Here is a 144,179-nt window from a genome sequence, read left to right as displayed (position 1 = left end):
GAAGAAGCACTTTTGGACTGCTTAAGAACCTCACAATAGAAGCTCTTAAAGAACGGTCCCTTGAAAGGCTCTTTAGGGAACCAAAGGTGGTTTTTCTACAATATCTTCTTTATTTGTTTTTAAGAGTGTAGATCACTGAGGGATGCTGAAAGTGCTGGAAGGATTCCATTTCTTTCTTTCACATTCTGCAAAGGACGAAAAAGAGGCACTTTCCTCACACTGGAAGTGGTGCTGGAGTAGTGTCGTGTGTGAGACAGCGAGACAGGGAGAGTGAGAACGGCTAGAAGCAGGGCACTCTGAGGTCAGTGGTTGGAGTGAGAATGCTGATGATAGCCAGTGAGCTGGGTTACTCAGTAACTCTCATTCTCTCAGCAGGGTACTGGGCCAGTGCAGGATTAGACCCAGACTGCGAAAGTAACGATCCTATTACTGACAGCTATTCTCTACTGCAGTGTTGTCTTAATTCATGACTTGTTTAGCTACCAGTCTTACACTTCCAACCCATTTGGTTTTCTCTCTAAAGCTGGATGGTCTACATGGTGTACATCTAATTAACATGAATACCACGAACAAGGTCACACACAATGATTGTTCAAGGTGTATATCAGTCCTCAGTATATGCCCTTATTTCATTGTTAACCCCTGAATATTCTAAGCTTATTACATACTATATATAGGATAATTATTTCTTAACTACAGGGACTTCAATGCAAAGTAATGGAGCTTTTCTTCGGATGCACTGGCAGGCCCATGGCTTGGTAGGGGGTTAAGATTTAGTTGGAAATAAACTCTTGAACTGCCAAATGGAAAATTATAGAATCAGAATTTCAATCTGCACACTTGCTGCAGTGCATTTAACAATAAAGGAAGCACCTTTTACACAGTAATAGGAAACATGGTATCACACTGAAAGCCCTAACTCTACAAGCTGGCTAGGTAGGGGGTTAAGATTTAGTTGGAAATAAAAGGGCTAAGCTCTTAAACTGCCAAATGGAAAATTATTCAATCAGAATTTTTTTTCTGAGTGTATCGAAGTAAATACAACGAACTGAGCTCTACCATTGGTTAGGACTTCAGAAGGCCTAAAGCATACACTCCAACATAATTAAGAAGCAGTGGTGGACAGTAACGAAGTAAATGTAATTCATTGCTGTACTTAAGTAGTTTTTTCGTGTATCTGTACTTTACTGAAGTATTTTCATTTTTGGTGAGCAGCACTGCTGTGTCTGATCCACTCATACCAGCACAACACACACTAACACACCACCTCCACGTCAGTGTTACCGCAGTGCTGAGAATGATCCACCACTGACCACTGAAGAACAGGGCAAAAGGGGGCTAACAAAGTATGCAGAGAAACAGATGGACTACAGTCTGTAACTGTAGAACTACAAAGTGCACCTATATAGTAAGTGGAGCTGATAAAATGGACAATGAGCGTAGAAACAAGGAGGTGGTCATAATGATATGCCTGATCGGTGTATATACACACCTATGACCACCTCACAACATCTTAATTCTGTATAAGTGTAATGTGTAAGTTGAATGCATTAAACATTTCAGAGACGTGATACTAATAAATTAGTATCATATTGTATCACAGGTCAGAGTTTAAAACATATGCACACATAAATTTTATAGAACCTGTGACTTCCTGTGCATTGCTTGTGTAAACTCTCTGAGGCCAGTTTGGGATGTGCAAACACTTCTGTATCTCTCTGCTGGAGAACAACATCATGTCTCTATCTTATCTGCTGGGATGTTGTCCTTATCGATTGTCCACTTTAGGTGAAAATGAACTGGAGTGCATGGCTGAAGGTGAACGTTAACCCACGTTAACCCAGGGTCGGCGTCAGTGCCGGGTTTGGTCAGGGTCAGGGGTAGGACTGTTTGAGCGCACTCCATCCTAACCATCTGTGGAGACCACCAGGAAAGTGGATATGGTTTGGTCTTTTTGTATCAGGTAACTTTTGTGCAACTTGGGTCTCCTTGGCTGTGTCTGTGTAAGCTGAGGCTATATAAAATCTGACATGTGCACCTGCATAGTGGTAAGTGCAGAATGTATCCTGCCAAAGTACACATCGTAATATTAAAAGGTAGTAATGTCCTTCTGCTTCTAGTCCCATAGAAATATCCTCAGGTTAGTGCTAAAACACAGAAACATGGGCTAAAAATCAATCACAGACCAACATTTCACACACTGTATTGCTTAATTATGTAATTACCTAATAATTAGAGTTAATTCTCTTATATTCTACCTCCACTCTCCATCATTGTTTACAAATTTTGTGTACCCCCCGAACCCTCACCCCAGTCTTTACCTACAGTCTGGTCAATATTTGTGGTTCTGAGAGAGAATCAGCCTTTATATTTGAGGGGAGGGGCAAGAGAGAAAGCAAACGCAACCCGGTGTGATCTGAGATAAGAGACATGCAAACACTTTCACTGAGGATCACTGTGACAGTGAGGATTTCCCTTTGACAAAGGACAGGGACGTGTGTCCACACACAGTTGGTTTTTGTTACCTCGTCAGGGTGTGGGGTCATACAACGAGCAAAGGTTGGAATCCCCATTCAAATGTTTGGAATCAATGTTTGAGTCAAATGCATCCCATTTGGTAGCAGATCATCCAGAATGATGAAGATGATTCGAGAAAGGTGTGTAACATGTTGATACACAGCATGTCTTGTGTTTCAAAAGAGGTGATCAAATGTGGAGGCTGATGTTACTTAATTGATAATTACACAAGATCATTAAGTTATAATTACATACATTATCTAAAAAATATTAACATGATAAGTGATTCCAAACTTTTAAACTGTAGTATACACATGTATATATATCGCTGTTGTCTGAACAAAACCTCGTATCTCCAAATGAGAACTTTACAGGAGGAGGAAAAAACATACTTTACTTTTAATGTAAGTCAATGGAACCAGACATTTTTCCAATTAATTTTAGGCCATTTCTTATGTTCCATTCTTCATGAAATTTACAAACAAGGTAGAGGGCAACAGGCATTTTCAAATTATGTCAAAAACTGAAAAACGATAAAAATTGACATACAAGGTTTTCTTCTGACAACAGCAATATGTAGAATACATATGGGGTGTGTACACACAAATGTATATATATATATATATATATATATATATATACACACACACACATATACAAGTACATAGTGTCACAAAATGAAAACAAAAATGGAGATACAAGTTTTGTTCCGACAGCAGCGATATATATATATATATATATGCCCTTTGCATTGGCAGTGCACACATAGCAGGCCACTAACCCTCATTAGAGATAGAAGAGTTAGAAACTCTTACCATTTATTTCCACCCTCTGGCCACGTTGTGAGCTCCACCTACCTTATAGTTCACTATATAGGTTTACAATTACAAATTGTAGCCCAATCACCATCTACCACATTCATCAATAGTCTGTGGGGTCGCGGACCATTCTGAAACTGACAATGGCATGGTAGTGACGTAGTAGCCTGAGGAGATTAGATATAAGATCATTCACTTTCATAAGGAAGGGGAACGTCAAAGGAAAATAAGTACAGGAGTTTCCAAAACTGGTGTTAAAAAAATGAATAAAACATACAGAAAAAAATTGGACTGCTAAGAGATGTGCAAGACCTGGTAGATCCACCAAAACTGTCCCCAACAGATAAACAGCACTTAGAGCTTTCATCTTTAAAAGAGAGAGAGGAGAAAATCAAGCTGCTTCAGATCTGAAAACATCCACAGGTGTTTCTGTCCATCCTTCCACTGTGAGAAGACGACTCAGCGCTGTGGGTCTGAAAGGATGTGTAGCTGATCAAGAAGAACCTCACTGAGAAAAGGAGACGGACACATCAAACAAAGAAGCTGAACAATGGACTGACCACCCCAGAGTCCAGACCTCAACATCACTGAATGTGTTTGGGATTGTGAGAAGAACAAAATGCAACCAACTACTAAGACTGAACTTTGGAGGTGTGTCTGCAGATTTCTTTGAAAAACTGAAATCGAGTCTCCTGAAAAGTATGAAAGCGGTTATAAAGATAAAGAGTGGACACAGTAAATACTGAAATATTGATATTATATTTAGTTGTTGAGTTGTTTCAGTGTAACTTTCTGTTAAATACATGCTTTTTGTTTGTTTCCTGATGCTAAAAAATGAATAACTTGTATTTCAGAGGCATTTTGACTAGAAATTAAATGAATGACAGATGGTCTCTGACTTTTGCACAGCACTGTACACTCTGTAAGTTAATTTCAGACAAAGGTTTGTAGCAACAGCAACAGTTTTCTCCTATATGTAATACGACTGGTCTACGTTTAAACCTGAACATGATCCTAACTTCAACCTCAGGAATGAAAAAGAAATGCTTTTGACGTTTCTTGAAGTTTTAAAAAATGAAGCTTGTGTAAAAAGCAGTTTACAAAGAAAAGACACACTCACATCTGCACAATCCACACACATACATGGTCCAGCATGTATGTCTTACTGCTTATTTTGACAAGGAGATTTAAATGAAACACTTTCCACGATTCAGGAAATGACAAAAAAACAGTGAAATGAACTGACAGTACTTTGCATTGCTGAAATCAATCTGTCTTGTTTTTCTAAGTCAGAGCTTTGCCCACACACAGCCGGCGGACCTCCAGCCTTTGCTGCTCTCACAGTTACGGCAGGTGTTTGCACCGGAGGCTGAGCTGGACGACGGGCCACAATACGGCCGTAACTCACGGCCAGGGGCAGGGGGAAGGGGGGGGGTGTGTTTATAGTGGCTGATGCTCAGTGTAAATGTTAGAGGCGTCCTGCGCCGCCACCATTAGCGTGCCTCTGGGATGCCGTTGCCATGGCTATGCCTGTGCAAGCTGAGGCTATATAAAATCTGTCCAGCTTTGGAATGTCATTGTGGCCAGATATATGTCCCAATCCCAGTTGCCATGGACGGTGGGGTTGTTAAGGAAAGCCTTTCCATGACTAAGCCTTTTTTTCCCTCTCCCAGGCTCCATTCAGCGTGGATTTAATTCATCGTGGACAGGGACGCTCCTGGGCGCTTCTTAGGCCGGTTCTCAATGGCATTAGCAGTGAGGATGCACTTCTGTGGAAACGTGAAAAGGTCAAGTAGGGCTTGATGGATCAGTTACGGTATAACTTTCAGATTTGGGCTCTATTTAGTGTGAAAATCAGAGAATGTGCTTTATTTTATTTCATTTCCTGCCACATTTTTAATTGCCAAAGGAAAATAAGTGATAAAAAATTGTCAACAAAATATATGGGAGAAAATGAGACCTGGTAGACCACCAGAACTCCCACCATCAGATAAATAGTACACATTTAAAAAGGTGTTTTTTAAGGGTTGTTTACTCAAGAAAATGGATCTATATAGAACCATGAACACTTAAAGAACCTTTTGCATGATTAACGGGTTGTTTGCATCATGAAAAGTTTCTCCAGATTAATGGAGAATGTGCTTTAGATGGTTCTATTATGACCTTTTCGAAAAGGGTTCCATATAGCACCGAAAAAGGTTCTTCTATTGTTACAAGCTTGACATCATAACAATAGAAGAACTCTTTTTGGTGCTATATAGAACCATATACAATCTGAAGAACGCTTTCACAATGCTAAGAACCCTTTAATCATGCAAAAGGTTCTTTGGGTGTTCATGGTTCCATATAGAACGTTTCATCTTTGAGAGAGAGGAGAAACTCAAGCTCCACATTTGCTTCAGATCTGAAAAATCCACAGAGGTTTCTGCTCATCTTTCCACTGTGAGAAGACGACTCGGCACTGAAATGACGTGTCGCTGTAAAGAAGCTGTTACTGAGAAAAAAAGGAGGAAGAAGAAAATTTGCAAATCAAACAAAGAAACTGCTGGAGCTCTCAGAACAATAGACTGACCACCTCAGAGTCTAGAACGCAATCACTGATCGTGTTTGGGATCACTTGGATTGTGAGAAGCAGAAAATGCAAACAACTTCTAAGACTGAACTTTGGAGTTGTGGAAAAATATCCCTGCAGATTTCAACTGGAAGCTGTAATAAAGGCAAAGACTGGACAATAAATACTGAAATATCTGATATTATATTTAGTTGTTAAACAGAAAATGTTATGTTTTATACTGAATATTAAAAATTTTAAATGTGTCCACTAAAAGATGTAGTGTGATGAAGTATATGCTTTTCACTAACTTATTCAAACTCTTCCCTGTTAACCTTATCATTGTCATTAAATATGTATGTTATTTTAAAGTGAGGAAAATTAGTTGCCCTGAGGCCACATCATGCAATAGAGGGCTAAGCACAACTTATCATACCATACACACTTAAAAAAGATGGTTCTTCAAGGGTTCTTTAGTAAAGGCAATGGATCTATTTAGCCACTCTATATTTCAGCAAAAGGGGTTCTTCTATCATTACAAGCTGAATAATGTAACCATTTACAATGTAACCATTTCACCATGTAAGGAATCATTTAAGAATGAAATGATTCTATATAGGACCCAAAAGGGTTCTTCCAGTGTTACAAGATTTACATTATTACAATAGCAGAACCCAATCTGGCACTATGCAGAACCATTTTTTTTTTCAAAAAAGGTTCTCTATATACAACATATTCTCCATCAATCTGAAGAACAATTTCACCATGCAAAGAACCACTAAAGCCTGAAATGGTTCTAAATAGAACTCATGGTTCTAAACGGAACTACTGTCTTTACAAAAGCACCCTTGAAGAACCATCTTTTTTAAGTGTGCACCATTTAAAACACAACGTTCTTGATTTGCTTTGCTTGATTTGATTACATCACTGTGCACCAGTGGGCAGGGAAAAATAATATTAACCAACGATACCATATTTCACCTCTCCCTCCCACACCCCCTATCATCAAGAGAAACACTTAACTAGTTTAGAAACCCTTCCTGATACCATGATGCCACACTGACCCACTGACTACTAAACCCCAAAAGTTTTCAATCAGCAACAACAAAAACATGGCGTAATTTGTCAGTTATTATTTGCCATGTACAGCTCATCAAAAGAAATGGAAAAAAAATTGTAGAAAGTTTAGATTCTAAACTTTTTGCCAAGTTTTTGCCATGTTTTTGGCATGTTTCAGTCATTGGCTGGAGGTTAGGGAACCAGCCGGTTCGATTCCCCGGGCTGATAGGACATGACTGAAGTGCCCTTGAGCAAGACACCTAACCCCCAACTGCTCCCTGGGTGCCGTGGATAGGGCTGCCCACTGCTCCAGGCAAGTGTGCTCACTGCCCCCTACTGTGTGTGCGTTCACTAGTGTGTATCTGGTGTTTCACTGCATGGATGGGATAAAATGCAGAGGTGAAATTTCCATGTTGTGGTACTAATAAGGGTCACTTAACTAACTTAACTGAAACCTTGATACAGAATATAGATTGCATGTAAATTATTTTACACTTATGTGTGTAATTATGTAATTATATGAACACATTTAAATACTGCAACAAAAGGACAGCAATAACCCTGGAATTCTAAGGGTGAAACTTTGCAAGAGAAAGTGCAAAACTGACCTCGGGTCAGTATGAGAGAGCAACTTCTGCCAGGAACCACAGTGGTGGCAGATACACCACACGTGCTGACGTCATTTGCTTCTCAGTCTTTCTAGAAACTGTCCAGCTATCCTGTCTAGCTGATCCTTCTACTAGGTATCTTCATCCTGTCATTGAAAATTAAAAGCTTCATCAATCAGAAATATGCATTCATTTTAAAATGAAATTGGATAAGTCAACAGAACCTGAAAGCTGGGAAGAAATGAGCGGAGGGTAAGTGGAGTCGAGAAAATGTGAGGGACATTGTTATTTCAGGGTGGCAGCTGGATACAGAACGGAAACCCAGGCATCAATTAGCACACAGCAAGGCTGACCCTGGCATGGTCCAACTGAAGCTCAGGGTTTTCAGGCTGTGGTCTCGGGGCACTGTGGTTAAAACAGCCACTGTGTGTGAGCCGCACTGGAGTTGCTAGGCAGTGCACACACAGCAGGCCACTGGCATGCTGGGAGAAGCCAACTAACCTTGTGCTACAGTAAAGGTTGCTGTAAGTCGGTTCCACTTAAAGCATATTTACACCTTCATGTAGACTCCCTGTCCACTTTATTAGAAACCCTTACCTTGTACCTCGAGTCTCTGGCCACTTTGTGAGCTCCACCTACCTTACAGGTCACTAAATAGGTGTAGAATTACAGCCTGTAGCCCAGCCAATATCTAGCCCAGTTTTCTCCAACTCTAATTCTGATGGTCTACCTTCCTGCAGTGTCTAATTCCAAATCCAATCTGCCACACCTGCTCCAGGTAATTAGCTTCTTCAGAAGTTCCTGATTGGCTGGATCAGATGCATTAGTGTTAGGTGAGGGGAGGGGCAGCATCTTAAACGCAGGTTGGAACTAAACTCTGCAGGATAGTAGCTCTCCAGGGCCAGCGTTGGAGACCACTGATCTAGCCCATTCATTATAATGGTCAGCTTTTGACCACAAGACTGGTGATGGACCATTCTGAAATTGACAATGACATTGCAATTGCATAGAATCAGAGGATTAGATATAAAAAAAGGTCTAGAAAAAATGGGACAGTACAAGACCTGGTAGACCAACAAAACTGTCCCCATCAGATCCACAGTACTTAAAGCTTTCATCGTGCACAGGTGTTTCTGTCCATCCTTCCACTGTGACAAGACAACTCAGTGCTAAGGATCTAAAAGGAGCTATCAAGAAGCTGTTACTGAAAAAAGGAAATAGACAAAAAAATAATAAAATGTGCAAATCAAACAAAGAAGCCAGTGGTGTTCCAAGAAGAACGGACTGACCACCCCAGAATCCAGACCTTAAAAACATTGAATGTGGCATTACTCGGATTGTAAGAAGCAGAAATGCAACCAAGACTAAACTTTGGAGGTGTGGAAAAATATCCCTGCAGACTTCTTTGAAAAGCTCAAAGTGAGTTTCCTGAAAAGAATGGAAGCTGATATGTTTTCTGCTTTTGAAGGGTGGTCTGGATTTTGTGTACTGTATGTAGGGGAAAAGATTCTATATAAGAGTGTATAATAACTGTCATGTCTGATTTAGCAACGTTATGGCTGTATACAATTAAACACTCAACTTTAAAATTCGTAGTCCTATATAGTGCTGCTCGTTTTCCAATACAGAGAACAGTGATTAGGCGACCGTTTGGAACACAGCGAGGAAGATGGCTGAGAGTAATCCCAAATTTGGTGGCCAGATAGTAATTTCCCCTGGGTCGATTCAGTATTGCTGCATAGCATCACGTGTGCCACCACCGCCGCCTTGTTCAGGCCAATTTTCCACGGCTGTCACAGAAGAAATGTGAGTGGGTTTGTCCGCAAGAAGCGAAGGAGGAAGGTATGAGCGACACCCAAATATTATAAGACTGTCGAGACCAGTGGAAGAAGCCAACAGCCACAGCCACCAAGAGAGAGTCACACCCAACCGCATGCTAAACGAGCACTGCGATTCCAACCAGCCTGTACAGGCGAAGCTGCCTCTATTGTTTGTGGTTCCAAGACTGATGCTCTATTTTAATGGAAAAGGAGAGAGGGGGAGTGTAAGCAGAGTGATACAGAAAGACAGCCCACTGTCATGCAGGTCGTTCACAGGCCAAAACCCCATCTCCTTGGCTCCGGAGAGTCTTGTTGCCGGCATCATCGTCGGCCCAGGCGTCTGCGGGGATAACGGATCGCACCTCTTTTGTAAGTGTGGGATTGCGCAGCAGCCAAAGCCCAGTAAATCAACACCAGCGGGCGCTGAGGGCGAGAGAAGCCGCTGCTAGAAACCCTGTGCCATGGAAGGTCTAACCAGGCCAGTGAAATTAGCTGTCTGATTTGAAAATTTGACAAGGAAAAAATTAATTGCAGAGCGGTTTGTGTCCTGCTGTTTGTTTCCTTTTCGGAGCAGTGGGGAATCATAAGAATTATGCATAGAGCATCCAACTGCAATATAAGTTATGCAGTGGCGAACTATGACTGTTAGAGCTAGGCCCTCAGTTCTGCTCATAAATGTCAAAACTTGATGAAAAACGAGACAAAAACGCCTCTAATGCTAATTTCTACTAGTGCCCTTATGAGAGTTCTAATATTATGTTAGCACTAAGCTAACACTGGTGCATATTACCATTTTTTGGTCGTTCTAGATTAAGCAGGGACCTTTTACCTTACAGTAAGATCTACAGTAAAGAGCTCTGGCCCTGAGCTGCTGCCTCTATTTTCCATCGAACAACCAATTGAAACCTGGTTAAACTATGGCTTGTGTTCAGTCAATGATGTATCTAGGACTTTCAGAGCAGGGGTGCCCAAATATGGTCCTGGAGAAAAACACCTGATCCAGGTAACAAAGGCCTTCAGGGGCAGCTAAACATAATAGTGTTCTGGATCTAATCTCTCCAGGGTGGTAGATCTCCAGGAACAGGATTGGGCACCCCTCTCCTAGAGTAACACTTTTTTCTTAGGGATTTTTGTCCCATCCACTAAATATTAAAATATGACTGGTCAATTCCACTGTGACTTTGTAATTATGTTGGTAGTTAATCTGAACTGTAAGGCCTTCAGTCCAGCTCCTAAAAGCCTACCCAATAGAAGAACCTGCATAGAGAAAAAAAAAAGCCTGATTGGACAGTTTTTGTCTGATGTTTTGAAACCTTAACTACTTTCTTTCCCAAAAATTGGTTTTACTACAACACTTGTGGAGCCCATCGGCTTCTATTATATGTAAGTTTTGAATCAATATGTTTTCTGCTCTTTTACTAAATACAGGGAAGCAAGTGTGGTAATGAGCTACATATAATAGCTACAGCACATCAAGGTTTGGTTGAAAATGCTGGAGTTTTCCTTTAAAGGGTTTAATGATGGTAATGATGGTGCAGGAATGAGTGATATTGATGGTCAGAGGAATTATATGCCCGTACAAGAACAAGGATCTTTCAGCAGGCTGGGTCCAGAACTCACCTTCCCAACTGTATGAAATGAGATGACACATGTCTTGCTTGACCACAGCATCATTCAGTCTTACTCACTCTCTCCCTCTGTTGGTCACTGCAATAGCTGAGTGGTGCTGATAATGACTGCCATGGTAAGTTCTGTTTTACTTCAATATATATCATATCCTACGTCAGTTCATGGAAATGCGGGATAAGTTTGCACTGCTATATTGCAAACTGGACACGAGTACAATTTAATACATGAATAAAACTGATTTGATACTCACATTTTTACAAACATAGAGAAATACTGTGATCAGAAGTGCCTAAAAGCATCACAGTAGAGGACATATTTCTAATGTCTCTATGACTGCAGCTAATGTATTTACGAATCAATGAAGTGTGCATGGTTTAAACATTACAATGCTTTCGGGAAGTGGAGTATATAAAGAGAAGAGAAATAGTAATTTGTCTTTCTTGAAGCAAACACAGTCCAACAGTGGGTTCACAGTGCTGGTGCTGAAAAATGCATTGCTCCATAAAACAGACATTTTTATCACAGGAAACCCAATAAGTTCAATTATATTCGCTCTTTTATGGTAAGTTTCTTAACAATGATGAGCGGCACTGTATAAAGTGTACACTGTCAATAACTCAATTAAGTCTTCTTTTAGATCTCTAAGTTTTAAAAAACTTTTTTAAGTTTAATCAGTCAGGTTTTACCATTGTAAGACTCCAGAAGTGCCACGTTGATCCCCTTATTATTATTATTATTATTATTATTATTATTATTATTATTAGTAGTAGTAGTAGTAGTAGTATAAATAAGTTTTTTAATTTTCAATTTGGGTTGAAACGTGTGATAGTAGACGCCTCTACATAGCATTTTACCACAAAGCACTTGCGTTTGAGGGCACTGAGGCCAAAAGGAAACACGCTGCCAAAAAGTTGTACCTCGAACAGGGTGAATAGCTGCTGCTCTGAATCCCTCTGGAGCGCTCAAAAACCGCCTGGCAGTTATAGAGAGAAAAAAAAACGTGTAACACGCTTTTGCATGCTCTAAACCCGCCTTTACCCCGCCCCCCACACCACACATGCACACACTTGTTTTTATACACTATGCATTTGTGTATATATATATATATATATATATATATATATATATATACATACACATATGTGTGTGTGTTTCTGTGTACACACCCCATATGTATTCTACACATCGCTGCTGTCGGAAGAAAACCTTTTCAGCTTTTGACATAATTTGAAAATGCCTGTTGTCCTTTACATTGTATGTAAATCAAAAGAATCAGAACAAAAAGAAACGGCCCAAAATGACTTGGAAAAAAGTCTGGTTCCATTGACTTACATTAAAAGTAAAGTAGGTTTTTTCCTTCTCTTGTAAAGTTACCATTTTGGAGATACGAGGTTTTCTTATGACAGCAGCGATATGGCAGTTTTGGTACATAACAATATGTCCCCTATATATACTCTGTACAGTCATATACAAAGGTTTGAACACCCCTGCTCAAATTATTATGTTTTGTTGAATTTCTGAGTGAATATAAGTTAACACACACGTCCTCTATGACATTTTCTCTGAAAATGTTGTACACAATTTCTATTTATTTGCTGAGTTTAACACATTGGAAATCTCTGCAGGCCACATATTATTATTTTTTTCCCAATATGTTCAATTCAGAAAATAGATTTTCTTTGTGCATTAAAATGTGCAGTGTGTTCTCTGTAAAGGGTGTGTTTACTTTCACTCAGAAAATCAAGAAAATGTGTAATATGACCGGGGCTCTCCAACTTCTGCATACAGCTGTACATAAGTATCTGTAAGTAATAATCTTCCATATGTATTATATATCAGCACTGACAGAACAAAACCTTGCATTTCTATGTTTTTCATTTCTGGGCATAATTTGAAGGTAAAAGCTGCCCTTAACATTGTGTGAAAATTTACTGACAAATGGACCAATAGAAATGTTCCAGATTGACTTGGAATAAAATCTCTTTAGACTGACTTACATTGTAATTAAGACCATTTTGGAGATACAAAGTTTTGTCCTGATAGTGATGATATGTGAGTAACTTTGTAATAAGCATATCTAAACATATTATATCAAGGAGGGATGCAAGGGGATGCCGTCCCCCCAGTCCAAAAAAAGAAAAAAGACAAAAATCATCCCCTTGTCCATCCCCGCTGGATTAACGTTACTATATCACACATAAGATTTCTACTAGCAATAGAGTCATTCTGTTCATGTTTGACACTTGCACACCAAGTTGCCTTTGATGATACACCCCTCCCAATAAATAAATAAATAAATACATACAAGTCAGTATATGATTGTCACAAGCAGTTTATATTCATATTCAGCTGCCACTGATGTTGCAAAAAGGGTTTAAAATGGTATTAAAACAGATGATTATTGTCTAGGCAATCTAATCCCAGTATAATTTGAGGGATATTTGATTATAACTACAGTTCTACACCACCCTGAGGAAAACTTCAGCTAAGACCAGCTTTTAGCTGCTGTCAGAACAAAACCTCATCTCCAAAATGGTGATTTTACAGGAGAAGGAAAAAACCTACTTTACTTTTAATGTAAGTCTATGGAACCAGAACTTTTTCCAAGTGATTTTGGGCCATTTCTTTTGGTCCATCCTTCATGAAATTTACACACAATATAAAGGGCAGCAGGCATTTTCAGATTGTGTCAAAACTGAAAAATGCAGATACGAGGTTTTCTTCTGACAGCAGCATTTTGCTGGTTCAGCTGGTTCCAGATGGTCTAATGGTCTAGGTGCTTGACAAGCTGGACATCCAGCTGGGCTGGACAAAAACATACCCTGTACCCTGGTAGCTGGTTGACTAGTATAGGGTATGTTTTCACTTGAGCTATTAACTTGGTCATGCTGGTCAATCAGCTTGGTCATGCTGATCATACTGGTCTATCAGCTCAGAAATGCTGGTATACCAGTATGACCAGCAGACTGGTGTACCAGCTCGGTCAAGCTGGTCATGCTGCTCCACCAGCTAAGCCATCAAATTAAAACGAAAACATTACCTATACCGGTCTACCATCTAAGCTAAGGTCAGTACCCCAAAACTAATTATTATTTTAAATCAATTAATTAATTAATTAATTACTTAATCAATTACTTTTTTTACAGCTCGACCGCTGTATACATATATATATATATATATATATATATATATATACACACACACACATAACTCTTAAGCACACAACACCCGAACACACAAGCACATACATGCACGCACACACACACACACACACACACTCAGACCAAAACCTCCCCCAGATCTCGCGCCGCCCCTCCACAGCCCTTCAGGAGGAACTAAAGTGAGGTGGGCGCTCCACGCTGAGCTCAGTACCATCACACACTGCAGCAGCACCACACACACTCTCTCACGCGCTCACTCACTCTCTCACACTCTCTCTCTCACACACACACACACCGCAGGAGGACTGAAACCCAGCGCGGCTCCCTCATCATCCTCAGCCCGCTGCCGAGAGAGGAGACGATTATGACGGACAGAGCAGGAGAGCAGCTGAGGAACCAGGCTGAACTCCTCCGCTCAAACTCTTCCCTCAGATCACTCCATCTCTCTGTGTGAGGACCCTGGCGAGAAGCTACTGAGGAAGAAGAAGCTCTCAGGACCTGATGATGGATTAGCTGCTCTTCAGAAGTGATAAACTCTAATTAAACTCACCTCCAGCTCCTCACACCCATCTCCTGTGGATTGTACACCGACTTTTTTTTTGCGCTTTCTTTTAATTCTGCTCGTTATTTCCACTCAAGATGTCCTCGGAGCATTTGTTAAAGTCGCTGCTGATGCTGTTTCTGGCGCTTTTCTCGGCCAACGCGAGCAACTGGCTGTGAGTGAACAAAAAGCTTTTTTTTCCTCATTCATTTCCATTCACTTGTTAGCAAAATATGCTAATTTGACGTAAAAATACAAATACAATTAGCTATTGTGCTACACTTTCACTGACATTGTATTCAGTGACCTGCTCGGAATTGGGTCCTACCCGTTTATGTCCACCCAGTTACGTGTTCTGAGGTAAAATTGTATGATTTGTATAAGTATTTTCTAAAAATGACATTCCAGCGATTTTTCTAAATGTCTGCATTATTCATTAGTTGAGATGTAAACCAAGTCATTTAGGTTTTGATGTGAAATTCATTTGTAGAGAAACTTACAGACTCAGGGATATTTACAATGGTGGTGATAGGAACCAAGAGTCCCAATGTCCACAACACAAACCATTTTATTTACTATCCAAAACCACCTGATTTTATATGTAATGTAGTAGTAAACCTAAAAAAAGAGTTTTCTTTGGGGACTATTTTGGCTTAGGACACCCTTCATGCATCCCTCCACCATGAATAGATAAAATAAACTGATTACAAAACGGTTTAGGCCAAAGCTTTATCACAAAACAGTGTCTCAGACATCAGGCTGAGAATTCATAACCTTTTCAGGTAACGATTTTCCATGAGGGAGCTTTTAGAGGTGGACGTCTGGTTCCTATCACCACCACTGTGAACAGTGCTGACTGTGAGTTCCTCTAAAATGACTTTGTTTACACCTTAACCATTTAATGCTGCAGAAATGTTGAAAAATTGGTGGAGCTCCCCTTTAAGGCTTGCGCAGATACGTGAGGATAAGCTAATGGGCTGTTATCATTTTTGGTGACAGCTCTTGTCCCGCTGAGCTGGTTCTTACATCTCTCACTTTTGAGCTGTAGCATTTTATTGTAGACAAAAAATATCCCAAAAAGAGTAAAAATACAAACCAAAAAACAAACTAAAGTTTCTATGCTGCTAGATGCTGGATGTCCTATATAGGGGTGGGTGATATGGCAAAAAATATCACAATACTTTTTAAAATTTCTTGATACACAGTATAAAAAATGATATTTACTATGGTTTGATAAGTTGGAAAAGCAGTAAAAAATACTGTCAACAACTAAGATTACATTGATTTTTATTTAACGTTCCACATATTGAGCTGCTCTAAATCAGTCAAACAGGACTAATTTTGCTCTCTTTATATTGAGCCATGCACTGACGGTGACAATGATATGCTCATAAGATCATAATGTGGTGTAATTTATCGTGATAATAAGAAATATCATTATATATCTCAGCACCATTCCACTGCAGTTCTACAGGGGATACTTGAGGAGACCCTTGGGGATACTTTACTGACCCTGTAATATGGTTTTGGGCAGCTTTACCCACCTCTGAGCCTGAAACACAGCAGGTCAGTTATTGAGCTACTTGTCCAGTCAACCAGTCACCTCACCTGAGGCAGTTTGTCTCGTCGGGTTGAGGCTTTAGTGTTCATTCCTGTGGCGAAGTTTGTGAGTTTTTGACGAATAAAGGTGAATTAAAGCGACCACAGACATTTTGTAGGCTAAACGACTTTATGTGCTGTCCTTTAGGCTATAGCCAGCCTTTCTATAGCTACATTCCTGCAAGGAGAAGTGGGTGGAAAACATGCTATGAGGGAAATAAAAATCACTGCCTTATGGATGAATCTGCATATCGTCGCTGTCCAAAGAAAAACAAGCATCTCCAAAAACAGTGACTTTACAGGAGAGGTCAAAAACCTTCTTTACTTTCAATGTAAGTTAATGGAAAAAGATTTTATTCTAAGCAGTTTTGGAGTATTTCTATTGGTCCAATCATCATGAAATTTTCACACAATGTAAAGAACAGCTGCTGAGCCCAAACGATGCAGAAAAGTAAAAATCGCAAAAAATGGAGATACATGTTTTCATTGGACAGTGACAATATATTAAACTGAATGACTGTTGCAGCCCAAAAAGCGGCTCGAGCAAAATGCTGAGTAACCTTACAGCTCTGTTTGACGGACAAGTTGGTTGTGACAGCTGATTTTGGACAAGATCTCAGAGATTTAATCCTCAAAACGTGCAAATAAAGCAATCTAGGTGTCTTGAAATGTTGAGGCCAATAGCAAGTTAATGTACAATGTAATACTCAGATTGTTATGGTATCTGAACTACACTGGGGAATTTAAACTGACTTGACAAAAGTTGTAAAAGTCTAAATCTCCTTTGATACAGTGCAGGCATTCAGAAACAACCCATTAAAGCTGCATATTTAGCCTGTGGATGAAACGTGCCCCGTGGCAAAATCCACAGTGTTGAATGAATGCTTACAGTGAGTGGACCCAAATGAACTCTTAAGTGTGAATTCAGTGCTTTAGGGTGTTCATTCACCACTGTAAGAGTCAGTTCTTCTACTGTAGGTGTTCGTTCACCACGGGAAAAGTGCATTTTTTGGATTGAAAGAGTTACTTCAACACTGTAAGAGTTAATTCAGCTGGAGATTTGGCAATGCAAACACTATTAGTGCTTGTTGGTGGCTTGCGGAGCGGCTGTAGGTGTGGTGGAAGCAGCAGGTCCAGGACAGGCACGGGCACGCAGCGCACCTGAGGAAAAAAAAAGCCCTCTCACCTGTCTGCAAAATATGATTTTTCTGACAGAGTAAATCCGAACAGGAGCTTGTCCACCCCCGTCGCGAGACACGTATTAGCAGGCAGGCTAAGCCAATGCCAGAAAACAGATCATTTTTTTATGCAATCATTAAAATCCCAAGTTTGGAATTTGAGTCCGAGATTAAGACGTGAAGACATATTTTGCAATACGGGAACAGTCGTTTGTGATGTTTTGTAAAGTGTCGGTTTCAAGTTGCAAAGAATAACTGAAGCAAGCTGTCAGGCTGTGATTCTCAGCTCCATAAAGCTTGTGATATCCAGTTATATGAGTTTGCTTGCTTGAAATTTGCTTGTAGGGAATGGGCTGAAAATGAGTGGTCAGCTATGTCAAGGTAGCCTGAAACTGGCAGCGTTAAAACAGTGTTAAACTGATGAATGATGACCAGCCCTTTCAGGTTTATAGATGTTTTCCCAAAACTGACTCCGGCAAAAGAACTGAAGACGTCGTAGGAAAAATGATCATGAAAGTCAGTTAAAATATATTTGAAAAAGGGGTTTCATATTGTACAGTGTCATTGCTGAAGGTCAGGTACGTAGTTGCATGAACTACGTCAATAATCTCTGATCTATTTCTCAGAATGTGACCCGTTTTTTTGCATTACACACATACTGTGTGAAATTTTAGCCTAAGTTGCATGAGTGACGCTCAAAACTTGTACAGCAGTGAGTCGAATGCTTTCTGCTTGACTGTGCGCATGCTGTACTGCGGATTATGCTATGTGACCATGACCTCTGTGACCCAGCAGGAATGGACTGAATTCACAGGTGGAACGGCAATAAACATACAGCTTAGCTAAACTTTATAAGATACTACTCATTTAGACCAGTTCATTGGTTTGTCGTCATTGTTAGTGAGGGTTAATAGCAAATTCACGGAAGTGTTCAAATGGTTCGACCTCTTATCATCAACCTTTTACTGTTATTATGATTATTATTATTAGTATTAATGGTAGTGGTACTTATTATTCATTAATATAACCTCTAATTATTTATCTCATATTATCTTAAAACTTCATCTCTTATTCTTATTATTTATTATTGGCCTTTTCTCATCTTTACATCTCACCAGTAATTATTATTATTTAGTACCTCTTTTATATTTAGCTTTAGCCATTTTTTCAAACATAATACAGCCTAGCTGAAAGCTCGATGATATTGAGATTGGCAATGGCAGATATATGTTTAAAAAATTATCTGCATCAGACAGATGATTAGATTTGGCTGATAATTCAAAACTAATGTCCTTACTGTACTCCAGAACAGCACAATATTTAGGCGACACTGGGATGCTGTGCTAAAATGTCAGTATTCTATTCATTTTACTGCATTTGTGAGCCTCAACAAGTAAGTATGATATTTTCTCTGTGCTAATCCAGATAGATGTAGTACCGATTTGTATATTGGCAGATATGCACGTGAAAAATCTTGGCCCACAATTCCCATATCGGTGCATCCCTGCTGAAAGCCTTCTGCCAGAAATGACAACTTCATCTTTTAGCTTGCCGCACTGTGTTGGGATATGCTTTGATGTGCGTATAGCTGAAGAAATACACTTAACGAAACTTACCGATGGCTGGACTGTTGAAGCAAAATGGTGAAGTTGACATTTTACAGTTTTTCACGTCTCTTTTAACTCAACAGCCGTGGGCTAAAGTCTTTTCACTCTGGGATTTATGCACTACTGTTCGTGCGTTTGTCCATCAGCACCTTCAGTTTATATGGTGCTCTATGAGCGAGCACTTTGTGCTGCACCTGCACCTGCCTGCTAGTACAAATAAGCAATGCTGGGTTAATGGGCTCAATATGCTGTGGGGTGGAGGAGGACTTGTTACTCTAATACATAGGCTACATTGCAGGTATGCTTTACATTGTTGCAAAATGATGCTGGATGTCAGATTGAGGCGGTTGTTTCTTAGTTTGATGTTTGTGCCACAGCCAGTCACAAACTAATCAAAAAAGTGTGTGAAAATTAGTTTTAGGTGACAAATATAGTCTAGTGGTATTTTGAATATTAGAAAGCTTTCAAAGTGTTGGATTTAAAAGTCTAAATGCCAGATTTCCCCAATTTTGAGTGTAGAGCATGAACGTCTTGTGCTGAAGAACGTTTAATATTAATATTTTGCATTCTATGAGGTTTTTAAAATGTAAAATATTTTTCACTCATGATTTTGAGATTAGATTCACTGACCAATGCATCATGGTACCCTTTTAGCAAAGGATTCAATATGGTAGTTCTTCAAAGAATCATATACACCTGGTGTTCCATCAAAGAGAAGAACCATTTAACCATGATCCAAAGATTATTGTGCATTCCAGTGGTTCTTTGAGTGTTCACACTTCTCTATATGATCATTGTTTTTACTAAAGAAGCTTTGAAGAAGTTATTATTTAAAGTAGTGTAAACTATAATATAATTTAATCATAAAACAATTTAATTATACTAAGGTTTTCATCTCATATACCTCCACCCACTAACAAGAACATTACAAACTATAAGTAATACAGGTTTTGCTAATGACTGTAAAATGGCATAAATATGGTGCTCCTTGCATCTGGTCTTTAGTCATCTCTTGGTTATGATCACTACTGGACGATTGTGTCATGTTTGAGTGGACGGCTCCATGTCACGCTGCCTGGGATGGAAAGAACAGCGGTTTAACCATCTGCAAAGGACAGTCAATAAATAGTCCGCAGCTGATGAGCAACTCGAGAAGAGAGAAACCCCTAATGTGAAATATATCCTGGCGCCTAACGCCGCTAACACAAATAACACCAGTGACAACAGGTCAATGAAGTTGTGAAAGCTGTGTTGTCACATACCCTCAGTCTTTCAGCGGCCTATTCTAAGGACCCCCAGAACGGCTACTAAAATGCTTCCTTCTAATTTGGTCCGTCAATTGCTTTCTTCATTCAGTTGGAAAAAGCGAAAGTTTAGAAGACCACCAGAAGATACTGACCTACCATTCAAAAGTCCTGTAAGCAGAACTCATTTGCCTCATGGTCCAGCATTGCACTGACCTGGAACGAGCCTCTTTTATTAGACGTTTGTCTTTTTGGGGATAAGGGTCAAGTGGCCCATTAGCACTTCTGTCTCGAGACATTCCCTCCAGCCAGACCACCAGATGAAAACAAATGAGGGCCTAATTTTTAATACCCCCTTTTGCCATTTTTCCAGTCTTCACATTATTTTTATGTGCTGCATGGTGCCCACAAAAAGTGCCTGGTTTTGCTCGAGTTCATTTCCCCCCGAAAATAAAACGGCCGCCAGAGCTGGAAATAACCCCTACAGGCCCTTTCTGCACCCAGCAAGCACCAGTAATTGTGCTAATTGCCCCCTACTCCTTCACTTCCCTCCTCTACTCCTGTGTGTTCCCCCGGCTTCTCCTCAATCCCTCGTCGCTCCTCAGGATCTGTGTTTTATCACGCTGACCGCAAGGCATCGTCAGGATGTGGCATTTAACACCGCTGAGCTTCATGGCTCAGGAGCCAGAATCGGTCCCCAAGATACACATCCATACATCCAACAGCGTCAGAGTTGTGGAAGTGTTATGTGTAACAGTTGTCCATATATTTCAAGATTTGTAAGGAACAAGCCAAGGATTTTTTTGTTTTTTAGGTTGGCAGAAGATCTATAGCAATATGCAGCTAATAACTGAGGGCAATATGATGAAAAGTTATTAGTGCTGGGAATCAAAATTCACCTTTATGGTACCGAAAACTACCAAGCAGCCAAAAATTCTGTGTAATATTGAATTTCAACATCTAAGTAGTCAGGCTTAGCATACTTGAGCCAATAAGCATGCCTGTTCCAAAATCTAGAGGGATGATGGGCCATATTCTGTATCCATGTTATTAACATCAGAGCTTTTTGGTTAATCAGCTATTTATTAGTAATTACACCCACTTACAACTCACTCTCACTTCTGGATTAAGCCACACCCACCTAAAATAAAAAACAGGGAATCGAAAAATGTATTGCTCAGGAATCAGTATTGAAATCAAGGGATTGGGAGTTTTTTATTGATATCCAACCCTTTTTAATGAAGTCATGACGTAATTCAACATTATTGTAATGAATTATATTATAATACACTTTTCTGAGTTTCGTCAATATATATAGAGTGTGTTTCCTTAAAAAACTCTCCAAATTTGTCTGATTTTTATTATTTTTACTGCAATTGTTACCCTAAAGAAATAAACATTGTGTTTCTCTGGAATCTTCATTCAGAAAATATATAGTCTCAATTGCTACATTTTATAATTGATGTATCGCCAGTGGCAGACATGTACATGAAGATTATCTGACATCAGTACCAGCTCACAATTCCCACCTTGGGGCATCCCTGCTGTAAACAACAACAACAACCAGTGCATAGGAAATGCAAAAACTGCATTGTAACAAGTTGTTGACTAGATATCAGCCGATTATGCTACTATCTCAGTGTAGTATTTATTATTATTGTTGGCTTTTTCTTCTGGTCCGTCCAGAACAGTTTATTTTTGCTGGTGAATTTTGTCCAGCTTGTTTGCAAACCTCTAATTACTGTGATACATAGTACCATCTTGTGAAAATGCCTTCAAGCATTCCAATGTATTTTTGATACGCTTCTATATATTCACTATAACTATAATGGATATAGCAGATGGATGCGGGTACAAGCAATGAGGCTAAAAAGTACTGAAAAGAATCATGCATTGCTGCTTGTGGGAGCATTTGTGGACGTGTTGCTCTTTTGTTTGGACAGCACTGGTCCAAGTGGACTTATTTTGGCTCCATCGTGATGCTGTACTCCCCTATCGCACCCCTTATCTACTCTGGGCTGAGGTTTCCAAGAAGCATCACCATGCAAAGAGCTTAGCATGGACATTTTATGAACGAGTGATGGGGCTTAAGTAATGGCTTATATTTAACCAAGAGCAAACTTCTTGACTCTGAGATGTTGGGATTAAATCCCTGCAACTTCAAACAACCAATTACAGCATTTCTGTTAAAAAGTAAGTAAGTACAGTGAGGTCTGTTGAAAAACTGATAGCCTTTTCCGCCTCTTTCATACAAGTTTGGACTTATAAGCCATTTGGACATTGTTATACACTTCTAAAAACAATGCTGTCCCTCAAGCAATGCTCGAGGGAGAAACTGAGATAACACTGCCCTCTAGAGTTAAAAAGGGATCCGTAGTGCTTTGGGGAAAGAGTTGGGTTCACTCTGGTTCAGACTTGCCCTGAAACTGAAAGCTTGTGCCGTGATCCCTGCATATGTGTCTTTTTGCTCAATCTTTGAGTAGCATGTACGATGGACGTCCTAGATTAGTTGGAGTAAGCTGATAGAGTGAGTCAGAGGGTAACCGTCATGCATGATTCTATGATATGTCAGAGGTCTAGAACTGTTTTTGTAAACATTTAACACATTTTTTAAAGACATAGATCGTTCTATGTGTGGTTTACTTGGTATAGAACCATTACATTACATTACAAGGTTCCTCACACTCGCAGTCTCATTTACAAAGATGTAAACTGGATGTTTTTTAGGGTTCGTCAAAGATATTTAAAAAAAAAAAACACATTATTTTTGAATAGTGTAAAAGGGTCATTCTACAGAAACGTCCACTTCCACCTCCATAGGAGTCACTGGTGTTACTGATCGACATAAGAAAGGTAACACCAGAGACATTTTTAATGAAAAATGCATTTTACAAAACGGCTGCTACAGAGCATCAAACCACATGTTGTCAATCATGGAATATCCACTAAAATATGGAATTTAATCCATTTGTATTCTAGTTTTTCACAATTGCCTAAGAATAAAGTCGGTCACACCAGTGACTTCAGCTAAAAGCTTCATATGAAATCATGAGCTAAACGAGAAAATCTCTGATAACTGAAAGACACAGTGGACTCACCATGAGCTTTTCTTCATAGATCCTCAGAAAACAGGTAAAAGGAAGCAAAGTGATGTCATCAGTGTGACTTTTATTTCAAAATAAGAGATTTTTTGTTACGCGGTAACACCAGTGACACGACTCCTGGGGACAACTTTCATTATATATTTTATAATATTTATTTGGCATTTGTTTTCTTTATGTCATTTAATTAATATATTCTATAGTCATGTATAGATTATTGTAGTTAAAATGGCATAAATATGGGACGAGCTCTTTTGTGGTGCTTGGAATTCTAGATAATTGATTTAAAAACCAATATTGCTAAATTGAGGCTCAAGAAGGTGTAACTGTTATAATGACCTATTGTTTTATTTAAAAACCTAAATAAATTGTAACCCTAACATGTTTTTTTTAGTGTAATATATCTGCAAATGCTAGGACCACAAAAATGGACGTTTCTGTGGAATGACCCAAAAGCTGATGATGGCTGGTTAATTATCAGTCAGATGATATACAATATGTATCAGCACCATTCTTATTAATTGTTATTGTAGCTAGTCCACAGTATAGTCCCTTTTTCAGATGAAATGACCTGTGTAATGCAAATAATTAATGAAAAACTGTTTTTTTTACACGGTTGTGACTGGTAACTATGGTGTTACACCAGCAGAGCAGTTAGAGGTTAATATTTATTTCTGCTGCATTGTCTTTATTCTCATCCACATCAAGGCAATTGTGTCGTTGAGGACAAACAAATGTGTATGAAGGGCTGTGGAAGCTCACACTACTAGCTAATGAAAAGTATAAGAAAGGAATGGTGGGGAGGAGGGGGAGTGGAACGCATCAGTTCCCCTAAACGTGTCCCGCAGGATGGTGAAATTACTCCAGATAAACACGCCTTTCAGCACGCAGTCGTGAGTGCTCAGCGGTGCAGAGCTGAGAAAAATGTAAATATCAAATATTGTTATAAACACAGGCGGCGTGGGGATTCGCTCTGTGCAGCATACGCGTCTCTATTTGCTGTAAGCAGCTCTGGCAGCTTTTCTATTTACCCCCACCTATTTACTGCCGATATTTCTCCCCAGACAGGAAATGTAAACAGCTGCTAGTTTGATGATTCAATAAAACTCGAAAAAGGTGCACAGAGAGGTCTGCTTCTCTGCTCCTCTGTCTCCTCTCTGTATCTTTCATCTGTGAATACATCGACTTCCTTTTCCCGCTCCGAATTTGCTTCCCTGGTCCTGGAGTACCCACCCAGTTCAACTCAGGAAGAGTTATTAGCTGATCAGGTGTAGCAGGAAAAACATTAAAATAGGTGGGACAGCAGTAGGGGTGGACCATATGAACCGAAATTCATATCATGATATTTTTCATCTAGACAATGATGATATAGTATCATAATACAGCTAAAAATACACACACACTATATATATATATATATATATTATATAAAATTTATTTTTGTAAGATAATTGGAAGATGTTTTTCACCAGCAATTCATCCCTAATCAAGGATGCAAACCATCAAAATTTCAATCATAACATGTAGAGTAAATCTGATTGGCATGTGAATCTGATTGGCTGAACACACAAGTCTTTTTAAAATATAGTGATGGGCTACGTCACGATATTTTATCATTATCATGATGACCATTTATTGTGATAACATGCTTTTGTGAGCATATCGCTGTTGTCAGAACTAAACCTCGTATCTCCAAAAGGACAACTTTACAGGAAAAAACCTACTTTACTTTTAATGTAAGTCAATGGAACCAGACATTTTTCTAAGTCATTTTGAGCTGTTTCTTTTGTTCCATTCTTCATGAAATTTACACACAATATAAAGGCATTTTCAAATTATGCCAAAAACTGAAAAAGGTTTTCTTCCGACAGCAGCAATATCATGGATATTGTTGTATTTAGTGTAGCACGGTATGTAAAATGTTGAATCAAAATCACTGTGCCCAGAGTTTTGCCTTTTTTAAATGTGGCACTACTAGTGCATTGTCTTCGTGTGTCAGTCAGTCGTTATATATATCATGTATTGTGAAAATGTCTTTAAGTATTGTGGTATAACATTGTCACCATATCGATCACCCCGTACTTGATATAATCACGAGAGCAAATATCTACCCAATTCTGTACAGCCTGAAATAATATTAAGCAAAGCCTACATAAGAACCATAATTTGTTCAAACAGAGTGGTTGACAACTATATTATGTTCCTAATTACTGTAAGTTGCATATTTTTAAGTTGTAAAGTTATATTTACCACTCATTACTAGCCTAATGACTGGGGTTAGCTTTGCTGCAGTATCTCTCAGCATTAGAACCGTCAGCATCAGGGCTGGATGTCGAAATTGGTCAAAAGTTGAGAACAGAATTGCTTTGAAACAAGTCAGTATCAAAAACCTGTCAATAATAGCTACTTTGGTACATAAGTTCTCTCATCAGCATCAGTCAGCCAATAAGCCTGCTTGTCCCAAAATCTAGATTAGTGACTTGATGATTAGCAGCTTTCTAAATAACACTAATCTGGCTCTTAGAGCCAGTTCTGATGTGCGTTTCGTGACGTTTTGCTAAAATGTCGCAGAAGAGGTCTACAGTCTGGCTTCATTTCCCCAGAACTGATGCCAATACTGTGCCCAGCAACCAAGAGAGACAAAACTGAGCTGGTTTCGTGTAGAGAAACAGAGTCTGGCATCTGTCCGAGTGATCCTCCCTTTCTCCTCCCTTCAGTTTTCCTCTCTTGCCCCCTTCGACCCTTCTGTACGGGATGGTTGCGTGCTAAGCCGCACTGGCCTAAGCCATGTGGAGCCGCTGGCGCTTGGAGGCCAGAGCTGCATAATTCAACACAAACACGTTACAGAAGGAGTGTTGCGGCCCGTCTCCAGGTGGGACGCTCCGAAAAAAACCCTCCCAGAAAGCAACAGGGGAGGCCCGCTCCCCTCAGCTCTGCAGGCATCAAAAAATCCCACAGTGCCCTCTCGCCGTTTGGTTAACCCTAGCGGGCGGAAGGTGTGGAACGAGTAGAAAAACAAAGCTGAAAAAGACGAGGAGGACCAGAGAGCGAGAGATAAAACGTGAAGCACCACAAACAAGATCACCCACGTTCCTCCCCAAGGACTGGGCCGGTTTATTCCCACGTGAAAAAGGTTTCAACACTGAAGGCGGAATCTCTTTCAGCGTAGTTTATCAGGTGTTTTGTTCCTGGGAGAGTCAGACTTGTTATGAGCTCCAGCATCACACGAGCAGCTGGTTCGGATATTTTCGGCTCTCGTCCGGCTTTGATTTTGTGGAGCAGGCCAGTTGTCTGTGATCATTATGATCACATGTGCGAAGGGTGGATGAAGACCAGTGTGGATGATATGAATTTGTGGGAATCTCTTGCTATTATAATCTACAAAAGCTCTTAAAGGAACAGCTGGGTGAAAAATCAAACATAACCCAACTTGCCCCTCACATCAAATACAGTCAGATATCCAAGCCATAGTGTTATTTATAAAGACGGACAAAGGTCAAGCTTCAAGATGGAGGCAAATGTGCAATGCTAACTTGGGTGAGAGGAAACCTGTGTACACTTTCGAAGAGCTCTGCCCAATGCACACCACACATGCCCCCCGTCATGAGACCACACATACTGTAAAAAAAGTTTAATTGCTGTTTAACCGACCTTGATAATCAGTGTCAGAATATTAATAAACAAGCCAAAGGGGCCGTATGAAAGGCAGCACTTGGGCCTAGTCTGGTGAGTCATGTCATGCTGCTTGTCTGGCTGAGATAGAGTCTGCGGAAGAGGATGGTGAGGAAGAGGTTATCGGGGTGGCTGAGTGCTGAGATGAGTGTCTCAGGGATGAGGAGGGTCTGTGTGTGCTATCTGCCCCATCCCTGGCCCACAAAATCAGGCCTTGTCAACAGCAGAGAGGGCTATGATATGACATGCCCTACCACAAGCTCTTTTAGGAAAGTAGGAAAAGTTTGAGACTCTGTATGACAAATGAATCTAGAACATCAGCACAGGAACAATATAGAACAAAGAACCATACAGGCCAGTGATGGTAAATCGAATTACTGCAGTAACAGCCCCCAGTGATGATTTAAAAATGTTGTCCATTCATTGATTTATTTTTATGTAAACCGTAGCAAGATACCAGTTTTCCCACACGTGACTACAACTGAACCTTTAAATATGTTGGGTAATACGGTATTTTACCCTAATAACATGTAATTGTATCTGATATAGATGAGGTTGTTCTAGAAACACAGTTGAGCTTAGACCACAGCATCAGCTATCAGACATCAGACAAATCGGCTTTGTGGAAAAACAGTAAGCACGTTTACATGTATTCAATAATCCAAACATAATCGGATTTCCTGCGATGGACTGGCGACCTGTCCAGGGTGTATCCTGCCTTCCGCCCAATGACAGCTGGGATAGGCTCCAGCACCCCACCGCGACCCAGAAGGATAAGCGGTTTAGATGATGTATGTATGTATGTATAATCGGATTTCTGCAGTTATCCCGTTATTCAAATGGTCGTGTAAACACCGATCTAGAAATCCGATAAACAGTAATCAGATTTCTCAGTGCATGTGAACTCTTACTCTGATTTCTTTCGGATTTGTCAGTCTGCGCATGCGCGAGAACAGACGGCGGTACCGGAAATAAGTGAGCAGCGTGGCCGCGCTGAAACCAAACATGAAATAAGAGATTTAAATATTCTTCATCTTCTAGATGATGTATGTTTATATTTTTCAGGTAAAATGGCGCGATGTTTAAAAATAAGCCGAGGCATTAAGTTTGGGTTCACGTTATGTTTACGTCACGTCTTTTTCTGTGAGTTTATTGGCTGGTTGCAAAGCAGAAATCTGATTACTGTCTGACTCATGTAGACTCAGAGATTCCCATTATCTGATTACTCAAGTGCATATAAATGTGTTGACTGGATTACTGACAAAATCTGATTTTCTGCAGTTATCGGATTATTAAGCGCATATAAACTCACTCAGAGTCATGTTGCAATATTGTAAATGTTTCGCGACAATTTCGTACTTTCTAATAGGATATAAGGACACTTTTGTAGCCTAATTAAAGATCATAAACTACAACTACAACTTTTACTGGACTGTGCTGCTATTACTTTTGTCAGAAATGTACAACCTGGTTTAGCCGTTTACCAGTTATTCTCCACATGGTTATCCGAATAAGAGGATAACTATCAAGGAGATAGTTTGGCAAAAGAATCGAATTTACACAATTTTAAAAAAAGCCATGCTGTATCTGTACAAATGGACAAAAGTATGGACAAAAATCGCCGTCCAGGTTGTTTTCAGCCATTTTTATAGATAACAGTGTGTCATACAGAGCCAGAAACAACATAAGCAAGTCTCTCTGATATTTCCTAACTTGATGCAGTTTAAGACAAGTGTGTTGAGATTTAGACATGCAGTTTGCACAGTGCTAATTGGTTGGGTAAATACTTATTAGCTACATTAGCCTCTTGGCTCCGGTGCAAAGCTAGAGAGGCAAACTTTGGACACCAAACATGTCTTGGCTGATTGAGTCCATTTGGGGTAAAGGGGAAAAAAATCATCTACAACCAGTTCTTTAATCAACATTATGCTGTGTAGTTAAACAGAGACAATTAGAGGGAAATGGCGACTGACACACCGCAGACAGCTGCCACATGCGCTTTATAACTGCGCCTACATTCACTCCACTCCAGAGTCCAGCCATTAAGCAGCAACGCTCTTATCTGTGTTAGGTCTCGTTTACGGACCCCTCTCAAACGATTTGTTTTACCCAGACATCTCCACTCGCTCCCATTAAGGTTTCCAGAGCGAGACGGTTGTTTGGACGGGAACCCCTAAGTGTGTTTTTGACGAGCTCGTGAAACGGCCTATTTTTATAAGGTGCCGTTAAAGGAGAGCTGGACCGGAGCGCGCTCAGCGGACTCTCTTTCTCTCACATGTCTCCCTGACCCCTCTGCCCTGGAGGTGAGAGCGAAAGATAATCTTCAGCCGCCCCCTCAGCGTCCTCCTGACCTCATCTGTAGAGCCAAGACTTCCAAGAAGATCCTAGCAATTCCTCACTGTTTATGTTTACGCTGTTTGTGCTTACCAGATGGTTAAACAAACAGATAGCTACGAAGGGTCGCTGAACTCGTGGAATGATGCTTAAGTTGATCAAGTGCTCTGTTTGGTCAGTTTTGAATTATTTACCACACCATGTGTCTCAACTTTCTTCCTCCAAGTCCTCAGAGTTTGTGGAGTCATTCTGAAGGATTTAAGGTGCCTCCTTACATCCAACATCGGACAAAAGATTCTCTGTAGTTTATGGTGCTGGGAACATTGTTAAAAGGCTTTTAACTCTTAAAAGTCTGCAGTTATTATTGTTTAATTGTACATTTATTTTTCATTGTAATTTAATTAGGTTAGAGTCTGCACGTCTGATATTTTCATTTCTGACTGTCAAACAATGGCAGAAACGTATTCTTTTAAGCAAACCAAGACTTTATGCACCGTCATGTAATTTTTAGTATATGCATGATTTTTTGTATATGCTGATTTTCTTTTTTTCCAGTCAAAATGGCCATTAAGTACAAGTTATTCATTTTTCAGGAGATATTTCTGAGGAAATATAAGATCCACATAATACTTAATTCAATGGAAAATAAGTGAAAACAGGAGTTTCCTAAATTGAAGTGAAATTATTTTTTAAAAGGTATATAGAGGTTTTGATAGACCACCAAAACTCTCACCATCAGATGAAAGATCCATCCTTTCACTGTGAACTCAACACTATGGGTCCGAAAGGATGTGTAGCTGTCAAGAAACCTTCACTAAGAAAAGAAAATAGAGAAAAGACGATTGCAGATCAAACAAAGAAGCTGCTTGTGTTCTCAGAGTCCAGACCTCAAGTTCACTGAATGTGTTTGGAACTGTGAGAAGCAGAAATGCAACCAACTTCTAAGACTGAACTGTGGAGGTGTGAAGAAATATCCCTGCAGATTTCTTTCAAAGCAATGTCCTGAAAAAGAATGGAAGCTGTACTGAAGGCAAAGAGAGCAGAACATTTGATATTATATTCAGTTGTTGAGGCTTCTGTCATTTTTTGTTAAAAAATTGTGCTGAAATGCTGAAAAACAAATAATTTCTACGTAATGGCTGTTTACATGGAAATGGATGGACTAATGCACCGTACTGTAAGCAACCCTCAATATTTGCCTGTCCATGTGTAATTAACCTACCTGCTTTTCTCCCTCTCTTTCTGTCTCTTAGGTACCTGGCTAAGCTGTCGTCTGTGGGTAGTATATCAGACGAAGAGACGTGCGAGAAACTGCGTGGGCTGATCCAGAGGCAAGTGCAGATATGCAAACGCAACGTGGAGGTGATGGACGCGGTACGTAGGGGGGCCCAGTTAGCCATCGACGAGTGCCAGTACCAGTTCCGGAACCGGCGCTGGAACTGTTCCACACTGGAGACCGTCCCTGTCTTTGGCAAGGTGGTCACGCAAGGTGAGTCCTGATGCATGGGCAAGAGACTGGTCAAACAGGACTTTGGTCTTTACCTGGGATTAGGTTCAGTTTTGGTTTTGGGTTGTTCTTAATACACATACTCAGCATTCTCATCATTTACCATACTGTGTGTAAACATACACCGATCAGGCATAACATTATGACCACCTCCTTGTTTCTACACTCATTGTCCATTTTATCAGCTCCACTTACTATATAGGTGCACTTTGTAGTTCTACAGTTACAGACTGTAGTCCATCTGTTTCTCTGCATACTTTGTTAGCCCCCTTTTACCCTGTTCTTCAGTGGGCAGGACCCCCATGGACCCTCACAGAGCAGGTACTATTTGGGTGGTGGATCATTCTCAGCACTGCAGTAACACTGACGTGGTGGTGGTGTGTTAGTGTGTGTTGCGCTGGTATGAGTGGATCAGACACAGCAGTGCTGCTGGAGTTTTTAAACACTGTGTCCACTCACTGTCCACTCTATTAGACACTCCTACCTTGTCAGTCCACCTTGTAGATGTAAAGTCAGAGATGATAGCTCATCTGCTGCTGCACAGTTTGTGTTGGTCATCCTCTAGTCCTTCATCAGTGGTCACAGGACGCTGTTGGCTGGATATTTTTGGTTGGTGGACTATTCTCAGTCCAGCAGTGACACTGAGGTGTTTAAAAACTCCAGCAGCACTGCTGTGTCCGATCCACTCAGACCAGCGCAACACACACGAACACACCACCAAAAAGGGGTAAAAGGGGGCTAACAAAGTATGCAGAGAAACAGATGGACTACAGTCTGTAACTGTAGAACTACAAAGTGCGCCTATATAGTAAGTGGAGCTGATAAAATGGACAATGAGTGTAGAAACAGGGAGGTGGTCATAATGTTATGCCTGATCAGTGTATACTATTAAAATAACAATGGAAGCTGTATGTAGTGGAAAGCAGAGTCTACTTCATTAATGAAGTCATAATTATATGAAAACTAATAGGAACAAAATAACATTATTAACCAGTTAACCTTGAATTTTCACACTTGAACAGTTAAAACTGACTTTGCTCCTGTTTTTGGTTGCATTCTGTGAAAAATATGGTCTTTATTTTACTTATTGTTTTTGTGACAGGCACCAGGGAGGCTGCTTTTGTGTACGCAATCTCTGCTGCAAGCGTGGCCTTCGCAGTGACCAGGGCCTGTAGCAGCGGGGAGCTGGAGAAGTGCGGCTGTGACCGCAACGTACACGGCGTTAGTCCAGAGGGTACGATAACAAAATAACAGTTTTAATGGAGGATAGAATGTCAGCTACACAGCCACGGTCATAAACCATGAAGGCATTTGCCATAAATATAAATGAACGAACTCTTGCAAAGTTGTTTTGTCATCTAAGGTATTCCACTGTTTGAATCTCCCTCTATCACTTCAGGCTTCCAGTGGTCAGGGTGCTCTGACAACATTGCCTACGGAGTTGCCTTCTCCCAGTCATTTGTGGACGTCAGGGAGAGAAGCAAAGGCCAGTCGTCCAACAGGGCCCTTATGAATCTCCATAATAACGAGGCAGGGAGGAAGGTAAGAGCCAGGGAGTGCTAATTGGACGTCATTCCAAGATCATTAGTAAGGCATTCGAATTTCCAAAACTACCAGGCTAAAAATGTTTCACTACTAGTGTAAAAATGCATTGATCAGAATGTGCAGATTCATCTGCATCTATTTGGAATTAAAAATCATCAGAATTAATGATAACGATTAAGCACGCATTGATATGGAAATTCTGGACCGATGCCATTATCTATTATTTTCCTTCTGTCCCTGTACCTTTCTGTCAATGTAGATATATAAACATCACTTGAATTAGCTCTTCAGAGAGTGCATTTACAGTTGCCCCAAAAAGTATTTGGACTCTTTAACTAATGGTAAACTTTCCCAGAAGTCCCAGAAGAGAAGCTTGTAGATGTTGCTCTTTACTGGCTCTGGAGACTTAAAGGTGATTCTCCTAAAATTCCTTAGGACAAACAGCATTAGACGTAAAAGTGACATGAAATAAAGGAGAGATGGGAGTTTAGTTGCAGATAAAGATGAGTGATATTATCTTGCCAACATTGAGATCTCTACTAAAACCGAACAGGAGACACTTACAGGGTGATTCAAAAAGATTCATCGATTTCAAACTGATTTATTTCAAATCATTACAGATCAATGCAGTGAACTGTAAATGGTTTAAATGAGCATAAAGTTTATTATGTAATTTTACATGTGCTCAGTATGAACCTCCTCCAGCTGTACAGACAACATCAACACCATAGTCAAATTCATCCCATACTGGATTGAGCTTGTCGGGTGTTGCTGCACTCACGGCTCTTTCAGTGCGATTTCGGAGATCATCCTGTGTTGTGGAACCAACAACGAACGCTCTGAGCTGTTTGAGGTTCACTGCCGACGACAATCACGCTGCACAGTTATGACGGAATCACTGTTATTGAAATGGAGAAAGCAAAACGATTTCTGCTCAGGGGTCTCCATCTCCTCTCAGACTGAAGGGAGCCATCTTCCACTGACAGTCAGAAACTCTATAACCCCCTCTTTCAATTGGATTGTGATTGGTTCCTAGGAGCCTCACAGCTGTAAAAATATGGCACTTTGAAATCGGATGAATCTTTTTGAATCACCCTGTATGATTACTGGGGTCTTTTTCTCAAGAGAAAGACCTGAGCAGCAGGAGAGACTTTTCTCCATTGTCTTTTCATCCAATCTCATTGTTGTCTAGGAGAAACTACAGAGATGTTAGAGATATTTTTTTTTATTTTTCTTTAGGTTACTTCATAAAATGTTTAACACAACATTTTTTTTCAGAGAAAAACACTATTAACACAACATCAAACTGATGATAGACTCTTTGTGTAGAGAAAGCCTGGAGAAGTGTTCCAACCAGACTGCACTATGGGTACTTTAAAGCATAGAGGTGGAAACATTAAAGTTGAGAAGTGGTCTCCTTAATGGTTTTAAAGGAGTGTCTCCCCGGAATCTGAACTGCGTTTAAGGGGAGAGTGGTTTCACTCTCTGCGATTTGCAGAACAACACCCTTGACCCCTGATAATATTTTCTAGATCTGCCACTGGTTTATTGATGGGATCATGTTTTTCGTATAACATGTCCAGATACTTTTTTGGGGCTACTGTATGTGTAGAATGTTACAAACGCAGTTATTTTAGCCTGGTATCCCACACTGTCAGAAAAAGGTTCTGTGCAGGTAAATTTTTTGTTTATCAAGGTACAAACAATGTAGATATTCCCTCAAAGGTACAGCAGTGGATTTAAGGTCCAACTGTGAACTTTAAATAAGTTTTTCCAGGTGAAAAGTTCGTATTTGTACCTTTTCCTTAATGTTTTAAAACAGAACAGTAAAATAAAAGCCTGGAGACGAGACGGGGTGTGTGGAGTCAGTACAGCTTAGAACATATCATTTCAATGGATTATGGTAAAGTTAGGTTCCCTGACTAAAGGTACTGAGATGTACCCCAGTGACAAGAGGGGCACTGCCCCAGTGACTGTTTCATACCTTTTATCTGAGAGTGCAGTGCTGTGTAAATTTGCTGCTTTTACAGTAAATGTATCATCAGGTAATAGTCTGATATTACTCTAGACATCAGTCCAGTGCTGATATGATACTGTTATTATTGGGCATCCCTTAAAATAATACTCAGTAAAGTATGCACTCATTCTTTAAGCCAAATAAAATGTTTAGCCCATTGTCAAATGTAAAATTTATGCAGTTGAATCACCACATGATGCGTTTTGATATGTTAACTAAGTAAAATAATTTCCTATTGAATCCTAAAGACTTACACCCATATCCTCTATTCCCAGGCGATTCTGAACAACATGCGAGTGGAGTGTAAATGCCACGGGGTTTCCGGCTCCTGCGAGGTGAAGACCTGCTGGAAGGCCATGCCACCGTTCCGCAAAGTAGGCAACGTCATTAAGGAGAAATTCGATGGCGCCACGGAGGTAGAACAGCGCAAAATAGGCACCACGAAAGTGTTGGTGCCGCGGAACTCGCAGTTCAAGCCGCACACGGACGAGGACCTGGTCTACCTGGACCCCAGCCCGGACTTCTGCGACCACGACCCCCGGACACCGGGCATGCTGGGAACCGTAGGCCGCTACTGCAACAAAACTTCAAAGGCCATCGACGGCTGCGAGCTGATGTGCTGCGGCCGGGGGTTTAACACGGAGGAGGTGGAGGTGGTGGACAGGTGCAGCTGCAAATTTCACTGGTGCTGTTACGTCAAGTGCAAACAATGCCGCAAGATGGTTGAAATGCACACGTGCCGGTGATCCACTTCCACCCTCCTTCAACTCCTCCCCTGCAGAGCTTTTCTCAGAACGACTCCCTCTTTCCCTACCACCTCCTTAAACCACCCTGGGAAACAAGATGAATGCGAGAAAGAACAGGGGAAGACAGACATTCCCGATCACTTCATACATTGTTAAAAGAACATGTCATACATGGGACGTACGAGTCTAGGGGCAAATATAGAGTTGTTTTTTATTTCGAGTCCCACTTGAGAGTATTTTTCTCTCTGTCTCTTTTCTTTTGTTTTTTTTGTTTTTTTTTAATTGTGGTTGCTCTCTTATTTTTGTATTTTTTAACTTATTGGAATCAGAGAGTGTGAATTATTAATGTGACTTGCTCCGAGGGGAGTGGTACGGGGTAGCAGAAGGCCGATGGACTATTGAGAATGGTGGGGTTTTGAGGGAGACGAGTTGTTAAGTGGAACTGGGGGGGTAAAGTACGACCCCCTCCCATTGCTGATGCTGCTTTAGGATCTCATCTGGAGTGACGGACATCAAGGGATATCTTTAACTGACTAGTATGAGGAACATTACATGGAGATGCAGTCCAGGTGTACATTATTGTTTTTTTTCCCTCTCGTCAAAAAACGAACAGTAGCATTTTAGATATGTATGTGGCCATTTGTATGTGGCCATGATGCTGCTTCAAAAATCACTCACAAATACAAACGATGTACAGCATTGGTCTTTTATATAAATATATATAAAAATATATATATATATTGAGATATCGAGGAGCTCCTCCTCTTCCATAGGGAAGCAAACCAACTCTAAAAACACAGAAAGACTACAAACGTACCGCCTGCGGAAGAGTGTGTTAAATCTGATTGGTTAGAATATCATGGTAAGCATGCCTTCGTCACAGATCTGCAGCCATGCATCCGAAATACGATAAACAGATTGTTTACTCGCAGGTCGACGTGGTTGGACCATGGATACTGTGCACGGTGGCTCCAGCACTTTTCATCTCCAGACGCACATACTACAAATAAACGAAAGCCCAGAGCATTCCCTGTTCCATTAACGTGAGGCACAGCGACCGAATTATTTATGACAACTATGTACGACTACCATAATTCCAAGTTTTCTATAATACAACCATGCTATCCAGTATGCTTCTAAAAAAAACATAGCTCTGTAAAAGACTTATACACTGAAGAGGACTATACTGCATATGAATGTATGTCTAATTGAAATATATGCCATGTGAAAGACTGATGCAACTGTTGCGTTTCTTCACAAGCTGTGGTGAGAGAAGAATTCCTCTTTGCATTAACTATCTGTTTGTTTTCTTTGGTTGGTTTGGTTAAACCTGTAAAAAAAGGAACGAAAGTCTCCACGTTGTAAAACTACGGTTTCACACAGTCTGAGTTATGAACAGCAGACTCTTCCTCAGACATACCACACTGCACTGTCGCCACCATAAACGTATTCACGTTATGCAGGCCGTCATAAAAGGTCTCATAAATGTCTACAAACAGTAATTAGCTTTAAAGGAATGGCGCAGCAAACAATCAGATTTACACAATTTTTCCTCTTAGCCCAAACGTACCCGATCTGCCGAGACATGTTTGGTGTCTGAAGTTTGCTTCTTTTTTTTTGTACTGGAGCTACGAGGCTGAAATTGAAGAACGAGGTTGCCATTTTTACATAGATCATCTATCGCATCTAGAGAAGCACATAAGCAAGTCTGTTTGAGATTATCTGAAAACTCAACACAGTTTGGCATGCAGTTGTACGAGGGCTATTTTCATTAGTTTGTGTTTTTATTTCGCTGCTGTGGAAGAAAACCTTGTATCTCCATTTTTGTTTTTCAGTTTTTGACATATTTCGAAGATGCCTGTTGCCCCATTACATTATGTGTAAAAAATTAATGATGATTGGACCAAAAGAAATGACCCAGAATGACTTGGGAAAAATTAAAGTGTGTTTTTTGCCTCTCCTGTGAAGTTACCATTTTGGAGGTAAACACAACAGCGATTCGTTTCCTTATCTTGGTTTTCAGTTTCAGTTAGATTTAATGGCACACTAACATTTTTAACTTTGTTTTTATTTGTAGGCAAAAGTTTTTAAGTTTTTTCAGTTTCAGTTTTGTTTTTTTAGTATTGTGATCAGGGACACTTTTATCTCCAGGAAAGGTATTTCGACATTGTTTTAGCAATGCTAAATTAACACAACAGTAGACCACTGCTAGATCCTTCGTGCACTGAAAACACAAAAACGAAAGTTTTTTTTTAATCCAATACTAGTTTTAATGTGTTCACAGTGCACATTATAGTTTTCATTTAGTTTTCGTGTTCTGTGTGAAGGAGGGGCCTGGGTTCAATTCCTGGCCAGGTGGTCAGGGTCTTTTCTGTGTGGAGTTTGCATGTTCTCCCCATGTTTGCGTGGGTTTCCTACCACAGTCCAAAGACACGCAGTCAGGATAAACGGACACGCTAAATTGCCCCTAGGTGTGAGTGTGTGTATGAATGTATATCACTGTTGTCGGAAGAAAACCTCGTATCTCCAAAATAGGAACTTTACAGGAAAAGGAAAAAACATACTTCACTTTTAATGTAAGTCAACAGAACCAGAAGTTTTTTCCAAGTAATTTTGGGCTGTTTCTTTTGGTCCATTCATCCTGTAATTTACACACAATGTAAAGGGCAACAGGCATTTTCAAATTACGCCAAAAACTGAAAAACTACAAAAATGGAGATACAAGGTTTTGTTCCAACAGCAGCGATATATCTGTCTGTCTGCCTGCCATGCGATGGACTGGTGACCTGTCCAGGGTGTTTCCTGCCTTCCACCCAATGACTGCTGGGATGGGCTCCAGCACCCCCCATGACCCAAAGGGATAAGCGGTTTAGAATGTGTGTGTGTGTGTGTGTGTGTGTGTCTGATCACTTACATTTATTAGTTTTTGGGATATTTGTTACTAAGCTACTTGTTAGCTATATTAGCAGAGTGGCTCCAGTGCAAAACTAAAGCAAACATCAGATACCGCACAGGTCTTGGCTGAACGAGTGCATCGAAATAAGTGGGAATATTGTGAAAATGGTGTTGATTTTTAGCCGAAATGTTGCCCATTTGTGCGCAGTCTTGTCGGTGTAAGACTGAGGGAAGGTTAATTGCCCCCTTCAGCACTCCGTGCACAGCTGCCTGGTGACACAGCCTAAACTGCATCCAGCCAGCCATGCCACCCTGCCAAGAATAATAAATATTTATAGAAACTATGTGTGGAATAATGGCAGGAATGAGGGATGTTACCACACGTATGTGCGGCAGCTCCGAAAAGTCTGTTCTCGCTTCAGCGTCTCCACAGACTCTGTAAGTGCCCAGCGGGGCTTTTTATAAGAGGATTTTCCCGGCATGCTTTGAAAACAGAGGACAATGGGGTCAGCTGACACCATTTCGGCTGGATAAGAGGAATATATACTTACATAATATGCCACAACAGTAGAATCAGCTACAGTTAACAACAGTATACGCTGCCTGCCAGAAGTTTGAGGACACCTACCTTTTCAAAACGAGTTTAACAGAAGTGACCATGTTTCTTTGTTGGTTTGTGATAATATATTAAAGACTAACCAAGTTCATTCAGAAGAAGAGAATGTCACATGCAAATGTTTGTGCCAATATCTGTGACAGTCCTTGGGAATAACAACACTGACCACTCAGTTTTATCCCCTTGTTGTGATGTCAGCAATCAGCACTCTAATTTTTAGGCCAAGAGTTTCAATATGTGTGTTTAACAATAAGTGTGGAGAAGAAAACTGACAAATCATTATTTAAGTACTTGCTCTTCATACCAGGGAAGCTACTTTGATGAGTGTTGAAGCTAAATATATCCAAAGTATTAGGAAACTTATTAGCTGTTTTATGTTGACAAAATCTTTGCAGATATTTTCTCATGCTTGATTTTTAACCCTTGTGTGGTGTTGATGTGTTTATTACTCAGTGGTCTGCTGGACCCACCGCATTATTGTTTATTTAAATCAATACAGCCATAACAATTTATGTAAAAATACCAGATGATTAAAACACCACAAGTGGCCAGCGTAGGGTTCTCCTTTAGCAGCTGTAGCCAGTCAGCAGCCTGTCCATGTTGTCCACCCTCACACACACACACAGACACACTAACAGCAGGCCGTGTAGGAGGAGAACAGAGTGAAGGACACAGCACCTCCACACTTTTACTCCCCGCTGGTTCACTCAACACCACATGTGTAATATAATGTGTGGGGGGTGAACAGAGTGAAGACACTGAAAATGGGTTATTTTATATGTTCTTCACAGAAAATGAGAAAAGGACAAGAATCTGAGGTTGAAATAATAATAAATCGCATCATTTTTTTTCTTTTGGTAAACACTGAAAATGGTCCCCACAGACCTGAACACCACACAAGGGTTGAGATAAAAAAAAAATGAATATCAAACATTACTCACAATATTTCAAAAGACAGCAGTTTTGATGTGTCCTTTAGACAGTGATGTAAGAGCTAGAACCCACACAGACACTAAATCTATAAATCTAATAAATCTAGAGTATCATCCAATACCAATACTAATAACTTTATTCTACCACCACGCTTTAAATTGAGCTACATTTAAATTGAAGCACTTCACTTGAGCTCAGAATGTAAATGGAGGATATCATGCTGAAACTGCTCAACCTGGTGCTACCGCACAGGAAGAAATACACAGCTAACGCCACATAACGTGAGGGTGGTGTTTCAGGCTAGATTCATAAAACGCTGGATCAGATTCTTATTTCCCCTCGGATATCCGATACAGAATTTTCTGCCGATAGCAGACCGATACAGATACTCATTGAAACCAATATTCCATCTTTACCAGACTGTATATCCGTGGCTGGACAGAAACGTCATCAGCTGATGTTCTCAAAAAAGGAAGTAGGTCTTAAGACGTCATGTTCTTTCTGAAAAAAACATCTGACCCATTTACGTCTGACCCCCCCTCCTCGCCAAACACACAGGCCCTTCCTGTGTGTCATCTTTCACCCAGAATGTGTCCCAAGTGTGTAACTGCTTAATTGTTCTAGGGTAAAAGTGGAGCAGGTAGATTCCACCTTCTGGCATTCTTCCAGCTAAGCTTCCCCCTTTAGTTCAATTTACATACAGCAGGTCATCGAATCGCTTCATTCAGGATGAATAAGACAGCATATTTCATTTCCACTCTACTGTGTTCAAAAACAGACTGACTTCTACATCTGAAGTGTACTTAATATTTTGGACCAACAGCATCTCAAGAGCATATGGCTTCCAGAAGTGCTTTTATAGTCCTTTTTTCCCCATCCCGAAGGTCTGGCTCTAATAAGCTGCAGTGATGCTTGGGATTATGGGAGGGGGATGGGTGGTTTGAAAAGAGGAGACAGTTGTCTGTTATTTTGGACGGCAAAATTAAAATTAAAACAGGGGGCATCTCTGTGGACCCGGGCTGGGAAAATCACAGAGGAATCCTCTTAATACCAGCACATCCTGTGTTTGTGCATGTACTGATATTGGGGGCCCAAGCACCGTAGCTTTGGTTCGGCGCTGAGGTCTCCAGCCAGCTAAATTATTTGGAGAGATATAGTCGGGACTTTGTTATTGGGAGATTGTTAACCACTTTATCGTATTTGCTCAAGGTCGGATAACTTTGGGGGAAACATTGAGACGGAATGGCTACTTGACCGGGACCACAGGGTTTCCATTCAAGCATTCTGCACATTTTAACCAAATTTCAAAAAAGCTGTTGAAAGAAAATGGAAATTAATCGTTTTCGTCATACGGTTTGGGGCAAAACTGCTGAAGATGGCGTGACACTCGTGACAGGAAACTGGCTCCCAGTGCAGGGATTCAAATCTTTATTAGCTGTTGGTAAAGTGGTTTTGACAGCCCTACATGGCAGTAGCTGTAACAGTCCAGAGACACTGGACGGAGCGGGTAGTGGCCCAGTTAATGAGGGCTGCAGTCACAGTCCCCCTTCACTATCACCCCTCGAACCCCTGCAAACAGCTCTGAGAGGACATAATGCCAAACTTTAAATCCTGCTTGCATTTCTTTCATCTTCCCATCCATTTTTCCCTCCGCGTTTTCAAAATTCTCACAAATGAGTTGGATGGAAAACCCTCCGCAGTCACTACTGAGAGTTTGACAGTAATGCGGATGAGTGTGCGTGTACGTGCGTACAGACCTGAAATGTGCTAGAGGGAGCCTTCACTTCGAGAAATACAATCCCGTCAACAGAACGGCCCTGTCACCGCCTCTTTGATGGAAATACCACACAGTAATTTAATATTTGTAGAGGCTTTTCCTGGGACATAACATAATTATCAACCTACAATTCAATAAAGGGGCTCAGAGATCAGGGGCTTTAGCCTTTCAGCTACTTTTAATATGACTTTGGTCTCTGGAGTCGGCACTGAAACCTTTGTTTGATTAGGCGAGGACATGAAAGCGTACAGCAACTGGCTGGCTGTTGAACCTTTTTTTAGAGCTATTCTGGAATTCCTCAGCTCCAAGTTGATTGTGGCCCACAGTCAAAAAATACTGTGATGCGCAGAGCTACAGCAAAACACCTGACAGGTATGTGAAAAGCAAAATCAATATGACAACAGTACAGCTGATTTTTGGGCCCAATCCCATTTCACCCCTCGACCCTACCACTCAGCCCTTAGCCCTCTGTTTTGTGCGTTCACGTCTGGGGGTAGGGTGTCCCAATTTTTGTTGAGATAGAGGGGTAGGGTGAAGTGTTTGGGCTACCCGGCCCTCCAAACAGAGGTTTTTCAGAGGCACACTTCAAACGGAGTGTTATGAGGAAAAAAGAAAAACCGGCAAGACGGCTGAACAAGAGATCAAAGAAACACTGTTTTTTCTTTCTCTGTTAAAAAATACAGTAACCACTGTATTATCTTAGTTTAATGTGGTTTCAGTGTATTATGGTCATTTTCTTCATAACAAGCATAAAAAAAATCGCTAATATCATGCTAATGTCTCGGTGGCTAGCTAGCCAACCTTCCCGTTCCACCTTAAATAGTCCAGCAGTTCTGACACCAGAAGCACCAGAATGTAACTGCTGCACCATTTAAGATGGAACAGGAAAATTCAAACAAGAAGCTGGTGAATATCTGACTTTAGCTTCATATCACTGAAGAATAAGGGGTGGGTGATAATAAATAATTGCCCCCCTCTTCGAAGGCATATGATGCCCTAAATGTAACTAAAGCCCAGCAGTGAGGAGCTGAACTTTACCCTCCTCTGCTATCACTGAAATCGGGCCGGTTTGCCTACAGAGCAGCGATAGTAACCTGTTAATGATTTTTATTTATGTATTTATTTATTTTTTTTGAGGGTCCCATTTCGTAGGACAAGATTTCAATCACTACCCCTTGTAACTCAATACCAAAGGGTTAGGGTGACACTCAAAAACAAGGGGTAGGGGTAAAAAGAAGAAATGGGATTGGACCTTGGAGTCTGGTCTGTGCTAATCGTGGCAAATGTCCTCTTTGGCCTTTCAAAAAAAAAATAAAAAAAATCAGGAAAACAACATCTGTGTATCTTCAGTTGTCAGAAGTCATCACCAGCTAACAACTGCACACATTTAACAAATTTGTACGATAAGCACGTCACTGTTTTCATCACACGCACCCTTCGGTTCAACATCTAGGACCCAACAATTCAGCACGAAATCAGACAAACTACGTCTTCAGTAGAGGGAACATCTGATGATACTTGCAGAACTGTTCCTTTACGTTCCACGCTATTCCTTCATGAGAGAGAGCATGTGGAGGAAGGGTTAAGGCCGCTACAGGTTGAGAGCGGTAATACCTGGCCTGAAACACAAAAGGAAAAAGGATAAGGAGGCCTAAAGTACTCCTCTTTCTCCTCCCAAGCCTGCTTCAGAACTCACAGATCTCCACCAACATACTTCTCATATTAAAAGAAAACAAGTTACACAAATGAGACAGATGTTTCTTGTTTGTGATGACAGTTGCAATACCCCCACCCCAACCTTCATCCATCCCCCCACCCTTCGCAAAGCACCAGGTTGTGCAACACACAAGAGAGGCCCTCAGAAAACCACTACCCAACACTAAACGCCTCTATGGAACAAAGCCGAGTGACGACTGCTGCCGTTTGCCGTAAAGGTCAACCTTGTGTTGTGGATGATGTGGATTTCCTCCCTGAAATCCCTCCACCTTCCCCATTCGAAAGCACTCAGGTGAGCCACACTCCAACCTTACTGGCGCAAATCAATGCTGAGGCTGTTTTGTGTAAAACTCCAGATATGGCTTATTAAAATCTCCCAGCGACGCAGCATTTACATCACATTATAAAGTGTGATTAGAGGGGCCAGTGCATGTAGATGGCAAACTACACTTTTAATCCTCCTTCGTTCTCGACAACCCAACCTGTTGGATCCGTTCCCAGGTGGCTGCTGGGGTTTCTGTCCCGGTTAGGAAATTCTACCTTACCTCTAGTGCTGCGTTGTTCGCTGCACAGAAAATCGAATATAGGCCATTGCCCAAACTCTTAGGCCCAATCCCATTTCACCCTTCGCCCCTACCACTCAGCCCTTAGCCCTCTGTTTTGCATGTTCACGTCTAGGGGTAGGGTGTCCTGATTTTTGTTGAAATAGAGGGGTAGGGCGAAGTGTTAGGGCCACATGGCCCTTCAAACAGAGTGTTATGAGAAAAAAGAAAAACCCGGCAAGATGGCTGAACAAGAGACCAATGAAACCCACAAAATCAGAATTTTCTCTGTTAAAAATCACGATAACCACTGTTTTATCTTAGTTTAATGTCATTTCAATGTATTATGGTTGTTTTTCTTCATAACAAGCATAAAAAATCTCTAATAGCATGCTAATGTCTCGGTAGCTAGCTAGCTAACTTTCCCGTTCCACCTTAAATAGTCCAGCATTTCTGATGCCTGAAGCACCAGAATGTAACTGCTGCACCATTTAAGGTAGAACAGGAAAATCTGAACAAGAACCTGGCGAATATCTGACTTCAGCTTCGTATCACTAAAGAATTAGCGGTGGGCGATAATAAATAATTGCCCCCCTCTTTGAAGGCATATGATGCCCTAAATGTAACTAAAGCCCAGCAGTGAGGAGCTGAACTTTACCCTCCTCTGCTATCACTGAAGACGGGCCGGGTCGCCTACAGAACAACTAGTAGTCTGTTAATTTGAGGGTTGTCCCATTTCGTAGGGCAAGATAACTCAGTTAAACAAGGGATAAGAAGAAATGGGATTGGGCCTTAGAGTTTGCCCTTCAAGACAGTAGAAAGTTGTGAACAAGTGTGTAAGCGTTACATCACAAGCCTGAACTTTATATTCCGTCGTGGGCTTTTTGAATAATTTGTGCAGAAGTTGAGGCGAGCCCTTGATCCTGCTAGGGCAGCCCTCAATGCGGAGTATTGTTTGAGGCATGAGCCACAAGAATTCTTCAACAATGGCTCATCCATCGAGAACTGATATGTGAGGCCTTGCCTGATGCATGTGCTCTGGCTTGGCAGTCAGGAATCTAAATTTGCAGCCACATATCTGAACAGTGATGCAACTGCTAAACTGGTAAAGGTGGGAGCTTTCCATGCAACCTAATATTGCACCCGGCGACCAAGCACAGAGGAATCTGAGGACACAGGTGCGGAGAATATTATGATAACATTACTCAAGGACCAAAACGGTAAACTCGTGTGACCGCAGAACGGAACGGCAAAGGGGTTAACAAGTACATGGCGACTCCATCACCTGAGATTCCTCTTGAGCTAGAATCCTTCCATCCACCTGTACTGTGGATCCATGCTGGCATTACTAAGTTTGGACACGGTTGTCCTGTCCACACTGTGGTTGCATGGCCAGTGAGCGCAGCTGCTAAGAAGGCGGGACAGACTGTCAACATGCGAGTAGTGGTTCTGGGTTGGACACCTTGCACACCTGTAGGGTTTCTAATTCTGCGTGCGGTGCTCGGAGGAGACGGCCCGTGGATGAAACACATGTATCCGTAAGCCGCAAAGTGAGTTACTGTGTCATAATAAGCCGTGCCGAGGCATGGCAGCCGTCACCGTTGGCTTCCCTGCTGTTAAAACAACGCTCTTGTGCTGAGGGCGCTCATGCTGGAGTTGGCTAGCAGCCACGTGCTGAAAGGGTGAGAAATGCACTAAGCAGGCCCAGCTCTGGGTCTGCTTCTTCACCATCAGGCCCTTAGAAAACGACTTTCAGTGAAAACCACGTTCTTCATTTTAACAACCGATCAAAGTATGACGTGCAGTAAATTACAAATGATGTTTTAATTAGCATTTAATTAGCTTTTGCTAAGAGGAAATTACAGCAGGGATGCACAGCTCCAGCACTGGAGGGCCAGAGTCCAGCATAGTGGCAGTTCCCCCCCTGAAAAATACCAACTAAACCTGGCAATTAAAAGAGGAATGTAATCTAGTGTGTTTGAAAAGATAAACCACCAAACTTTTTTGCCGTCCAGCCCCTGGGTTACAGTGCTAGCTTAAAAAGAAGGTGAACACTGATGAGCTCCAAAAAAATCCACTGGGATTTCTTACAGAACTTTACTAGCAAAATCAGAGTGCCAACATCTTGAAACTTTGAAACTTTTCATGCATACGTTGTTTAGCACAATGCTCATTTGGTTTTATGCTAAAGCCTCTGGGTCTGGCCACAGGTTACGACCAGCTGTAGAATGAAATTCAGACCAAAACTAAGCAAGATTAGAGCCCTGAAAGCCAGGCTGTACATATAAAGAGGCAGAAAAAAGAGTGTTTGCATTATAAATAGACGCGTTTGCTTCATTTCATGTGCACAAAAAAAAAGGAAAAATGAGAAGCAGATCTAGGAGGAAAACGCAGCATATTCCCTTAGCCAATCCAACACAGACAGCCAGCGTGTTCCTACAATGCAGCCATGGTAGGTATGCAAGTCTCTGGGTTCAAGCTCCACACGTTGCCATGGCACAGATGGCCAAAGGGTGGGAGGGGAAGGTGGGGCCACAAGATGTGGGCTTTTTGATTTATGACTCTGCGATATTTCATTGCGCATAGTTGTCTCAGTCCACAGGCTAGCTTTTCAACAAATCCCAAGCATGTTTGGCTTTGACTGGCATATGGTATCTGAGGCTTCCCACAGCCCTTTTCCAAGCACGGAGGGCTTATCTACGCTTCATCTCCCACCGTGCTGACTTACTCCTGACACGTCAATGACAACACCATTAAGCACAAGCTGGGGGAAAGTGTGTCCCCTTCCACTACTAATATTTATGAGCTTATCAAGCTTTTGGTGATACCTCTAGTGCTCTGGGTTTAGCCTTTGGCCCTAATTGGGACTCCCAGAGGCTCTGGTTAAAGCAAGACCTTGAGACATGATGAAGAGAAATACCATCCTGAGGGAGAAATCACGGCTCTCCATAGAGGGCCGACACAGCTGAGCAATGAGCTGGCGTCAAGCTGAGTGTTTGCTTTGGATCCGAATCAGCCCTACAGCTCCCCCAATTAAGGCCGGAGAGAGCCGGGAGTAGCCACATCGGACAGCTCGGACAATCTGTTACAGCCGCTCCAAGATGACAAATAGCCCATTTTCTCAGATAAATTTAATATTTTAAAGAAGTCCTTCGGGACTCGAGTGAACAGATGCATGGGAAGCACGCATGGAACCACTTGCTGAGATGGACCTGCACAGTATCAGTTCCCCTTCAATCGCACCTTAGAGGATACGCATGCAGTACAAATGGTTGCGCTAACCGAGTTTGAAGGAAAAAGGCAAAACCAGGCAACTGTTACAAAAGGCGTCATGGATCTGCCTTTAATCCTGCTTGATTTAATGGTGTGAGGAGACAGTAATTAGTGGAAAAAGTCCCAGAGATACGTTCACAGCCTTTGAAAGCCAAACCTTCCTGCTTGAGGACGAAGGGAAAAAAAAAAAAACTCAACAATATGTATTAACTTCACATAGTGAAGCATCACATAAATCAGAGCATGCAGACAGTTCATGTGATGATAGCACAGCTGGCGATGTTTGTACAACCCATGAGTGGATGTAAGGAACTTGACTTCATGCGTGGCCTTTCTGGCAAAGCTGTCAGTGGGACCTGTCTGTATTGTGATAGCGATGCTGATAACCAGCATTCTCCTGCAGGTGGTCACCCCCACCTACCAAAACGCAGGAATACCAGCCATTCCACACGTGTCATAATTAATCGCTTTCTGCAGCTATTTAGCGTAAGTGCTTGTTGACAGACATCATACAAGACACTCAAGGAATGTGTCAATGACCCAGTACAGGCGAACTCCCCCCACCTTCCACTGCTGAAGCGCAGTGTGTCTTGAGGGGCTTTTCTTCCAATCAATACGTGGGGATTTCCGCCCCATCTAAAACATATCGCTGCTGTTGGAACAAAACCTCGTCTCTCCATCTTTGTAGTTTTCCAGTTTTTGATATAATTTTAAAATGCCTGTTTTCCTTTACATTGTGTGTAAATTTCATGAAGAATGGGCCAAAAGAAACGGCCCAAAATGACTTGGAAAAATGTCTGGCTCCATTGACCAAAAGAAAATGACTTGGGGGGAAAAAGTCTGGTTCCATTGACCAAAAGAAACAGCCCAAAACGACTTGGAAAAACATCTGGTTCCATTGACTTACATTAAAAGTAAAGCAGGTTTTTTTCCTACTCCTGTAAAGTTACCATCTTGGGGATTAGAGATTTTCCTCCAACAACAGCGATATATCTATCATGAAAAATTCAAAATTTGGCAGACCCAAAAAAAAAAAAAATAATAATAATAATAACAACAATAAAACGTCAAAATTTGAACTCAATCATAAAGACTGCTCTTACGAAACTCTCAGACACACGTGAGCAGACTTTTCAGAGTGGAATCCAATGACTGTATTTCCACATCTACAAGTTTAGTCTACTTCACAACGCAGAGACGTTGTTTGTTCTAATCCGGTTCCACAACGAGGTGAAAAGATGACATACAATCTCTTCTCCAAAGACAGGCGATCCATCAACATCTCAGGGCAGGAATGCTGATCCAGAACAAGGACATCTCACAAAGGTATCCCTTGTCATCAATCACAGCCAAGTGAAGGGTTACTGTATATCTCAACTCTCTCAATACCTTTGTTTAAAACGAGGTCAACGTATATCTGTACGTTACTGAGCTCTGCTTTCTAGCTCTGCTAGAAATATAAAACTATGACCAGATACGCAAACTACTAGATTGCCCACCTGGTCAAGCCTGCAGACATGGGTGCAAATTCACAAAGCTTCACAAAGCAGGAGACGAGATTGCTCTCTTATTTACCGAGTTTATGAATGAACAGATCCTAGAAGGGTCTGAGAAGCCTCAAAAATAAGGGTCTTGGTGACAACTCATACAACAAATATTAACTTTTTGAAATGTTAAAGCCACAGAAAAAGTAGCCAGAGTAAATAGTGCACTGATATCTTTGTTGCAGCACTACACTGGTGACAAAATTGTAATTTCTACTTAAAGTGCTGGCATTCTTATTAATAATAAAGGCATACAAGTAACTAATTCACATGTATATAGTGTTATACCCACGGTGACAAGATCTGTTTTCTCTTCATACATCAAGTTGACTTTAATGAGTGTCCAAATACTGAGGTCATGTGTGATCAAACAGCTCCCTCTGCTGTCAGAAAAATGTATTAAGAGGGTTTGTTAGGTTTATAAAAGGAAAAAAGTGGAAAAAATCTAGACTCGTCTTTCACTCTTTGGCAAATGAAAGTATTTACTGCTCTTCATTAGCTGTTAACTGGCAACGAGCCTCAAACATTGCAGAGAAAGTGGAGGGGAAAAAAATGGGACGATTCAGCTTCAAGATCCTTTGGATAGACAGGAGTAAACAATATAAAGGCAATTAAGGTATAAGTTTAATAATTTTTAAAAGAATGCATATACAGTACAAAGGACAGACTTCATACATAGCATTTGGTTTAACACCAAAACAAAAACAAAACGAACAAATAAGGGTGATGACTGGAAATCAGACCGAACTTGATCCACCTGCGCAACACCAATAGTAAACTTGGTTCGGTCAATGAATAGTTGAGGAAAAGGTTTTTAATTGACTGCTTTAGAGAAGGGAAATACGCGGTGTCCGTATATCACAGGTGGATCAATGTGTGGGATCCAGCCCCTAAATAATGACAAAAGTGACGAGAACCATTTAAAACACAGGAGAAGAAAAAAAAAATGATCACAATGAAAAAAAAAGAAAAAGAAGAGAATGTTTTGGTAAAAACAAGTGGAGTCTACAACAACTTTTGTCAGCTTACATTATTATTAATTAAAGTTAACCTATCCAAAGGAAACCAGAGGCTTACCTACATGCATTACAACAAGTTTCTGAGAAAATCTTCTGTGGTCCCTGGTAACGCATTAGGATGCCACTTGTTCTGCTAACACTGTTAGAAAGTTCCCTGCTTGACACAACCAATTGTCGCCACCATTCGATACACATTTAAACCACTCTTATTTACATCGTTATTGACTCGGCCGTCTATCACGTGGGAATATTGGCAAAGAAAAAGAAGCTAAATTTTTTCCGAGCACTTCTGGTGATGACCTAGGGTGAAGCAGGGGTTAGGGCCAACTCCAGCTAGAGAGGGCGATTCACAACGCTACAAGCATGAGCAAGTTCACTCGGGTTTAGTAACCACTCAAACCTCTCGAAGAGCCAGTAGCTGTTACGACTCGGTTAAATGGCAAATTCTCAAGTCAAGGCAGCATCTCTAGTAGATATTTAGAACATCTCAAATGTAAACTAGAAAAGGCCCTCTAGATTCGTGGATTAATAGCTGTGTTGGTAGGGAACTCGATCTTGTATCTGACTCCTGTTGTGTGACTGACGTGTGTGCATTGTTTCTGTGTGTTTGAGTGTGCAGGGTAGTCTTTATATATTTATTGCAGAGCAAAAATTGAAACTCACTTCTTTCATACATTGCTTTTAGAGTACAAAGCTGTTGGCCAGCCTTAGCAGAGCAAGGAGGGGAGAGAAGGAAAGGGTGCTCATAGCAGCACGCATTTACGCTTCTTCTTGGGCTCAGGGGGTTCCAGGGCTGCCAAAATCGCCTCGTCAAATACATTCTTTAGGCCTTTCTGTGGACACAAAGCAGGGAAGAAATGGAGACTCAATGTGGGTCAACACAGACAAAAAGGATAAAAGGAAGAAAAAAAATCAATGAGTGGTCTGGGGATCAACGCACAGCACTGAAACCAAGAGTGAGAGGATTTTTGACATGTGAATGAAACACTGGAGTTGATGCATGAGAAAACAAAAACGAACAAATGAAGGGGGGCAGTACGTGCCAGAGGGATTACATTTGCAAAACGGGAAAGCAACACAGCAAAATAAAAAGGTCAGGGAAAGATCAGGGAAATTTTTCAAGGTACAAAAACAAAAGTGCAACAAGATCATCTTTTAACATCCACATTTACTGATTTTTATTTTTGGATCTGGCCAATAAAACCTGGACATGCTGACGGGGCGTGAAACGAGAGAGTAAACACAGGCTCAGAGACACGAGGGCTGGTGAGGTGAAAGGGACGCAAAATCAAACTCAAGCCACTGGGATAAAGCAAATGGACATAAAGATGCATGACCTGCGACAAGTAGAGTAGATGTGGTAAAAAAGCATGGCATTCTTCCAGTACACCAGGAGTCTGTCTGCCCTTGTAGATGCACTTTCGAAACAGATTTTAATTCACTGTTAAACTGAGGAAACAGCTTGCAGAAAGGTCTTGGCTGACGTCAGGTGACCGCTAACATGAGAGCAGCATGTACAGGGAGATTTACTCAAAAGAGGCCCCGAATATTCTGTAATAACTCTCTCTAGGACGAAGCAATCTGAATGAAACAACGTGCAATGAGCTCCTCAGTATAAGGAGCTTCGAACAAGCCAGGATGCCCCTGTGGCGGAGCAGTGAGGTAGGCGCCGGACAGCCATCGGGATGTTTAACCTCCGTTTGCAACATCCCGGGTGCCTACCCCCCGTACCCCTTCATGTGTCTGGCAGGGATCACTTCCAGCATCGCATGTAGTGCAATCGATTACACATACATCAAGGTATTTTTTTGGTTCAGATTGCTTCATCCTAACGGGAGTTACAACAGAATATTCAGGGCCTCTTTCGAGTGAATCTCCCTGTACAAAGCTGTTTTATAAGCCCAGATTATGAGAATGAAAAAAGCAGTCTTGCAGGGTTCTGACACTGCTGAACGCAACTTCCCCAAACAGAACGTCTACAACACCTGAAAGTCTTTGAAGACCAGCATGACACACGCAGACTTTGCTACAAGGCTCCACACAGAAGGAGGAAAATCGGCTGAGCTGTGGTAGCAAAACAATCAGTGACTCCATAAAAAGTGTGAATGTGTTTTCTGTGGCACCGCGAGCAGTCAGTCAGTTTCTCGGTCGTAATTGATGAGACACATATGCAATGGCAATTTTAGCTATCCTTTATTAATCACACAAATCATTTCACAAGATTATAGTAAGTTGGTTTTAAATTCCCAAGATGGGTCATCAACGACACCCAATTGCAAATTGTAGCCTTATATTATGCTCAGATTTTAATTTCTATGATACAATGCCTGTAGTACAAAATAATACATCGAAATAAGGAATGAAGATAGAAGATAAGACCTTGTCCTTAATCGTAATGCAGTTGAGCTGCTTGTACCTCTTTGACTGCACCCCCCCCCCTTTCAAACAGTAGAAATGAAGGAATAAGTACTGAAGGATCATACAAATGTCTACTGCAACATTATCAATAATAATCAACAAAAATGTCTAACCAAATATGCATTACAAACTCTTCAACCCCTTGGTTTGGAACCAAGTGAGTGCAAAAACAAGAAAAACTTGACAATAATAATAATAATAATAATAATAATTCTCCAAAACTGGAGAGGACAAAACAACCTCCATTCAATTCAAGAGGCTAGACTGTAACAGCAGTCCAAAATGGCAAAGGGCGGAAAACCGAAGAAGAAAAGAATGGCACAGACAAACACTTCAGTATTATGAAGCAAGAAACATAAGACACTGGCTTTGTTTGTTAGCAGTCAGGAAACTTTTTCTTTTTTTGGATCAAGAGGTAAACTATAGGAAGCAGCAAACATCTGGGGGAGAAGCTGGGCGTTAGAAAGAGAGAACGAGACTTTAGAATATACAGCACTTCCGTTTTCGCTGTGTTTCAGGGGGTTCAAGGGCAGCTAGGATAGCCTCATCAAATACATTCTTCAGACCTCTCTACAAAGACAGAGGGGGGAGGGAAGAGAATAGGCAGCAAGGTTAGCAGTTACAGCAAACAGATTTTAGAAGATAGAGAAAAAGATCAGAGCAGAGTGCAGAAAAGTGCAAATATAGAAGAGCTAAAGCACTACAGGAATGAGTACTGCAGCTATCTTCAGAGCTGGAACTATACGCTTCCTCTGCAAAGAGGAAGGAAACCCAATGAACCACAGGAGCAGAATGTAAATGACATGAGGAAACTTACGAAAAAGCTCTTGCACCACTGTAAGAGGAGTGAATTCAGGGCAGTGTTGTAGACAGTATTTAAATTTAGAGGCTGAATTTACTGTAACTTGTTTGAAATGTTATTTAAAAAGCTCCACGCATTATTTAAAACCCTGCTAAACAGTTCCTAATTGGAAAGTACTATGACCTCATTTTTAACGGGCTAAAACGTTTGAATACATGCGTAGTAAAAGCCCAGCTCCTCATTAACATATGCCAACCATGCAATCATAAACTGAAACAAAGCTTGGTGAAAAATGTTTGGACTCTACAAAGAAGGTATTTTGAACTACGTGACAAACACTGCACAATGAAATGAGCCGACTGTGTCTCTGAGCCTCTGTAATTGCTTCCATTTCGTTTACATTTTTTCACAACTTCATTAAAACAAACTTACCTTCCAGCAATCATAACGCGCATCACTTAATTTCCACAACTTGTCCAATTCTAACATTGACACCTTCACAGATTGTTGCTTTAATTAATAATTAAAGTGGCCGAATACAGTAAATGTGATTATTAACTGGTAATGTATATCACATTGTGCTGTCTGTAGAAACACCTACTACTTGTCATGCTATGATTAGGGATGCATCAATACCAAAATTGGTAATGGGTATCGGCTCAATACCGTGCTCATCTATTCGTACTCGAACTCATAAAAAAGCACTGATACCGAAACCCGATACCACGCGACGTAAGCCTCGCGATGAACAAATGACTTGTGCAGGCAGTTAAAGAGGGTCTGCTCAAACAGCAAAATGTTATCGATGCCATGGCAGTTGGACAAAAAGTCACTGGTCACTTTAAACATTCTGCCTTGGCATACTCCTGTTAGACGTACACTGTGCAATTTTAGCCCAATTTTTAGACAGACAAACACCCGTCACAACCCCAACAGAGGTGGAGACACGCAGCCTGCAGGTCACAGCAAAATAGAGGCAAAAAAGTCGACATTTGTTAGGAAAGTCCGTATATTTACTCTGTTTGAGAATAGAACTGCGTCGCCATCAATACGTTTATTTTTTTAAATTTTCATTGTAAAATAAGCTGTAAAGAGACCATTCTGTATTTTTTTGCCTGATTCTGGTTTTAGTGCACACTGTGGCACAAAGTAGCAGAACTGCTGTAGCTCAGTTTCTCTGCGTTTTTGCTCTGTACTCAGACGCATAGCATGTTTTGAATCAAACAGCTTTATTTATGTGTTCTGACTGTAGGGTATTTGTTTCACATGCAATGTCGCTCAGACCGAGCGTTTCTGTAAATCATACGTATTGTCCATACACAATAGTCTATTTAAACAGTGTGTGTCTCCAAAGAACAAGATTTCTAAAATGGCACAGTGTATGTCTGGCTTTAGAAGACATTCACCTACAGTTCAACCAACCAAGAAGACGCAAAACTAGAGCCCGACCGATAAATCAAATGTGCCGATATTATTGGCCGATATGAGCTGCAGATAAATCGGCATCAGCGTTTATAATGACCAGTAAATGACAATTTAAAAAGAAACGGAGAGGTGGAAAACAGATCCTTTAACCATTGAGTGTTGTTACATAGTTTGTCCATCAGAGGACGCCCTGGAACTTCCCTGCAGGCAAAACACGTTTGTAATGCCACAAATCACGACAATTAGCTGACCCCGAGTCGAGCAGAGTAACTTTATTCCATAAAAGAGGTTATCAACGTTTATGGTAAGTTGCCAACTGTCACATTACATACATTACTTAAACACTAATAAAAATATCCCCATCCCTTCTTCTCTTAGCCTAAATGAGCCTGTTTGGAGCTCCTGAGACACTGGCTGCCACTCATCTGTGATAAAATGCACTGTTACAGTGACACAAGATCCAGTGGCACTGGATGTCCACGCAGCACATTACAGCTGTCCTGCCCGTTTTCTTTAGTGATTTTATAACTTTGGTTCTGGTCTCGTTGTAGAGAATTGGGGGGGATCGCTGTGTCAGTAAAATATCTTCGAGGCGGGACGTGTGCAACATAGCGCGAAAGACCTAGTTCGCAACGACTGAGAACTGGCGTGCAGACTGCAGGTCACATAGAAACACAGTCTCACCTGGTTAGTAGCTAACGAAAAGGCAAAGAGAGAGATTTAAGAAACTATTCAACTTTTGAGGAAAAGTGTCCTGGCAAAAATGGGAGGAAAGCAGCTATAGCTGTACTAGGACATTAACACACACTGAGACATGCTGGACATAAAGTATTGTGGCTCCCAAGGTGATCTGACAAAATGGCTCTTCTTAACATTTGGGTTGTGTCTCCTGACCTAACCTAGCTGCCGATACATCCAGTTGTGTTTTTGCACTTCCGCACTTCCAAGTTCCGCCCTTTGCATTCCGTCAACATTACATTATAAATTAAAATTCAGAAAATAGATTTTTGACATTTGTGAATCAATTCAGAATCGATTTTTCCCCCCATCCCTATAAGCAACGGTCTTATCTTTTCTCCCTAGCTCGCCACTTCTAAAAAATTTTGCCATTGCTGCTTACAGCAGCTTACAACCAAATTAGGTTACCCACAAAGCCAGCTAATGCTGTGTTTATGAGTGGAAAGCAACTAACGCTAATGAGTGGCTAAAATAAAAAAAAGAGAAATAAATAAAAAAATAAAACAAAATTTACAAAATAAAATACAAAATAAAATATGAAAGTTTAACTTGTTCTGCCTAAATGACGAAGAAGTCAGCTTCTTATTCCCCAGCTTCCTGTTTGAATACTCCCGTTCCACCTTAAATGGTGCGCAGTTGCATTCTGATGCCTGAGGCATTTGGGTCATTGCTGCACCATTTAAGGTGGAATGGGAAAATTTAAATAAGACGCTGGCAAATAAGAAGCCAATTTCAGCACCGTGCCTAAAAATAGCAATGGTAAATATCTGCGACTCACATGTCTGTAATTATTGTAGTGATCGGAAATTATTAAACCAGATGCGACACAAACATACGCTGAACAAGTATCCAACATGTCTTGGTAGCCAAACAAAGTTATCTAGCTTCTCTTTCAAACATGCAGTGTTTGTTGTTATGGCACTATTTTTGTTAGAGCACAGAGCTGTGAGACCTTCTTAAAAGGTCTTCCAGTGTAATTACGAGTAACACGCCATGTTCAGATGCTCCAAATGGTGTAATACGAATAATAACAAACTTCTTTAAAACGATAATATGACGGATGTTTGTGTTCGTAACACTACAGTGTGAAATTTCAGTTTCACACTGCAGCTCTGCAAGTTTATTTTTAAACCTCATTATGTCATGTGATCTCGGTGAGGACTCAAATAACTACACAAACATTTTCCCTAACATTTGTTATGTTATGCATTTTTGAAGAAAAAAAAAAAAAGAATATCGGCTGATATATCGGATTTTTAAATGGTCAAATACTGAAAACAGTATCGGTCTTAAAAATCCTGGATCGGTCAGGCTCTAGTAAAACTCGGCAAGTGAGCTCCTCGGATGTATTAGCCTTGGATGTGATTCCTGCTGTCATTGTGCTCCAGAGACTGTTGTTGTAAGAGACAGATGAGGAGCTAGTAAACATACCTCAGCCAAAGTGGAACAAAACCAACTCTTCTCCACTACAGCACTCCTTGATCCAGTGTAACACAGCACAGCTAGCTAATGCACATCATTTAAAATCAGCTAGATTTTAATTATGTAACTGTTAAGGTACATTATACTTTTTTACACTGACAACCGCAAGTGCTAAAAAACCATGCACTCGTTCTTGGCTTGAAAAAAATGGTATTGATGCATTAATAGCTACGATAAAACTTAAATTCTGACAAATTCCACAGACTTACTGAAAACTGTAATTTTAGAAAACTCATTTGATGAGCACTATTTTATATAAACAAGAATTACTTTATATGTTTATTACAGTAAAGCTTGAAACTCTGCATTGGTGTTTCCCTCAATGACTATGCTAAGCACACACGTAAATGAGTACACAATTAGCAGTATGAGTGAAGCACTCATGCCTATTTAACACTTTCAAAGTGTTCTGGTTTTAAATAGCCAGAAAAAATGAAAACACTGCAGTGAGTCCTTTGCTGTCACACTTGTTTTTATCACCACAAAGAACAAATAAGCGATTACTCATGAGTGATTCATGTAAACCTAATTAAACAGGCTGACGCAGTTTTGTTTCTATTGTCTGTTCTTTCTTATTAATTTATCATCTAACTGCTGAGTCTTTCTGAAGGAATGCTGCCTGTTGTGCTGTTGGTAATTCTGAGATAATAAGGCTTCACCCACCTGTGTGAGAGCGGAGCACTCCACGTATTTGACAGCCTTCAGATCACGGGCCAGCTTCTCAGCCGTCTCCGGAGTGATCGGCTTCTGTTTGTTCTTTGCAAGCTTCTCGATAGTGGAGGGGTCGTCTCTCAGATCAATCTGCGTCCCCACCAGGAGAAAGGGAGTCTTTGGACAGTGGTGGGTGATCTCAGGTACCCACTGAAAACACAGAAATTAAAATTATTAGAGAGATAAATTATTAGAGAATATCAATAAGGATTCTAATTCATCCACCATAGGAAACAAAATCACAGAGTGGTTGACAATTAACAACTGGTCATATAATAAAAAGCAAAACCAACCTTTTCTTTGACGTTTTCAAATGAAGAGGGGGAAACAACAGAGAAACAGACTAAGAACACATCTGTTTGGGGATAGCTCAGAGGTCGTAATCTATCGTAATCTTCCTGACCTGTTGGGAGATGGTAATAACCCATTAATATAAACATGCAGAGTAAATTAAATGATTAACAGAATAACAGCACAGATTAAACCAAATAATGGTCTCATGCAAAGATTTAAATAGAACTACTTTTGTTGAAAACATACAGTTTCTACATTTTGACGTCTCCTTAATAGTCTACTGTCTTTTTTTGAAGAAGGAGGGATGTTTCAAAGTCAGTGATTTTCTATTCAGGCATGGCAAGGAGCTCTGCTGCTGTCCGATTTTGCTGCCATTTAAGGTAAACATAAGTCAGGGTCAGACAGAGCCTAAGTCCTAAGTTCTACCATTATTGTGCCTTTCAGAAACCCATTAAGTCTTTATTGGAACTGTGACAAGCCTGGTGACCGTAAATGGGTACAAATTATAGACTGGCAATTTGAGAAAATAATAGCACGATTTAGTTTTTCTGAGTTTTAATATGTTGGAACAGACACTGTAGCCACAATAGCGCTACATTAAAAAAACAAAAATGAACAAAAATAATTAAAGAAAACTGAAGAAAATTTAATTAAATAAAAAAGTGTAAATAAACAAAATACTCAAGATATGCAGAAAAGCATATTGTGACAAAACGTATTGTGATAACAGTAACACACTGTCATATTGTCCACCTCTAGTATAAATACAACAAACAAACACAAAACTTCAAATCAAATCTATCCTTTAAAAAAAACACGACACTAAAAAGAAATATCACGAGCATCATCCAGTGGCTGACAGAGCCCAGACAGCCATACAGCTTTTGGTCCATTAGAGGGGAAAGACTCTGAATCCACTCGCCTCCAAAAAAAAGCATGCAAAGCTCATCCACCCTCCACAAGAATGTCAGGAATGCAGCAAAGTGCTGTGCATCTATTTCTACAACAATGACGATGACAAGCATTCTCGTCATCGATACCGGGCTCCGCCCTCTCCTCAAAAAAATCAGCACTTGAACCAGCACATGAAGTCTAAGTGAGCATATGAACACCTTCAAGCTACATAGTTTAATAAATCAATACTTTATCAGGGAATGAGAAACAAAGGCTAAACATTCTGCTGTTTGCTTAGAGTTTTGGAAATATAATGACAAACATACTGTACCTGCAGTATCAAACAGTCCAAGGGTGTAAGGTTCACCACCGATCATAACCGTTACTGCATAGTTATCAAAGACCTGAAAACAGCCATAGAGATGTCAAAAAATATGCAAAAACCTCACAGCAGTAAAAAATGGTATAAAATACATCATTCTGCAACTTAAAGTGAAATGGACCTCTTTAAAATGCACTCGATTTTCTGAAGAGTTTTCATCAACACCACACCACTCAAAATCAAAAATCGCTGCTGTCGGAACAAAACCTCATATCTCCAAAACAATAACCATACGGAAGAAGAAAAAACATACTATACTTTTAAGGTTAGTCAATATAATCAGAATTCTTTCCAAGTCATTTTGTGGTAACTTCTTTTGGTCCATTCTTCATGAAATTACACACAATGTAAAGGACAACAAACATTTTCAAATTATATCAAAACGGAAAAACGTTTTATCTCCATTTTTGTTCCTACAGCAGCGAGATATACCATGCAAGACTCCTTTTCAGATGGTCAACATTTAATATTTATATTGCAACTGAATCAAAAGCAATGACTGAATTATGTGAAAAGCCTGTTCCTGAGTACTGCAACCTTGCGCGATGTAGTTAGTTTAAAATCAAGGCACTGAACAGCTTTTTAAATTCTAAACATTTGGATGAGTAGAAACCAAGAAGAAGAGAGGAGTGTTACTCACCGTTGGTACATATTCAGATGGGAATTTGTTAGTTGTGTAGGAGATTAATAGACAGGTTTTACCAACGGCACCATCGCCAACCACAACGCACTTGATCGTCTGCATAGCTGTGCTTTTAACAATCCACTCTTCTCATTCAAGATCTGTAAAACAAAGGAGAGAAAATCAGCTCAGGGCTTTGAATTAAAAATTAGGCTTAGTTAGGTAACATAAAAATAACAGTCAGTTTGCACCAACAGGCACAATAATGTCTGTTGCCAGCTTCAGCAGATACCGCTTAATGACTAACCTCTTCATTCATGTAATTAAATAATAATGTTCACCGCAGATGTGCAATATGGCAAAAATACACTCAGTTTATTTTCAATCAAGGTATTTTTCATGTTACATGATATGCATCATAACACGGCACAGAATGCATCAGCAGTGCCACGTTTAAAAACTACTCTAAAGACCTACGAGGACAATGATTTGTATTGATTTCATATTGCTGTTGTTGGAAGAAAACCTTGTATCTCATGATGAATGGACCAAAAGAAACAGCCCAAAATGACTTCTTTCCAAGTCTGGTTCCATTGACTTACATTAAAAGTGATGTAGGTTTGGTCCTTCTCCTGTAAAGTTACCATTTTGGAGATACGAGGTTTTCTTCCGACAACAGTGTCATACTGTGCAGCACTAAATCCAGCTGAACAGGCCTCTTTGTGATGAAACACGCAGTTGTATAGCACAGTGTTGTAATTTCCCATGTATTTAACCATAACCCACACAAAAGGGCGAAGCATGTCTGACTATTAAAGTCTGATTTATTAAATATTCCATGTTGAACCTTCTGCTTTTCGGGCACCGACACAGTTGGTGATACGCAATTGTGCTAACCAACAGTATAAACTACCTATATTCAGTAGATTGTCATTTCAGGCTCTAAATGCTGAACTACACAAGCAGCTTAAATAAAAGTTTTTTTTTTTTCTGGCATCTACTGCCCCCCCCCCCACCTAAAGTGGAGGCAAGTGTATCCAGGCCATTCTTATAGCCAGCGGCAAAGACTTCGCACAAATTACCAAGGGTAAGATGTCCTTGTGCATGCAATAGCTACAGCTCTACAGCAGTGGAAAAACTGTCTCCATCAATAAGATGGAGAAGACAGAAAAGACTAATAGGCCTGAGAAACCCACCACATGCTGATGTGGCCTTTTCACCACAAAAATAAACAGCACACACTTATGTTTAATTACAAATCAGCTACCTGAGTCCACTGGGTGAGCTTTCAAGGTTACTTAGTGATGTGATTAAACAAAAGGCAAAGACTGTGGCCAACAAACCATGATATTTTTGCCAGCTTGTGAAATCAGTGATACAGCCTTGGTGATATTTAGTAAATCAAACACTTTCCGTGTAAATATTCTTGTATGTTTTGCGAATTCTGAACTCTCTCCTTACATGTGAGAGATTAAGCAGGCAGTATGTAATCTCTGCCTACTTTGCCAGCCCCTCAATACCTCTGGAGAACATGTCTGTATAATTTTATGAATTAGACATACTTTTAAAACGAACACTTCCTCTTTTCTGGGTACACAGTGCTGAGCATACAAAGGAAGCTTTTTCAGACGTCACCGCAGTGAAAGTAGTTGTGTTATTGTCTGATAAAATTGGTGTGTCAAAGTTAATCAAATCTGAAGTTGACTTTCAGACATTTTTACCCTGAAAGTCTGCCACATAAAACTGATCATAGCAATTTTAATTGAAATGTATGTATTTTTGCTCTCGAAACTGTTATATTTGCTAGCACGCTTGCATGATGGAGCACATACAAAAATAAATACAGTGATACGAGTATCCTGACTAGCTTGCTTATGAACATGTGGTGAATGTTTTGATGAATCAAAGAATGAACATGATCTATTGTAGATAATTTAAAATAACACAGCCCAATCTTTAACCACATCGTACTGAGTATTTTCATCAATCTATTTTACATATCACAATGCACGCTGAAAGCACACCATACAGCAACTGCAATAAGATATTCAATAATTAATACAATGATATACATATAAAAGCTATAAAACATTTAATAAATGGTAGAAATTGAGACAAAATCTACCTGGATTAGTGCTGCAGAGAAAACATGTATTTCTAGAGAGTCACAAATGCAGTAAAATGAATAAAATGCATACATTTCAGAGTAGCAGCCCTGCGGTGACTAAACTCTTTCGGAGTACGTTAAACACGCAAGCTAATATTAGTCAAATCTTGATTTTTTTTTTCTTTTATTAAGCAAATATCTGCTGATTCCAGTGTCTCTGTGCTTCCTTACTATAATGTTGAGAATCTTCTGCTCTTCTTCATGAACAGTCTGCATCATTAATAATTCAACATGCCAGCAAAGACGCCAACAGATTTTGTAACTATTTTTAGTGTTTAATTCAATGTAATTGCTTTCAAAAATCACAGACGACTAACAATACGTCACAAAGATAGTTGAAGATGAACTGTGAAGAATCTAGAAGATATCCTGGACACTATTCAAATGGGTCACTCAAACCAAGCTGTGTAAGCTAAACGATTCAGCTATCAGATAATATAACCTTATGTCCACAAACACTGTCTGTCCTCCACGTTCTGGCAAAAAACAGTACATTTCCAAAAACACAGTACATTAAAAACAGACCCCTAACTGCACCTCCTTCCTCACAGACCAGCTGGCCCAACCCCCCCGTCCCTGATTGTGGGTCACTGCAGCTTTAAGCACCAGCATAACGTCATCTGTTCAGCCGCAACCACACATGCACGCTCGCGGAGGGACAGTATGGTCAGCCTCCGAGCCCACGAACACAACTCCATTCACTGGATCCGAGCCTGTAACAGGCACAGAGAGGCAGGAATGGCGCATAAGACTCCCTCCATACAGTAACGAGGCTAGGCAGAGAAGGGCCAGTCAGCCGTTTTCCGGCTGTTTGCCACTGAGCCTCAGTGGCAGCTAAGCCTCTGCAGAGCTCTGCAGTAGTGAGCGGAGGGAACACGAGCTCACAGATGGACTGGGGCAGGGAGGGGATGGAGCCCGGCCCGTCCGTTTCCTTCCACGCTCGCACAGCAATCTGCGGAAGTCAGAGCTGACCTCATCTCACTGTTTCAGCTAAGAGTACACCCACTCGACACTTTTCACGTATGGCACTCCGAAGGGGATTGTTTTAGAGCTGTCTCAAACTCAATTATCCCATCGATTTCTATTTACATTTTCAATTAACTGGCACAGATTACTTTGCAATCTGCATGATTACAATGCATATTTTTTTATTCGCCTGACAGACACAGCTATTTACTATTCATAAGCATTTTTAAGGCACAGTGTTTTTATTTTTGCTCTTAATTACACCTTTTTGAAGGCTTCCTAGTTAATCTACCTTCTGATCAAGTATTTTCAGACCGTTGAAAGGCTCTGCATGGTTTGTTATTGTTCTGTAAATGTCGATTTTTACCATCTGACCTTAAAACTGACTGCCAAAATAATTATTCAATTACTTTTGTGATCGATAGTTAGAGCCCTAGCACTGTCATCAGTTTGGCTGGTTCACAGCTGTAGTCAGTACAATGGAATTTTTTTAAAAAACTGTCTAAACTCAATAACAAATTATTACACTGGGCTGCAAACTGCTCAAATCCTCAAAAACTATGGGCTGGAAATCAACTATGTCTGGCAGCCTTAAAGCTGTATGAAAGACACTAATCTCGGGAACTTAAATAGGGTCTCGTGTATACAGAGCAGTTAAATCCACAATGAAAGCACATTCCCATAAGTGCATTAAAAGGGAACCACTCTTATCCGTTCTAGTGGTTACATACAAAAACTTAAGTTTAAAAACAACTGGATTACGGCCAGAGTTCAGCTCACATTCTAGCAAGTAATAACAATAAATAAATAACTACATTTTTATGCCAAACACTGCAGTCTGGGCCTGTGGATAACACAGGACAGTAACCTAAGCAACTGTGCTAGAAAATCAGGATCATGTTGACCACCGGTAGAGATCAATGAAAACAGAACTGTGTTCAGTCACCACATTAAACCACTTACAGCTCCACAATGATATAACACAAACACAAATAGCTGCTATATTGACAAAACTAATTCTGAGATTTACATTCAAGGTCTGCTGTCTTACTAAGATGACATGCTATCCATGTGTGATAGGAGACAAAGATGTATGCATTCTTTCTCACATCTCACTTGCTGTGATAAACCGAGGTGCTGCTGAGCGCTGCTCTGTACCAGTACTATGAGTCAATTCATGAATAATTAAAATCATTGAATCTGATGAAAAAGAAATAATAATAGCTTCTGTTTTCGTACAAAAAAAAGCCTGAACTGTTTCGACAAGCAATCACCAACTGCATCACCATGTCCAAAGTCTCAGGCATCAGTGAACTAGGATAGCTGTGAATAGTCCTCTAAGAAGCTACTAGATCCACTGTAGTAGCTCCTTGGTGAGAACTGGGTCACTTCTCAGTCTGTCCCAAAGTTTTGGGACAGCAACTGATTTCTATGATCTCAACTGTGGAAATTATAGTCAGAAATGAAGCGTCTCTGTACCTTGTTTGTGTTTGGAAGGAGATGCGACAACTAAATCTGACATAAGGGCCATAAACACATCACTAGCTAGAGACACAATGATAAAAGAACCAAACTTTTGCCCGTTTTATTCATTTAGACGCTGAATGTTAATTATGAAGCTAACATTATTATAACTAAATAAATTTCAAGTTGCAAACGTATTCAATGTTTTCTGTAATTCTCACTTGAACAGAGTCCCTGTGATGTTAGTGGAGCCCCTGTACTCTTCACGGTGGCCCCATGAAAAGGAGCTGTTTTGGCTCCTTTCGACTAAAAAACATGGATTTCCGACATTGACCCAAAGGGAAAAGCGAGGCACAGCAATTTACACATCTATGCATGTTTGTAGCTAGATATATAAATTAAATACAGTGAAAAATCTAAATATCCGATGCTACTGGGTGTTGCTGACAGACCAAAATCGGACAATACGAGTATAGAAACGTTTCTGCTTGATACTTTTAGACTTTAATACCAGACTTTATAAAAACAAAGCAAAGTATCAACATTTAATAACACAACGTCAAGCCAAACGTGTGGCTTGCAGCGACAAAACCTCAGAAAACGGAGTTAGTGAAGTTAGCCAGCGCCGCTGGCGCTCGGAAACAGGGGTCGGGACGTTGAGCTAAAAAACAAACCACTGACGTTCCTGTGGACTAAACGTGTTCCCCCAATATTCCCCATTACTCAGTAAGTTAACTTGACGTTCATATGACAACAAAGGTACACGAACCGCCACCTTTCGTTCATCTAACTCAACCGGCGAAAATCTGGTTAGTTGGCTAAGCTAAGCTAACGCTGGCTAGCCCACCCAGCTGATTAGCTAACGTTACTTCAACCGTAATAATGGCAACAGGGAGAGGAACTAACATCAGATACTTCTTGAGATGTCTTGAGTTAGTTTTACCCAAAACCACCAACTAAGCACCCTGAACGGAATCACAAAGAGAAAAAAGTTTAGATCGAGCACCAACCGAGCTTCTTTATTTTCTGACCGGTTTCGTTTAACGTTACTGTAAAAAAAACCCGCTAGCACATTTGCTAACGAGGCTGAAGTTGGCTTCCTATTCGCCAGCTTCTTGTTCGAATTCCCCCGTTCCACCTTAAATGGTGCAGCGGTTACATTCTGGCGCCCCAGGCATGTCGAATGCGACTGCTGCAGGATTTAAGGTGGAACGGGGAAATACGAACAAGAAGCTGACTTCAGCGTCGTCATCTGCTAACTGTCTTAGGGATGTCATTTGAGACGCTTTGTTTGACGGACAATAAAGCAAAATGTATGCGTTCTCAATAGAAATATCCTTCGGAAAACAGTTCGTTTACACGTGTACGTAAATTTGCTACCCGAAATAGTAATAAACACAGGTTTTCGATGTATATTTCGTCTCCACTCACCGTATCCTCTCTGTTTGTTTCTCTGCGCCGGGCGTTGGCAGCTCCGTGCTCGGGGTTTCCCGTGGAAAGGCGCAGGGGCGTAACGTCAAAAATGCCCTGAAAACCCCCCCAACATGAACTGCTACATAAATAATCACTTCGAAATTTAAAATATACATCATTTTACAAAGACATATCAGCTAATATGTGCTCACAAATATGCACTGTTTAAAGCAACATAATATAACTGAAATCTAATGATAACTGACAATGGAAAATGTTCTAGATGACCAATAAATTATAGGCCTATTTGTCATTCGCGTCTACTAAGGTGATTTAAAATGGTGTTACACATAATTCATATGTTCATGTTTTTCATTTAAATGGTTGGAAATAAGTTTTTTGTCACCACAAAAATGAGTTTTGACCTACTTCTCGCAGTATACGGACCGACACACGGTGGCAATAGAGAGCTTTTTCAGTAAGAATTAAGGTTAGTTGCTCCTGTCAAAATAAAAGTCACTACTCTACGGCTTATTTCTACCCTAACACAATATTCCAGAGTCTAGCGAGAGGTATAAGGCACACGCTATTACTTTGCATGAAAAGTGTGTTTTATATAATAACGCTGTTTCTCTGAAATAAATAAAGGCGAATGCACATATACATTCATTTGTATACGGAGCTTTTATATTAAAATTTGTGAATCGCTTTTTGGTCTTCGCCTCATGTGACATTTCGTGGACACATGACATGAAAATATTATGTGGAGCTTATGAGAAGAGGATGTGCTTTAGGTTCATTTCGACCGTTAAAGCACCGATTTCATTCGTGTTTTTAAAGTGCACCTGTGAGTATAAAGGTTGATAAGGTTTTATAACTACTCTGTTTTATTTTGTTCTATTATCAGTTTGTTCTGGCTGCTCTGAAGTTCAGGAAGACACCTCTCTCTGGAGTGGCTGCTGAACGAATATCTAATAAAATGTCTTTATTTCATTACAGCCTCAACCTTCACGCCTTGGTAGCTGAGCTGTGCAGTCTTCACTATGACGCCTGGAAACTCCTGGGATGAGAGAATTTCAGCCTTTTTATTGAGCCCCTCACAGTTTTTGTCCTGCACCACCTCTGAAAGTTTTTTATCAGAGCTTCTGGACGAACTGAGGGATGAAAAGGCAAATGACAACAAAAAGGTAACGATAGTAATTAACAACACACACACATATATGCACAAACAAGAAAATTAATATATATCCGTGCTGTTGGAACAAAACCTTGTTTCTCCATTTTTGTCACTTTTCAGTTTTTGATATAATTTGAAAATGCCTGTCCTATATATTGTTTGTGAATTTCATGATGAATGGACCAACAGAAATGACTCAGAATTGCTTGGAAAAAAGTCTGGTTCCATTGACTTGCATTAAAAGTAGAGTATGTTTTTTCCTTCCCCTGTAAAGTTCCCATTTTGGAGATGCAAGGTTTTGATCAGACAACAGCGATATATCTATCATGAAAAATGCAAAATTTAGCAGACCCAAAAAAACAAACACAATAATAAAACGTCAAAATTGGACGATGGTGGTGCGCCCCTTCTCAATGCAGCTGTTCAGTTATGCACACACAGATGTGTAATCTCCATAGAGAAGCACTGCCAATAGAGTGGGACACTCTGGAGCAGCTACACATGAGGTCACCATGCCCAATGACAAGTGTTAGCTAGTTAAGCAATAGAACATGAAAGGGAGTGTGTTATTCACGATAACACACAACCTTGAGTGTTTTATTGCTTTTATACAACAGTTAAATAAATAAAGTAATAAATTAATAAACTGGGTCGTGAACGCAGCATTTAATATGTTTTAATCTTCGCAGTTCCTTCCGCCAAATTATAGTTCCTTAACAAGCAGCTTGTTGCTACGTCAGAGTAACGAGCTCCGCCCACTCGCTGCACAGCCGGCAGTTCGTTCTACAGCTCCTTACACTAAATTCCCAAACTGTTATCACTACTGAGCAGCTTTTCAGGCGGCAGCTGTGACAGAAGAACCTAAACAACCTGGAATCAGCCAGAAATGAACCGAATACTATTCGCCAAACATGTGGTCTGATGTTCCGAGTCTGACCAACTGGGACTGAGCCATAAAACTGCCGCAATATCAAGTTTAGCTCAGTTTTGTCAGTTTTTGCCAGATCAGTATTAATGTTGTTTTGTTCCAGCCAGTCTGTAAAGCATCTTACAGCCCATTTAGTTTGGCGAATGGTATTGGGTTCATTTCTGGCTGATTCCGGGTTGTTTAGCTGTTCTTCTGTCTCAGCTGCCGACTGAAAAGCTGCTCAGTGGTGATGACAGTTTGGGAATTCAGTGTAGTCTCATCTTCAGAATCTGACCAAATTGGCTGTCAGTCAAATGTGATCTTAAAAGTATCCATTTTCTGTTTGTGGCAAAGTAAGAAGTAAAAACGCTCAAATGGCTTGAGCTTCTCTTACAGCTGTCAAAGTCGTTGCTTAGCAACGGTGTCTCAGTGGAGTGATACAGTGTTTGTGAAAAAACGTGATATATATTATGGTGAAATAACAGCACGGTTAGAACGCTTCTCAACCAATCAGCTTGCGTGGCCGGAACTAACTGTTGTATAAGGTGGTATAAAGCCCTCCAGCACTGGGCTGTGGAACAGTGGAACTGTGCTCTCTGGAGTGATGAAGCTCCTTCCAATACCCTTGGAATGAGCTGGAGTGATGCTTGTGATCCAAAACGGAATTTTAACCTGGCTTTAAATCCAAATCCCAAAGCGTAAGACCTTTCTGTCCGAGCCTCGTCCACCCTGACCTGCAGTACCAAGTTGAGTCCTAACTCAAACCAAGCAAACAAAATTTCGTCCGAACCCAACCCGATCCAAATCACATTATCAAGTTTTGAGTCTGAAACTGATCCGAGCCCAACAAAATTCTGTCCGAAACTGACCTGAACTAGTCCATCAGCACCCAAAGTGCAGAATAAATAGTGCCAGTTATTTTATCACAGTTACAATAATCGTCGTCATTAGAACAATAAAATAAAATAAGGTTGAGTAAATAAAATAAAAAAATAAAGTAAAATTATCTGATTTAATAAAATTCAGCTTAAACTTCACTTTAATCACACTTTATTCATGAAGCAGTGCTTTTGAACCACATCACAGTGTTTTGGATAAACTGGTTTTGGATAAACTTTCCATAACTGGCTGCTCTATTCAATGTGCATCCATTTCTCATGTTGACCTCTGTGCAAAATTCACGAGTGGGTTACTGCAGCAAAGAGGGTACAAACTCACTATTAATACCCTCGATTTCAGAAGAAATGTTGGATTAGCAGGTGTCTACAATGTTCTGGACGTATAGTGTAGATATAAACCTTACTCATATTCACTCATGGTTCAGCTTTATGAATGAATATTAATTTTTATGGCTTATTTTTTGATAGGTACTCTTACTATCAGCATTACTGGAACATCCTACAGTCCTCTGCCCAACCACCTCAGCAGGAGAGGGGACCGCACAGGAGCTTATGTCGATTCTCACCTTTACTCCACAGAAGTCCATCAGTCTTAAGTGTCACATTATGCTGGCTGTTACCAATGTATTAATATGCACATCTTGCTTGGCCAGCCGAACGAAGGTAGCGGAGGACTACTTAGACTTTCTGTTTAAAACAATCCAGGACACAAATGATAACACAGGTGGGCTAGCTCTCCAACCTCTCAGGGCCACTGCCTGTGACTGTCTGAGAGAAATGGAGTCTTGCAACCCTGGCCTCCTCTCCCAAAAGCTGGAAGCTTTGTACTACCTAAAGCAACAAGAAACTACTATTCTTCATCAGTCTTATTGCACATTGTATACACAGAGCCTCAAAAATGCGATTCGTCTCTTGACTCGAGAAAAGGATGTAGATACTTCAAAGCTTAGGAGTGTCTTGGGTGGAAATGAAGGCTTTGCTTGGAAGACTACTGGGTCACCATTATCCATGTTGCCATTCAACATGATGACGCAGGTTCCACAGCTGTCAACAATGCTGGATTGCAAGGATTTGAAGTCCATATTGTCCTTGCTACTAGAGGAGTCTTACCTGATGACTCCCATCTCACAGGCTCTCTTGCTTCGAGGACTCATAGAGATTGTTGCCATGGTACCAGCCATCTCTCCGGCAATATTCAAGTCTCAACTGTTGCGACTTTTTGGAACCGCGGAGGTTGAGCTGATGCACGCTACGCTGTTGATGAAAGGCACGTTCACAGATAGCCTCTTCACTGCTGAGGACGAGCATTTCTTGATCAAGCGCCTTGTGGGCATGGCACAACATCCGCTACTGTCAATCCCTGAGAAACTCTTTTACATGGATTGCATTCTTCACTTCCCTGAGAATAGACCCATCTCTAGCAGTGGAGAAGAGTGCCTGCCTGTGCTTGTCACTCCTCGACTTACTTTATCTCTCCTCCCAACTGTGTTTAACGACAGTGCTACCATGCTTTGTAGACTAAACCTCCTCTGCTTAGTACACCTAGAAGCTGATGAGGAAGAGGAGGGCAAAGGATTGGCCTACTTATTCGATCACCTGATGGCCCTGCTCAAAATAGTAGACAATCAGGGGAGCAGGGAGATGGTGGTGACATCTTTCAGAGCAATCTTTATTTTTCTCATACACTTCAACTACATGGAGAAATTCTCAGAGAAGCTGGTCAACAGCTTATGCGACCTGTATTCCAGACACTGTCGCCTTGCTCCACATCTGATCAATCTTGCAGACCGAATCCAGGAATGCTTAGAAGACTCGCTTTGGTCAGTGCAGTTGTTGAAAGCCCTTCAAAAGTGCATTGTAGAAATGCCCCCATTGCAGCTGACCCTTCAGGATTTGAGGTGGCATCTTAAAATCTTGGGACGAGTGGCGCAAGAGAGTCAGATTGTCCAGAGGAACACAATCTGCCTCCTCCTCAACGTTCTCATCAATTCCAATCTTTGTGAAAGGAAGAACTGGCAGGTTGGCAATGCCATTCTTGCGGTTTGTCGTAACTTGCTTCAGCACCCCACCCTGAGCCAGATGTTTATTGAACTGGCAGACCTCCTGCAGCACATGACCAAACACTATGAGGACACAGACATTCAAGACCATGCGCGGTTCTATTACACCCTGCTTACCAACCTGTCTTGGGAAAAGCTTGCAGGTGTCCTTGCCAAAGGACCTGAAGGAGGGCAGGCCAAAGTCCGATCGCTGTCGGCCATTGTTGCAGAAAATGATGGCGTCACCAGTTGCTTGACCGTTCATCAGACTGAGGGATGTGTCCTGCAGCTAGTGAAGATTCATGAGCCTGGCTCTCAGCGTGCAATTACAGGTGCAGATAACCTGGAAACTGTGGACAAGAAAGATTTGTTTGAGGTTTACCAAGAGCAGTTCAAAACCCCAGGCTTTGCCTCTGAGATCACGTTGAGGTACAACCTGACTCATACAAAAGTGACAGATCCAAGGTTTGACAAAATGTTTACAATTTGCCTGCACTTTGACTTGAACGACTCTCACTATGTGGAAGTGAATGACATCTACGTTCCATGCCTCTTCAGAGACAGAAAAGCCCCTCAAGTTATCTTGAAGCTGAAGCCGTATGAGCCGTACCCAACAAGTCTACGACTGAGTGCCATTTTCACAACAGAAGATGGCCTCTCTTGGCACACTCAATTGCCTGATCTGAAGGTTTCATTCCCAGAAATATTCCTCCCAATACCTTCGCCACTGGGTGCATCACATGAGTTCAAGGAGGAAGTGTTTGACCTCATATGGGAAGCTACATCCTCAGGGGATCCTGACAGTTCAGCAACTAGCCTGTTTTGTTTTAAGACTGAGAGTGACAAACTAGCTGATCTGATGAAGATTCATTTTGAAGGTTACCAGATTGCAGAGTCACAGGACCAAAATGTATGGAAAGTCTTATTTTTCCTTCCGCCTCGATTTCATGTCCTGTTGAAGATCAGACAGGCTGAGGATGCTGTTCAGGTCAGCATTGCAACGGACAACTGGGAGCTGTTGCCTCATGTGAACTCTTACCTCCAAAATATAACTGCCCACTGCAACATGACAACAACCTGAAGGTTAGACGGAGTTGTAGTGAAACGGTAACCAATCTTGGACCTTGAGTAACCTTGCCATGCACAGCCAAATACACCAATTTTAAACTCAAGAAGGGCTTGTTTATTGGGTCATGAGTTGAGTCAGGCAGCGAGATTGCTTAAATATTGTAGCATCATAGCCATTGATTTTAATAAAATGAATTAGCTGTTTTATCATGTTTGTATCACAGTTTAATTGCACTTACTAATTATATTTTGATATTTTTGCAATGTCTCATTAGTCTTGTGCTATTTGTCATTTAGCTATGTGCAAATCTCTATACAGTAGGGATGGCATGTATGGTAAAGTAAGTCATAATTGATGTAATAAAATGTCATTGTGTGCTGCTTTATTTCAGTTCTTCTTAATAACAGTCCCTAATTCAAGCAACAAGACCTCAGCCAAACTCAGTATGTTATTTAATTAGGCTGTACAAAACTTTCCACAATGCAGACAGTGATCTGTAAACAGGAGTCCATTTAAAGCTATACTATGTAAGTTTTGGGGATTTGCACACAATGTGCATTTAGAAATGTCGAATATGCTTCCCTGAGTGGATGACTCTGAATATTTTGAGGGTGTTGATGTGGCGTTGGTGAAGGACGTGTCTTGTGAAGATGTAAGTGAATTATCTACTATTGTCGTATCTTCACCTGTTCCATTTGAGACCTAACATTGAGCCAGACCTTCTTTATGAACTTGTACGTGACGTTTATATGTAAAGACGTAAGAAGGGAAAAAAACTCCCGCAAAAATTTGACAAGACACCTCTAATTTTTTAATTATTATTTTAGGTTTTACAGGGTGACCGGCAGCAGCATGCACACCATAGTGTAGCACGTTCTTTTTTCTCCTGACTCAGTAAGGCAACTACTTTTCAATTAAACAATAACATTGTGCAGCGTTAACACAGGTAACAATTATGAAAAAGTCGACAAAATGTCAACAATTTAAACATATACCCATAAATCTAGTTTTCTAACACTTGCTAGGTCCAGTGTCTGGAGACCAAACAGTTTCAAGGCATGATCCAAATAAGACAGTATTTAATTTTGTCCCATTAACGTTACACCATGTTTTTCAGTGTTAAAATCAATTGTAAACGCTTTGATCTCAGTCCAACGTGAATTAATTCCAAAACCTTTCATTCAGGTCCATTCAAGACCAGTGGCCTCTTTGAAAGGCCACATCATAAGACAGTCCCTGATCAGTGTCGTCTCACTTCGAGAGGCCCTCAAAGTTGGGCCCTGTGCATGCAGGCAGAGCTGCTTGACTGTTCAGTAGCTTGTCCATTATACTGATTTCAGCATCTCTCTTTTCAACCTCTTCTACTGGAGTCCATGACATATCGTGCTGCAGTTTGTAGGCCCCAAGGAACTTGTGTGGACAACTAGGACCCCATTCCTAAAAATCAGAAAAGGAGAATCAGAATGATTTTAATTGGATTTTAATCATTTTTCATTAAAACTGGACACAATTTTACATGCTTCAATTTCAAATGCTGAAAAACACTTGTTTGCAAAGCCAAGTTTATGAGTGTAGTTTCATGCAGTGCTGGACACATTGCTGTCCACAACTGTAACAATGCCTCTATTTAGAAACAGCGCAATATAACTTTGTTGTCCGTTGACTGACAGACAACTTTAGACCCAACGTGTTAAGAATTTTTTTATTTTCTAAAATTCAGCACTAACCCAGTGAATACTTTACCTTAGGAGAAAGAATAGAGAAATAGCGCTGTCCAGATTCACGCATATACATATAGTACATATTTCCTGGCTTCTTCACAACATTGCAGGCTGCATGGTGGAGATCAGCATCTCTCTTAGCATCCTCCAACACCTGAAATGTAGATGTTTTTCTTTAATTGTTCACAACTAGGGCTGACTATCAAAATTCAATAGTGTCATTCAATACAGTATTTAAATTTCTATACAGTCAGGGTCTTATCAGCATCTGTAGGCCACTAAGCATGCACTTGCCAAAATCTAGGCTGCTGATTGGCTTTTTAAATTACATTCTGAAAGCATGTTATTAACATTGTTTTATTGTTGTTGTGATAATCATGAGCATATAATGAATATCATTGTACTTAAACAATACTGACCAACAGCATGCTTCATTACAAAGAGCATAATTAGTCCTCTTTAACTGGATTTAGTGCAGTATAGAACGTGAAACGTTCATTTAAAATCATTATACCCTGAGTTTTTAACATGACACTACTAGTGCATTGTGTCTGGTGTCAAAATATCATGTGTCATCATATCGTGTATCTAGGGCTGGGCGATAAAATGATAACGATAATTATCATGATATAATTTTGCCTCGATATAACTATAAGAAATGTTTTAGAATTGTTTGATATAATAGAGCACTCTCACACTTCCATGTTCTAGCGACAGGCCTGGTGGCGTTTTCTACTGCAAGGAAAGTGACACTACTCTGCGGTCGCCATGAGAGGGCACACTTCCGAGTTTTTCCGATCTGTTCTCCTGTGACCGAGTGTGAGTGACGAGATAAGTGGCGTAGTTAACTATACTGTCCTACAGTGAACTCACCTCTATCCTAACATAACAAGCTAACCCTATCAAGCTTTAGCAGCATTAAACCACGTCTGCTCCACACAACTACAGCACTGTTACAGCGCTCAGACAGTGATATTTGAATATTAGTGCATTCCCAAACAACAAAAGTGAAAGAAACAAGTGGGTTCATGTTAATTACAGTCCTGATTTAAATGAAAGTAAACTGAGGATACTGTATGTGGGGCATTGGAGAGTGGGAGAACGCTAGCTTCTCAGGCTAGCTGTTTTTAGCAGCTGGCTAACTTGAAGCAGCGCTCGCACAGCACGGCTGAATTGATGTTACTGTAGATCAAACAAGACAAAAAAGCACCGATTTCAATTTAAACGCATCTAAAAAGAGAGCTCTATTTGTCTGGTGAGAGATTCGCGCTGCAGTTAATGCTTTTACACAGCGAGCGTCAGATATATTGCGGTTCAAACTCTCAAACTACTACGATAGAATAGAGAAATCTAGTCGTCGCTAGCTGGTGTCTGAATACTGTGATACGCTCTGACATGGATGTGGTAGGAGTGATGGCAGTAAGACGGTGTGATCCATCACTGACCTACCGCTAATGTTTGCTGTTTGTATTAAACTGATGTTGTTGAGAAACTAAACAGTTCAGCACTTGTACCCAGATAGCCCAGCACTCATCACCAGACAGCTAAAAACAGTCTGTTTTCTATCTTAAATTATGACTATAACAAAAATTGCAGCCGTGCTTTTGCAGCTGGTAAAAGCAGCTGACCAGAAACTTTCTCCCACTGTCCCATGACAGATTTGTGAAATGTTCCACTGTTTGGTGAGTGTTTGACCATAAAGGATAGTTTAAAACAGCAATTAACCACCAAGGAGCAAAAATCAGCCTTTAAACTTGAAAGAAATAATGATGACATTTATTGTGACGTATCGATATCGACACATATAAACATTTTTTATCGTGATAAGATTTCTGGCCATATCGCCCAGCTCTACGTGTATCATAAAAATGTCTTTAAGTATCATGATCTCCACTGCGGTAAGTAAATATTACCACTTAGAGCATTTTTTGGTTTAAGCCACACCCACTTTTGATGTGTTGTTTAAAGGAGTATGTCGAAAAAAAGGCATTCAAAATGTGTACTGAACATTTTTAATAATATGCAGTCCTATTCACAGCATACATACACTGATCAGGCATAACATTAAGACCTTGTTTCTACACTCATTGTCCAGTTTATCAGCTCCACTTACTATATAGGTGCACTTTGTAGTTCTACAGTTACAGACTGTAGTCCATCTGTTTCTCTGCATACCTTGTTAGCCCCCTTTTACCCTGTTCTTCAGTGGTCAGGACCCCCATGGACCCTCACAGAGCAGGTACTGTTTGGGTGGTGGATCATTCTCAGCACTGCAGTAACACTGACGTGGTGGTGGTGTGTTAGTGTGTGTTGTGCTGGTCTGAGTGGATCAGACACAGCAGAACTACAAAGTGCACCTATATAGTAAGTGGAGCTGATAAAATGGACAATGAGGTGGTCATAATGTTACGCCTGATCGGTGTACTTGTAAACTGTAAGTGAAAGACATGAGGAAATTAATGTCACCATCGTATTAGGTCATTTTAATTACCTTTCTAGCTTGCTCCTGCAGGTATCTTATCTGGTCAGCGATGACGGTCAACCTGTTGCAAGCATTTGCTCTGATAAATTCATCTCCCTGGGGGGAAAAACACAGTGAACAACAGATACAAAGTAATGTTTAACTATAGAGGCTTAATATTAAAACTCAGCTTACCTTCTGAACTTGCTGTGCTAAAGCAACAAGGTCCATCGGATCTCCGACTCGATTGGTCTGGTAGGTGTTCACCAAAACCACTCCACTTGGATTACTGCTGGTTTCCACCAAAGTGACTGAAATATTAAAAGTTGTAAAACATTGAAACAGCAGCAGTATTAAAATAACGGAAACTACTTTTGCTGTAAAGACATGATTTGCTAACAATTTATGCCTCTAAAAATATTAAAAAGGTGTTTTTGTTCCCCAAATGTATCGCTACCCACTGATAAGTCAAGAAATTTCTGTTGTTATCTACTTTACTACACCAACAAGTCAAAACAGGATGGGTTTACTTCAGTGTGGACAAATGGTCATTAAAAAGGTTTTTATAGTATTAATTCCTGATTCTTACACTGAGAGAAGAGCCGACTCTCCACCTAATTCCTTCAGTGCTTTATAAAATTAATTGTGCTCAATGTAAGACAGCAGTTAAAGCATCTGTATTCATTACTAGCACTAGATAACTACTAGAGGTCACACTGAACGGGGGTGAAAAGTACGTTTTGAAATTTTAGAAATGTTTCCTATTCGTGGTGCAGCTAACACAAAGACCAAATCATCGCAAGTGGTACAGCCAGCTTTGGGTTGATAACAGATATCATCAAATATCACAATAATTTAAAAATAATTTGAATAAGCGGTGATGTTATGCAAATTATTTTTCTTTTTTAACTCTTTCACATTCAATGTTTTTTTTTTGTTTGTTTTTTACTGCTTTGCTTTTATTCAACCTTTTGCTTTAACCTCTTAATCACCAGGGTATATTTTGGTTTGTCCATCTGAATTTACATGACCAAATCGTAAGGCAAATTATTCAGTAACTGCATGAAATAAACGTATATTTTTATTTTATTTATTTATTTTTTGTAAAAGCTCCCCTCAAATTAACAGAACATGTGTTTTATGATCATATACATATCGCTATATGCTTACAATTTACTGCCGAAAGCCAAAAATCTTAGACACTCCTTGTATTATTTTATTAAAATAGTTTTTACAGAGCAGATCACTGAAGAGATGCCATCTGTTTATAGTTTATAGCCCAGATTTGTGGAAAAATGGGTCGACTTTTGGTAGAAAAAAAAATTGTGAGTTCAGCTTCTTTTATTATAAAGTTTTAAAATTATATCACCCATCTATTTGACTGGAAAGAAGACAGTTACAGCTCTCATACGACCCCCACCTTTAGAATGTAGCTTATGAAATATGAAAGTTATGAAGAATATGATGAAGTGCGTTTTGGAACCACCGGTGGTCTCAAGGAGTTAAAGAGGTTAAACAGCCATTCTAATCTAGTCAGTTCAAACATTTGTATGAAAATAAGTGCACAAACAGATCATCTTCAAGTAATTAACCACACATACATACTTTAAACGCAGATTATTACTCTGGCAGAGAATGCTGGGAAACATGAACACCAAACAAGTAAACTCCTCTATATGAGATCTACTTTCTCATAGAGAGTAAAATGGACGAGACTGGGTGCCAATGTGGCCAATATGTTGGCAATACTTTGGTTTCTAACCAAATGAACGTTATGTAACAGTCACATGTTGTGTTACAGGCTGCCTGTGTAGTTATAATATAGTTATCATTACAAACTAATAATAATAATTAACAAAAATAATATTTATTATACAGCTTGGTCCTATTAATTGAAAAAATATACAGTACAGTCTTAAAGCCTCAGCCAACTACAGAAACTTATTTTTATTCCACTGATTAGGACGGTAGTTCCCAAAGTTGGTCCTGGAGACCCCCTGATCTGCATGTTTTTGTGTTTTTAACTCTAACACACCTGATCCAGCGCATGAGAGGCTTGATAATCAGTTAACGAGTTGATTCAAGTGTGGTAAATGAGGGTGACTGTAAATATATGCATGGTGTATACCATGACTAGGAAACTACAGGGTGATTCAAAAAGATTCATCCGATTTCAAAGCTGCATATTTTTATAACCGTGAGGCACCTAGGAACCAATCACAATCCAACTGAAAGAGGGGGTCATAGTTTCTGACTGTCAGTATGGCAGTGAACCTCCAACAGCTCAGAGCATTCGTCGTTGGTACCAACAGTTCCAAGAAAAAGGTCAGCAGCATCACCAGATCTCATGCCGTGTGACTGTTTTTGTCGGGGTACGTTAAGGATTCTGTTTATGTGACACTCCCAACAACACTGGATGATCTCCGAAATCGCACTGAAAGAGCTGTGAGTGCAGCGACACCTGACACGCTCAATCGAGTATGGGATGAGTTTGACTATGGTGTTGATGTTGTCTGTACAGCTGGAGGAGGTTCATATTGAGCACTTGTACAATTACATATAAACTTTATGCTCAATTAAACCATTTACAGTTTACTGCATTGTTCTGTAATGAATCACAAGTGAAATAAAGCAGTTTCAAATTGGATTAATCTTTTTGAATCACCCTGTATTTTCTGAAAAAAAAAAAAATCTATATTTTGTGTCATCTGCCTTATAATCACAGACTGCCTGTTATCTATTCTATAAGCTTCTGCAGAGTCAGAAAATTATTTAATTGTATAATATTTCAGATCTTTTAATGAACAGTAAAGTCCTTAAATGGCGCAGGGTTTCACTTTTTTTCCACTTATTTGTCCCTGAAGTTAAAGCTGAGGTTTGGATCCTGATTCTCAACGTTTCCCAACAATATTTTTAATGAAATTGCTTAAATAATGTGTTATTAAATAATGAGTATCAACAATCTGCGAAGTAATTTGTTGTGAAATGACGAAACCAGTGGTTTACGGTGGGGTCAGACCTTTGGACCCTGAATTGTCATCACTAGAAAGCGAAGCAGCATCGCTCCACTCTGTATTACAGACGGCGCTGCATAAACACTGATTTATTCTATACAGGCACCAGTCTGGACTCCTGATTTATCCTCTATCCACCCACCTGGTTAGACACTACTAACATATGACGAGGCTGAAGTTGCATTATTGGACTTTTCCGTTCCACCTTAAATGGTCCAGCAGTTCCATGTCACTGCTTCACCACTTAAGGTGGAACTGAAAAGTAACTTCACTGCTAACTTCAGCTTTGTTGGCTACCAGATGTTTCGGTCTTACCTGTGGTGGATTTGTCCGGCTGTTCAGGCAAACAGACAGTTTTATCCATTTTCACAGCGAACTGTTAACGGTAACTTAGTGAGGTTAAACTCTGCTAAACAGAAACAACAAGAGACGCTTAACTCGTTTTATAACCGGTACAGTTTCATAACTTCACAGTCCTGATTAGGTAAAAACACACTGGCAGAGCCGAGACGTGTAGAATGCCTGTCTAGATATCGGAACGTGGAGACTAAATTTTGTTTTTATTTTTTATTTGAAACGTTATGAACGTTATCCAGCTATATATTTTTTTTAAAAATATAACATATATAACAGCGCAGTGCCTATTTTGGAAAACTCAATCAGGCACGTGCTGGACACACAGGATGAGGGTTACTGGGAAATGTAGGCAGAGTTGCAGCGGAACTGTTTAACATTAATACAATTAATGAAATTAAACTAAAACAAATAATAAAGAAATAAATGTTACTTTATTGCCTCGTTTTACTTTTTAATCATTTTTTAAACCAGATATTTTACATAAAATGGTTTATGATAATATACACTTTTTAAATAATAGTTCTTCAAGGGTTCTTTAGTAAAGGGAATGGTTCTATTTAGAACCATGCGTTCTTTACAGAACCATTTCGTGCTTAAATTGTTCTATGCGTGGTGAAATGGTTCTTCAGATTTATGTGTTGTACATGGTTCTTTATATGTAGGCTAGAACCTTTTTGAAAATGGTGTATATAGCACCAAAAGGGTTCTTCTATTGTGGCAAACTTGACATCATAACAGTAGGAGAACACTTTTTGGTGCTGTACAGAACAGTTCAGATGTATAACATGAGCTTTCACCTTTTCTGCTAGTAAAAAAAAGTAAATTTGAGTGTAAATGTTGGAAAATAACTACCTCATGTGCCTCAATGTGATCTATGTGCAAAAAAAAAAAAAGGATAAATATTTTGTTGACTTTTATTGCTTTCTTTTCATGTGTGGCAGCACATCTTTCAACAAGCACCTGAATGGAGTGAAGTCAACCATCTGACAGGCCTATATACCACCTTCCAACAAGCACCCGGACACAGCATTAGAACAACTAAATAAAATTATCCCATTCATCTTGTACTATATTAAATGACGCCTGATACAACATTATTTCAGTTTACAGGACGTTTGTAAAATATTCCTTTTTAATGATACCAAGACATGAAAAAAGACTATATGCAAAAACCACGTCTACCTTTTCTGATATAGTTAGTAAAATCCCTGTCTTACATCACAATGTAGTTCAGTGTTCATTTAAGACCAAACACACACAAACACACAAATAAGCCCTGTAACTTTAGGAAAAAACCCTCCTGAACACTTTATCTCTGGAACTGACTGTCCATCAGGACCAGAAACTGAATTTACGGTCCATATATGAAGATCTCTGCACAGGCAGCCCTCAGCCTCTTTATCTCTTTGGAACCACCGGTGGTTCCAAAACGCACTTCGTCATATTCTTTACTTCATAACTTTCATATTTTATAAGCTTCATTCAAAAGGTGGGGGTCGTATGAGAGCTGTAACTGTCTTCTTTCCAATCAAATAGATGGGTGATGTCATTTTAAAACTTTATAATAAAAGAAGCTGAACTCACAATTTTTTTTTCTACTGAAAGTCGACCCATTTTTCCACAAATCTGAGCTACAAACTGGATCTCAGATGGCGTCTCTTCAGTGATCTGCTCTGTAAAAATTGCTTTTATAAAATAATACAAAGAGCGTCTGAGATTTTTGGCTTTTAGCAGTAAATTGTAAGCATATAGCAATATGTGTGATCATAAAACACGTTCTGTTAATTTGAGGGGAACTTTTACAAAAAAAACAGAAATTTACAATTATTTTGTGCAGTTACTGAATAATTTGCCTTATGATTTGGGCATGTAAATTCAGAAGGAAAAAACGGAATATCCCTACGAGCATAAGAGGTTAAATGAGAGCCTATACAGCCTGCTGTTGACTATAAACGCCTCCGGCCTTGGCTGTCCTCAACCACAGGTTGACTTGGGACTAATGAACTGATAAATAAAAAGTGGCAGCAAAGGCTTTATATTACTGAAACTAAATTTAACAGTGAGGCTTTTTTGAGGATTTTAACCTTCAGTACCTGAGCAGCACAAAAATACACTTAGGGAAATCATAATTACTGCCAGAAAGCTGCTGGGTTTTAATGTGACATGCTTTGAAGACATCTACAGATGCAGATCCCCCAGCAAAGCTGAGAAAATGCATTATCGATCCCAGGCACCAGCGTTTTACAAAATTAGACTTGTCACCTGGTGGCTGCAGGTTTTAATTCAATGCCTTTTAAAGAAAGAAGGTAAAAACCACAAGTAATTACATTACAGGGGAAATGTGCACAAAATAAAAGGGAATTCCACTCATTTTTCTGAATTTTTGCATAATTTCAACCAATCCAACCAAGTTACTGAGAGGTATATATAAATAAAATGTTAATGAGAAACTTACAGAGTCAGAATTGTTCACAGTGGTGGTGATAGGAACCAGACGTCTGAAGCATTTAAGGCCTCTAAAAGCTCCCTCACAGAAAGCCATTATATGAGATAGTTAGCAATACGCTGCCCGATTCCTAAAACATTGTTTTATGTTAGTTTTTTAATAAGGTTTTGGGCATTCATAGTGGAAGTGTAGATGCAGGGTGTCGCTAGGCAAACTGTCCCCAAAGAAAACTTTATTTTTTTCAGATTGTTCACTATTTTACAGTCATCAGTGTTACATATAAACACTCAGAAGTCATGTGTAGGTTCACTGACTGTTTCGGATAGTGAATAAAATCTGGTGTAGTTATGACGTCATGCTTGTAACAATAGAGAAACCCTTTTTGGTACTACATAGAACCCTTTTCAAAAAGGTACTACATAGAACCACTTACAGCATGTTCTCCATCAATCTGAAGAACGCTTTCACGACGCAAAGAATCCCCTAATCATGCCAAGGGTTATTTAAGTGTTCATAGTTTTATATAGAACCATTTTCTTTACTAAAGAACCATTGGTTTTAAGAGTGTAGTGGAATTTTAACTAATGTAAGTTAATAAAAAAAAGCTATGGAGAAGTTTGACTTATTTTAGGCTGACCTGACTTTTTTTACTGTTTTAGCTCCACTTTCAGCAACAAGCTTACCCCTCATGTTGGAACCCCAGGCATGGGATCTCCAGTCTGCCTCAACAACCCTCAACAAATGGGCCATGGTGCTACAAATGGGCCATGGTGCTAAAAAAAAACACTACCATTACCACACTCACACTCACACTACAAAAGCTCCTTTTAGGCTCACAGAAAAGCAGCCAACGTTAGCATTTAACATTGCCCGGTAAATACATTGTCCTGAAGTTCTCCTCAATTTAGCTTAGTCAAAAATTCTATTTAAAAACTCAGATTTTTTAAGTACTCTAGTCTCAGTTAGGTCAGCATAAAAGTTTAAGTTGCTTACAGCGAATGTTCTTGCCTTATAAATTGAAATAGCTACTCAGTTCTTTCCCCCAGTTTAGTAAAAGGATAATTCCACTGATTTTCCAAACTTTCAGCATAATCAAATCATTAAGATGTAAACAAAGAAGTCATTCAGAGTGTTTTGGTGTGAAATTTTCCATTCTAAAGAAAGTGAGGGTCAGAAGTGTTTACAGTGGGGGTGATAGGAACCAGACATCTGAAGAGTTTAATGCCTCTAAAGCTCCCTCACAGAAAGTTACTAACGTTATATGAAAAGGTTTTGGATGGTTATTTAATGCAAATTCAGTCAAGATTCATTCACATACACCTCGTAAGGTAATACTGAATTTATATCAAACTCTTAAATCAGTGAAATTCCCCTTCTACTAAACTGGGGGAAAGAACTGAGTAGCTATTTTAATTTATAAGGCAAAAACATTCGCCGTAAGTAACTTAAACTTTTATGCTGACCTAACTGAGACTAGAGTACTTAAAAAATCTGAGTTTTTAAATAGAATTTTTGACTAAGCTAAATTGAGGGGAACTTCAGGACAATGTCTTGATTGGGCAATGTTAAATGCTAGCATTGGCTGTTTTTCTGTGAGTCTAAAAGGAGCTTCTGTACATTAAGCATAAGTGGGAAACCCAACTGCAGACAGAGGTTTCAGTAGAAAATTGGAAAGATATCTGTTCCGAGTGTCATTTAATTACCTGCTCTAGTAGCTGGAGGGCATTCAAATGGAAGCTCATTGCTAAATACTTCAGAACACCATATATAACCAAGAGGATTGGCTCATCTTCATCGAGTAGTTGCTGGAGGAATTGTGGGGAAACTGAAGCGAACTGAGGAAGTATTGCGAGGATATCTACAATGCTGTTAACTCTGTCTTTGATATTCCAATCCTTAAAGAACGTTTAGTGTCATTGTTAGTTGTCCACCAGAGATTTGATAATAGGTGCCAAACCTACCTTCTCCAAATTTTATTTGTAGCAGCCATTAAAGGTATAACTGTTAATTGGCTGAAAACTGCAGCCCCAACATATGAGTCAGCATCTATGGGAATAATATGGAAGAAATAACACATAATTTGAGACTACAGAAGAAGAAATTTGTTTAAAGTTGGAGTCCAGCAATGTCAATAATGCTTTGAAAATGTGGTATAATTGAATTTAAATTGAATCTCCTCCCTTCCATCCAGGTTATTGTTTTTCAAGTCTGTTGTTAGTTCTTGACAAGTATATGTGAACATCAGTGTGAATGTATGTACACCGATCAGGCATAACATTATGAGCACCTCCTTGTTTCTACGCTCATTGTCCATTTTATCAGCTCCACTTACTATATAGGTGCACTTTGTAGTTCTACAGTTACAGACTGTAGTCCATCTGTTTCTCTGATACTTTGTTAGCCCCCTTTTACCATGTTCTTCAGTGGTCAGGACCCCCATGGACCCTCACAGAGCAGGTACTATTTGGGTGGTGGATCATTCTCAGCACTGCAGTAACACTGATGAGGTGGTGGTGTGCTAGTGTGTGTTGTGCTGGTCTGAGTGGATCAGACACAGCAGTGCTGCTGGAGTTTTTAAACACCTCAGTGTCACTGCTGGACTGAGAATAGTCCACCAACCAAAAATATCCAGCCAACAGCGTCCTGTGGGCAGCGTCCTGTGACCACTGATGAAGGACTAGAGGATGACCAACACAAACTGTGCAGCAGCAGATGAGCTATCGTCTCTGACTTTACATCTACAAGGTGGACTGACAAGGTAGGAGTGTCTAATAGAGTGGACAGTGAGTGGACACAGTGTTTTAAAAACTCCAGCAGCACTGCTGTGTCTGATCCACTCAGACCAGCGCAACACACACTAACACACCACCACCACGTCAGTGTTACTGCAGTGCTGAGAATGATCCACCACCCAAATAGTACCTGCTCTGTGAGGGTCCTTGGGGGTCCTGACCACTGAAGAACAGGGTAAAAGGGGGCTAACAAAGTATGCAGAGAAGCAGATGGACTACAGTCTGTAACTGTAGAACTACAAAGTGCACCTATATAGTAAGTGGAGCTGATAAAATGGACAATGAGTGTAGAAACAAGGAGGTGGTCATAATGTTATGCCCGATCGGTGTATGTCCGTATGTTGTGAATCCTTCTATGATCCTTTAATACATAATTAGTTAAGATTCGTTCCCATTTAACTGAAAACGGTGTTTGTAACACTGATAAATAAGTTAATTCGCCTCTGGAGGGTTTAGTCAGTCAATCCCTGGGCCTGCAGTAGATGGAGCACTACAGGGCCCGGTTTCCAAAGCAGCCCCCAAACTAGCTCCACCTCCAGCGACAAAGTTTCCCCCTTCCAGGCAGGAGCTGTGGATGTGGTGTCTCCAGTCTGCTCCTGCAGAGCCCTCAGTCTCCAACATGTGGGCCACGGCGTTCCTAGCGACCCTAACTTTGTCTGTTTTGGACTACACCTCAGGTACTGTGCAGTTCAATGGGGGTTTGGAGCCGTACGACCTTCTGTTTGATAATGCACTGGAAGCCTATTACAGGCAGGACTGGCTGTCGGTCATCCTGCACATGGAGCGGGCTCTGAAGCATAAGAGCATGGTCCGTAAGGTCCGGACCGAGTGCCGGCTGGCCTGCGCCAACCACACCGCCTTCGAGGAAGCCATTCCCGGCGTCGGGGCGCCGATTCCTGGGGCTGGCTCGGTGGAAGATTTAGGGTTTTTCCAGAAAGTTTTGAAGCGGGCGGAGTGTGTGAGCTCCTGCGAAAGCGAGAAACTGGGACCACCTTCTCTGCACAAAGTTGGCGACGATATTGAGCTGGAGTTCAAGAAGAGAACCCCTTACAATTACCTGCAAGTGGCTTATTTCAAGGTAAAGTGCTTTTAAAGGCGTCTAAGTTCAGCAGGAGAATCACTGCTGCTCAGTAACGTTAGATGGAGGCGAGTCATCATTGGACCGTTTGCTACCATAGAAGTTTACAGTTTATCTCCACAAGGACACTTCTGGGCAGATGCCGGGGAAAATGTTATGTTTTTGTCACTATTTCACAAGATAAACGGCCGTTTATTTGACTGTTTCTGACTCGTTTTGGTGAATCTCTTCCTCAGCCCCCCCCAGCCCCCCAAACTGAGGTTTAGGTGCCACGTCTTTAGGTCTTTAGGTGGAGTCTAACGATAGCAAAGCGGTCATGTTGAGACACATTTCTGTTGAATACTTTAGAAACGCTTTTTCCTTTAAATGATCCAAACCACTGGCATATTAGAGTATAGATGTGATATTAAGACTAGTTTTTATTCCTCTGTTCACATTTTGAGGCCTTTAAACAGCGAACAGGCTGTGGAGCTAAGCTCTGCCTGCAGGCCTGCACGGTAGTGTAATGACTGTCTTGAGACTCTCTCAGAGAAACAGAGCAGATCTAGATTGTATCAGTGAAACATCACTGACTTCTCAATTCTTTCTCCTAAAACTTAGGAGAAAAGAGGAGATGAACACCAGCATTGTGAGAAGTTCTGGTGATGAATGAGAAAAGCTTGAGTTCTCCTTCTACACTTATGGACTGCTGAGAGAGCTGAATTAGAGCAGAGCTATAAGAAAAAAATATGAGATCTTATACTTTTCTTATGGAAATATTATTCAGCTAAGAGTCCGGATCCATACGTGAATTAAGTTAATCTCTATGTGTGAGAATATTTTGATCAAATGAGAAAATCTGTTCATTTTCAGGAGCCAGATTTCATTATTAAGTCTATAACCTAAGAATAGCTCAACCGGTTTGCACTGAAGGCCATGTAGTTACTGAGTAATAAACCTTAGTATGTAATAAGCCTGGGGTTTTAAGGGGTTAAACATGTCTAGGAGAAGTGCAAGAGATTAAGAGGAGATCTCAAAGGCATATTCTTTGTAATGAAATTAATGTTTTAACAGATATGCCTATGCAAATGAACACTTAATGACATCATAAGATGTCCGAAAGTTAATGGACACCTTCTCATCCAGTGTTTCATCCAAAATCAATGGAATAAATAGGGAGTTTGTCCTTCTTTGCTGCAGTAGCAGCCTGAACCCTTCAGGGGAAGTCTGCACTAGACGTTGAACATTGATGTGAGAGTTTGATTGCACTCAACCACCAGAGCATTACTTATGTCAGGTACTCATGTCTTGATCACAAACATCACCTCATCCCAAATGTATTGTATGATGATCCACCTCTCCAGAGAACCTTTTTCACTTCATCAGCCTAATCATGAGGAGGTTTTTACCCCTCTAGCTGACATTCTGCATTGGGTATGGTGACCTTAGGCCTATGTACAGCTGCTCCAAAGCACCTTATTCTATTGCCAGTACTTTTCTATGGAGATTATACAAGCTGTGTGTGTCCAGTTGAACGCCTAAACATCATCCAACATGGATTAGAACTAATCCACATGTGAATTGAGTTAATCTATATGTATGGGAATATTGAGTGTTATTTTTCAGGAGCCAGATTTCATTATTGAGTGTCATGCTTTTATAACCTAAGAATAACTCAGCCGGTTTGCACTGAAGTCCCTGTAGTTACTGAGTAATAAACCTTAGTATGTAATAAGCCTGGGGTTTTAAGGGGTTACATTGGGTATGGTGACCTTAGGCTTATGTACAGCTGCTCCAAAGCACTTTATTCAATTGGCAGTGCTTTTCTATGGAGATAATACAAGCCGTGTGTGTCCAGTTGAACGGCTAAACATTAATGGGTGAACCGTAAAATAGCTAAATTCACTAATTTGAAGGGTTGTCTGGATACTTTTGGATATATGGTCTGTATTCTGGTTACATTTGGCTTAATTTCATCTTCCTGTGGATGCAGATAAACAAGCTCGATAAAGCTGTGGCTGCAGCAAATACATTCTACGTTGCGAACCCAGATCATTTGGAGATGCGGCAGAACCTGGAGTACTACAGTCTGATGGCTGGTGTGAAGGAGGAGGACTTCAAGGACCTAGAGGCCAGACCCCACATGGTAAGATGATGAAGCTATCCTACGCCTGCCCCTTACTGCCACCTTATGGAAGACCCTTCCAGTGTCAGTTATGTTATGGGGGAAATAAACATTTCTTTTCCATAAAGAAGTGAGGGAATGTTTTTTGTATTGGGGTAAAAGAGTTGTAGGTTTCCTTAGCTTGTATGTGTGTGTGGTAGGATGAAAGCTACTGACATGATGGTTATGCAAGAAATTAATTAAAGATTAATGTTCTGAAGTAGGTTAAGCTGGTTAAAGAAACCCCCCAGTGTAAGATGACTTTTTGATCAAATGATGGGGCCAAATCTAAACTCGACTTGTTTACTATGTGGCTTTGGTCTAATTAATTCTGAACTTTCATCTGGATTACTGCATTCCTGAGACTCATTACCCTGGAAACATTTGGAGTTCAGGTGGTCCAATTCAGAGGTGGCGAGCTCCGGTCCAGGAGGGCCAGAGTCCTGCACGGTTTGGTGGTTTTCCTACTCGAACACACTTGATTGAACTCAGCATATAATTGCTAGATTTAGTAGGTGTGTTAAGAGCAGGAAAATCACTGTGCTGGACACTTCCAGACTACCCTTGATCTAACTGTTTAGTTACTGGATAACAGCGCAAGAAAAGTTGGACAAGAACAGTTTTTTATATATATATATATATATATATATATATATATATGTATATATACATATATATATATACACACAATATTATGAAGTTATATGTATAATATTATTAAGTTATATATGTATACACACATATACACACACACACACATGATTATGGGGAGTTGTGGAGAGAGAAATGATAAAGTTAGATGTTTGAGACGACAAGCCACCCCTGGAAAAAGGAAAAGGGCCCCAAATTTTTTGTTAGGTTTTCATGAGGAAGTCACAAAGTTGCTGATTGTGTGCTGTGGCCTCTCATAAGCCTTACTTTGGTGGTTACTTTGAACGCTATTGCTTTATTATATTGTCATTGCCATTATTGATTCATTGATGCCATCCAACTAGTACTACTACTAATAATAATAATACAGTTATATGAATATAGATATTTGCAGTAAATGTGTTTACAATCACAGCATTTGACATTTCAGATGTTTCTATTTTATTATATTTTCTCTTTTTTAAAGCTTATCAAAATTGCAATCATTAAAACAATTTAAGTCTTCATTTCATTATAAAAGAAAATATCTTAATAAATCACTCTGGTAATTATTCGACATAAACAGTCATATGCACAGTTTGAGTGCCGCTGGTCAAATGACAAGTTTTTCCAAGTGAAAACAAGTTAACTTATCCTCTACAGAGAACATGTCTGCACATTTTAATGCAGGGTTGCTGTTGATTTTTTTACTATTGATATTGGAAACATTTTTAAACTCAGCAAATAAACAGAAACTAAATGTTTAATATTTAAGTGCGTTCTCTGTTGTGGATTTGTTCACTTACTTTGATTTAGAAATTAAATGAAACATGATTTTTTAAAATGCTGCATTCAGTAAAACGGCTTTCCGTCAAGTGGAGCACATATGTGGATGTGAAGCAGTTTCTTTGGTCTCTAGGTCAAAGTGGCAGTGCCAGTCCTCCTGTCATCAACACGTTAAGCCTCAGTTAATGGTGAAATGATGTGTTCCTCATGACATTTCAGGCAGAGTTTCTGGACGGAAAGAAGCTGTACAGCGCAGATGAGTTTGCCTCAGCCATCGATCACTTTGAGGCAGCTGTGGAAGAGTATTTCACTGCTGATGCTGAGTGCAGGGTGCTGTGCGAGGGAGCCTATGACTATGATGGATACAACTACATGGAGTACAAAGCTGACCTGTTCCAGTCTATCACAGGCAAGTGTTTCAGTGCATTTTTGTTTTTTATTTCTTTAATAACTGTGATGTTAAAAACCGAGTTTAGCACTCTGGTAGAAACACAGTCTCTCACACACGTCAGCAAATCCGTCAATGTGTGAATCACTTCTAATCTTAATACACATAAAAATAAAATAACCCCCCCAAAACACAGTAAGAAGGACGAAGCTGAAGTTGGCTTCCTGTTCGCCAGCTTCTTGTTCGAATTTTCCCGTTCCACCTTAAATGGTGCAGCTTCAGGCACCTGAATGTAACTGCTGCACCGTTTAAGGTGGAACAGGAAAATTTGAACAACAAGCTGGCAAATAAGAAGCTAACTTCAGCTTTGTGTAAGAAGGTGCTGACTTTAATCTATTATGAATATCTACACGGATTAAGGAACGCTGTAACCTACCTACAAAGCTTTAACCATCACTGCAAATAAATAACTACTACATACAGTTAAGACCCGCTGGACTGACTATTAAATGAAAGAAGCTTAATATAAAACCAGAGGAAAAACAATCACATCAACAGGTTCTCTGTGCATCACCAACCACACAGCCATATCTACATAAACATCACACAAACAATAAACATCACACAAACATGAGTGTGGATCACTGCGTTCCCTCCGTTATATAATCCTATCCCACTTTCTGAGAGTAATATTCCTGAAATAGTGTAATTTTGGACAGTATCTTTCTTAAACTGCCGCTCTCTAATGGCACTGAATGCAGTCCAGCAGCGATATTGACCGCCCTAAAATGGCGGCACTGTTGACGTGCCTGGCTGGACCCAACGTGGCATCTAAGTATGTATATCTATGGAAGCTACAGTGAAGTAGGCTGGATGGTGGTTGTAGTGATGTCTCTGGGGTATAATACTTCCACTCTACCCCTCTCAACTTGTAACCAGGCCCCCTTCTAAATAAGTAAAATTCTGGCAAAGCCATTAATGAGAAGTAATTAAAAATACAATTATAGCAGGCTTTTGTTACTGCAACTTCTAGGGGTTCATATTCTGTGTTTTATTTCATATCTTTGATTCAGATTGTTGCTGTGCTTTAATGTTTCACTACAGATCACTACTTACACATTCTGAACTGCAAGCAAAACTGCGCTGTAGAGCTGGCCTCCGTTGCTGGAAGAGACAAGCCAATCGAAGACTTTCTTCCTTCACATTTCAACTACCTCCAGTTTTCCTATTATAACAGTATGTTACTTCCTTTATTTTTCATATTGAACAAATTAGATTCTTCTTTAAGTGCACAAATCCAGTAAAACTGATGAGTGCGCTGGACCTAGCGCACTGTTTTCTGTGTACTGAACAATGTAGCTCACTCTCTCCACACCGTCACTCTCCCTGTGTCTCCCTCCCAGGTGAGCAATATGAGAAGGCCATTGAGAGCGCTAAAACCTACCTTCTGTTCCATCCTGAGGATGAGGTCATGAAGCAGAACTTGGCATACTACTCGGTTGTGCTCGGCGAGGACAAGGCTGCAGACATCTCGGCCAGAGAGGTGCTGACCAAACAGCCTCACAGTCAGCTTTTTGTTAACTGGAGCTGCAGGACTTTGTCCTCTTAGTCCAGAATTCATTTTCTGCTATTTGGCCTCTCACTTTAATGCCAACATTAACCTCAACCCAACACCTTAACCAAAAGGGAATCCTGATCTTTGCATTTTTAATTTTTTTAACCCTTGTGTGGTGTTGATGTGTTTGTTACTCATTGGTCTGGTGGACCCACCACATTATTGTTTTTAAATCAATACAGCCATAATAATTTATGTAAAAATACCAGATGTTTAAAATATCACAAGTGTCCAGCGTAGGGTTCTCCTTTAGCAGCTGTAGCCAGTCAGCAGCCTGTCCATGTTGTCCACCCTCACACACACATACACATATACAAACACATACACACACACACACACCCTCACACACACACACATATACAAACACATACACACACGCACACACACACACACACACATATACAAACACACACGCACACACACACACACACACACTAACAGCAGGCCATGTAGGAGGAGAACAGAGTGAAGGACACAGCACCTCCACACTTTTACTCTTACTTTCAGTTATTTAGATGTGTGAAATGCTCCATTCTAGAGAAACTTAACAACTGAAAAACATGTTTTATTTGGGGACTCTTTTGCCACAAAACACCCTACTTGTACCTGTCTGCCATAAATGAAGTTTAAAAATATATTTTATACCAAAACTGTATCTCAAAACTATCATAAAACAGTGTCTCAGACATCAGGCAGCGCATCCATAGCCATTTCATGTAATAGCTTTCTATAAGAAAGCTTTTAGAGACATTAAACACTCAGTAATTCTGGTTCCTGTCATCAACATCATCAACATTTTGATTCTTTAGGGACTATTTTGCATTACAACACCCTGCACATATCTCTCTGCCATGAAGCATTTTAGGCCAAAACTTGTGTCTCAAAACTATCATAAAACAATGTCAGGAGAGTATTTGTGACTATTTTTAGCTTTAAGAGGCATTAAACTCCTCCGACATCTGGTTCCTATCACCCCCAATACTGAAGCTGTACGTTTCTCTAGAATGGAGCATTTCACATCAAACCACTCTGAATGATTTTACATCTTAACGATTTAATAATTTTGATTCCCCTTTAAAAATCAGAGCATATGCAGATGAGCTGTAGAGGACCATCAAAATAGGATTACCAAAGTTTCAGTTATTCACCGTGTGCCAGTGCGAGGTGTATGTGAAACCTTCTAAAACTGAGTATGAGCCTGAGTATGAGTATTAAACATTCATGAGAAAAGTGAACATGAATGAATAAGAGATTAAACACGTTCAGAATATGTATGACGTTCCGCACGGGGTTGACGCCGTTACATGATTATGATTATTTTCTATCCTCAGGTTGTTCAGCAGTACATCAAGAAGTCTCTGCTGGAGAAAGAGCTTCTGTACTTTGGCTATGAAATTTTTGGAGTAACTTTTGTCGATCCAGTAAGTCCCATAAGCAGAGTTTTACAGAATGTTCCATTTTCTGTTTCTACTCTGTAAGAAATAATCGGACTTGCCTGATTCTCTTTTCAGGACACATGGACCCCTGAAGATGTCATGCCTAAGAAGCTGAGGGACAAGCAGAAGTAAGGAATATTATGCATTATTCTTGATTTCATTAAGGAAATTAAAAACCTAAAACCAAACTAATTTAGTAAAATAATGTGGTAAACTGATCTGAGTATATTTTACACTCATTAAAGTGTCTTAACAGCAGATTTTACCTAAATAATGATTTGAAGCTTTACTGGCTGCACAGTCGCTGCTTTACTAAACTGTTACGCTGTTGCTTTATTTATGCTGGCGTCTGCCTTCTGTTGCAGAAACATCACAGACCTTTATACACTGCATGTAGATAAGAGTTCAAAATCATAAAATCCCCAAACAGCTATGATGCACACAGTGAAATTAAAATGGGAAGTTGTAATATAACAGTTTACAAATGCATTTGGCACAGAACTCATGTTCAGTTCATCCCACCCACCAAAAATGAACATGTTTCAAAAGAGAAAGTCAAAATAATCACATAGTCTTTAGAATTTCTGTCAATATAATGTCTTATTTTATTAAGGAGTAACCCCACTATTTTCAACTCCACCCCTGGCTCAACTTTGAAAAATGCTCAAAAACGGGAGGGGCACATTGGGAGGGGCACTGCAGTGATCTACGGGTTTGAGGTGGGGCTGCGAGGGAAACCAGGTGGGCTGGGCTGCTGTGTTTTTTAGAGCTAGCCTACGTTAGCTACCAGAAAATATGGAGAGAGACAGAATCAAACGGTACTTTGCATGTGAGAGTCTTACGAGGCTGACGATTTTTCTCTACTACCATCCCCATCTTCACCGAGGGAAGGTGTTTCTGATCAGGCAGTGCGTCTTTAGCCTTAACAGTATGAGCCGCTGACTCAAACCGCCGAAGAGTTAACATAGTGCCAAAAAATGATTAGCAGCGAGGGGCAGAGGCGTCGAACGGTAGAACATCCCTCAAACCGTGACAGGTAGCTTCTAATTATCTGTTCAGCAGGTTCATATTCGATATAACCTGAATCCTGATTTCTTAGATGCACTGAATTCCGAATGAATGAAGTGGATTTCTTTGTCTGTTTAAGTTTCATTCAGTTTGACTCACCGGTCAGCCAGGGTTTGCTGCAGTAGCCCTAAATCCCTGCAAGCTGTTCATGGTATTCATCGGTGTTACATCCGTTTCAGTTGCGCCTCAAATTCATGTTTCCCTTCATATCGATCCTCGAGCGCCGCACTCACTGAACAGAAATCAACGGCAAGCAGCACTGGAACTATGGAGAGCGGGAAAAAAGCCTGAGAAAGGCTGTACGGACGAAAGGTTGACACAGTCAGTAACAATGGCCATTTAACGTTAACCTTTCCTGAACCGTGCCGCTTTCCGTAGATCCAGTGTTGCTTGCCGTTGATTTCTGCTCAGTGAGTCGCGCCTGAGGGTCTGAGTTGTGAAGGGAAACGTGAATCAGATGCAACACCGGCAGCTTTAAGGAGACTCGCAAGAATCCTCACTTAATCAGTCCAACATTTTTATTCCAAACTGAGCTCAGACTAACTGGGGTATTTACAGTTGGTACAGACAGCTGGCAGATCGCAGCCTTGTGAGGTGGTGCTGGGGGTATTTAGCTCAGCGCGACTGTGTTTATCTCCTCACTTTCAGCTCCTATGCTTTCATATTTCATATGATTTGCATACTGTCATCCGCACCTATAGCAGAGTTGAACCAGATGGGGCGCTGCAGAGGCGGAACTGACCACGATAAAAACGATATTAGAACTTGGTTTTATTAAAGGTTTATAAATGTCAGAAGTCAATCAATCAAGAACCGTACCTCTTTGTATTGTGTGCAGGGCAGATAGAGAAAGAGCCGCCCGGATTACAGAGGAGATCGGCAATCTGATGAAGGAGATTGAGACGCTAGTCGAGGAGAAGAGCAAAGAATCATCAGACATTGCCAAGACAATTCAAGATGGTGAGCAGCCTGAAAACAGTGTTGATGAAATGTATCAAATCTGAGTTGTACATTTTTGAAAATGTACATTTTTTTGTTCCTGCTTGACATAAATTGTGTCTCACTTAGTACCTAATAAAACATCATCGGACAAAGGGGTGTTTGACGACGTCACAGTTACCATGACATCTGCGGCTCTGAACGGATCACAGAGAGTGCTGCTGGATGGAGTCATCGCAGATGATGAATGTCGAGAACTACTCCGACTTTCCAGCGTAGGTGTTTAGCCTCCCAGAAAAAAATTGTTAATGGGTCAATGACAAGTGAGGCTTCCAAAATGATTATTTTAAACATTCTAAATAAAATAAATATAAAAATAGATGTAAACTTTATTATTTAGGATATGGATATAGATATAATGTGCATTTTTGTTATTTATGACTACTGAAAACAAGCATAAACTGTTCTAGTACTTGGACATACATATAAATCTCAGTTTATTTGTAGAACTTAGAAGTTATACAATAAAAACCAATGTGACGCCAATACTGGAATACCAGTATAGATAATATATAATACTGTTACAAGACATGTACCTGTGCTAGATATTTTTGGACATTACAGTCATATGTGCTTGAAAACTTTCCTATAGGCAGCAGCGCAGAAAGGAGACGGCTACAGAGGCCAGCCGAATCCTCACTCACCAAGCGAGATGTTCCAGGGAGTCACTGTTCTCAGGGCTCTACAGGTAAGATACCTCAGGATACCTCAGGATACTTGTTTGATGGAATGAATAATGCTGCATTTACGCATCTGATAAATACATTTAAAGGAATGGTGCAGCGAAAAATCACATTGACGCTTTTCTCCACTTACCTGAGATGAAATTGATCAGCCAAGACTTGTTTGATGTCCGAATTTTGACTCTTTGGCTTTGTTCACACAGCAGGTAAAAGTGGCCCGAATCGGATCTTTTTCTTTATATGTTTCACAGATGTGTGTCTGTGTGTCAGTGTGAACAGATAAACACTCTGAATCTGACATTTTCAATTCTGATTTGAGATGCTTTCATATGTGGTACTGAAATCCGATACGTATCCGATATGCGGCAATGCGACTCAGTCTGAACAGCCAGATCGGAATTTATACAGCTTTTACGTCAATCCAACTCAACATCAGTCATAATTTTGCGCTGCTGAGACTCATAAACATTTAGGCTGATGTTTCTGTTGAAAAAAACTAGAATAAATTCATCCAAACCCTCCGTGTTTGAAGAGATTTCTAAAGAAATGTCCGAACGCGGCCGCAGGAGAACGAGACTGCAGCGTCAAATATCAGTTAAAAAGTCTGAAAGCAAAGTTTAAAGAATCCGAGAACACGAACCAAAGAAGTGACCGCGCCCTTTTTACGGCTCGAACACACTCTGGGTGATGAGCCCAGCTGTCAGTCAGTGAAGCTTCATGATGGCTCCTGTGATGCTGGTGAAGATGAAGCTGATCCTCCGGGAGTGACTGGCGTTCATTCATAGTCATGATTGTTCACCTCTGGATGAGCCGTGAAGCAGCGTGAAGCCTTTTTCTTTTGTGTATGTGGGTCAGTTTAGGAGCTGATCTGTTCAGACTGATGTTGCATACAGATCACATTAAAAAATGTGAACAGCCGAACAAAAGTCAGAATTAGTGAGAAAATCAGATTTGGGCCACTTTTACCTGCTGTATAAACAAAGCCTTTAGTTTAGTGCCAGAGAGACGAGTTTAATCTTGTTAATAAACAGTAGTAATCGTGTAAAATACGTCTCAAAAACTTCTCTCAATCAACTCAAACCACATCCAGGTCTTTATTAAGGTTGCACAGACTTGTCAGTGCAGTTTAGGACACTATAACTTACTTTGAACTGTAAAGGTGAACTTCACCATGTAGCTGAATTCTGTGGGCAGCCATTTCAGACGGGTGTGCTTGCAAATCATGCAGGCATATGAATGCTACAGAATATGTGTCTTAAACCACATTGACATGTCTGTGCAACCTTAATGAAGAGCTGGATGTGGTTTGACCTCAACCACTAACCTAAAGAATCACAATCTGGACACCAAACATTTGGGCCAAGTGGAAAATGAGCCGGTTCTGTTCCACTAGTTATCATATTCAGTACCGTTCATCTTGGTCACATTGGTGTCAGAATATGTTAAAGGTGGTCATTTTCCAACTTAATAAAACTCCACTATTGTTTCTCCCAGCTCGGTCAGGAGGGAGTGTTCCCCTTGAAGAGTGCTCGTCTGTTTTTTGACCTGAGTGAGAAGGTGCGGAAAGTAGTGGAGTCCTACTTCAGCCTGGAGTCTCCTCTCTACTTCTCCTACTCCCATCTGGTCTGCCGCTCAGCCGTTGAGGGTAAGATGAAGTGCTGGGCCTGAATTGTGTGGAGCAAAGCTTTTGAATGAGCTGGGTTTAAGGCACAATCGAGTTTATGTACATTTAAAACTCTAAAAAATTTACCACACTGATCACATTTTTAAATCCATGATCCTCACTTAAACATGTTTACCGTGGAGCAGCTCCACGTTTGTTTATTTGCATCTCCTAGTAACAGTGAGCTCCGTTCGGTTCAGCAGCAGCTGGAAAGTTGAGTAGTGTGTGATCCCTAATCGGTTAGAGCAGGGGTATTTAATTCAAATTCAATACGGTCCAGTCAGAGAAAATTTCCTCAAGCAAAGGTCCAGAACATCATAATGTCTAACTTACATCATGATTCAGTGCCATATACTGTTTACTGAAGTAGCCTAGTGGTTATATCAACATCTTATACAGTCAACAACTGAATATCAAATCAAATAAAGTACAATTCAGTCATATTTCAACAACATTTATTGTCAGTTTTCTCTTTTTAGAGCACATCATGTTAAATAACTTCCCTCTGACTCACTTTCTTCTCTGACTGCTGTTTCTCGCCTCGTCCCCCTGTGTGTGCGTCACTCATTTGAGTCTCAGCACGCATCGTAATGCACAGCTCTGATTGGCAGAGTAGCGTCATGTGACATTTACAACGCATGCGATTGGTCTGCGTTGGAAAGTTAGGAAAGTTACGCAGATTAAAGTAGGACCACCCCGTCGAATTAAATCATTCTCCATAGTTTATCAGTTATAGGTCCAGGTCTGCATAGGACGGCGTCTGGGTCTGGACTCTGACCGCGGTCTGCCTATAAATGACCTCTGGTTTAGAGTGTGATCTCCAATATTTCAGTCACCCCAAAAAAGTGTGAGACGCCCAGTCTTTTATAATCTGTTCAGACTCTAAAAGTCATGTAGTGAACTCAAGGCTTTAGTGAAGTAAAGGAGATCCTACAGACTTAACAAGCATGCAGATTGCTGACTACAGTTAAATTCAACTAAGATAACACTACATTATTTAATGACAAATGCAGGGAAATGATGTAGTCAGATTAATAATCCAGATGCATTGAGTCTTTATAATTGTGTTTTGGAAAAACTCAAATGAAATCAAATTGTGAAGTGCCTAGAGATTCACACCTCTTCTGCTTAATATCGATGAATATTGATAGCATTTTACCAATACTGCTGCTGTTATCAGTGCTGATTATCAGTCTTACTAGCTTTATTATTATTTTGAAAAGAAAACTAAACAAAAGAGAATGAATTGAGAACAGAAACACCATTGCTATATTACTTTATGTGACAGTCCTCTTTCTGCAGCAGAAAAGTCACATAGTTGTCTTCTTTTTATACCTTTTTCTTTACTAATTTTACTAATACACTTATAGTTACTGTTCCAGGGCCATTCCTAGTTGTTCGTCCATTTTATGTGAAAAGTACACTTTTTCTCTCTTCCTGTCCAGAGAAACAAGATGAACGAGAGGACATGAGTCACCCTGTGCATGCTGACAACTGTCTGCTTGTCTCAGAACTTAATGAGTGTATCAAAGAGCCACCAGCGTACACACACCGGGACTACAGGTAGGCCATTGTCAGCGCATGACACTCTACATAATGATTTAAGAAGCCACTTCATTATCATTCAAGTAATAATAGATAATGATACATGCAGCTTTGTTTTTGTTTTCAGTGCCATCCTCTATCTCAATGATGACTTTGAAGGAGGAGATTTCATCTTCACAGAGCTGGATGCCAAAACAGTCACAGTAAGATTTTTACTTCCTGTTGTGACCACAGTGTGGCACTGTTGTCCTGAGATAATTATTTGTGTAATTCCTGGACACAGATTAAGCCTTGGCCAGGAAACCCTTTTCTACAGATAAATTAGAAGTCAATTTTGTGTGCAAAGACATGTTGAATGTATGTGTTCTGTCCTCTCAAAGGCCGTGGTGAAGCCTCAGTGTGGTAGAGTTGTGGCTTTTGGTGCTGGTAAGGAGAATCCCCATGGTGTAAGGGCAGTGACCAAGGGGCAGCGATGTGCCATAGCCCTCTGGTTCACTCTGGATCCTAAACATAACGAGAAGGCAAGTCTCCTGTTTTCCATGTAACCCAAATGTAGTCGTTTGGTGTCCAAAGTTTGCTTCATACCAAATAGACAAATATGTTGCCTAGCTAAAAACTTGATGTCTGAATTTTAACTGTACACTTTCAGAAATAATGGTAGTAAACTGTCACTGGGGCAGTGCCCCTCTTTTCACTGTGGTAGGACCCTCAAGGGTTCATCTCAGTACCTTTAGTCAGGGAACATATCTGTACCATAATCCACTGAAATGATATTTTCTAAGCTGTACTGACTCCACACACCCCGTCTCGTCTCCAGGCTTTTATTTTACTGTTCTGTTTTAAATCATTTGGTTATTAAAAGGTACAAATACGAACTTTTCACCTGGAAAAACTTATTTAAGGTTCACAATCAGACCTTAAAACCACTGTTGTACCTTTGAGGGAACGTTTACATTGTTAAAGTGCACCTTTATAGTAAGTGGAGCTGATAAAATGGACAATGAGCGTAGAAACAAGGAGGTGGTCATAATGTTATGCCTGATCTGTGTATATTGGGATTTTGAACTGTTTTAATCAGTTCAATTTATATTTATTAATATTATCTGCATCTATTAAAGTCTCTATTTTTTTGGTTCTTCAGGAGCGAATTCAGGCTGAGGACCTCCTGAAAATGCTCTCCAGCCCAGTTAGTGAAGAGTTCCAGCAAACAGAGAAGGACAGCCATGCTGACACAAACTCAGAACCACAAAGCACAGAGCCTATCAGAACAGCAAAGCAGGACGAGGCAGAGAAACCAAAAGAAGAGACGAGGATGCCTGCAGAGGAACAACCCAGCAAAAGTGCTGAGGAACAGACTGACAGCAAGGATGTCAAAAAAGAAGACCAGGCCAAGGCCAAGGCCAAGGCTGCAGATAAAACTGGCAAAACAGCAACTCAAACGAAAGTAAAACCAGCAGGGAAAACAAAAGAGACAGGCAAGGCAAAGGCCAAAACAGTGGACAAAGCAAAGGACAAGGCAGCAGCCAAAACAAAGACCAAAACAGTGGACAAAAAGGAGAAGTCAGTTGATAAGAAGACAGTAAAGGTAGTGTCAAAAAAGACTGTGGATGGCTCAGAAAGCAAAAAACCCAAAGCAAAAAGCTCAACCAGTAAAGACTCAAAATCACAGAAAAATAAACAGGAATTGTGAGCCTTTGGTATAAGTATTTTTTTTTAAATGTCCGTTTTGTACAATTTAATTTTTTTTATTATATTTTTGCTTTGCGATGGGACATTTTTTTGTTTTTTTTCATACCAGAGAAAGATAAAATTGAAGCAGTACTGGTTTTACAACATAAATCACTTCAAGTCTCAGGATCGTTCTCATGACCTATCAGAGTTAGTCCAATAAAATTGACATAATTGGAGTTTAACAGTGGCTCATGTGTGTTTTATTTTACATAATTGTGGCAGAAACTTATATAAACATGATGTGTTTTGCTGTAACTTGAAGCAGCTTCTCAAACTGCTAAATTGAATAAGCCTGCATTAACTTCATTTTGCACTAGGTGGCAGAGTTTAATTGGTATTGTGCGCCATATGCAGTACAGTGTTTTCTGTTGACAACCTCAGTAGCAGTTGTGGAAGATTTGTGTGGTGTTTTATAGAATTCAAGGTTATATATAATTATTAACAGTCATAATAGTTATGTGTAATTCTTTGCATTTGTTGTTAGTCCCCTTTCACCCTGTCCTTCAACTGTCAGGACCACCACAGAGCAGGTACTATTTGGGTGGTGGATTATTCTCAGCACTGCAGTAACACTGATGTGGTGGTGGTGTGTTAGTGTGTGTTGCGCTGGTCTGAGTGGATCAGACACAGCAGTGCTGCTGGAGTTTTTAAACACCTCAGTGTCACTGCTGGACTGAGAATTGTCCACCAATAAAAATATAGTTTTAGAATGAGCACTGATAAATTGATAAAGTAAAACATGATATCTTTTATTTGCGCTTTTTTGTTTCTTTCTGTTTTTATTTGAATTTGACATTCTTTCCCAGCTTTACCAGAATTGAGGCTTTTAGAGTGTGTAGAAAAAAAAAAGAAAAAAAAAATATATATATATATATATATATATATATATATATTCTAACTGTTGGAACAAAATGTCATGTACAAATAACTTTACAGGCAAAGACAAAACATTTCCTTGTAATAACTTACAAGTGACAGTGACAGTACATATCAACAAATGGCACCCTGGCCAAATGACATTTTTTATTTTTTTAAGTGAATATATGTAAAATGTGTAAACACATTCAGCAAACTATTTAAAAAATGTTTTTTTTTTCTGTTAATGCAGTTACTTTATATTTAATAAACTTCCAAAAATGTAAAAAAAAATACAATAGTTATTGTAGCATGTGGAAAAGTTTGGATGTGGAACACTTCCAGTTGTAAAGTCTCAGAACTTAATCCCATTAAGCCTTAATTGACTCATTAGGGCTGGTAAGGCAGGTCGAGAACTGTCATTAGTAATTGTCAGCTGATGGCAATTCTTCAACCTAATAATTTCTCTGAATCTTCAAACCTTGTGCTGACACTTAATCACCATGGGCTCCTCTAAGCAGCTGGCTATGGATCTGAAAATGAAGCTAATGGTTGCTTACAGGGGAAACTGGAGACGGCTATAAAAAGATATCAAAGTGCTTTCAGCACTATTATTTCCTGTGTTGGAAATGTCATTAAGAATCAAATCCGATTTTTTGCCCTAATGTGACTCGGATCTGATGTTTTCAGAGCTGTGTGGACACGCAAATCTGATCTTTTCAAACCCGACCTGAGCTACTTTCATATGTTGGATACATATCTTGAATCGTGGCCATGCGATCTTAATGTGAACGCTCAGAATTCCCATAGAATTGCTCGTATGCTGGCCATAAATGCAAAGCAAAACTCCCATATGACAGCAAAGGACCTGCAGAAAGGTTTAGCCGATCACACGACTGGTAGTGCACCGTTCTACTGTCCAGGGTTTGCACTATGATGATCTGCACGGAAAAGTCATCAAAAAGAAACCTCACCTCCAATCTGATGACAAACGTTAATATATAAAGTATGCAAAACAACGTCTAGATATGCAGAAGCATTTTGGAAACAAGTGCAGATGAAGTGAAAATAGAACTCTTTGGCCACAATAAAAGGTACGTTTGGAAAAAAATGAGAAGCATTTGATGAAAAGAACACCTTGCCAACTGTTAAACCTGGGGGTGGATCTGTTACGCTTTGGCAGCCAATAGCAACAGAAAACAATGTATGGGAAGATAGAAGGATAGATTCTATTAAATAGCAGCAAAATTCTGGAAACAAATGTGACACAGTCAGTCAAGCTGAAAAGAGGCTGACTTCTACAGCAGGACAATGATCCAAAACATAACTACAAATCCACCGTGAACTAATTCAAGAAATGCAAGCTGAAGCTTTTGGAATGATCCTCACAGCCCCTGACATGAACATCAGTGACAATCTATGGGTAGATCTGTGGTGAAACATACTGTGAATGCAAAATAGTCCAAGAGTATCACAGAACTAGACTGTATATTTCCTTTCGCAGATTTTTTTAAGGTTGTGTCACTAAAGAATGCTTATTAAATAGTAAATGTTACTAAATATTACTGTAGTGGAAAATTGCTGCCTGTACTAAACACCACATCCACCCAAAATCATTCTCGGCGAATGCTTGCTGAATATAATGAGCTCTTTCGGCTCTAATTATTCCTTAAATGCACCTTTCCCAAAATAGCATGTCTGTTCCCTAAGTGCACTTTTCTAAATATAACAAATCTGTAGCAAACAGAATGAAACAGAACAACCAGGTTCAGATGTAAACTGATTTTGTTGTCTTAATACCATCAGAAACAAAGTGTTAAAAATAATAAACATTCTGAAATGAACTGCAGGGTTTCCACACTGTGTCATTGTGGGTGAAGCCTGCTGGAGTCGCACTGAAGGCCTGTGTGGGTCTTGCATTGAATGGACTCAGACCCACACAAGGCAGTGAATGTCAGAGAGACACTTCTTATGGCTGGCATATCTCGAAGCAACCTGATGTGGAGAAAAGCAGGACAATTATTCCGCAGCTTAGAGAGGGACATTGTCAGGCAGAGGGCTGCACTGCATCACAATTACATAGATGACGACTGTCCAAATTCTATACATATGCAACCAAAGGATTTCGCATGTGTCTTCCTCATTTGCAGCATTGGGGGCAATGAATGCCTCCATAACTTCTAGGCTCGAATACTTTTTCAGTTTGCGTGAGCTGGAGGCAGTTTGCCTAAATGACATGCAATTTATGCCCATACTGACCTACTGAATGAAAGCGTTACATACAACCCCAAGATATGACTTGTATTCTGGTAGTTTAGGACACAGGGTGAGACACACTTCACCACTGACCACTGAAGGTTGAGCCTAGTATGGATTAAAAGTGATATTCTAGTCTACAAACATGCTAACAAAAATATTACATGCCTCCTATAATTATGCATGTTTACTTTCTGGTTTTACTACTTTTTTTTACACCACTAGGGGGTGATTTCACAGTTAGCTTGAACTTAAGCCCATTGTCCCTGATGTGTCCTCCTATTGGACAGGCTTGACTTTCAGTTTAAAGGCCAATTCCACTGGATTTTCAGAATCGCTGCATAAATAAGTCATTGAGATGTAAAAAGTCATTCATAGTGCTTTGATGTGAAATGGTCTATTGTAGAGAAACGTACTGACTTACAGTCCTTACAGTGGTGGTGATGGAAACCAGGGATTGCAATGTTTACAACACAAACACAGCCATTCTATTCACTACCCAAAATGTCCTACACATCTTCTGAGTGTTTATTTGTAATGTTGATGATGGTAAAACGGTCAAAAAACGAAAAAAAGACATCTTCTTAGGGGACTATTTTGCCTTACAACACTGCATGAATCTCTCCAGCATCTAATAACTTTCTCTGCTGTTTTCACACCGTTTGTTTGCTAAAGTCTGAACCAGAATTTGGGTTTTGTGACATTCACCCTTATTCATCAGAGTCTCGTACGGTCAAATCTGATCGTAAACTGAGTGCATGCAAAATTCATAGACATTTTTGATATTCATCAGTTTCTTCTTTGGCATATCTGTACGATCAAACTCATGTCTGACAGGAGATTTTAAAATATATAATGTATTATATAATATAAAATACAATACAATAATCACACTACACATTCGCACCATTGCATCTTCTTAAAAACAGGCGATTTGTTTATTTCACATTTTATTTATTTTTTTCAGTCATTGTAACTAATAACTATACACTATAAAACTACATAACACTATAAAGTTTGGTCAGTAGGGGGAGCAGTGCACTCACTTACTTTAACTCCGCCTACGAGCACAGCCATTGGTTCTCGAGCCACTGACATTGCTTTCATTTTATTGCCTCCCTACAGATTAATGTACATAGGGTTTGCATGCAAATTATATGTAAATAAAGGGCTGGTAAGCTGGCACTTGATTTCACGCACCGAGGCTGATTCATCATCTGTGCTCAAATCTCCGTATTTCGTGAAACAGATGCAGAGTGGTTTGAATGTCATTAAAGGTGGTCAAACCTGCACCCTTTGTTTTAGAGTAAGGGCCATTGTATCTTTTTCATTTGGTTTGGTTGGTTTCACAGCGCAATGAATAAAGTGCACCAAATTACATATGTGGGTGTTTCTTGATTGGTCAGGAATTTGACAATGACACAAGCTTTGTCATTTGCCTCAATTAGTGCCAGAAATTTTCACTATTGTTCTATATCAAATGTATTTATGATAAAGTGTATAATACTACCCAATATATTGCATTAAAATGGACACTTAATGTATTGATGTATCAATCAAAATCATAGACGTAAACGTTTCTAGATATTCGTGTCTTTATAATTGATTGGTTTATTTATGCATCAGGTTAGATGTTGAATTTCCTCATTTGGTACGGACCATCTTAAAATTTGGTTCCCACCAGCAGCAAACTGGGTCACTTGGAAGTGAACCAAGACCCGTGATTTTTAGCCAACTATGGTTGTTTAGGAAAGGCAGGTAAAGGTAGAGCATCCACATTTGACAAAACAGACCGAACTACAGAACGTTTGAAAAGTCCACACCAAACAAGTGTTTGAAAGCATTCTCAGATGTATTAAGTGTCTCAGACGTCTGGTTCCTATCACCACCACTATAGACAAATCTGACTCTTTAAGTTTCTCTGGAACGAAATATTTCATCAAACCACTCTTAATGATTTTGCTCACAATGTCATAAACACCATAACTATCTAACAAGGCATACACTTGGAAATATGGTGCCAAGCTTGGGTGTCCAGCACTCGTCCTGTTTTGTCAAAGCCAAAGTCAATGAAAACTACACGTCACAAAGAGTGTTATGCTGGTTCCAGTCAGATGCGGAGTAGTACTGCTGGAAATGCAATACTGAGAAAAATGGTGTTGTCCAGTAGGCACCAATGGTGTTTCATGTTTTTCTGATAGGTTGATACCACAGTGTAAAGGATTCCAGTGGTTTGACAGGTGTTCCAGGACTGATTGCTGATGCAACTGATTTTGGTTTTCTAAAGGGATCTAAAGGTGTCCTACAGCAGAGGGAATCAGGAGTCTGTAGATAGTGAAAGTGGATGGAGACATGAGGCAGCTTTCTCGGCTATGAAGAGTTCATCTATCTGCTGGTGGCCCAAACAGGCCCTCCTTGTGTTCGACTTACTGTTGAGGGAGTGGGTGGATCTGTCCATGAGCATAATGCCAGGGACAGTTAGGGACGCAGTGTGGGCCAGGCTTAAAAACACTCAGTGTCTGTGTTTACATGCAAAGATTTTTGCCAATGTGATTGAATACATTCTGATTACAGATTAAGACTGAGGTGTTTATGCTCACTCTACAGATCCAAAATTACACGCGTGCATAGAGAACCACTAAGTGTTGACGTTACCATGACAACAAACATCACGCGAGTCCAGTCAGAGTGAGAACAATGATGTCAGACTCATGGAAACGTCCTTCACATGTCCTTATTAAAGAAGGCCGAGAGGAAGTCGTCGTGTTCTGAGACACATAAGCTGGACGTCCGTCCCACCGCCGTCTTTTAAAGATCAGAGCATAAACTTCGTCTCCTCTGCAGACCAGTTTCTGCTCCGCCATGTTGAACGGTATAAACTTTCACTATGTCGTGACGAACATGATCAGAACGGACTTAAACTTTCCGATAGGGAATGTAATCAGATACAGGCGTTTACACGGATATTATTCTTCTATTTGACAGATTATTTACAGGATTATCCACCTCGTTCAATCGGATAGGAATTGTATTCCGCATGGACGTATTCTATTCTGACTGAGCTATTAGTCAGATTAAAGCATTATCAGGCTGCATGTAAACGTGACTAGTTTGAGGCCCATTACACAAAAATGACATTACAAAATAATAATGTTCACAAATGTTCCACTTCTTTCCTCATCGTTTCCCAACTGCCATTTTCAAGATATGCAATACAAGCTGCGTTCCTCTGTCAGACCCTGTTGTGGTGGCTCTTCTTCAGTGCTTTTGTGGAGAGGACTATGATTATCCATTGCGCTCCCTTCAGTGTTAGTAGTCACGACAGGCTTGGACCACAGTGTGCAGTCTTTGTCACGAAGAGGAGAGACAGAATGTTTTCAAAGGGCCGTGAGAGTAGTGAGAGTAATGGACTGCCTACTTAGTGCCTTAGATGCTAAATGTAGCATGTCCTAAGTAATTTACAGTAATTTAATTACTACATTTGTACAGTCTTTTCCCACACAGCTTATACATGTGTTCTTTAATGTTCACCCACAGCTGTCTGAGGTTCATCCATTCTGCTGCATTATGTAATACAACGTATAAAGATATAGACTAGGGCCCAACCCATTTCACCCCTCGCCCCTACCACTGAGCCCTTAGCCCTCTGTTTTGTGCGTTCAGGTCTAGGGGTAGGGTGTCCCAATTTTTGTTGAGATAGAGGGGTAGGGTGAAGTGTTAGGGTTACACTGCCCTCCAAATGGAGGTTTTTCAGAGACTCCAAACAGAGAGTTATGAGAGTAAGAAAAATTGGTGCAATGGCTGAGCAAGTGACCAAAGAAACCCACAAATGTGAGAATTTTCTCCGTTAAAAAATTGCGATAACCACTGTTTTATCTTAGTTTAGTGTCATTTCAATGTATTATGGTCGTTTTCTTCATAACAAGCATGAAAAATCACTAATAGCATGCTGATGTCTTGGTTGCTAGCTAGCTAACTTTCCCATTCCACCTTAAATAGTCCAGCAGTTCTGACGCCTGAAGTGCCAGAATGTTACTGCTGCACCATTTAAGGTTAAATTTAAACAAGAATCTGGTGAATATCTGACTTCAGCTTCGTATCACTGAAGAATTAGAGGTGGGTGATAATAAATAATTGCCCCCCTCTTTGAAGGCATATGATGCCCTAAATGTAACTAAAGCCCAGCAGTGAGGAGCTGAACTTTACCCTCCTCTGCTGTCACTGCAGACTGGCAGGGTCACCTACAGAGCAGCGCTGGTAGCTGTTAATGAAGTAATGCTCTTCTTTATTTGAGGGTCCCATTTCATAGGGCAAAATTTCAACGACTACACCTTGTAACTCAGTTCGAAGGGGTTAGGGTGACACTCGAAAACAAGAGGCAGGGGTAAAAATAAGGAATGGGATTGGGCCAAACATGACAAATCAGTCTAGTTAGCTTCCGATGTTCGGTTTATGGTTTGATTGATAAACACTTTTACTCTATTGTAAAAAATAGCATGATAGCGCTCATAACTAGCAACATATTTTGTGACTTTGGGGTTGGAATAACATGTTAAATAACAAAAGATCCACGTCAAACTAACTGTAGATGAAAAAGTAAACATTTATTAGCAAAAAGGGACAAAACTGCAGGAAGCTCCACCCCCGTCTTTACAATACTCAGAGATAGGCTGCTCAAGACTGCACAAAATACAGGGCACTTTACCAATATACTCTGCAAATAACAGTTTATTAGTGAAAGACCCTCAGGTCCTTTTAGGACGTCAGAGAAGATCTAAGGATTTCAGTGGAATAAAAAATACATGTATGTAATTTTTAGTTCATTATTATTAAGTATAATGTGTATTTTTGTTGTATTTAACTTTACAATTACTCTGATTTCATAGTTAAGTTTGTTTTCATTGCTTCAGTCAGTTTGTTTGGAAACAAAAGAGTTAAATTCTTGAAATGCCCAAAAGAAAAATGATCCAATCAGCTCTCATATTAGGTAGGACTTCAGAAGCTGAACTGAAGGCCTAGTTAGTCAGATTAACCACTAATATAAATAGGAACTGACTGGAGAATCACAGTTTGATCTGTAATGGTTGGGACCAATTTCCAGAGGAAAAAAAGGCCTTCTGAAGTCCTAGATATGCCACTGACCACAAACACAAGTGGTAGCCTGGCCAATGCGATTCACTCCATTGTTAAAAAGGGAAAACAGTGGCTCAGCTCAGCACCTGGACTCTGTACTGAAGGAATCACTGTAAAACTGCTACATGTTAAGATGTTAAGAGGCCATGAGGATTCATCAGGATCATTTTCTGGATTGTTGTCCTGAGATAACAAGTTAATTATTTTGTGATCTCAAGATAACAACTTTGTTATTTTGAGATCACAAGATGATTAACTCGTTGTCTAAAGATAACAACTTTGTTATCTTGAGATCACAAGATATTTAGCTCATAATCATAAGACAGTTCACTCGTTTCAAGATAACAACTTTATTATCTTGAGATCCTAAGATAATTCACTCATTGTCTCAAGATAACAAGATATCTTGAAATCACAAGATAATTAACTCATAATTTCAAAATAGCAACTTTGTTATCTTGAGATCATAAGATAATTCACTCATCGTCTCAAGATATCAACTTTGCTATCTTGAAATCACAAGATAATTAATTCATTATGCCATGACGACTTTGTTATCTTGAGATTACAAGATAATTAACTCATAATTTCAAAATAACAACTTTGTTATCTTGAGATCATAAGATAGCTCACTCATCTCAAGACAGCAGCTTTGTTATCTTGAGATCATAAGATAATTCACTCATTGTCTCTAGACAACAACTTTATCTTGAAATCACAAGATCATTAACTCGTTATCTCATGATAACAACTTTGTTATATTGAGATCACAAGACAATTAACTTGTCTCAAGATATCAACTGTTATCTTGAGATCACAAGATAATCAACTCATTATCTCAAGACAACAACTTTTGTTATCTCAAGGTAGGATAATTAACTTGTTATCTCAAGATAACAAGATAACAGTCCAGAAAATTATAGCTACCTCATGGCCTTTTCGGACTTCCATAAACCTTCAAATGTCCATGTTGATTCTAGAATGGTCAAAAATGTTTATGTACATTGCTATCAGCTTAACGCTAACATACTAGTTGTATGGCATGGAGGTGCCAGCAGAAACTAGCATTCATCACAGCTGTGTTTTTACTTGTTTTTGACAGTTTTAACATGTTAACTTCTTTGACAGGACGCTTGACCTGCAGCCCCCAAACTGCACCATTTTTAAAGCATTCTGTTATGTATTCTTTACAATGCAGAGGCAATTTAGTTAGACAAGTTAGCATAGACCTTATTTGTCTTCTTGAAAGGTTATATAACTTAAAAGCAAATTCAGAACCGATCAAGCCTCCTTCAAATAGCACTGCATGCACTTAGTGTAGTGCTTTTCTAGCTTTTAGCATGCTTGAGGACAGTGACCCTCAATGAAATCATCATAAAAGTGGGTGTTAGTGAGCCCATATGTGCTCTGCCCCAAATAAGATAAGTGCATTCATTCAAGTCAACAGCTTGTTGTGAAAGACTTTTGGGAGGAGAGAGCAGAGAAATTAGATTTGTTCCCGTTTTGAAAACCACAGAGAATGCTAATGTCCGACAGCGGCCAGAGATCATTTTAGCGGCCTCCTTGCCAGGCGTGTGTCTCCTCTGTGTGCTGTCTTTGTGCGGCTCTGGTCGCTGCGTCGCAGGGGTCATGCCAAAGCTAGAAGACACAGGCCGCATTGTCTTCTGGTGGATTTGTGTTGCTGGCTATTGTTCTGGCTGAGAGCGAATGCAAACTCCAACGCCGCAGCATGCGTACAGTACAGTACTGCACGTACCACTGCTTTTCTTCCCCACACAGGAACAGTGGTGTGCATAAATTGCAGTTAATACATCCTGTTGTGTTCACATAGAGTCTTTGTCTTCTTTATTGGCAAGACCATGTAACAATGGCAATGGTGCCCTGTGAGAGAACCTGTGTCAGGCACCAATTATTGGTTCCTCTGAGGGGGCATTTAACCTTTAGAATTGATTCCAGTTGCAGTAATGGGCGGCTGGTTTTCACTGTGATGAAGCAGGATAGCATTAAGACATTATTACAAGCGCACGTCTAATATGCCTTGAATCACTCAATCAAAAATCATGAGCCATCAGCTGCTCTCACTTAACGCACTTGGGAAATCCGCATGTGAAAAAGCAATCATGCGCCTTTTGTTAAGCGTAGGCTGCTCCTAAATAAAGAGCCGTCTTCATGTTGTTTCTCTTTTCACGGAAAAGGCCCCAAATGAAAGTGAAGAGATTGAAAGTATCTATTAGTGGTTTCCAGGGAGACAGACGCAGCACGTCTCTCCCGGGGCAGGATTAGGCCGGACACAGCAGGATGTGGCCTGGCGAAATTAATTCCAACTCTCTGACTTGAAAAGGTGGCCAGGAAAATAAAACAGCAGGCTAACTAGACCTGACGCGGATTCGGCTACAGTTTCCATGAGGCAAGAGGAAGAGTCATACTGTACATGCACTGACTGCATATAATTAATAAAAGCTAGGGCCTCAGTTAATATCTTACTTGGCACAATTGCACTCACCTCAATAATAGTCTTTTGTGTGCTAAAATAGAACATGAATTAATACTTAATTAATTTTTGATAAAGAAACAATGTAAGAAAATCTCTGGACTCACTGCTTTGTTGGACAAATAATATTAAATAAATGGGAAAAAAAAACATACTCAGGGACCCCTGGTGGCTCGGGAGCCCTAAGCAACTGCTTATACCACTTATAGCTCGAAAAGGCCCTGGGTAACCGTCCCCTGTACAATTAGCTTATTGATAAAACACTAATTTGGTAGTCTTGCTAGTAGTCTTTATTTCTGGGGCCTGTGCTAATCACAGAAAAACAATTACAGATAGCCTGTTGCTTCCAACACTTAAGTCAACCTAAAAACAAGCACTTAAGCACCCCGGCAGTCTTATATCATCTTTTAAAGCTACTTGCTAGACGTCTAAAACAAACTTTGTCTTAATGGAAACAAAGGAAGGCACTGTGAGTGGTTTTGATGGATGCCTAGATGATGACTTCAGCGGCCACTGCAATGAACTGTCTCCTTATTCCCCCTTAGACTTGGATGATTCCAGTGCCGGGCTGGGACAGGCTCCAAGTCATTGTAGTATGGCCTGGAAGCACAGGGGAATTTGGTGAGGCAGAGGCCTGAAGTAGGAGCCTGGGAGGTAGGAAGTAGCCATCACTGGCCAGAATGTCCTATATTTAAAGGACTATTTTTAGGCTGTCAACACTGATGTAGAACTGTTGTTGTCACTGAAGTTAAGTAGCTTTTAGCCCAGTAATTTCTGAACCAGATGATGAATATTTGGCTAATGGCCAGTTTCTCACATCCTGATTCAGTGTACACCCAGACTATAAAAGCTTTTAAATGGTGAATCACCATAGGGGGGTTGCAATTTAGTCCAAAACTGGGCTTAAACCGTGTCCTGGAAACTGGTCCTATAGGTTCACAGGAATAATAGGGATCTAGTTTTATGACATAACTATTAGCAGTGGGACGTAAGGAAAGGTAGCCTCTTCCGCAGCCCCTCTAGTGGCCGTTCTGCCAGAAATCGAACATATGCTTTTAGTTAATACAATCAAATGAAATATTTTTCCATGTATCTGTTATTAGATTAAATAGAACACTCTTGACTCTGTACATGAAATATTGTGACTGTGTTGAGCTGCTAGTGAGCAATGATGGGCGAAAGGGGAGGAGTATGGTGTCAAATCCCATTCAAAATTGGCAAACAAGGAAATCTGCTCTCGCGCGAGAGAACCTACTCTTGCGCACATGCAGAGTTACTCGTGCAAAAGCAGCAGCACTCGCATGCGAGGAAAATTAGCCTGACACTCGACTGTTCTTTCTGCTCACTATTAAGCTTCTGCTCATGCAAGAGTTTAATTCATTTTTGACAGCTGTGGGCGGGTCCTGACATATGATTGGTTTCTGAAACTGTGTTGTGATTGGCTGGCTGTCAGTGGTCATCAGAGCATTTGCTGCACATAAAAAACCTGGAACAGGACATTCACTCTGGAAGACAATCTTCAGAGTCCACCAGTACAATGGCATTAGCCAAAACACTGCCTGTGATTGGGTCATTCTACAGAAACGTCCACTTTTCTGGCTCTCCATAGAAGTCACTGGTGCTACTGATCGTCATTGGTGTTACACATAGGAAAGGTAACATCAGAGACATTTTTAATGAACAATGCACTTTACAAAATGGCTGCTACAGAGCATCAAAACACATGTTGTCAATCATGGAATATCCAGTAAAATATGTAATTTAATCCATTTGTATTCCATTTTTTCACAATTACCTCAGAATAAAGTCGGTCACACCAGTGACTTCAGCTAAAAGCTTCATATGAAATCATGAGCTAAATGAGAAAATCTCTGATAACTGAAAGACACAGTGGACTCAACATGTGCTTTTCTTCATAGATCCTCAGACAACAGGTAAAAGGAAGTCGAGTGATGTCATCAGTGTGTTTTTTATTTCATACATACATACATACATCATCTAAACCGCTTATCCTTCTGGGTAGCGGCGGATTTTTATTTCAAAATAAGATTTTTTGTTACGCAATAACACCAGTGACACGACTCCTGGGGACAACAACTTTCATTATAACTTACAACTTTTCATTATTTGTTTGCCATTTGTTTTCTTTATGTCATTTAAATCATATATTTCATAGTCATGTATAGATTATTGTAGTTAAAATTGCAGAAAAAACATGTTTTTTCCTTCAAAATATGGCCTCAGCCTTTACACATATCTGTGGGAATGAGCTCTTCTGTGGTGCTTGAAATTCTAGATAATTGATTTAAAAACTAATATTGCTAAATTGAGGCTCAAGAAGGTGTAACTGTTAAAATAACTTATTGTTTTATTTTAAAATATAAATTAATTGTAACCCTGACATATTTTTGAATAGTAATATATATATATATATATATATATATATATATATATATATATATAAACACTAGGGACACAAAAATGGACGTTTCTGTAGAATGATCCAATTACTGAATTCTGTCTTTCTGCCTGTTTAGTAATCATGATATAATCACTCTCAATTTTGAATTGGATTTGACACCATTTGAGGCGAGAATAACAGCACTGAGATGCTTTCTGTAATGCTTAATAAGGCTGGAGAAAACTCGTAGGAGGATATTTGACCACTCCTCCGGGCAGAACATTTTCAGTTCTTTGATATTCTCAGGCTGCGATAGACTGACTCTTTGATCTTGTGTTACTTCAACCATTTCTGTGTTGATTTTGATTTGGGTTTGAGATTATTTTCTTGCTGAAAGTCCACCCATGGACAAATCTCAGGCTTCTGGCAGAGGCACACAGATTTTGGGCTACAGTCTCCTGGTATTTAGAAGAATTCATTATGCCAATCATTTTCACAAATTCACAAATTCCACTAAATACCAGGAATGAAGTTTCTTGAAGACTGCCAATAATTTGGACTACAAAGATGAAAATCCAGTTTTGTAAACTAAACACATTTCCATCAAAATATATTCCAGAAAAAAAAAACTTCAAATTGCAATAGTTTAACTGAGGGTTCTCCTCCAAAACACATTGAAATTGTATTTTATGTCCGTGGAAAGAGGTTAAAGTTTAAAAGAGCATATTTTCAGCTAATAAAATCAGTTCAACATGCGTAACACTCAGCATTTTCTAGGAAATCACCCCATTAGCATTTTCAGCTGAGAGTGTGCTAACGTGAGCAATCCTGAATTCTCTTGTGGCCTGAGAGGAGCACCATTCCTCTGAGCCTCTTTGTTTCAGGCCTGTCAAATAAAGATGTCACGGAACATTGCCATGGAAACCCCAGGCCGAAGGCAGGCATTTGTGCCACAGAGTTGAGCTGAGTTGAGCAACAGATTGGGAACGTGAGCCAACGTAAAGAAGCGGCCTGCATGCTTGCTTTAGGTTGGCCTACGTTATGAAAGATCTGAACTGGGTCAATATGTAAAGCGACCATGCAGACTTATTATATTTGATTTCCTATTAATTCTCTTTGGGCTCATATATAATATGACATTGTTAGACACTGGATAGAAGATGGTCAGAGATGTTGGACATTCGTCAGAGCTACCAGAACAATAGACATTCCCAACATACATCATTTAGGTTTTCTCTGAGCGGATGAATGCCCTTCTTCTCTTTGGGGCTGCCAAAAACCAAGGGCCATAGCACAGTGGTGGATTAGTTCGACACATTACCCCCCTAATCTCCCCCATTTTCAGCCTCCGTGCCCAGTTCAGCTGTTGTGCCCCAGGGCTTGGCCTGTGCAACAAATGCAGGTTGATGATAGCCAGCCATCAGAGACGAGCACTCTCCACCCACGCCAGGTGGAAGCTCTTTAGTGGAGGCCTCCCAATCAGTACTCCAACTTGATCTTTTCCTAGGGGTCAGGTGGCAGCGGCTATTGAGGGGCCACTGGCAACAAAGGGCCTATCCGGATATGGACAAGAGCACTGCACCACGCAAATAAGGAGGCCCCCCTTTTTGCTCTTGTTTCTTTTCAGAGGTTGCTACTGTCGAGTGCACTTTGAGTGTCCTGGACACTCCAGGACCCAACCTGGACACTCCAGACTTATGCTATAGAGGGGGAAAAAAGATCTTCCATCCAAGTGACGAGAATGCACCGGGCTGACCTTGCACTTGGACTTACAATTGGAGCAGAGGAGGGGTAGCAGGTTTCTGGGAATGGGTGAGAGGGATGGAAAAAGCAATTATAGACCCATTAATGGGACTCCTAAGCAAAGGGAACAAAAGTCGGTCCTTTCCCATGTCAGGGCACGTAGCGTGGGTCCCCATCATCTGGGAGGTCTCGTCCATGCATTAGGAACACTCGGGTCTTGTTAGCCAGAATATGACACGGTTTCTTTGATCATGTCAGCTGATTTTTAAGCTCAGCTTAGTGTTGGAAGGGCCTGGGCAAAAATCTGTGGAAAGGGGAGTGGAAAAACAGGTGCAACCCTTCCCACTTTCCATTCCTGCATGCTCATGTGCTTATTGCACATCGATTGGCAAATATGGTCTGGGTCATGCAGCTACATCCAAGCAGAGTGTAGGAGGTCATCTGTACATGATAGGATGGAAGCACATGATGGAATATTGTGTGTTCATGTTCATTAAACAAATGTATTACTGCATGTACATAAAAAATACTAGGTCTTTATCTGTTGATTGGCTTATCACAATTTGGTTTACTTTAACATAAACACCCCATTGTTGAGCTTAATTTACTCTTAACACTCCAACAAATGTCAGAGACACTGGAGTGGTGTTCTCGAATGTCTCTAAAACAGTGTGGGTTTCTGAAAAGACCACTTCAGGCTGACCTATTTGTCCTGAATTGTGCGGAGTACTTCCAGTTGGTGAGCGGGACAAGTTTCAGATTTTAAAGACAAGCATGAGTTACAAGCATGAAAACCTCTTATAATACTTGTCATCCTCAATTTCTAGCAAATATTTAGTAAGCAACTAAAATTTACCATACAATGGTTTACTTAGGTGGGCTTGTCAAGCAAACACAAAGTGACCTCAGTTTTCTGAACAGCATTAAATTTGTCTTACGGATAGGTACAAATTACCACACACCACTCTAATAATATGTAAAGGAAGTCCAGGACTTCTGTTGTTCAGACATGCTTTTGTCAGCCTAACATAACATTGAAGAGAAGCTGGAGCCAAAGTGAAAAACTTTACAACTACTTCTGTTGTAAATATGCTCATTTGTGTCTTACAGCAGTGCTGTAGTTGTGTCCAGAGTGAGATTTTCAAGTCTAAAGACAGGAAAACCCCCTTCTGATGATGTATCATGAAGGTGGGAAGAACATTTGAAAAAGTCCATGGGGGTCCTGACCACTGAAGAACAGGGTAAAAGGGGGCTAACAAAGTATGCAGAGAAACAGATGGACTACAGTAATTGTCTGTAAATGTAAGCCTAATTTTCCAAATCAGCTAGAGCAATCTTCTCCAAATCTGTGGCTACATTCAAAATGAAAGTGAAAGGTAGCCTGTTGAGAGCATTGGGAATATGGACGGGTGCTGTTTATTATTATTTTGTCTTGTCAAAAAACAAGTCTGGAATTGTGAGTCATGTTTTACGCTAAAGCGCATTTAACCACTACAAATTTGACAACAGACAATCTGATAATGCACCACGTCATCAACCTCATTAACCAGTTTCCTGTTTAAAAGGAGCTCCTAAAGGACAGCAGTGTGATATGACCTGTGAATGTGTGAGAACCAGCTAATAACTCAGGTCTCACTCTGTGTTGTTTTCTACTTTCACTTTTTTCCTCTTTTTGTGACACAGACTGTGACGAGTACATGCTGAAGCTCACGCTCTAACTTTTCCACCTCCTGTACGGTTTCTTCTGCATTACAGCACGTAGGCATATTATGGAGATATACAGATACACAGTGCTCTGCAAACGTCAGAGACCCTTCCTTTGCTTAGTTTCAAGTCAAAATGGGCGTCAAGTACAACTTATTTGATCTTTCAGCATCGGGAACAAATGCAGAAAAACACACATTTTAAACTTTTCAGAATTTAGTGTGTCCACTCTGTGCCTTTACTACAGCTTCCATTCATTGCAGGGCTATTTTTCCACACCTTCAAAGTTCAGTCTTAGAAGTTGGCCGCATTTTCTGTTTCCCACAATCCAAGCAATCCCAAATGCAAAGTAAGGCTTATCAGTACGTAAAACCAAAGTGCAAAATACAGGGGGTCCTGGGGGGTCAGGTCCCCCTAATTAACCTCTCTGACCCCCTGAACAAGGTGGCGCTGTAGCAAATTGATTCACACAGCTGGTCTTTTATAGCTTAACAACCATAGCTATGTCCAGGACATCTTTGAAAAACTTTACAATGCACCGCAGCATATTTTTTAATCTGAAAACTCGCCCAGTTTCCCAAGAGTTTGGTGGAAAGAGTGAGTCGTTACTCATTTGAAGAGAAACAGAAGACAAAGATGAGATGTGTTATGGAGGCGTAGAGGCTGGATGTACATGCAAGTTGCTTTTATTACAAAATCAAAACTTAACAAAGTCCAACAGAATAATGAAGGTCCAAAAAAAGAAACAAATACATAAAGTAACAAACACAGAAACCAGGGAGCAGAAATGAATGAAAGACAAAGACCAAACCAAACACAGGGTATAAATACACAGAGGTGAAACAAGGAACACCTGGGAAGAACGGGAGGGCGGAGCTACAGACTACAGATAGATGAACACAATAACAAGGGGGCACGACCCCCTTAGGAGACTAAACTGAAATAACAACAAAAGCACGTTGAAAAACGTAAACAAAAAGCACATGGATTTAACATGGATCACACTCAGATGCCCAACTTTTAGTGTTCAAATTTTCTTCTTCCTTAATCTAATTCCTTTTCTTAGTAACAGCTTCTTGACAGCTACACATCCTTTCAGACCCATAGCACTGAGTCGTCTTCTCACAGTGGAAGGATGGACAGAAACACCTGTGGATGTTTTCAGATCTGAAGCCAGAGTGGAGCTTGATTTACTCTCTCAAAGGAAGCTGTAAGTACTGTTTATCTGATGGGGACAGTTTTGGTGGATCTACTAGGTTTCGCATGGTTGTTAGGAGTCCCAGTTTCTCTAAACCTTCTAGTAACTTTTCAAACTTCACTTTTGGAAACTCATTCAATTTCCTTTGACTTTCCTCTTCCTTACCAAGTGGGTCATCTTATATCTAATCTTCTTAGAAATGTCTCCTGAAAAAAAGAATAACTTGTATTTTATGACCAGTATGACCAGAAACTAAGTAAATAGACGTCGATCTCTGACTTTTGCACAGCACTTTATCCAGTGTAAAAGATCATTGGTCATGATAGTTTCTTTTATTCCCAAATCAAACCCTTTTCCTACATTTCCATCCTTTCAGCTTCATGTAATGTTCACGTCTACAGAGACTTAAGACTCCTTTGAATGTCTTGCCGCTAATTAGCCAGCAGTGAACTTGACCAGATGGCCTTTTCAATGGTCAAAGTTTCCCAGCAAACTCCTAAGCTGCTGGAGTTTGAGACAGGAGGGGGCTTCTATTATAATCCACCACAGCTCCTCAATGTTGAAGAAGCCTCATTGCTCATTACTGCTGTAGCAGCTACTGATTAGCTTAGATAGCAACTAATACAACAAAAAGAAAGCATACAAGGGGTTTATCACCAGTAGGGCCACAGAGACAGTTATCTCTTGGCCTGTAACTACTCAAGCAGATGGTTTCTCTTAGATGTTCTTCACACTTTTATCTCCAATTGTTCATTTAGTAATGATGGCAAGGCTAGAAAAAAGTGGAAGAGGAGAAGGTCCGATCCTGCTTGGCCCCCCTGGGCCTCAGTTCTGTCTGACTGCCCACAGGGGGCTTTGTAGAGGCACACACAAGCATGGCTGCGTGGTATTTTAATCCATCCAGGGAGATGGGGTGAAGAGGTGTTTGGAAAAGGGTTTGTCCGAACCACACAGTTCACTGAGATCCACTCTAATGTAAACAGCAAGCTACGTGTGCTCATGCTGTGGAAGGGTGGGGGTGGGGGTGGGCGTAGTTTGGGATGGTTCGGGTGGACGGGATGGACAGAGGGCAATCTCGTGGCCCCACTGGGAAAAAAGGAAAGTTCGCTATCTAGATAATTAACCTCCCTGTTCACAAAAACATCAGTCCCAGGGGCCCCAGACCATACATGACCTCTGGCTCTTTGTGAACTTGGGCTCAGGAGATAATCCTGATTCTAGAGGGTATGGTGTGGAATAACTCATTATAGGGCTGTAAAGAAACATGAAATACTTTTTTTTTTTATCTCAGCTTCAAAGTGGTGATGTTTACCAGTTATCAGACCATTTTAAAAGCTTAAGAGGTGCTATATTGGTAAACAAATGGTATACATCGGTTCCAGTTCTATGTATTCAGCATAGATGGACTGAAACTATTTTTATTTGCTTTCACTTTTAGAAACGGTAAACAAAACTTCACTTTCCTTCCCACTTCACATACACATTGCCAGGGTTGGGATAGGTACTGAAAAATTAGTAGTTAGCTACTCTGTAGCTACTTTCCCAAAATTTGTAGTTAGCTACAATTTAGCTACTTTTCCAGAAACAGTAGTGACTACTTTTTAGCTACTCTTTGAAAAGTAGTGCACTACTTTTTAGCTACTTTCAAAGCATGATTGTCAGAATGTTTGCGAATCTCCACCTGACACACCAAACAAGCCCAACTGTGAACAAGACACTGCATTTAATTATGTGCCAGAAAGAAACACACAATTGAAAAGCTGCAAATATACAAAACGATCACCAAAAAATAGTTTAAGTGTAACCAACAATCAAACTTACACAACCAAAGGTGTGATACACAACAAAAATGTAGACTTCTTGATATGTTTAATCTGCAACAAGTCACAAGGCTGAAGTCGCTTCTCATTCACCAGCTTCTCGTTCGAATTGTCCCGTTCCACCTTAAATGGCGCAGCAGTACAATCTGGCACCTTAGGAACCATTTAAGGTGGAACGGGACAATTCGAACGAGAAGTAGGAGAATGAGAAGCGACTTCAACCTCGTAAAAAGTCGAACATTGAGAGATATTTTACAAGAAACTCGTGGAAAAGTTTCCTGAGATGCGAGAAAAGCGGCTATAGCTGAGCTGAAGGTTAAAGCAGAGCAAAGTAAGTCTGCGTTTTTGTTAATGACAACAAGCCCAAATTTTGTCCACCCACCAAAGAACTTTTTCCCCACCCAATCCACCAATTCTGGCCATTTTGGTGGAAACCAGCCCTATCTGCCGTTGCACAATGGCCACATCCATACTCCACCCCCTCCACTGAGACAGCCAATAAGAGCAGTGGTCATTAGCATGCAACATCAACACCCACAGAATGACTTTTTGTATTCCCAAAGGAGTAAAAGACAATAAAACACATCACACAAATACTGAATTAAAGTGTTGTTTTATTCTCTTCACAGCTGTAAATTAAAGATATAAACATATTTTCAACATTTGATCACCATTTTCCAGCTACTGTGTGACTAATTCAAAAGGCGCCATCCTTCCTTACTCTATGACCAGCGCTCTCTCTCTCTTCCACTCTCTCAAGGATTAAAATGAGCAAGGTTCCCATGGAGATCCTTAGAGCTGTCATAGGCCGGTCTCTAAATCTCCAGCAAGAGCGGGAGGTTTTGTCTGGGGGAGACACTTCCTTTCATGAGGACACCGTTTTACAGGCTGATTTATACGTGTTGTTGTGGGGTTTCCAGGACGGGCGCGCTTCTTCCACAAAGTCGGCTAAGGAGCAGATGAACAAAGAACAGAAGCAAAGAACAGCAATATATGACAGACTCAATGCAATGCAAACACTTTACTCTTCCAACTAGCTTTTCCTCTGGCTGTGAGTTTTCACTCCTGCAACCTGTGGAGCCCAACATGCTCACTAACTTATTCACAGAATACAGTTGGGGTTACAACTGTACAACTGGTGGCATATGGGTTTAATGAGTGAAACCTCACATTCTTTTTAGTGGGTGTGTCTTTATTATGTCTGCCAATCGAGGGGGCCCTGGGAGGCCTGACCCTCCGCCCCTTTTTTTGCATTCAGCCTGTCAGGGCTTGTTTTTTTCAGTCTGAAGTACTCCCTCTATTTTTTTCTCCTCACTATTACTGCTGCACAGCCCCCCCACAAGCACCATCCAGACCTACTGGAGTGTGACTAGAGCAGTTATGCAGTCTCCAGAGTAGCTCTCAGCCCGAGCCCAACAGCACCTCAGATATCCTTGTTAAGCGCTGTGCTGATACCCCAGGGCTGGGGTATACTTCCCAGAGGAGTGAGCTCCCATTAGGGACATTAAGCAAAGGCTCCCATTAAGGACAGGGGCTGAAGCGGAGATACCTCCAAATGCCATATACCGTGGCCGTGAGCGACAAGAGGACGCAGCAAGTGACTAGAAAGTCGAAGTGTGAAAGAAACTGTTTCCTTTCGCTTGCTTGATTAATTCTGAAGCTCCTAGTATTTGTGGTGCTAGGTCAACGTGAGGACACTGTCTGAATGTCTTTGTGGGAAAGTTCCTCTTTGGAACAGGTGCTTTTGTAGAACGGTATCCTGACTTGTTAGAAGAAGACGAAGTCAAGCTAATTCTACACAAGTGAAAGCAGAGCAAAGAAAGGATGGCCAACTCTGGATTTCAGCTCCTGGGCTACTTCTTGGCTTTGGGAGGATGGATCGGCATCATCTCCACCACGGTGCTTCCACAGTGGAAGCAGTCATCGTACGCAGGGGACGCCATCATCATGGCAGTAGGGCTGTACGAAGGCCTTTGGATGTCTTGCGCATCCCAGAGTACGGGACAGGTGCAGTGCAAGATATTTGACTCCCTGCTCTCCTTGGATAGTAAGTATTGCTGGAGTAACTTGATTTATTCAAGGGTAGAGTAGATATTCTATTAAGGTTTGGTATGGCAGGGGTATCAGTGGGATATCAAGTTTTTGACGGGGTCATTAGGATGTTATAATGTGAAAATTTATCCTATATATCGCTGTTGGCGGAAGAAAACCTCATATCTCCAAAACGGTGACTTTACAGGAGAAGGGAAAAACCTATTTTACTTTTAATGTAAGTCAATGGAACCAGACGTCTTTCCAAGTGATTTTGGGCCATTTCTGTTGGTCCGTTCTTCATGAAATTTACACACAGTGTAAAGGACAACAGCCACTTTTAGATTATGTCAAAAACTGACAAAGGACAAAAAAAGAGATACAAGGTTTTCTTCCGACAACAGCGATACTGACCCTGAGACTCCAACAGCCCATGCTGAGAAATGACAAAAGAAAAAGCAAGAGAAACTGTAATCAGCTTTACTAGCAATGCAAGCACATGGATTTAATCGACTTGGTAAAATCCATCAAATTAAAATATGCAACGGTTGACATACGTTAATTAAAGCCTCATGTGACACATAGGCAACCCCAGCGAGGCCGTCATTGACTGCAACAACAGTCTGTTGAAATAACACTGGATTCCGCTACTCAGCTATTAATCAATATTCAGAGCTACTGTCACTGTCAGTTTTATGGTGCTGTGTTGATTCGGTTTTAATGAGTAGCAGTCATTTCTTGCCCATCATCCACACCGTCCCAAAGAGGACGTCTAGGAAATATGTTCATTATGACTCATTTCTCACTGGAACACATCATTTAGTTGGAGATATTTTGACGAATAGTGACACGCCCACATCAATCAGTTTTTACGATTCGCTGTTGTGACACTGCGACGCTAGGAAGAGCCGAACGCTCCACTTCTGATGAGTTCGCCCCAACTTTGAAGGCCGGAATGTAATATGTTTGCGGCTGCTCCCTAAAAGAAACAAATTAGCCGTCTTATTTCGCACACCGCTGTCATAAAAACAGCTTATTGTCCTGATGGCATGAATAGCAGTTGTTTTGAGAAGAAAAGGCCAGTGTTGAGGCAAATGCCAAAGATATGTCCAGAATGCTAAATGTATTTTCCCCACACAATGCACCAGCATTGTTTCTTGGTGTGCTAAAAGGCCTGCGCCCAATGCTGAAATATAGACTAGACATATATTAGCACATCATCTCAAAAGTGATGAATTTTAAACTGACTACACAAAATTGGCCTTGAATCATTGAAGTTTTTTTATGAAAGTGATGTCAGACTTCAGTTTGCAGGATTTGCAGCTGGATTGGTGGTAATGGAACAGGTTTTTTGTGAAGTTTCACAGATACAAGACTGCACAAAAGTCAGAGACCACTCTTGATTTAGTTAAATTCCTGTCAAAACAACCATTAAATTATTATTTTTCAGCATTAAAACATGCATTTAACCAGAAATTGCTCACAAGCTTCAACAAATAAATATAATTTCAGATATTTCAGTATTTAGTGTGTTCACCCTCTGCTTTTACTACATCTTCCATTCTTTTCGGGAGACTTGCTACCAGTTTGTCAATAAAATCTGTCAGTCTTAGAAGTTGGTTGCATTTTCCGCTTTTGATGATCCAGCTAATCCCAAACACGCTCAGTGATGCTGAGGTCTGGACTCTAGCAGCTTCTTTATTTGACTTGAAGATGTTTTTGTCAATTTACTTTTCTCAGTGAGGTTCTTTTTGAATAGCTACACATCCTTTCAGACCCATAGTGTTGAGTCGTCTTCTCACAGTGGAAGGATGGACAGAAACACCTGTGGATTTTTTGAGATCTGAAGCGAGAGTGGAGCTTGATTAGTACTGCTTATCTGATGGTGACGTCGGATGTGGTGGTCTACCAGGTCTTGCATGCTTGTTCCTTGTATTATTTTAATAACTCCAGTTTTGGAAACTCCTATTTTGCGCTTATTTTTCTGATGCAAATCCTATATCCACTCTACTCAGCAGCATCTCCTTAAAAATCAATCATTTAAATGGCCATTTAGCTGGAAATGAAACAACTAAAGGGGATAATCTCTGACCTTGGTGCAGTACTGTCCACTACATTGTCAACAGTAATGTCAATTAACCCCTTAAAATTCCAGGCTTATTACATACTAAGGCTTATTATTCAGTAACTACAGGGACTTCAATGCAAACTGGTTGAGCTACAGGTCATATAACTGTGTAATAAAACTTGGCCCTGGCCATTGAAGGGGTCAAACCAAGACAGGAGTTTTGCCCAAGTTTTGCTAAAGTTAGGCAGACAGAGTGAACATGGAATTGTACAACTGATTACTGTACAACTCGTGCTGGAATCTTCAACGCTGGAGCCACAAAGGGTGATGGGACCGTCTGATTCCACTGTCCCCTCCCTTGCTAGTGCTATTGTTGCCCACTCTTAGGTCATCTGGACGGATAGTGACTGCAATGTTCTGGCTTATGTATATACAGACAGTGTCCTACAGGCCTGCATTGTTTGCCCTCTCACCAGCGGTTCTGATGTCCTTTCTTGAATAATTGTTAGTATGGGTGCTGTCAGCTGACCACTGGACAGTGTGGACAAAGCCTTCTTGGGCTGCCGCTGTATGAAACTGGAAAGAGCCAGGGAGAATTTGAAATGAGCAGTAATTTAAGGCTAAGATTACACTAGAAGTGGTATTTGTATGCTTTGTGTGAGGAGACAATAAGTAAGTACAAGGGTTGCACAATATACTGTTTGTTAATCGTTATCACAATATTGGCTTTTGGCTTTTGCAATACTAATATTGCAAAAGGCTGTCATAAACAAACAATATCTGTAAATGTGAAATACAATAAATCACTGCAAAAAATTATATATTGGCCAGTGGCATGATCTTAGATCTAATTGATACATCTAATATGTCTCATTTTGAGATGGTTGTGGAAATATCGTAATATAATTTACCTTATTTGTACAAATTTGGACTTTTAATTTTATTAAGTGACCATTTCTTACTATATTGGCAGATAATATAGAAAGATGTTTGAAACTAGCACAATTATCTGTCAACATTGTGAAATTATTTCACTTAAAACAAGTTAAAAAAACAGCGAGAAATAAGTTTGAATAGGCTTATATTCCTATGACCGTCTCAAATTGAGAAATATTAAATATTTAGAATAGATTTCAGTTTATTTCATTCGCTAAGACATAATTTTTTTGCAGCTAGGAAATTATTTTTGGTCAAAACAATGCAGGACAATCAACCACGACACATTATTATTGGTTTACTTACTGGAAACTCCTATTTTGCCCTTTTTTTCTTATGCAAATCCTATATCCAGTCTACTCAGCAGCACCTCCTGAAAAATCAATCATTTAAACGGCCATTTGGCTGGAAATGAAACAACTAAAGGGGGTGATCTCTGACTTTTGTGCAGTACTGTCCACTATATTGTCAACAGTAATGTAGGACAATCAACCACAACACATTATTGTTGGTTAACTAATATGTTGCAAGGTGTCACAAGGCATAGCAATATAATCGCAATACTAGTATTCTGTCCATATTGTGCAGCACCATATAGCAGCTACCATTGAAGCCCCTACTGATGCAGCTACTGAAGTACCCCAGTGAATGAATGTGCTAGTCTGGGGTCCACAGTGCTCAGAGCTTTAGGGGCGAGCAGTCCGAGAAATTCAGATAAAAAAATGTGACGTCAAAAATGTCCCGAGGAATGCGTAGAGAGGTGCTTCTGATATGACGTCCGAAACAGCCCACAAGTGACCGGACAATGGACAATGCCCTAAAACACACACGCATCCTCTTGAAGTATGCGCTCTGCCAAAGCGCACGCTCACTGGCCTTTCTTTGTTTGTGCCAGGCACGGCCAACCTTGGCACCGGCCAGTGGACTGTGGGAGGCAGCCTCCGCCCCCCCCGCCCGCTAACCCCGACTCTAACTACTCCTACTCAAGCAGGACCTCAGGATCAAAGCAGCACCCTGCTGGGTCAAACCCGACTCCTTCCATACAAATCGAGAAATAAAGCCGGGGAAGGGATGAAAGCGGACAAAATAAAAATCACTCTTTCTTATTCGCCACAAAAATCTTCCTTCAAAGGGGACCTCTCCACGCATAAATCCAACATCAAAACATTACGCGAAGGCTCCCTCTTCAAATCTCCGCTTTGAAACGTGTTTTATTGCTTCGTCTTATGTGTGAGGCTACTTGTCTTCTAAGGCTCACAAAGCAGATTTGCTTAGAAAGTGTCTTCTAAGCGTTGACAAAGTTGAAAGTTGGGAAAATGAAAAGCTTCTGTGGGCTGATGCTCATCAGACATTAAGAAGCCATTGTTATGGGTCAGACTAGCATGTCGTATGCATCTTCTACATATATAAAGGGGCGACAAAGCCATGAAAACAATCCCCCTTTGTGGGAAAAGCCACACTAATCCCCTCTGTGTGAAACATGTAAAAATGTCCCTCCTACAGTGTTATGTATGCACTGATAACTGTGTGGGCTATCTATGGAATTTCAGAGTGGCAGCCACTCAAAACGCACCGCCGAGCCATGATGGGATATGCAGGCGTGAAGTATCATGTCAAAGAGGGTTTAAAACTTATTTTTGAGTGGTTTCAGGTTAGTAGATGGGGTAATGAATCAACTCCAATGTGCAGTGCCGGCTGTGTATAAGTCTGGTTTTGTAATACAGCCGGCCACAAGCTTCAGAAAGGATCCTGATCCATGTTTTTGTTGAATTGCTAATATTCCACACCTGCAGTGCTGTGCAAAGGTTAGAGACCAGCTTCGTTTATTATACTTCCAGTCAAATTCAATTATGTACAAGTGATTCATTTCACTGCAGCTGTAATAAAGGCAAAGAGAAGACTCACTGACTATTGACAAAAATGTCGTTGTTAAGGTGTCATTTTCAGTGAAGATGACGCCTTAACAACTACATTTTTGTCAGTAGTCAGTGAGTCTTCTCTTTGCCTTTATTACAGCTTCCATTCTTTTTGAGGTGACTTGGTTTTAGTTTTTCACAGAAATCTGCAGAAATATTTTTTTCAAAGTTCAGTCTTAGAAGTTGTTTTTTTTCTGCTTAATCCAAGTGATCCCAAACACATTCAGTGATGTTGAGGTCTGGACTCTGGGGTGGCCGGTCCATTGTTCTGAGAACACCAGCAGCTTCTTTGTTTTGTCTATTTGCTTTTCTAAGTAGCACCTTTTAGACCCATAATGTTTAGTTGTCTTCTCACAGTGGAGTTTTTCAAATCTAAAGCAAGAGTGCAGCTTGATTTTCTTCTTTTCTTTCATATAATATATGAAATGTTCTGCATGTATTTTCCTTTGACTTTCCTTTTCTTTATACAAAAATATTATGTTACGTATAATCTCTGCAGAAATATCTCTTAAATAAAAAATAACATGCTCTTTTATGGCATTTTGACTGGAAGTAAAATAAATAAAGACTGGTCGACTTTTGCATAGTGCTGTACATTTAAGCAACACTGAGTGCATTTGCACACGCTTAATAATTCGATAAATGCAGAAAATCAGATTTTGTCAGTAATCCGATCAACGTATTTACATGCACTTGAGTAATCAGATAATGCGGAAACTCAGAGTCTACATGAGTCAGGCAGTAATCAGATTTCTGCTTTGCAACCAGCCAATAAACTCAAAGAAGATGACGCGACGTAAATGTAAAATAAAACTTCATGAGCAGCTTATTATTTACAAACATCGCACCACTTTACCTGAAAATATGAACATACCTCATCTAGAAGATGAAGAATATTTAAAGCCTTTATTTTACATTTGGTTTCAGCGCTGCCCCAAAAGTGTTTTGCTGTGTCTTGCGGTGACGCTGCTTGTTTTTTCCGGTACCGCCGTCTGTTCTCATGCATGCGCAGACTGAGAAATCTGAAAGAAATCAGAGTAAGAGTTCACATGCACTGAGAAGTCTGATTACAGAGCTAAAATCCAGCTCTCTTTATTGGATTTCTTAATCTGATTTCTAGTTCGGAGTATGGAGTTTACATGACCATTTGAATAATCGGATAACTGCAGTAAATCTGATTCTGATCGGATTATTGAGTGTATGTAAACACACTCATTGTTTCATTTTTCTTAAAAATGTCTCATTTTCTGCAAGGAATGAGTTAAGAAGTGCGTCTGATATGATGTCTAAAAAAGTGACCAGACACTGGACAAAGCCCTTTTTACTCTTTACTCTTACATATTAGTTTCATAATAGTTTGAATCATATTTAGTTGTTTTTTTCAAGAATGTATTTTAAGATTGACCTCTTAAAACAATAAGAGTCCCTAACTTTCATAACTACACAACATTTCATCGTTTTTTAGTAGGCTATAAAATTCATAGTAGTTATTGAAGAAAGTGAATAAAACGTTATCGGTCTTTATGATCTCCCCAGTACATATCCAGACATGCCGAGCGCTGATGGTCATTTCTGTGCTGATGGGCTTCATTGCCATTATTGTGAGCGTCGTGGGCATGAAGTGCACCAAGGTGGGCGACAACAACCCATCCATCAAGAACAAAATTGCTGTGGCTGGAGGAGGGCTCTTCCTGTTCGCAGGTAAGCTCTAATCACACGATTTTAGGAAATGTGAGGTCAGAAATATGTCCCAAAGTACCTATACGTAGTAATAACGTGTTCAATAAGAATCACATATATGTAAGTACCTCTATGTAAAATAATGTGTCTATGTAATGTATATGTAAAATTAATACTCCACATACATATTATATGTAGGTGGAATAGATAACTGTGTATGAAGCTATATACATACATGTATATATAAACAACCCCAACTGCAAAAAATGCAATGATTTGCAAATATCATAGACCCATATCTTGTCTTATTCACAATATAACATAGAACATATATCAGATGTTGAAAGTACATTTTACCATTTCATGAAAAACATTAAATCATTTAGAACTTGATGGCAGCGGCACATTTTAAAAAAGTGTCCCAACTTTTTTGGCATTGGGGTTATTACATATCTCTCTCTCTCTCTCTCTCTCTCTCTCTCTATATATATATATATATATATATAGAGAGAGAGAGAGAGAGAGAGAGAGAGAGAGAGATGTATGTATGTATCACTGCTGTCGGAACAAAACCTTGTATCTCCATTTTTGTCGTTCTTCAGTTTTCGACGTAATTAGAAAATACCTGTTGCTCTTTACATTGTGTGTAAAATTCATGATGAATGGACCAAAAGAAATGACTCAAAATGACCTGGAAAAAAATCTGGTTCCATTGACTTACATTAAAAGTTAAGCAGGTTTTTTGCTTCTCTTGTAAAGTTACCATTTTGGAGATACAAGATTTTGCTCCGACAGCAGCAATATTTTTATTATATATATATATAGCTAAACGTAATAGTAATATCCCAAACGTGATACATATGGGATATAATGTGTATACCTATGTGTAATAAGTATTAACCCTAATCCAAATCTAAGTACCTTAGTAATCAACTCTGAAAAAGTGAACAAACAACCTAAAAATAAATAAATACATAAATAAACAAATAACAATGGAACACAGAGCTTTTATAAAAGTAACTTCAGGGTATGAAGCCTTCTATGTTACATCTGCTTTTTCTACAACATCAGGACACTTGTCACTCATGAATTCAAACAAATGTATGAAAACAAACACATACACTTAGACATAAGAGCTGAACATGGAAACAATGTTCTTATCTCTATTTATACTCTCTTTTTGGACTGTGAGTCAAATAAACACCGCAGAATCATGCTGAATAAATGTTAAATTGGCTTAATCTTAACGGTTGAATCAGCTTCAACTAACGACTCGTTCCGCTGTGAGAACTGTAGAGCTACCGAAAGTGTAACTACATTTCACATGTGAGTCATGAAAAACAGCCTCACGTTCCCATTTACTGTAGACCAGTTTCGGTAAACAAGTCTCCTAATTACATTTCATCATTCCTCCATTAACTTGTACTTGTGGTTTCTCAGGATCTTCAGGCTCCAATATCACTTATGTCCTTTCTGACAGACAACAGTAAACAGGAAGTGGGTAGTTCAGTGGTATCTGGACTCTTTCAGGGGCCTGGAAATAAACAAAGCAAAATTTCTTCGCCTTCGTACTAAACAACCACTGAATTGTATTTCGCTGCTAGGTATCTGCACACTGGTGTCTGTGTCCTGGTATGCTACGCAAGTCTCCTATCACTTTTTTGATCCCAACACACCTGTAAATGCCAGGTAAGCAATCGATACGGAGCTCCATCACATCACAACTGCTAGAATTCAGACTGGGATTAAAATTACGTGTTTTAATTACAAATTACAATTGGAAAAAGAGCAAAATCTGTGGACATTTGTGTTGAAGTAGGTATTTTCTATTGAAAATGATATTCGCTATAAACTTCTGTTGCTACACTGTTCATAGAAGGCTAGCATAAACAGCAGAAAGGAATAGTTAAGAAGCCATTGATGCCATCTTTGAAGAATAAGGACATTTTACACTGTGGATCCACAGTCATTTCCTAATTACTGTTAGTGGTTAATTGGTCACATTAGGCCTTCAGACCAGCTCCTGAAGGCCTAACCAATGGGAGATCTTGTTTGGCTGTATCTACCTTGATACTATGGTGAAAAAAGATTGGATTGGATAATTTTCCATTGAGTGTTTCAATTTAAATTAATTAAACTCTTTTGTTTCCAATCAAACAATGTAATAAGTTTCATGGTAGAGTTTAAATACGAGTATGATGATTTCATTCAATAAAAATAAACTACAAATTACAAACATGTTTTAAATTTCACAGAAATTTTTAAGCCTGAAGGCCTAGAAGGCCCTAAAATGTTCCCCACTAGTCGACAATATATTTAAACACTTACAAAGACCCAACTCTATTCTAGAGAGTAGTCTTACAGTGTGCTTTCAACTGTGTGAATTGAGCTTCTCCTTCTGTTCCAGGTATGAATTTGGCTCCGCCCTGTTTGTGGGATGGGCGGCGGCCTGCTTGACGATGCTGGGTGGCTCCTTCCTCTGCTGCTCCTGTGCTAATGAGGAAAGAAGAGGGCAGCAGTACTACCGGCAATCACAACCGTCTACAGACAGGGAGTACGTGTAAAAAAACACAACTACAACTACATCAAACCAAGAAAATGTAAATGGGCACAAGAGACAGAGCTCCTCCCCCTCGTACCATGATAACACCTCTGTTTCTGGAATAGAGAATCCTCTTTAATGGTTGTGTTTGCATGCACCACAGGCCATAACTGAACATATTCTGCATACACAGTACACATTCACACTGTTTATTCATAATTCATTCAGTTTTTAGCTGGTCACAATGGTTGTGGAAGGTTGAGACTATGAAACTGCGGATGCACTGTTGGTCTCTCACAGTATTCCTTGACAATTTTTTGCTAAAACCATAACTTTAAACTTTAAAAGTAACTTAAAAGTCTGTCTCGTTCACTTTTTGAAACTGAAAATATCTGAAAATGTATTTTGTCAAGATTTTGAGTTGAAGGCCAACCAATTACAGGCTTGCTTTACGTAAATTATGACCAAAAAGTGACCAAAAACTTTCAAAACTCCTAAGATGAATGTGTTGGCATGATGTTATAACCATCGCGCTCAAGGTGAACAGCGGTGTAATCTGGGATTGAGGTTTATTCACTGTAAGAGATGATAGTCCAAGTCTGAGATAATGTAAAGACCAAAACAGCAAAAACATGAGAGAGAAACAGAAAAGGGAAAAACATAGGACCTGGCAGAGCCTTTCTGCTGGCCTGGCCTGGGCTAATACTCAGAGCCCTGTGTGGTAGCTCTACATTCCTCACCAGCCACGGCCGCACTCACACTCCATTGCGGAGACCAGAAGTTATGAGCGTTTCACTGTCCGCTTGCGCGCAGGCAGCTCCTCTCAAAACGTTAGGGGACATTATTTATGGCTGTGTTGACCCATCAGTGGGGCTCCAACCACTCCTTTGTGGGAGCTGAGGCTTTGGCCTCCACAAAGAAAAATACTTAAAGAATCGACTGTGAACATTCAAACTGGAGAGGCCAACTTTCTAGGGAAAACTGCTCATGGAATCTAGAACAGTCCAACAAATTTTTCACATTCCTGAACGGAAAATCACAATAAACATCATGCACAGCTAAGATGAACACAAAGGGAGTTGTGAAATAGTGGAAAGTGAAATGCCGAACTCTTGTCTCCAAGATGCAGATCTGTTGACGGCACCTCATGTATAGCAGCTCAATACGGCATTTGTATTTCAGCGTAGTGGAATAAAAGGCCACCGCACACTGGACATGCAGTACAACACTGTGTAGTGTGGTGTCACATAGCACAGCGCTGTGTGGCTGTTTCGCATAGGGCAGTAGTTGTAGTAATACTGCATTGCATAATACTGTGTTGTGTATCACAGTGTCACCTGGGATAGTGTCACACAGCACAGTGTTGCAAGGCAGAGCTGTGGCGCATCGTGTAGCACTGGTTTGTGTAGCACTGAGTCATGTGGCAGTGCGTCGCATAGCACTGCATTGTGTAGCACTGTGTCTTGTAGCGCTGCGTCGCGTAGCACTGCATCATGTAGCTCGTGTAGCACTGCGTTTCGTAGCACTATGGCATGTAGCACTGTATTGCGTAGTGCTGCGTCACACAGCACTGCATTGTGTAGCTCATGTAGCAGTGCATTTGGTAGCACTATGGCGTGTAGCGCTATATCGTGTAGCACTGCGTCGTGTAGCACATCGTGGCAGAGCTGTAGCCGCTATAGCCACAAAGAATGCACCCACAAAAAATGCATTTCCACAAAGAATGCATCACAATAAATATGCTGATAAACACCAAACTCAACTTCATTTTACACTGCATTCATTTAGATTTAATGTAACAAGACTTTCTACATCTCTTAGTGAATCTATTTTGTTTTTGGTCAGCTAACTAACCCTTAACAATCTCGCTGTTTGGTACAAGGTGAAAAAAGAAGGCTATTAATGTTAGCTGAGGTAAAACGCTTTTGTCAGTTCATCTTAAAGCCATGTTACCCACCGTCGACGTTTGTGTTGTCGTTCTGGGGTTAATTAAACTAAAAAAATAGGAAAACACTAAGTGGCGTACTGTGGTGCTTAGAGAAATAGAGCAGAGCTGGAAGTCGAGCAGTGGTGTGCATTAATATCGAATGCCGGCGGCAGTGTGTGCCCCTCTTCATTCAAAACCATGTTTTCGAATTTTTGGACACTGTGCAACGCATCCAGTGTGGAGTGGCCTCAACACAGTTCAAGTTAATAAGTTTCATACAGAGATGACTTTTGTCGCCTGAAATGCTCCCTAAAAAAACATTTGTCAAACAAAAAAACACAAAAATGTTAAGGGTTGAGCACTTTTTGAGAGTTGAGTATCGTGTTAAGTATGAAAGATTCAAAAATTCAACTGCACTCAGCTGTAATGGAGGGAACTGGAATTTCTGGATATTTATCATAAAATTTCATAGGCAAATTTCAAATTCAGTCAAGTGTATTACCATCAGCCCAAAAGGGACCGGTATTTTGAGACATATTTTTGCTTGATCTGAATTGGCAGTGGTTGCTGAATTTGCCTTCCTAGTCAGAAAAGCCACATACAGTTCTGTGCAAAAGTTTTGGCGCCCTTGTTAAATTCCTCGTTTAGTTTGCGTGAACTTTTTTTCACTTCGAAAATCAGGTGTCAAATTTCAAACTTTTGCCTTCGACTGGATGGGCCAACACAGAAAAGCCTTAGCAATTCTCTATATGTTTTAATATGAACACGATTCTAGGTAGAGATAACATATTTATCACATGTAACCAGTCCACACATACACTTCATTTCATCTTGCACATCGTTTTCATTGCAACTGCTCATCTTTCTTATTAAAGACCTTTAACAACGATGTATTATACAGTACACTGTAGTAAATAAGCAAGCCAAATAGCCTCAGGGAGAGAATATGATGTCAGAAGCATCGTATGGTGTCGTACACCAGCAATCTGCCTGCTTTCTTAACATCCGTACTAACCTTTCCAAGGTAAATACCAGTCTTCACGTGTCTTAATGAATTAACCCCATTTGAGGAGCCAATTGAATCTAAAGGTCTTGTGATTTGTCTCTTCCTCTAATGCTGTTCTTCTTCTCAGACGGTCTTCTCTTCTTCTTCTTCTTCTTCTCTAATTCAGGGCTGAGTTGTTGAGTGAGACTAGTTTCCCTGACTGACCAACCCTACCCCGCCTTTATTCGAAGACTGTCCGAGCTCCACTCTGTTTCTGTCCCCCTCCCTACTTCTGTTCTAAATCTGGACCTTTGTCTTGCCGCTATAGCCTGTGTTGCGCCCTAAAAACCTACGTGCCTTTCATCAGCACCTGATGAATACAGAATAAAAATGTGTCGAACCATTGTAAGCCCATTTGTTGTGTGCTCACCTCCCTCTTGTCCCGCTCCCTCAAACCTTTGTAAATATGTACTCTTCTTACACTTGGCCTGATGTAAAGTATGAGTGGATTTACGGTGTTATGGCATATGTAAGCATGTAAAACTGTATCCAATTTCATCATTTATGTTCTGTAACATAAGCTACAAACAACATTTTCTGAACGGTGGACGTCCTGATCTGATCAGACACCACTGCGTTCAGGTTCTGTTTGTAACTCTTAAGCTTACTGAAACATGTTCTTTTCTTTTAAATCGCAGAGCAAATGTTAAAAGTTCTCCACCAGACAAAGGGGAGCAGTACTTGTAGTTTGGGAGAGGGCGGCTCCGTTGGTCTCACGCTGTTTTAGATTTTGGCAACAGACAAGACACTCTCTTGGTAATAAATTAAAGTAAACAAGTGAAATAAATTACAATAAAGTTTTATGAAAGCAAAAGAAATGGTAAAGTGAAATAAAAAAAAATGACAATGTATTTCTGTAATAAGCAATGTTTACCCATCTTGTTTGCAAATGCTTATGAATGCATTCCTAAAAACATGTTGTTGTGCTGTACAGGGCCAGTATTGACATGTATATGAAAGACACTGACCAGAAATTCAACACAGAGTGAGCCAAAAGTTGGGTCTTTGCAGAAGAGTTTGCTAAAGTCAGTCTTAGTTACTTTTGCTTGTTTTGTAATGTCATTAGACCTCAGTTGCCCTCAAATGTATTTCTGAGACTTGATTCAGGGTACGTAAAGATGCATTTCATCACTTATGCAAGTATGAATTCCTGTGTAGCATAATACCAATGGTTTTTAACCAGGCTTTGACTCACACTGTCGTTTATTTTTTGCTAATTTGTCAAGTGAAAACTTGCATATCCTTTCCATTGTGTCTTTGCCCCTCACTGTAAAGTCAAACTGTAAAGTTGAAGAAGCAAAGTTGAAGTTGCAGAACAAACTGGAACAAAATCCAAATGTAGTGCGCAAATGATTTGTCTTGATGAATGGAAGTTCCTGACCGAGTCTGGAATTGTGTTCAACTTGCATTGAAAGGCACTTATCTCTTGTGTTATGTCTGTGTTTAAAAGAGGCCATTCGTGTAATGGTCAGTCATTAGCTCGTAATCAAGTCCTTTAGTTCTGTATATTTTCCATCAAACATTTCCTAATATTCAAGTATGTATCATCTCAAATAAAGTATCAGTGGTTCTGTTTTTCTGTTTTGAAATAAAATAAAACATACAAAGCTGAACTGTAGTGTTTTTTACTTATATTCTATCAAATTATTAATTTGTCTCATTTCAACAGTCTGAGGTGGGACTAAACTGCAACAATAATGATGACTTGCCACTCCAAATCACTCTTATTTGAGAAAGTTCGTGGACCAGGAAACTCTTGGGGTCTAGTTAAAGGTACGAGACTCTTCCTAACAAAACAGTTTAGCAAAATGTCTAATTTTCTACTCAATCGTTCGAGATGTGATTGATGTCCAAATTTTGCTTCTAGAAGTTAATAGTCACCTAAATCTTTTCTGTCATGTTGTGCGCATTCTTCTGTTGTTTCTATTCATGAATAGCTGTGAATCTTGAATTTTTACACTGAAGATATACAGTCGTGTGCGGAAGTTTTAGCACCCCTGGTCTTGTGTTGTTGACAAATTTGGATGCACAGTCACTGTTTATTTGCTGTGTTTAACATATTGGGCAAAAATAAAAGTTAAAATGTGGCCTTTTTAAAAGTTACAGCACATTTTATATGTTATGTTTTTTTTTCCTATATGTAAATCTCATTAACTAAAATGTGCAAAAAATTGCCATATTTTCCTGTAGAAGATGTGTGGTATGTACTTTCTCTCAGAAAATGAACAAAACATGTACTCTGAGCAGGGGCCGGGACATGGGAGGGTGTTTTAAGTTAGGGGTGCAGTATATATGTGACGTAAATGATTATGTCATGCAAAAGTATTTGCCTTTTTTATTTTCATTTTAAATTTTTGATAATTTACATCAAACAGATCATGTCACGGCTTGCTACACTGCAGCGAGAGATGACAGTATACCCACATAACTGACATTAAACCCCTGATGTACACCCTGATTTCTCTGCTCTCTCTGCTTCTGTATGCAAACGAGTTGAGTGACGTCCAATCACTTTGCTGATGTGTGGTGTGGTGACCACTTGTGTCACCCACAACCACATGTTTAAACACATTCTGACCGGGAGAGGTAATGGTTGATATGTTTTCTTAAGTTTAAAGTTTCTATTAGGCAGCTATGCAGCTCAGAAATGGCTTACAGCTCTGCACACTTTTCCTCTTTGCATATCAACTTTTGTGTGTTTTAGTGACACGCCCTCAGAGTGGTCAGCAGTGGGCAACGCTCGCTTAAATGAAAATACAATGTTAACAAACCCTGTGGATTTTTAAATATGTGAATAAAATATAAAAATACAAACTCCATTCCAGAACAAGCAGGTAGAGGCCTTTTTTACTATGTTCAAATTAGTTTTAAGTTTAGATCTTTTTTTTTTTTTTTAGCAGGTGCAGTTAACTAACTTTGAACTCTAAGGGTGCTGCTGCACCCTCAGTTCCCCCACTTCCCATATTCCTGTTTTCACTTTTGCATATGACTGTATATTAATAAATACAAGAACTAGAAATTGCAAATGTATTCTAGCATCCATTTGACTGCATGACGTGTGCACATGGTGGGGAGTCGATTCTGTGGGGCAGTCTCGCAGTAACTCATACTGTGTCCACATCAACAAGTCTGCGCAACATTAATGACGACCTATAGATGCAGTTTCTGCAGGTTGAGAGAAGTTTTGGGGATGTATTTATGGAAAAGGTTTAGGTGCCTTTTGATTTCTAATGTTTGTTAGCAATGTTAGCCTCATAGCTCCAGTGCTATAATAAAGAAGCTAAATTTGGACACCAAACAAATGGCTGGTGAAGTACATCTGGGGTAAGCAGAAATTTTAAAGTGTGAAAAATGTGTAAATTTGATTTTTCGCTGAACCATTACTTTAATTTCCATTAGCTGAGCTGGAGCGAAGAATGTGTCCTCCTTTTATGCAGCTCTCTGAAGATGAAGTGAGTGAACGGAGTGGACAATTTAAAATCAGGCTTTCAGAGCATTTTCAAAGTGAATTCCAAAGCACTTCCCATATATCTAGAAATGAGGTCTCATGACCGTCAGTGTGACAGTTGAGCTCTTGTAATGTGTGATTCTTTCATCTATTGTCAGGGTGGTCTAATGTATAGGGGCTTTAATGGATGAGAGGTCTCCCAGCCGCTAACTGCCATGCTTGACATCTCTCAGACAATGCAAGAGGAGTCATAAAACCTCTGAACTCCCTTCTCTGAAGTGAACCTCTCTGAGTTACAGTGCATTCCAACAAACCATGGTATTGTAACTGGCTCCTGTGCTTTGTCGCTTTGAGCCTGATTAACTTGAAACGGGCTTAGTCTGATTGATTTGTGAGCATGCTAAAAGAAAATGTGCCACACATGTAGAAACTTTAAGATCATGAAAGTATAAATATTTAAAAGAACCAAGATAATGAAGAAGAACCCTGCTAAGAAACATGTGACTGCTAGCCAAGACCTGAATCCTGATGTAACAGGTTGGCAGCTCACTAGAAGTTCATCACTACAGTCATATATATTAATGTGTATTAGGAATTATTCTGTATTTGGTCTATATTTTTGGTCAACAACAGGCTACAAGCATACATTGGCTGCTTTCCACCTTCTCTATTGCCAAATGCACTGTAGATGCCAGTAAGACTGCTGCTTGTGTACACTGGAGCACCTGCCTACCGCTGGGCCTTCCTGCGCTGGCTCCGTCCTCCAGCCAGGCTCTGCCGTTAAACCTCGTCACTCTGCCTCGACTACCGTCTTCTTGCTGCCCGTCTTCGCCACGCTGCTGCCCTTGGAATGCCTCGACCAGGCTCGATCTCGGTCGCTAGGGGGCCATTCCACTTCTGACACCAATGTGGCATCAGCATAGAAGAAGAAGATGCAGGAAACACAGTGCTTCAAATGAGTGTTCTTTAAATTATACAGCAGCCCTGCTAAGCACTACTGAACGGCGGAGACTGTAGACAGGCCATCAACAGCCATGTACTTCACCCTGATGGTAGGCACCAACACTGCCCCAACTAGTCCACAGTCCACATGTCACGGCAGTACCCATGGTGTTCCGCACTCGCCGTCCTGCATGGCCACGCCTCTTGCACATCTATGGTGAATGAGCCATTAGCAGGATACTACAGTATGTTAAATAAAGTCTGGTCTCTGACCTTTGCAAACTTAAAATAGTTCCTGTATGCCAATCAGGTTATATAATATGTAGAAAAGTGCCCACAGAATCAGAAATTATATTGTGTACAGTGCATAAAGACAGTCCAGATGGTCCTCATACCTGAATTAGTGCTCTGAGATTATCTACGGAGGAACCCGAGCGTGAAAACTGGAACTGGATTAGCTGGAAACCAGCCAGCTCTGAGTTGAATGAGGTTGGGTAGGAAAGCAGGTCAGACGGTGTCTGAGCATTAGAATCATCATAAAGCCCAGACTTCACTCTGCCTCCTTCTTTACACCTGAATGCTCTCATCTGCTGTTTTCCCTCTCTTCTCCATGAGTGCCGTGCTTGCCCAGGCGTCCGGCCCCCCGACGCTGTGGAATTGCAGTAAAGGTAAAATGTCAGTTCTGCCTCGGTGGACATGCCGTGCACTCAAAGTCATTATTAGAATTGCTTGGAGTGAGGCGTGGGCTGATGATTGAGGCTTGAGAGGGAGGCACCTGAACAGGACGTGTGCCTCTTTGACACGAAAGAGAGTAAACACAGGAGAAGGCAAGCAAAAGCTAAAAATAATAAGAAGAAATAAGAAGAAAATGAATGAGATCTGTCCTAATTAATTATGGCTCTAAAGCAGACCAGGGCACTTTTTGTAGAGGTGGGCCTGAAAGAGCCCTCAGTTGAGCTGGTCGGATCAGGAAAAACATGTATATTGTGACCGTCTGGGCCCTCTGGCCCTAAATCAAGGCAAAAGAAGGATGAAAAAAGGACGCAAAGACTTTAGTGAGCAATATTCTCCTTCCATGTCTGTAATAAGCTTGCTTTTGTTGTTGATACCCCAACCTTGTCTTTCCTCTCTATGTTAGCTGAAGACAAAAATATGGCTACTCGACATTGTATAATAACATTATATTGTATATATTGTATTGTATTGTATATAACATTATATAAGCTATATAGCCAGTATGTTCTGCGCTGAGTTGAGCTCAAGTATTAAAAGAAACATTATAAAGGAGGAGGAGACAAGTCACTGGTTGAAATATAAATGTGATACAAAACGTTCACCATAGTGGCTGCATTATGGGAAGTCCCAACCTTGAATAAAAACAACCAATCCCCTTATTTATAAAGGCGTAACCCCCTCCACCACCATCCCTGCTGAGACAGGACTATTAGAAATCATTAGGATTAAAAAAAACTAATAGTTTTGCTAGATACCACTCATTTCCTGTTCAGCCACTGGTCAACTGTTAAACCATTAGGGTCCTTTACATTGTAATATAAACCCATAGAAGCTTGGTCTCGCTGGAAATAACAGGCTTTCTTATAAAGACTTTGGTATTAGTTACTGACTAGCTGCTGTTCTGATGAATTAGACTCACAAATAATCCTAAAAACGTCTAGTAAAAACTGGTTCATGCTACCGAGCCAGCTAACATTAGCTACAAACATACACTATATTAAGTAGCATATCTAATGAGCGAACTCAATATTTGAATGTTAGCAAGATGATCGCTTTCAGAGTAGGACATTTCAAAGCTGTCTTGGAATGATTTATTTAGCTGGAAAAAGGGGTAAAACTGTGGTCATATATCAGTTTTAACATTGCACAACATCCACATTGAGTTATGATGTGATGAGATTTGCATGTTCTCCATTTTTTTGATGTGCTACTTCTGCTGAAGTTGTGTTTTCACCTTAGAAAAGTGCTTTTTACTGAGTCATTGTTTCTATAATGTAACAACACTTTTAATAGAGACTACCGTACCCACCTGCTCATAGGGCAGTTTACAGGAGTGGTTCCCTGGTTCTGGAGTACCCATTGGCCTGCAGATTTTAGTGGTTTCCTGAGAGTTACAGCATAAAAAGTCAAAAATGTGCAGGGCAGTTGTGCTCCAGAGCCAGGACTGGGAACATATAGTTTAGAGGACTGCACACATAGGTTTATGAGTGAGTGTGACACTAGGCAAGGCTGTACAATGCAACTATATTGTGCTAAGAAGACCAGGAGACATTAATCCAAAAAAGATGACTGTTGCACTTATGGAAGTGCAAGTGTTATAGAAAACTATATCCACCCTTGAAAAAGGCTGTAAAGTATGTCATAATAATGAGAACACTTCTTATAATTATGACTTACCAACTCATACTTAAAGTCTAGTATCTTGTCATTATGACTCTCATAATAATGAGAAAAAATATAAGAAAATAAGTCATAATTATGAAAGAGTAAATTGTAGGTATGACATGGTAACTCATAATAATGAGAGACGTTCTCACCTGGATGAGTGTAAAGAAAGGGTCTGGTGATGTACTGCCTAAGAGTTGTTTAGTATAGGAATGCAAATGGTTCTATGTAGAACTCATGGTCCTAAATAAAAGCATTTCCTTCACTAAAGAACCTGTGAAGAAGCATCCTTTTTAAGAGAGTACCTTTAGATAATAAATTATTTTATTTCCCTTTCTGAAAGACTCCAACCAATGTGCATTACTGCTAATCCTCGTGCTACTCAAGTGCTAATAGCAGCACCTTGTAGGCAATCAAAATAATTGTTGCGAAAATAAAGCATTTTCCCAAAATGATGCTTCTGTTTTTTTACATTTAAATTAATGACATTTTAATTATAAGTATATTATTAAAAAAGATGGTTCTTTAAGGGTTCAAGGAACCATGAACACTCAAAGAACCCTTTGCATGAGTAAAGGGCTCTTTGCACCATAAAAGGGTTGATGGATAATGTGCTGTATATGGTTGCATATAGAACCTTCTTGAAAAGGGTTCTATATAGCACAAAAAGGGTTCTGGCATTGTTACAATATTGACATTATAACAATAGAAGAACGCTTTTTGATGGTATATAGAACCCTAAGAACCAAATAAAGAACCAAATACAACACAATCTTCATCAAATCTGAAGAATCGTTCACCATGCAAAGAGTGCAATGAGTTTTCCAGGGTTTATGTTCTATATAGAACCATTTTCTTTACTAAAGAACCCTTAAAGAACCTTTTTTAAGTGTGTTTCTAAGCATTTTATGTATTTTTTTTATCTCAGTGCTAAAAAAGGTTCAAATTGTGCAACTTTAATACTTTAATACTCATCACTGGCTCTTAAAGCAGCAGCTGAAATATTATTTTTGCAAAATGTTTTGCCACTGAAAATCACTACAGCAGACAAAATCTAAAGTATGCGGTGAAAAAGAAATCTCGTGAATATCTCTCGGATAGACATGACGATAAATTAGGTCACATATGCTTTTCATTTTCGGGAAAGAACCAGAATCATTTGCAGATGTATTTGTTATGTCAAGTTCGCACTCCATAACTCACGTTATCGTATGCTGGGCAGTTTAATTGGCCAATTATAATATCTTTCAAAAACTCTTGGTGATGCACAAGTACTGGTGACCCCTGACTCTCCATCTCACACCTTCTCACACACCTCCGATTAATGGCACTGAAGGCAGCTTAAGTGTGTCCAGAGGTCAAAATGAAGAACACGAGAGAAGCACAACAGCAGCGATTATGAAACATTAAGATCAAGTGTCAAAACCAGAGCATGATTTGAATGTGAAACAACGGCCAGTGAGAACCGCTGATGGCTCTCAGCGAGTAAACACCCAAGAGGGATGTGTTTGTTTGTTTGTCGTAAACAATGTGAAGCACAGTAAGTACGGAACAGCATTGTGGCAGGAGATGGTCTGGACATCAAACAATGACCACACCCTCATTTCAGGAGGGTAATCATGCTGAGGGAGAGACATTTTTCCTCAGAATTTTCGGGGCTTTTGATTCATTTTGGCTTCTCATTTTTCTGTAGAATCTAGTTTTAAAACTAAATCACATTTCACTCAAGTTTATAGGTCATCTATTGTATTTCGTACAGTTTTAGGCAGAGGTTTATAGCAAGGTTGTACAGGTCAGTATATAATGGTGAAGTTTTGCCTCAGTGGCGTCACCAGAATGACATTGAAAGGGTGCCCCCTAGTGGTCAGAATTCATTATAAACACTGGTGGTAAGTGGGAATTTGTGTTTGTAGTGGTTTTTATGGACCAGCAGAATTATCTGACCTCATTTGCAAATCTACCTTTGGATAGTGAAGTCTGGACACCGACCAGGCCAAAGTGGGAAAGATAAATTCTGTTAATAATGCATTCTTCTTCTCTTCTTCTTCTTCTTCTTCTTCCTCTTCTTCATAGAAGTAGTGGTTGTAGTCGTAGTAGTAGCAGAGAACTGGTACAGAGGAGAATTACCACTCTGTAAAGTCTTCTGGGTTTCTCACACATTAGAGGGCGCTCCCGAGCAAGTCTAGAATTAATGGGTTAAGATGGAGCATTTGAGCAAAATCTTAGTTTATAAATGCTTAAACATTTTTAATATAAAAGAATACAATAATTTCCTGAACCTTGAACAACATAAAACATTTTAACACTGCTGTTATATTTTAAGAGCTTTTAAACTCGAGTTAAAAGACTTTAAAAAGGCACCTCATGTAGGTCCATAATGTCTGTGAGTGAGAACAGCCAATGAGCTACGCCGCTCGCCAACCAATCAGCACTCACTAGCAGTAATGGCCGTTTGCTGTAGTAAAAAGGAAACACAGGAGAGTTTTCTTTGTTTTTTTAGTGAAATCCATCCTTCTACTTTCTAAAGTTAAAGGAAAGTTCTGGGCGAGTGATTAGAAACTATTACTATAACTTTTCCTTTTTAGCTGTTGAGCTCCATTCACTCCCATTCACTGAGGACTCGCTCTTGGGCGCCCTCTGCTGTTTAGCGGTCCTGTTTTTGGTATAACGGGGGAAATAGGAAGCTTAACTACAATGCGCTGCTGGTGACATCCAGTATAAATAAAAATAATGTGTAGCCATGACTAAGTAAGGTGTGGGAATGAGATCCTAATGAATGACCACAACTTAGTAAGTCATGGGAATGAGATAGTTAAGCCTTGATCACAGCTTAATAAGGCATGATCTCGTCCCTACGCCTTACTAAGTCATGGCCATGTATTACGATCTCATTCCCACGCGTTGATACAGTGTGGCGACGAATTATTTTTATTTTTACAGGATGTCACCAGCAGATCTCCGTACTTAACACTGGAATAGAGTCGTTTTGAGTTTGTGGGTCATGGAGAGGGCATCTGTCTGTGAAAGGTGAACAACAGAAGGTGGTTAGAAGGACTACAGTATTAAACATACTAGTCAGTCTACCAAAGAACGGTTAAAGCAGTTTTTATAATGGCTAATTAAAGTTGAGACTTTAATCCAGTAGAAATGTTGTGGTGTGAAGTTTATGTAAAGCTAACCAACATCACTGAGCTACAGCAGTTCTGTAAGGAGGGAATGTCTGCAAGACTGATCCACAGTGATTTAAATTCATTGCTGCTCAAGGGGGTCACTTGTGGGTCACTTGTTACTGATGTTCAATGTTGGACCAACAAATGAATAAAAGTTTATAATTGTGTGTGTAATTTCTTTTGTTGGGTTCTCTTTGTTTTTATGGGTCTGATGACATATTAGGTCACATTTATATAAGATGATCCTCGCTGGACTTACAAATACTTATGAAAATCTGATCTTTATGATCAACTGGAGCATGTAAAAGGTAGAGAAACTAATACAAGATATACAACCAAAAATTATTTCAAATTGCTTAAAGCAAAAAATTACTACAGTAACTTACAGAGCCATAAAGGAGTGGGACTCCCTACCGGTCTCACTGCTTAAAATCAACATGTAGCTGATATAAAGACTCTATTTAACATATTTAAAGATC

General features: G+C 40.1%; 6 protein-coding genes across 9 annotated transcripts; 4 read left to right on the top strand and 2 right to left on the bottom strand.

Moving 5' to 3' along the window:
- The first annotated feature begins 14,259 nt into the window (after positions 1-14,259).
- wnt4 (wingless-type MMTV integration site family, member 4) lies at positions 14,260-35,468 on the top strand. The gene is made up of 5 exons (XM_036559915.1): positions 14,260-14,879; positions 30,693-30,928; positions 32,049-32,180; positions 32,346-32,488; positions 34,784-35,468. The coding sequence occupies exons 1-5, from the start codon at positions 14,803-14,805 to the stop codon at positions 35,252-35,254; spliced, it is 1,059 nt and encodes a 352-aa protein (XP_036415808.1). The 5' UTR covers positions 14,260-14,802; the 3' UTR covers positions 35,255-35,468.
- A 13,684-nt stretch (positions 35,469-49,152) lies between these two features.
- cdc42 (cell division cycle 42) lies at positions 49,153-65,461 on the bottom strand. 3 transcript variants are annotated; one of them, XM_036559286.1, is made up of 6 exons: positions 65,366-65,461; positions 59,356-59,498; positions 58,665-58,737; positions 57,439-57,548; positions 57,098-57,295; positions 49,153-50,402 (listed from the first exon to the last, which is right to left on the bottom strand). In XM_036559286.1, the coding sequence occupies exons 2-6, from the start codon at positions 59,458-59,460 to the stop codon at positions 50,313-50,315; spliced, it is 576 nt and encodes a 191-aa protein (XP_036415179.1). In that variant the 5' UTR covers positions 59,461-59,498; positions 65,366-65,461; the 3' UTR covers positions 49,153-50,312. The 3 variants fall into 3 exon arrangements, with proteins under 3 accessions (XP_036415179.1, XP_036415181.1, XP_036415180.1); XM_036559287.1 differs by lacking the exon at positions 49,153-50,402 and adding an exon at positions 52,345-52,557; XM_036559288.1 differs by lacking the exons at positions 49,153-50,402; positions 65,366-65,461 and adding an exon at positions 52,323-52,557 and having other exon boundaries at positions 59,356-59,486.
- A 622-nt stretch (positions 65,462-66,083) lies between these two features.
- On the top strand, positions 66,084-72,165 carry ap5b1 (adaptor related protein complex 5 subunit beta 1). Its single transcript, XM_036559673.1, has 3 exons — positions 66,084-66,194; positions 66,347-66,534; positions 68,799-72,165. The coding sequence occupies exons 2-3, from the start codon at positions 66,391-66,393 to the stop codon at positions 71,448-71,450; spliced, it is 2,796 nt and encodes a 931-aa protein (XP_036415566.1). The 5' UTR covers positions 66,084-66,194; positions 66,347-66,390; the 3' UTR covers positions 71,451-72,165.
- A 335-nt stretch (positions 72,166-72,500) lies between these two features.
- cunh1orf50 (chromosome unknown C1orf50 homolog) lies at positions 72,501-79,142 on the bottom strand. Its single transcript, XM_036559675.1, has 5 exons — positions 78,950-79,142; positions 75,816-75,931; positions 75,651-75,737; positions 73,182-73,313; positions 72,501-72,875 (listed from the first exon to the last, which is right to left on the bottom strand). The coding sequence occupies exons 1-5, from the start codon at positions 78,996-78,998 to the stop codon at positions 72,690-72,692; spliced, it is 570 nt and encodes a 189-aa protein (XP_036415568.1). The 5' UTR covers positions 78,999-79,142; the 3' UTR covers positions 72,501-72,689.
- Positions 79,143-84,783: 5,641 nt separating this feature from the next.
- On the top strand, positions 84,784-100,176 carry p3h1 (prolyl 3-hydroxylase 1). The gene is made up of 15 exons (XM_036560026.1): positions 84,784-85,307; positions 87,280-87,432; positions 89,086-89,275; positions 90,359-90,490; positions 90,658-90,797; positions 92,201-92,290; positions 92,381-92,433; positions 94,212-94,333; positions 94,442-94,587; positions 94,965-95,060; positions 96,550-96,700; positions 98,164-98,281; positions 98,391-98,466; positions 98,644-98,784; positions 99,405-100,176. The coding sequence occupies exons 1-15, from the start codon at positions 84,804-84,806 to the stop codon at positions 99,951-99,953; spliced, it is 2,661 nt and encodes an 886-aa protein (XP_036415919.1). The 5' UTR covers positions 84,784-84,803; the 3' UTR covers positions 99,954-100,176.
- A 20,724-nt stretch (positions 100,177-120,900) lies between these two features.
- On the top strand, positions 120,901-135,353 carry cldn19 (claudin 19). Of its 2 annotated transcripts, none has more exons than XM_036559551.1 (5): positions 120,901-121,642; positions 128,083-128,247; positions 129,831-129,915; positions 130,634-130,780; positions 134,379-135,353. In XM_036559551.1, the coding sequence occupies exons 1-5, from the start codon at positions 121,420-121,422 to the stop codon at positions 134,425-134,427; spliced, it is 669 nt and encodes a 222-aa protein (XP_036415444.1). In that variant the 5' UTR covers positions 120,901-121,419; the 3' UTR covers positions 134,428-135,353. The 2 variants fall into 2 exon arrangements, with proteins under 2 accessions (XP_036415444.1, XP_036415445.1); XM_036559552.1 differs by having other exon boundaries at positions 133,868-135,353.
- Positions 135,354-144,179: the final 8,826 nt, after the last annotated feature.

This window comes from Colossoma macropomum, unplaced genomic scaffold, assembly GCF_904425465.1.
Source record: "Colossoma macropomum unplaced genomic scaffold, Colossoma_macropomum, whole genome shotgun sequence".
Taxonomy (NCBI): domain Eukaryota; kingdom Metazoa; phylum Chordata; class Actinopteri; order Characiformes; family Serrasalmidae; genus Colossoma; species Colossoma macropomum.
This window is presented reverse-complemented; position numbering and strand designations above follow the sequence as displayed.

Excerpts from the sequence above, each read along its gene's own strand:
- wnt4 (XM_036559915.1), top strand. The coding sequence starts at position 14,803 with ATGTCCTCGGAGCATTTGTTAAAGTCGCTGCTGATGCTGTTTCTGGCG. Across the intron at positions 30,929-32,048 it reads TGGCAAGGTGGTCACGCAAG|GCACCAGGGAGGCTGCTTTT; the intron begins GTGAGTCCTGAT and ends TTTTTGTGACAG. Across the intron at positions 32,181-32,345 it reads ACACGGCGTTAGTCCAGAGG|GCTTCCAGTGGTCAGGGTGC; the intron begins GTACGATAACAA and ends CTATCACTTCAG.
- cdc42 (XM_036559286.1), bottom strand. The coding sequence starts at position 59,460 with ATGCAGACGATCAAGTGCGTTGTGGTTGGCGATGGTGCCGTTGGTAAA. Across the intron at positions 57,549-58,664 it reads TGGACTGTTTGATACTGCAG|GTCAGGAAGATTACGATAGA; the intron begins GTACAGTATGTT and ends ATCTCCCAACAG. Across the intron at positions 50,403-57,097 it reads AGTGCTCCGCTCTCACACAG|AAAGGCCTAAAGAATGTATT; the intron begins GTGGGTGAAGCC and ends TTGTGTCCACAG.
- ap5b1 (XM_036559673.1), top strand. The coding sequence starts at position 66,391 with ATGACGCCTGGAAACTCCTGGGATGAGAGAATTTCAGCCTTTTTATTG. Across the intron at positions 66,535-68,798 it reads AGGCAAATGACAACAAAAAG|GTACTCTTACTATCAGCATT; the intron begins GTAACGATAGTA and ends ATTTTTTGATAG.
- cunh1orf50 (XM_036559675.1), bottom strand. The coding sequence starts at position 78,998 with ATGGATAAAACTGTCTGTTTGCCTGAACAGCCGGACAAATCCACCACA. Across the intron at positions 75,738-75,815 it reads TAGCACAGCAAGTTCAGAAG|GGAGATGAATTTATCAGAGC; the intron begins GTAAGCTGAGTT and ends TTTTCCCCCCAG. Across the intron at positions 73,314-75,650 it reads TGCAGGAGCAAGCTAGAAAG|GTGTTGGAGGATGCTAAGAG; the intron begins GTAATTAAAATG and ends TCTACATTTCAG.
- p3h1 (XM_036560026.1), top strand. The coding sequence starts at position 84,804 with ATGTGGTGTCTCCAGTCTGCTCCTGCAGAGCCCTCAGTCTCCAACATG. Across the intron at positions 85,308-87,279 it reads TGCAAGTGGCTTATTTCAAG|ATAAACAAGCTCGATAAAGC; the intron begins GTAAAGTGCTTT and ends CTGTGGATGCAG. Across the intron at positions 96,701-98,163 it reads CTGCCGCTCAGCCGTTGAGG|AGAAACAAGATGAACGAGAG; the intron begins GTAAGATGAAGT and ends CTTCCTGTCCAG.
- cldn19 (XM_036559551.1), top strand. The coding sequence starts at position 121,420 with ATGGCCAACTCTGGATTTCAGCTCCTGGGCTACTTCTTGGCTTTGGGA. Across the intron at positions 128,248-129,830 it reads AGGGCTCTTCCTGTTCGCAG|GTATCTGCACACTGGTGTCT; the intron begins GTAAGCTCTAAT and ends TTTCGCTGCTAG. Across the intron at positions 130,781-134,378 it reads CAACCGTCTACAGACAGGGA|AGCAAATGTTAAAAGTTCTC; the intron begins GTACGTGTAAAA and ends TTTAAATCGCAG.